The 117975-nt window shown below is 42.4% G+C and overlaps 3 protein-coding genes across 15 annotated transcripts; all 3 read right to left on the bottom strand.

Annotated features, from left to right (window-relative positions):
* Positions 1-308: 308 nt before the first annotated feature.
* On the bottom strand, positions 309-10732 carry ATF1 (activating transcription factor 1). Of its 4 annotated transcripts, XM_009811483.2 has the most exons (7): positions 10621-10732; positions 8549-8677; positions 6684-6784; positions 5003-5133; positions 3946-4125; positions 3684-3843; positions 309-3266 (listed from the first exon to the last, which is right to left on the bottom strand). In XM_009811483.2, exons 1-7 carry the CDS (start codon positions 10729-10731, stop codon positions 3122-3124), a joined length of 957 nt encoding a protein of 318 aa, XP_009809785.1. In that variant the 5' UTR covers position 10732; the 3' UTR covers positions 309-3121. The 4 variants fall into 4 exon arrangements, with proteins under 4 accessions (XP_009809785.1, XP_009809787.1, XP_059688875.1 ...); XM_009811485.2 differs by lacking the exon at positions 8549-8677; XM_059832892.1 differs by lacking the exons at positions 3946-4125; positions 8549-8677.
* A 7427-nt stretch (positions 10733-18159) lies between these two features.
* DIP2B (disco interacting protein 2 homolog B) lies at positions 18160-87430 on the bottom strand. Its single transcript, XM_059832858.1, has 38 exons — positions 87343-87430; positions 57581-57652; positions 50384-50533; positions 48891-49016; positions 46953-47165; positions 44426-44569; positions 43552-43671; positions 42763-42960; positions 42427-42518; positions 41814-41924; positions 40244-40367; positions 39603-39712; positions 38776-38878; positions 37687-37751; positions 37318-37411; positions 36644-36763; positions 35728-35842; positions 34952-35091; positions 34596-34732; positions 34209-34289; positions 33598-33725; positions 32711-32825; positions 31525-31726; positions 31005-31114; positions 30784-30864; positions 30113-30236; positions 28962-29083; positions 28223-28334; positions 27654-27763; positions 26869-26999; positions 26117-26285; positions 25036-25206; positions 24443-24504; positions 24260-24317; positions 23580-23654; positions 22798-22975; positions 22486-22609; positions 18160-21996 (listed from the first exon to the last, which is right to left on the bottom strand). Exons 1-38 carry the CDS (start codon positions 87428-87430, stop codon positions 21744-21746), a joined length of 4728 nt encoding a protein of 1575 aa, XP_059688841.1. The 3' UTR covers positions 18160-21743.
* A 5550-nt stretch (positions 87431-92980) lies between these two features.
* On the bottom strand, positions 92981-112418 carry LARP4 (La ribonucleoprotein 4). Of its 10 annotated transcripts, none has more exons than XM_059832864.1 (16): positions 112374-112418; positions 106629-106776; positions 104870-105028; positions 104452-104527; positions 103779-103915; positions 102888-102991; positions 101743-101853; positions 101303-101356; positions 100442-100651; positions 99847-99950; positions 95970-96203; positions 95122-95170; positions 94763-94921; positions 94049-94170; positions 93598-93766; positions 92981-93387 (listed from the first exon to the last, which is right to left on the bottom strand). In XM_059832864.1, the coding sequence occupies exons 1-16, from the start codon at positions 112389-112391 to the stop codon at positions 93052-93054; spliced, it is 2190 nt and encodes a 729-aa protein (XP_059688847.1). In that variant the 5' UTR covers positions 112392-112418; the 3' UTR covers positions 92981-93051. The 10 variants fall into 10 exon arrangements, with proteins under 10 accessions (XP_059688847.1, XP_059688848.1, XP_059688852.1 ...); XM_059832865.1 differs by having other exon boundaries at positions 106629-106773; XM_059832869.1 differs by lacking the exon at positions 95970-96203.
* Positions 112419-117975: the final 5557 nt, after the last annotated feature.

Here is a 117975-nt window from a genome sequence, read left to right as displayed (position 1 = left end):
AGCGCAAAATGGGTTTCGTTACCATGGCTCAGCTTACTGAAAAGTAAAAAGGGAAAAAGACCTGCAGAAAAATAAAAGCTGTTCTCCACTAATTATTTGTAGCGATGAGTAAAATTGATGTACAAATAACTTAGTACTCTGGCTGCTGGAAGGACACACCTGGGTGATCTCTGGGTGCTGTTTCATAGACTAGGTATTTATTCTTGGCCGCTGTAAAAGATCTGATGCCACCCACTGTGTGCGCATTTGGCCAGAGCCACTGCACTTCGACGTTAATTAAAAAGAAATAAGGAACATCAGAATTCTATTTTGGCGACTTTATTTACCAAGGTCAAAATTTGCAACCATCTAATTGTTTCGACAAATATTTACAGTTCATATAAAGCATGTACTTTTGTTTGGAAATAACCAGCAGAAGAGTATTCGGTACGACATCTCTTACTCTCAGGATATAGATTTTACTCTCTTACAATCTAGAGTTTGAAGTACTTCATGATAAGTGATCACTTGAAGAGCAAACTCATGTTACTGTTTAATATTTCCATGATGAAAAATAAGCTGCTCTTTCCAAAACACTATTTTAAGAGGATAAAAATTTACTAACGTTATGTCTGGCAGCACTACATTTGTTTCACTTGCTGAACACAGAAAGAGTTGGCCACCATTTTTTTTACAGTCTTAACACTTGATAGCTTTTTTTATTATTATTCGGTATTACAAAAGAAGGTCAAGGAACAACAGCACACAGTGAGGATCGACATGCCATACAGAGGAGCTACCAAATTAGTTTCAGTACTGTAGGTCAAACTCTCTTAAAGACGTGCCAAACAGTGTACACACGCCCGGCGGGAGCCGGAGCCAAAAGGTCCAATTCTCGCGGTGCCAAGCACGTTCCAGGGTGTTCGTTCTTCCCGAAATTCCACTACCAGAAGCAGGAGGCACTGAACGCCTCTTCTGGAGCAGTTCCCTCACGTAACGATGTTCTCAGCCTTGCTCACTATTTCTGATGTGCAACAAAAGCACTCTTTTTTGACATGATCGCGAACAGAAATGTATACTCCAGTTTGGCCTAAAGGTAACGTATCGTGGATCGTGTCCGTAACAATCATGTATTTAGGAACTTGAGGAAAAAAAAAATACTTTTATAGCCTACTAACAATGTGATTGTGGAATGCAGTCTTTCTCATACTGTTTGCAAAGAGCTCTGCTTGCTAAGAAGTCCGTTAATTCAAAAATGAGTAAAATAAAAAATGCTGACTGACCGTATGATAAGCATTACGCGTCTAGGGAGCGAGTACATCTTCTGATTTCATTCAGATCTGAGCTAGCACAACACGCACACGTAGCTCTAACACCTTTTTAATAGCATAGTCCATAGTGCAATTCCCGCTGACATAACTGGAAGCAGGATTCAATCCTAACTACGGAGAATAGTGTAGTTATTTTTCATGCAATAAGCACTGCATACACGTTTTTCTATTTCACAGAATCACAGAGCCGCGGAAGGCTGAGGCCGGGCGGGACCTTTGGGGCTCACCTCCTCCCACCCCCGGCCCGGGCACGGCCACCTCCACCCGGCTTTTGAGCATCTCCAAGAATGGAGATTCCACACCCAAAAGAGTCCCCATTGTGTCAAACATTTGATTTTCACCTGAAACAAATTAAAATCGTACAAACTAGAATCTCTGATAGCGATCAGACCTAATGTGCAGGTAACATCAACTGTGGGGAATAAAAAGCCCTGATCTTTTTTTTTTTTTTTTCTTTTTTTCCCCCAATAATCTTTAGGATCCATTTTTTTTGCAAGTTGCCTACAGACATACAAAATTAATTCAAATATCTCCTACACCAAAGAGGATCTCATTTGACTTTGTAGTATCCATAAAAATATATGCTTGAAAATCTGCTTCACAAAATATTTCATTTGTTTACTAAAATGAAATATATAAACTGTCAAAATACGTATATAAACTCAATTTCAGAATTTGTAAAGATCACAATTTAGCTACAAAATATACCAACCATCTACCTGTTTTCAATAGAATATTTTCTTACAAAGATACCATTACTTTGCAAAATATCGCCTACCTTACAAAATTAGTCCGGAAATTTTGCACTACTTTCAGCATAGAAAACATATCTTAGAACCTCATTAACCCTTTGGTATATATCTTCAATTTTTTCACTTTACTTCTATTTGGTTTAAGTGTTCCAAAGCACAGTAGAATCTCCAGACAGAATAAGCAATGCATGTTTAATTGTATATATAATCAGCACACCATTTATTTTTCAACTATAGATGTTTATCACGCCCAGCAACTAAGAACGAACTGTGGTGAAGTCATTCTTCAGAAACTTTAGTTCACCAGTGCTCGTTCTACCGCACCGCACTTGAAAATAACTGAATGTGTCGAGTTCTCACAAGAAAAGTCAACACCTTATTTCACGTGCCTCAGGCGCTTTCAGGACCAGGCCCCTCGCTGCTTTCTGCAGATCCTTCCCAAACCTGATAAACACAGCAAACACTGAAAAAAACCCAACTTTTTAAACTGTCAGCTGAGAAAGAGTAAACATAATTTATACCTCTAGCAAAGTACTAGCTGTTTGTATCATCTGCACCTGTAAATAACAACTTACAGGTTAAAATAAAAATATTTACATACAAATAACTGAAAGAAAAGGTAAGGATTGAAAAAGAGTAAGAAAGCAAAACATATACTGGTTATAAATGTGACTAATAATGTCAACTATGGCAAGGATTCCATTTCATCCACATTTTAGTTGTAACCAATATTGCCTCCATTGCAAGAGGTATTTGTAGAAATTTTCAAAGAAATTCTAATCACCTGCCTCGTAAAGCGTGACTGTCCTTTTACTGTAGATGCACTCTTGACTTTATAAAGTTTCCAGTTGTGCCAGCAGGAATTTTGGTGAGGTTTTCTTGTTTCCTTTTTTGTACTTTGTCACCAACATGTTGTAAATAAAATCTATATAGTCTTTAAGTTGTGAAATCTAGGTAGAAAAGTTTCATTTTTGACCTTTCATCTAGTTTAAAAAATTCAGTATAAAAAAATTTCTCCTCTGAAATTTAAACAGTCCACAAAAGTTTTACCTTCTTTTCTTACACACTTTTATGACAGTAAAGATCTTTCAAAGTTTTTAGCTCTTCAATTAGAGTTTTGTTCTGATTTTCCAGGACCGCAACTCTATTTTCCAGACATTTGACATACTCTTTCTTCTTTCTACGGCATTCTCGAGCAGCTTCTCTGGAACGGACAAGCAGAAGCGAGCGTTTATTTTAGATGTGAGATATGTCTATTTTACGAGTGTTCTGATTCTGACCAATATGAGAGGAGAGAGCTGGCACTGCAATCACGAACAAAACAAACTGACAAGGACACAAGGATAGGTGGAGAGGATGAAATTTAGCAATATCGGGTAACACACGTGCTGGTCAGTTTGCAGGGAAAAACCAATCTGTTTTCTCCAAACTGTGTGAGACAGAACACGGTCAGAATTGTGTTTTGGTCAGAATTTCCAGCGCTTGCAGTCGCTGGATGCAGCACACCATGCTGACGGCACAATCAGTAAAGTCAGCTCACGAGACTCCTAATTCACCCTTTGAAGATCCATTTCAGCACGTTAAACTAACAAATCAAAGCAGCCCACGTGCACATACATACCTGTTCTTCATCAGCCTTATTTCTCGTTTCAACTGCGGATCATCCGTCTTACTTGTCTGTGATGTCAGAGTGACAGGAGACGTCATCACCACAGTCTGAGGAAGGGACGTGGTCGTCGGTGTGGTGCGGATCTGGTAAGTCTGCATGTCTCCTGATGCAGCTGTTGTGATAATCGCATAAGACATCAAAACGTGGTTGGGTTAGAAAGTGACACTTGCGCTAGCGACGGGTATTTCTAACCGATTGTGGAAGGCGTACTCACTCTGCACCACCACCTGGTTGCTGGGCACAAGTATCTGCTGACCGTCGGACGTTTGTGCGTACTGCAGTATCGTTGTCCCAGGCTGAGCACCGCCAGCATTTGTCATCGTTAGCGTCTGCAGACCTTGCACGCCGTCTGTACCCGGGCTGGCCAGCTGTAATCCATTCGCAGCAATGGCAACTTAAAGAAAAAGGAACACGCGCGGCAATATTTGTAGCTGTACATTGGTAACATACAGAAGACGAAGGTAAATCTGCAGGCTGTATGCCTGTTTCCACGGCTGAAAAATACTGCCAGTTCTGAAGGGCTTTTTCCCTCTGTCCCTTCTCCTGTCAGACCTTGCTGCTGGGTTCTGACTAACAGACTGGGTGTTGGTGGCGAGGGGCTGGTGGGGGGGAAGCCGCAGGGGTGGCCTCTGTGAGAAGAGGCCTGGGAGCACCCCGAGCCGGACACCGGCTCCATGCGGACCCACGCTGGCCACAGCTGGTGGCTCCTCTGTGGAAACGTACAAAAAAGTCCAGATGGGCAAAGGAGTGAGGTGGGGGGGACGTGAGAAACAGCGGTATGAACACCCAACTCAGAGAAGGATGGAGAGGAGATGCTCCAGGCGCCAGAGCAGGTCACTTTTCAGTTCACAAGCACAGCGAATACTAAGTGATAAAATCAAAGGAACAAATCCTTTTCTTTGCTACCACCCCAATACCACAGGAACACCTTTTGGTGGGGCCCTATGATATATATAATGGTATCTTCACTGACCTTACGTTTTGGACTAAATCTAACACTAGAAGACTGCTATGTATTTCATAACAACACCCTCTGAATATCTTATCTTAATACCCCAAAATTAAGATAATGAAGCATTGAGTTTATCTGGAGTCTTTAGATACCAGTCTATTTCCATGTAATAACAGTACTAACTTCATTAACTGTTAGATGAGTAACCAAACCTTTTGAGTTTCATCTTAGTCAAATATGTAACAAAAAGAGAATCTGTATTTTGAGGCAAGTTGAATAAAAAATGTGTCCAGTTAGGCAGATGTTCTGTGTAACGTACTGTACTGTCCAGTGCTCGTCTGGTAGATAGGCGTGGGAACGGACATAGATGTAACAGTAGAGACACCAGGACTCTCCTCATCTCCTTTTCTATCGCGGGTATCTTCAGAAGAAAGATCTTTCAAAATTTTTCTATAAAAAAAGAGTTTCTTTATCAGCTCTAATAGTAGGCAAAAAGTACAAATCACTGCAGCAACAGTGACCAGCTACGATCCCTATTTTGTATTGCAGAAATAAACACTAAAACGTTGATGTACAACAGCTTTTGGAATTAACAAAATTTTGTATGAGGTGACTGCCTCAAACTCTTTCTGTAATTACATTTCTGCAGTTCATGTAGTCTAGCTTTTTAGTTAAATATTTGAATAATTTTACAAGCTAAGAGCAATTCAAGTCAGCTACTGATTTGTAAAGTATGTGTATGTGCAAATCAGCACGAATTCCAGATTTTCAATCATTATCCTCTGAAAGCCTTAGATGTTTGGACTGGTAAGCCTGCACCGAAAACCTGCACCAGTTACAGTAGATTTCAGTCATCTCCAGGAAAACGGTGTGCCGAAAACTAGCACTGCAGCTGCATCACTTCATTTCAGTAAAAGCTGCAGAGTTTCCACCATAAGCATTTTCCAGGGATATGTAACTGGTCTATTAAGAGATTGTTCTGATTTACAACTTGATCCTCTAATTCTCTCAAGAATAGGCTTTGTATATCCAGTTAAAACCAGTTTGCTCTGTCTGGTGTCAGACTAAACCAAAAATGAGATGATTACTACAGAAAAGTTTAAAACTTTGATCTTTTGCTCGTTCAGTACGCAGTAAGACTTTACATTTCTTTTCCGCGTTAATTTAGCTCTTGCACAGCTTCTCAAACAACTCATGTCCTACGTAACAATACCCTACGAAACCAGACACATCTCTCTTTAAAAGAGGAACCAACGGAAGCATGGATTTTATGCATCTTACCCCAGGCCAAACGATGAATTAGTGGCAGTTATATGAAGAGAAAAGCAGAACTGACAACTCCCGATCCCAAACCCACGCGGCTAAACAGTTCTCCCACAGAAGCTCTGCTTACAGCTCGTATTTTCCTATCCTGGCTACCGTAACTGAAGATACAGAATTGCTCTTTTCCACCATCTTTTTTGACTGCATGCAAAATAATAAAATCCCTCCTAAATTATTTGTTCTGGTACATAAGTCAAGATGAGATAAAGCCGTCAGAAAGTACTAAGAAGAGTGGATAAAACATTCAAAAAATGAAAAGCAGTGGCAGAAGCAGGAAGGTTCATAAACTGTCTTTGAAAATTTTCAGAACATTATTGTAAAAAATACTAAATTTTGGTTAAGTTTCTAACAAACTGATCATTTGAAAAGCTAGGAAGTGGCATTTGACTACTTTCCTCGTTTCAGTAAAATGATATGACTGAGTAAAATTACAGCTGATGAACAATTTTCCCTATGCCACATCACGTCAAAGCTGATCTCCAGTTAAGTCAAAGTTTCCTTGTGGCAAATGATGGCTAACATGGCATCCTCAAAACGTTTACTGAGTGAACAGATCCAATGCATGTTTCAAGAGAAAGAAAACAACTTAGAGGTTGGCAGAATATATGAAGCTATTGAAAGAAGTTGCTATTTTGGTTTCAAATAAGAATACAAAATATATTACATACAGTACTTACCGGTAAGATGGACGACGAGCTAAGATGCCTCGAGCTTTCTGTGAAGAGCCTATGCTATCTGATGAATCCTGAGAATCTTCACTCTCAGACAAAGATGATACCTAAAGAACACATTCCATGTGGTCATCCGGTACACGTCAGAAGAAATACCCAGATGAGATCACACATTTTAATTGTGTATGAGCTAAAGCTGCATGAAAAATACACAAACGCAAGAAAGAAAGGCTCAAGAGATTCTCCCAAACTAATTAATCACATTAAAAGCTGAAAAACCTCCACCATCTGAAGCTAGCTGTTCTAGCTGGATTAAACTGCAGGATTAATCAATCCGGAATGTTTAAAACAGCAGTGTGAAGCAATACAAATGGTTTATTATTTTCATAAAAATCTTACAAGCCTAACTATCTCAATAGCTGATGTGGTCTGAAAAGGTGAGCCACTCCCAGACGCAAATTTCTCTAAGGAGGTGGTGGGAAAGGAAACAGCAACACCATTTATGTACCAACTTATAAAATACTTGAAATCTTCTATGTCGACAGAAGAGCAGTGTATTTTGTTAGCCAGAATGTAAGAGTCAAATGAAGATAATATTTAAGGCAGCAGCATATCGTGGAGTAAATATGCAAAGTATTATCTGTAATTTTCTCTTTATTCCACTGTGTCCTCATCCAGTTGGCAATTGTTATTTTTTTCTCTGATGCTCCTTATTAAATAAAAGCTAACAAAACATTTATTTGTACTTCTTTGTGTGCCAGCAACAAAAAGTCAAGAAGAATGCACACAGCTCTGGGAAAAGCATTTCTCACTTAACTGCTGCTACAGAGACAAAAAGACCAACCTGCTACCAACATTTAAAAAAAAAAAAAAAAAAGCTGCCCATGGATTACTTTTTTTTCCTCCTTTGAGCAACAAGGCGACAATGTTCATAAATTACAGAAAAAAATGGCAAGAATACAGTCAGCGGGGACCCTGCAACTAGAACAGGATGATAGGAAAGGGATTAGTGGAGACTCAAGTAAAGACAACCTACTAAAACAGATGCGTAACTGTTTTCAGCACAGAGAAACGTGTTTTCTTTTCCGTGATCTGATGTTACAGGAACGACAGCTGAAAATGCATCATAGGTTTACTTTTCATGGTTTATCAATTGAACGTCGTGTGAACAGATAAGCACAGTACAAAGGATCAGTAACAAATTAATGCGTTTTAGCACGGTTCTTCCAGTCATTGGGCTGACGAGGGCAGTTCCCTCACAGTGGCACTCCAATGCTGTGCTGCCCAGAGGGCTCTCTGCAGCCAAGGACTGAATGAAGCAGCAACAGACTTGACTGCAAACTTCCCAAGGCACCTCTCTGAAGCGGCTTGTACAAAAATCATGTGGCAAATGAGTAAGAGACACAAGCAGAATACTTAGGTACCACAAAAATGGAGTTCCAGCGTACGTGAGGTGAGCAATCAACAGTTCATCCACCACCACTCAGGTCTACCTGTTCCAAACACTCTTTTTCATTGAGTTATTCTGTACTCTCCTTCTTTGGGTATTAAAACACACCGATTGCGTGTCTGTTAGGAGCACCAACTAAAGAGCTGTGGCTTTGTGGTTTGTTTTTTTTTTTTTTTAATAAAGGGAGGCAACGTCAAATAGTTTAATTTCAACTCCAAAGGCAACTTTAGCACTACAAATAATTTCAACATTAAGAACGATGTATCCCCAACGTACTGTCACTGGATTGCTCACTATCTCTTACAGCAGGGCCAGAAAGGCTGCGCTGTGGCAGAGTTAGCTGGGTCAGACGAGCCTTTACAAGTCTTTTCACATACACAAACCAGGATTCTCGGTTGTTTAACAGACGTTCGGTAGTTACCTGCACTGTTTGCACCTGGGGGGAGTGGATGACAGAAGAGGACTGAGCTGTCTGAATGACTCCCTGGACCTGGACTTGTTCTCCAGGCAGCTGAACAACTGTCAAGGGAGCAGGACCTCTCAGAGACATCTAAAACAAATCAAAGAATCATTAATAAAAGCGTTTGTTCTACAGTGTTCAGAAAGCATATATACATATATGTAGGAAAATGAGTGGAGAACATGCATTAGCAGAAGCTTCTTTTAAGTCTAATTAAGTCACAGAAGGTATCCTTCAAAGATGCACGTTTTTGAGATACATATCTGCATATGAAAAAGGCTGAAACAGTTACTTATTCGACTTAGGCTAGGGGGAAAATCAAATATGTAGCATTATGTGCAAAAGATTAAAATGCTGCAACTTCAATACATGCAGTTCTAAATGAACCACAGTGAAACAGACTTCTTCAGAACCACAACGCTGAGACTAAGCAAGCACAGTTACTTCCATGTAACTCCATCCATATGCACAGATAAAGCCCCACATTTGTGGCAGTTTATTTTTTTTAGTTTTGATTCCATTTTAAGAGTGTCTTAGACTCAGATAAGCAGAAATAAAAGTGCCTAATATGTAGCCTTAATTCCCACTAAAGTTAATAGGAGTTTAGGGCACTCAAATTAAATCAAGACGAAACCGAGGGCTTAGGACAGCTCAGACTAACGATACTGAAGTAATGCAGAAGGCAGCATGAATAATGTACATATTTGGTGTTCTTGGATTTTTTTTTTTTTTAAGCAACCAGCACGAGGCTATGGTTCAAAGATTTCACAGAGAAGAAATCACAAGAGTTAAGTATAACAAAAGCCGACCAATCTACTCCGAAAGTTCAAGGCACAAGGGCTGTAACGAAAGGAAAGGAAAAGGAAACTGAAGGAGACAAGGTATGCAAGCTCTGGACAAGGAAGAAGAACAAAGAGCAGATTTTTCTAAATAAAAATTACGGCATCTGGTCTTTAATATTTTAAAACTATCAATTTCAATAAACGTTGTAGCTGAAATTGTTTACATTTACTTGGCAAAAAGTTAATTGCTACTGCTACCCCTACATAAAATACTTTTTACATTCTAGCAGATTTGTATTTTTGACATTGAACTCGCACGAGCCTTTGCACTTAAAAATTGATTAAAGTGATACACGTAGATGCGTAAGTAAATAACCAGTGTCCTCACCAAATTTCTTCACTACTTTTAATAATCTGGAATACATGAAAAGATGAAGGGATCATTAAAACTCACGCAGCTAACTTTTCATTTAATACTACTTTCATATCGTACATCATAACATTAAGTTACATTAGCAACCTTATATAAAAACAGAGCAGAGGACAGCCTGTAAACAGGTGACAGGATGCTTGCTGATGTTCTACCCTGCCTTTGCCTCATGCAGTTATCTAAATTTTGCATCAAAATCTACATCGCCTCCATGGGGTGAACGGTGGACGAGCTGCAAACCTTCGCTGTTTCACAGGACAGCTCTGTGGCTGCGGGAGCAGCCTCTGTCTAGAAAGAGACGCTCTTTCAGATGCAGAAAGTTAAATTCAGGATAAAGCTTTGAAAGTGCTGTCACCTTGTAGTAAGTATGTCAAATTTCCAACTTCATATGATTTATTACATTAAATACATTCACGTTGGGCTAAAATCCAAGTGGTGCTGCACACCCAGGATTGCCATTACTACAAAAGGAGCTGTAAACGCTTTTTCTGAAAAAAAGAATGAAAATTAGGCCCTCAATCATTACTAAGCAGCTCCTGTATGCCAGGGCGATGACGATTTCAAAGGACGTACTATCTAACAAAAAAGCTGGGCTGCATTTTTGCATCGTACCCGCAGGAAAATTCATTTTTGTCTTTTGAATACAAGCCATTTTATTAATTTTGGGTCATCCATCAACAAGCAAGCACATTTTTCTCAAGCTTCTTTTGTTTTTTCTTCTCTGTGTGTTTCTAAAACTCAAGAATTAAGAAAGTTTGTAGCACAGCAGAAATGGCTCTTAACTACCTCAAATGTTTGCTGAGATTTGGCCCAGGCTTTACCTGTTGAGCAATATGAGAGAGCTGAGCTGCCTGTAGTGTTGTACCTTGTACAGCTGATGTTTGTGAAGGCGTCACTGAACTGTTACTGCTGCTCTTGTGCACCTCTTCCATAATCAGCTACAAGAAAAGTAACGAGTTAAATTCAGTTAATGATAAATTTGAACAGCAGATAGGTGCCCAACCTCCACTGATACTTTCTAGAATCTCAGTGCATAATGCTTTTAGCCTTATTTGGACATTTTTAATTAGTTCTTTGTCCTTCGATGTCACTTTCTATTATGGAATAGCGCAGCATTTTTCGTCACTTCCCCTACGATACCCCGAGCGTTGTTACGCCTTCTCACGGGGTCGAGAGGGGAGAGAGGCGGTGGGAGCCTTCCAGGGCTCGCCCCGCGGCTTTGGGCAGGCTGGGCGCAGCGCCCGGCACGCCGCTCTCGAGACCTCGGAGGCCAGAGCAGCACGAACCCCCATTTCGGACCGGGAGACAAGTCCCCTTTCGCCCTGACAACACCTGCAGTCCAAGCGTCTGGCAGCACTCGTTCAGACCCACCCCGTGCTGACATTTACTGTCAAATGTATTTACTGAATCTCCTGTTTTTTTCATAAAATTAAGCAAAGTCAAGTCACGAGATCTAGGAATAAAACCAAGATGAAGCATTTACACTAAAGAATATCTGGCTCTAAGTAAAATAATTTTCCAAAATATTTTACCAGAGCCACCAGCCAAACCTATTTTAAAACATCTGAAGGTGTATAAAAACAAAACAGGGATTCTAAATCAAAGTATAGCGAACCCTGTTTTGAATTTTAAACCCTGCAGAAGTCACTCCGTCTCCATATAATACAGTCAGTAACACTCCTCTCATTTCTAAGATCTTATATTTAACTGTTCAGTGTGTCTTGACAGCATCCCCCCTCCAATATTGGGGGATTTAGTGATGTAAAAATGCATGCTTTTAGGTGGCGTGAGTGGGTGGACCAGCCTAGAGCATTAAAAGATGATCGGTGAGTGTTAAACATTTTGTCACAGAAGGTTTGAAACTGTTGAAAGGACAGTTGCTATGAGACTGGAAATTACATTTCTTTCTGTGGAAATGTGAGTCATTGATTTTTCCCTACTGAGATAAACCACAGCTCTTGCAGCCTGACGTATACTTAGAGGGTAAAAAGTCAATGTACACCAAGATCAGAACCTTGTTCTTGCAATCCTTACTCATCTGAGGAGTCCCACTGCAGAACTCCTCAAAGAAGTTACTAAAACAGGACTCTGTGGAAAGAAAACTGATGGTTGGGCGACACATGAAACCGTATCCTTTACGGCACGGAACAAACGTTCTCTAACATACGATATAGCTTCCCAACATACTTATGTCTGTAAACATAAACCAATTCATCCATGGTTTAAGCTGAAGCAGCAAAAACGAAGGCTTCACTCTGGAATAAAAAGCTCCCGGGGGCAGGACAGTGCTTCAGCTGTTCCCACCCTCTGGAAACCTTCGGCTCCTCAAAACTATCCCGACTGCCTTTGCTAAGATTATCGCGTCGCTGCCGCCTCTAACGTAACAGCGCTTTCCCCTCCGCATCGTCGGGAGCGTGAATCGGAGACGAGGATCCTGACTGACGCCCTGCTCGGCTTCACGCTGCTCGTGCCTGCAGGGAACCAGCCCCGGTGCAGGAGCCGAGCAATGCAACTCTAACAGTTTCTTTTTTCAGTTGCCACCGCTGCAGAGCTCGCCTGAGAGTCGGAAAGACTGCTTTGGCTTTTTTTTTTTTCTTCTGTTAAGGAAAGAAAATTGAGAACTAAAGGAATTTAAGTATCTTGAAGCTATAAAAAATGAAGAGCAGAATTAACGACAAGCATGTATAAGGGACGCGACTTTACACACCCTCTAACGTAGTTTTAGGTTTTTTACAAAGGAAAATCTACGTTGTGTGCCCCTGCAAAGGGAGACATACTAAGTGTCACAAGTAAACAGGGCACTCTCAAACTGAAATCCAGTCAACAGCAAAAATTAAAATAAATTTCCAGTGCTACAGAAATACCCAATTCATTTCTGTAGTGCTAAACCACATTCTCTGACTCTCCCTCTCTCTTACTGTTTTTCTCTGCCTTATTGTCCAATGAAAGACTCACAACAGCAGCAAAACAGACTGCAAGAAACAATGAAACCGATAGATACAAAACCACCCAAAATAAACAAACTGGGGAGAAAGCACAAAGGTTTTTGCTGATCTTTCTCTTATAGGTGTGAAGCCCTACTTACAGGAATAAAAGATAAAAGTATTTCCCATTATAAATACGATTTTTCAAGTTCACTTCCTCTCTGCTTGCTCTGCAATATTTAACTAAATAGTCATCCAACTTCTATGAGTCTTAGTAAAATAATATTAATAAAAAAAGATTTAGCAAGCGATTGTAACAAGGTGAAAATTACTACTGCATCTTCCATCCTCCACTGGATAAAGGAGGTGCAGTACGCCCTTTGGCCTTGCATGACTGTCTCACAAGAAGACTCACATGCCTCTGTCTTGTTAAAACAACTTATTTAGCTGGAAAACCACAATCTTTCCATTGGAATGGCCTTCGGTGAACACCTGAAACAGCGATTACCAGCCTTTAGAAAGACACTTCCAATGAAAAACCTCAACCTGCACGTTCGCGAGCTGTGAAAGAAGTACCGGAGACGGGAAATCTATCAGCGTTTCGGCTTTTTACACCACAGTTAAAACTACTTCCAACACAGAATATACGTTTAGCTGAAACCAGCTGCATAGTTCGGGGTGAGGGAAGAGTTTTAGATGTCGCAGAGTACTGACAGGAGGGAATTCATAAAAGCAACACCCGATGTTTTATTAGCCAGAAAATAATCACCGTTCCAATCCATATGCAAGCCATATTTTTATAATCAAATAGGTGAGGATGATGCTTTTCAGAATAAAACCAATGCCTCCATGCAGCTACATCTCAAAAGTAATTTAATTTAAATGAAAGGATTCTGCAATAGCAGCATTATGAAGTTCATTTTGAAGGACTTTTAAACTTCTGAGGATCGGGTCTCTCCAGCCAAAGAAACTCCTCTCACTTAAAACCCGAGTTGAGTCTCAAACATACCTTCCTTTTAAACAGAAACAGGAATGTCGCATTTCATTGTGGGCAAGTTTAGTTTATCATCCCCAAGTTCATATACACCCTCCTAATACCATGTTCCTTCGTCTGAACCACCACTAAAGAAACCCTAAAGGCCTGAGGAGTATCAATTAAAAAAGAACAAATAAATAAACGAAAAACCCGCTCCCACAACTTTCACTAATCCCGATGAAAAATATCCTAAAATGCTAAAGACACACTGTGCCTGTGCAGTAACGATCTTCACAAGACTTCATGCCGAACCACTCTTTACCTCACTGCCCCATAGACAGCGAACTGCTCTCTTGTCCTTGCTATTCTTTTTTGCCTGTTTACAATGCAGATTATCCGAGACAGTGATTGTCTCTAGTTAAATGCTCATAAAATGACTAAAATCGTGGATGCCCAGCCTCAGATGAAGCTTCAAAGCATAGTCAGGAGGCAAAAAATAAGATAATGGAGTATAAAAGCTGTACATGAAGGCCAAGAGGAGAGAGCTGTAGCATAAGAGCACCGAAGGAAGAAACCAAGTTCTGTTTTGCCCTTTTAAATCTAGCAGAGGAAATGCCTGCATGATATTTCAGTACTGAACTCTTCTAAGAGGCAACTGATTTTTAAAGGACTTTATAAAGTCAGAAATCAAAGGATACTGGACACAGAATTTTATTCTCAAATACGAAGTGACAAGAGTCAAATACTGACATATACAAATTACAAAAAGTAATTTAAAACATTTGGTGAAATTATACTCAAGTAATCCAGTGAAATTTTGCATTCTTTAACGTCTCAAAATAAGCTGTCTTCACAAGCTACAGCAGTTAAAATACTGTTTACTTAATTTTGCAATTAAGACACTTGGGGACAGTTTTTTCATCCAGAAGACTAACAGAACTCCAGTTTTTTCCAGGAATCAGTGAAAGCCAGAGGCAAAGGACAGCACATCCTACCAGTTCATGCCAGAAAGCAAGTGAGGAGCCTTGAGTCAATGTACCCAGTTACAGTTCTGGATCGCATTCTACACACACACATGAGAATACTCCTTAAGACTCCAGGAGGACTTTCCATGTGCGTTTTCTTCCACTCCCCCCCCCCCCCGCCCCAGCCCAGCCTTCTACAGTGAAATGAAGCTTAGTGAGCTTTCCCGTGACAAGCAGCTTCAGAAATAAAAGCCTGCGGTCTAAAAACCTGTGTATTGACATAAGGGGTCTTGATATTTGTGAGAGGAAAATATCAGTGAGATCATTGACAAACAATTTGCAACCCGCCGCCTCGAATCCACCCGATACTCGCTGCCTTGAGTGCTGGAAGACACGGCTCAGAAAAACGGTACTCTGTCAAAATTAATGGAAAAACCGGCAATCGTTGCCATCCATAGGTGACCGCTCTGTTCTTATCGGCCGACCTCAAGGGTCTCCGGGAAGGAGACCCCGCTGCCCTCCGACTGAGGAGCCCGTCAAACAGGGCTGAGGTCGCTACCCGACAGCTCCGCGCCGGAGCCCGGGGGGGCCCTCTCCCCACCCCCAGCGACTCCCCCCGCTCCAGGAGGCTCCTCCGCGGCGCTGACCCTGCCCCGAGGCTCGGGACGGGGGGGAACCAGCACCCGGGGCGAAGCGGGGGCGCGGGCCCGGCGGCAGCCTCTCCCGCCGCGGGGCGAGCAGCCCCAGGCCGCACGGGGAGCGCGGCGCCTCGGGCCCGGCGCACCTGGCTGGGCCGGCGGGGCGGGAGCTCCCCGGGGGCCCTCCGCAGCGGCCGCCCGCCGGGAAGGGGCGAGGCGGGCCCCGGCCGAGGGGAGCGGCCGCGCCGCAGCCGGGTCCCCGGCCTGTGGCGGGACTCAGCCATTCCCTCGCGGCCCGGAGGAGAGCGGGCTGCGGGGAGGGACGGCGCCGGGCGCCGAGGGGAGCGGCGCGGCCTGGCCGGGCCGGGCCTGGCCTAGGCCCGCGGGAGCGGCCGCTCGCGGCCCGGCGGGGGCGGGGGGGAAGGGGCGGGCGGGCCGAAGGGGAGGGGGCGGCCTCCCCCGCCCGCCCGTGCCTCGGCGGCGCCCGCTCTTACCTCAGAGGCCCGCCAGGCCCCGCCGGTGGCCGCGCGTGGGGAGAGCCGCCGCCGCCGCCGCCGCGCCCGTCTCCGCCTCAGGAAACCGGCGCCGGCGGCATCGTAAACACGGCGGGCCCGCGCGGGACGCTCGGGGTGGGCGGGCTGCGACCATAGAGTCCCCGCGGAGGCCTCGCCTAGAAATCCCCACCATAGAGTTCCCGCAGCATAGAGCCCCGCGGGCGGAGGCTAGAGCGTCCGCTCTGGCACCGCCTCCACCCGGCCGTTTCCAGCCGCGGGTACCATCGAGAGGCGGCGGTAGAGCGCCGCTGCCGGCCCGAGGGCGGGAAGGTGCCTCCGGCGGCCCGCGCAGCCCCCAGGCCTCGGCCTCGGCCTCGGCGCGGCCCGGGCGGGTGAGGAGCGCGCTCGCCTCCGAGGAAAACACAGTAATTCCCTTTATCCTCAGCCGGGACACGGGTGTACGCAGTCAGGCGTACAATAAAGCGCCCAACAGTAGCAGCAGCGCAGCGGGGTTGGCTTTTACCCCCGCCGAAGGCCCGTTCTGGCCTTCCCGCGCAGGGGCACGACGGTCGTTCCCTGATCTGTAGCTGCTTTTCTTTTATTTTTAATCTCCAGAACAGCTGTATTACTGAAAAGGCATTTCAGGCATTGCACAGCGACGGCTTTAGACTAAACAAAGGTCAAAGGCGTGAAGGGAGCGCGGAGGATTCGGGCTCCGGCTCCTCACAGGCGCGCAGGGCCGCGGCCTTCGGCTCTTCTCGCAGGGGCCGCCCCCCCCCCCCCGGCCTCGGTCTCGCCGCGCCCGCCGGGGCGGGGGGGGGTGGTGGTGGTGGGGGGCTGCCTGCAAAACACGGAGCCGGAGGGACACCTGGCAAGTGATTTTTAGCCTCTCCAGAGTGTTGTCCTAACGCGAACTATAGAAAATTGTGTTAGAGCGGGTTTTATTAAAGCTTTAGTGTCATACTTTTTTTCCCTTGCTGCTACATAGAACTCCCACATTATTTTATTCGGAGTTTTCAATGTTTGGTTTCTTTTAGTTTTACTTCCCTGCAGCCCCCCTAGTTCTGACTCAGTTTTCCAACCCCTTCATCTCCGTAAACATTACGTTAGCAGCTGGATGATTTATTTCCAATAAATCCCGAGCATGCTTTCTCTTCCCCTGATGCTACCTTCCACAGCTACTGCTGAAGAGCTTCACCTTCTCCAGGTTTCTCTTCTGAGAACCACAGAGTTTTACCTACCCAGGTAGGATTAAGCTGTGTTACAATACCAGAGAATGTGCCTGGGCTGGAGCTGTGACAATGAGAACAAGACTCTTCAGACACCTGGGAAATTTGATCACTCCATTCTAAATGTATTTACAGAAAGGAAAGATTTATTGCCTATTTCAATTTACTTGATGAAACAATGTGAGGTTAGTTAGTTGGGTTTGTTGTTTTTTTTTTTCCAAGAGGTTTCCCCCAATATTATGCAAATAATTTTAAAATACAGGAAGATTTACTGAAAATTAAATGCTTTCAAAAGAAACCACAGTAAAATTGCTACTCATCATTTGTAGGAAATAATGTGTCCAAGTATATTCTAAGCCAGAAACACACAACCATTAACAGGTACATGCATGGACGGTAGCTGGCGTTTGATAATAATAATAATTACATCCTCACTGCTACTAAACTCTATCTTAACATTTATGAATATTTAAAATAAATCTTCATAAAACCCATGGAGGTTAGTTTTGGACAGCAGAGATTATCCAGTGTTAAATCTCACATGCCAGCACAGTTTCTATTTCAGCAGCTGAAATGAAGCCTTACACAGTCGCTTCAGCCCTCCAGAGGACAAAACCCCTCACATCTTATTGGGAATTGCCAAGGTCCAAGAGTCTAGACATCTCTCTGAATTCCAGTTCAAAATGAAACACACCAGTCCTGAATCCTAATCAGAAATTGAGTAAATAATATTTAACACTACACTAAAATCTTAAATAGGAGGTAGGTCATGCTTAAAACTGCATCTAGTTCATCCTCGGCGGGTGAGCTCAGTTACAACTCTGATTTCAAAAGCTGAAGGGCCTGCTGCTGCGGGTACGAGAGAACTCTGTCCAGCCCCGGCAGTGCAGGGAGCTCGGCTCTTCACAGTTTCAGGTCTCCTACATTTCTGTATACAAGTCACGTAACATATTTGCAAAAATACTTACAAGTTCTCCCTTTCACCAGGAAAAATTTGCTTCCTTAAAAAAAAAAAAAAAAATCCTTCAGAGAACCAGCAGATGAAGAATGAAGCAAGCGATCAGGCATCAATATTTATTAACACAAGACAAAGGAAACACAATCAATGCGTTAATGGAACACTGTCCAGCCAGATGTTAAATTTAAAAATGTGTATCTAATCTAATTTTAAATAAATAAAAACTTTATACATAATTACATAATGCTGTAGTCTGAATTTGACAATGGTAAGTAGGTTGACAGAAATTAAAGAAAAATTGCATTTAGGGCTAAAATTTATCTCGTTTTTACAACCTTATTTTTAGGACAGTTAGTATGACACATCTTAATTACATTTATTTAAATCAGAAATGCAGTGCAAATTTTAAACAAAACAGGACTTTAAATTTTGCTTAGGGAATATTCATAAACAGTAAGACATACAAAATGTTTTAGTTCAAAGTGTTAAGAATTCCTAGTTTTTAAGTTTCACTGCAGCTGTTAGCTTGGACCCTGATGAACAACAGCAGGAAATAATTTGCCTTCTGCAAGTGGATGAGCTGCAAAGCCAAACGAGCACAGCAAGTCTGCTGCTTGGGACCCGGGACTTGATTCAGCAGTTACGGAGACGCATCCAACTCTGAACCCGAACATTCGCGGCCCTGCCAGTTTTCCGAAGTGAAGCATCTCGGTTTGTTCTCATATGGAATGACACCAAGCAGCCGCTGTAAAGCCAACCGGTCACATCTTCTGACAGCCCTCCCATGCCAACCAAACAATCATTCATCAGTCTGGAAGAACAAACTGACCCCAACCTCAAAGAGGCTAGCAATGAAACATACTTAGCACTTAGTGCTGTACAGTTAGTTACCTCACAGGGATGTTGTAAGGATTAGATAATATCCTCATCTACAGATGAAGAAACTGAAGGAGTGAAATGACCCTTTGAAGGTCGTGTGGCAAGTCATCAGCAGAGCTGGAGTGAGGACTCGGGGTTTCCCGGTTCACAGCTCCACACCTCCTCCTCTCCAGTACACTGCCTTTCACTGTGCCGAACATGGACGAAAGCACTCAATAAAGTCAAAACTGGCCAGCTGCTATAGCACACAGAACGGAATGTTACCTCATTCTATGGGCAGGACTGTAAACTTCTCTAACACAGAGAAATGCAACATGCCAGAATAAAGATTAAGAGTACTCAGTAAACTTGCAAGATAAAACCCCAAACCATAAGAAGCTATCAATACCTAGCCAAATAAAAAACAAGGAAAAAAAATAAAAATAATCCAGTATGTAATTCCAAAATGCCATTTCAGAAAGTCAATCTGCCACATACTGGGAATCTGATCAAATGAATACACACATTTTTTATTTCTGGAAAAAATGTGAGTAAAAATAAAAGACAATCCTAGAATTGTACTTAAAATCCACTTCAATGGACAAGTAAAGTATTTGTTGAAACAGTTTATCTAAAGCTTTAATTTGAGTAAGAAAAAGGTCAAGACCATCAGAATTTTTTCTGAAATGGGCAACACTGAAATGAAGCAAGTCACTTTGCTGTGCAAGAAAACATAAAAAATAAAAAGTGAGGCATGACATGTAATAACAAGACTTTGCCAGCTGAGAAGGGAGAAGAACTTTTGTGCACTTTACACCCTAAATAAGTTGCAGTACCAATTGCATTAGTCACTTTCCTCACTTTGTGGCCAATTTGTTAAATATATTTAAAGACTTCAAGCACAGGTGTTTTAGAACACACATCTTGAGAACCCAGGCAGTATCCCTACTGCTAACAGAACAACCTTTCACACCCAGGCAGCAGCACAATACCATGAAAGTTGCATCTGCGGCGCCTTACTACTGCGGTGGATAGAGAAAAAGAAAGTGTTCAAAAACTTGCACCTGTAAACTGAGGCATTTGCAAAGAAATCTTACGTCTAGACTTGCCGTAACAACTTCCAGTTTCTAAATATATTCCCCCACCAAATATTTTTCAAAAGTATCATTCAGAGCTTCTTATCTGCATGTTAGTACTCTTGTCTTCAGTGAAGAACTAACAGAATGCATCAGGAGTTTTTCAAGGACAAAATTGCGGTTTGCTTACAGATACACTGGGTTCTGCTCTGATAACCGCCACAGGATCTTCAGAGTTCATACCATAAACCTTTTAAAAACTGCCTAAACCCAAGTTTATTTACACTCTGTACCACATTTGACTCAAAAAACCCTGTTGCAATATCTGGTATCAGCTCTCAGTGCTTCCAAAATAATTTTCTTAACACCCCTAGGAATTTAATTGTTCTTAACAGATTATTAAGTATTAGATGAAAGAAAGATAATTTTGAGTCAAAGCTTAAACACTGTCTCTCCCTCAGCCCGGTGTGCAGTTGCTTCCTAACAGCAAGAGCTTACACCCACGACTCTAAGGCTTCTGTTTCTTTACATTAACTAATATGAAAATTGACATGATATTTTGAAGGCTGGGATATTAATTTTCACAAAGTTATTTAACGATGTGTTTACTCAGATTGCTCTATCTCATTTTTGTGCCTCTTCCTGTAAAAAAAAAAATTACATTCAACTTAAAACTCAGAATTATCTAATTCTTTCTAGTGAATGCTTTGAGGAAAACTGGGTTGTTGCCTCCCAGTTTACATTAAAGCCTATTTACAATATTTCTTGCTCTACCTAGAGGGAACTGAACGGAATAATGACTGAATCGCACAAACAGTGAATTTAACTGTGTGTCAATCTAAACGATCCCCCCCCCCCCCCTTAAACATAAGGTGTCATAGAGGGTGGAGGCAGAGGCTGTCGCTCAGGTGCATCATTTCAGTTAAGCATTTTGGACTTGCACTGCGATTTCTACCAAATTCCGTGTTACTCTTTAAATTCAGCCTCTCTTAGAAAGATGTGCCTTAAAATCATAGGTTTCTACACGCTATGACACACTTCTGGCCAGCAATAAAAGACTACATACTGAAATAAGAAAACTTGTGAAAGGTGTGTGTATCTCACATTAGTTGTCTAACCAAATGTAATTATGCTAAGGACCACAAAAGTTACTTGTCCTTAAAAATTTCTACCTTCAGCTGTCATCATTATCCAAGTTAGTCTTCTAAGTGAATTATGTATAATAATATTTACATATTTAAAATATAGGCAAAATTCTTTTTAAATTCAAGAAATATCTATATGAATAAGTAACTCTTAGATTCCGTAAGTTATTGATTTGGTCATGGCACAATTTTAAATAAGTTGTGTGATCCCATGGAATGAACAGCTACAGTACAGATGCAAAGTACATTATATAGTAGGGAACTGCAGAACTCTGATGACCCTTTTCTTAATAGTTTATTATCTTAACTAAATAAACCCTCCCCTTATATAATCCTAAAACAGTATTAGATAAAAATACAAATATGTACAACAGATGAAAAAGTAACACTACGGTAAAGGCCTTAGGAATTTTGTAGCTCACACACTTGTCAACTTTGCATTTTCTATAAAGCTAATATTTCAGTAAACTGTTACAAATGTTTTCCATTGTCTACCACATTTCCTTTTGTCCGCTGGTAGTTAACGTGATCGTAATACCACAGGATGAGATGAAGGGAATATGGCAGCAATCTCAAACTTTATATCAAGTATTAGTAATTTTCACCAGCTTCATTTCTAGAGCCACCCTTTGTCATTCAGTGGTCCCGCGAAGTTTCTGAACATCACCTCCCCCCCGCATGTCACATGTTATAGGCTACGTATATGGGGTCTAACTGATCAGCTAGAAAACTGTCGCGGAGATGCATTCGTTGTTTCTCTCCTCTGGAATTGATAGGAATAACTCCAGGATCCACTACCACCACCACTCCCACAATTAGGTAATGTTCTTCCAGGACCACATTTGTAACTAGAGGAACTAAATCCAGGGCTTCCTGTTCACAGCCACACAGCTCCACAACCACCACGAGCAAGTTGGTCCATGTGAATACAGCACTACAAGTTAAAAAGAACAAACAGAAAACCCAGTTATTTTCACCAATGCAAAGATCCAAAGTTTACAATTCTTTATCCTTAGATGGAGTTTATCCCCTGCTTTGGGCTGCATTTCCAAGCAACCTAACTCCAAGAAGACCTAGTCCTGACGTGTCAAAGATCAGTTCAAACACATCTCAGTACTATCTAGTGTGACATACGAACTAAATGCTGCTGTCACTGACTCAAATATAAATGGCTCTTTACAGCACAAAGCAGGAAATCATCATTTCTATTCTGAATTAAGGCTCGTGAGAAAACATTGAGTCAGTCAGCCCAGTATTATTCTGATCTACAGATGGGAAATGAGGTGCATGACTTGATGGTGGTAACACAAAAAATATCTGAATTTGCCTTACGTATTTTCTTCTATTAAATCCTGCATCTTTGCATAAACATTGCTACATTTCTGCTAGGTTAGGATGAATCCATTTTTCACGTCTGTTTTACCATTCAGCAATGCTTCTGTGCGTTCGAGATACAGAAGTCTCAATATCAATTGGATGGTAACGCAGTCCCCTCAGTTCCAAAGTTTCATCTAGTGCTCCAACAACATACAGTGCATCATGGCGCTCTAGAGAGGAGATGGGAAACGAAGCATATTCATACCATGAAAACAGAAAACGGCAGACAATAAATGGAATTTAGATAAAACAAAGTGTCTCTTGCATCCTGACATGTGGATCAGGACTTATTCGCTGCATAGTATGAAAGAAAACTCTTCATCTGCATTTAAAAGATAAAAACTAATTTCTGCCATACCTCCGCTGGCAGCTGTGAGCTCTGTCCGACGAACGAAACCAAGGTATCCAGTCCGAGCCCAAAGCGTCTGAGCAGCATCGCCAAAGCTCAGACGAGTGTTGAAATGATCAGCTTGAAGGGTTTCATTGTCATAGATAGTATAGTAGCCACTGGCCGTGTGTGGACTATTGACCCAAATCTGTACAGGAAGTGGAAAAACAGTCAGATCCGCACACTACAAAACCAGAGCATCTGTTGAGCATCAAAATGAAGCAGTGATAAACTGTAACAAGAAGGTTCTCTTTTATCTAAGATTTTCAAGATCTAAAAATGTTTTGCGTTTAGCTCAAACCTCCAAATATCCTGTAGAATCTTAAAAATGCATCTTGCAGATCTAGTCTCCTAATAACTGTAAGCTGAGGATTAACCGAGTAAATAAATTGTGGTTTTTTATAACATGTGAAGTCCAAAAATGGATAACAATCTATCAACACAGATCAAAGATACTGATGTGTAATCAAGATAAAGAAAGCAAAATGTAAATTAGATTATTTGTAAGCCAGTTATGCAAGATTTAGAGTGGAATAAGCCTTCCTTTCTAGTAGGCTTTCTTTTTCTTTAAACTTGACGGTAAAACAACACACCCAAATTCTGAACACTCCAGCAAGAATTCAGCTTAAAAAGGCCTGCAAGTATTACCACTCACAAACTGTCACCCAGCAACTTACATAACTAAACAGAGAGAATATAGCTCAAGAAGCGGACAACAGCAGAAGCTCCTAAATAGCCAAATCTGCACTTACCTCCCCAAGATGAGAATCTCCCAGAGGCCCTTTTGTCTCAGGATTAACAATGACTACTTTGACTCCAGGTAAAATCTAAAGATCACAAGAAGGCATATGTAATCTGTATGTGAATTATCTTCACATATAACTAAAATACAAAGGCTGTTCATTTACCTCCAGAAAGACATGATTTCACCCACAAATTACAAACAGGTATAAAACATGCTAGGACATGTACGCTAACGGTATGAATGTATTTGATGACTCAGGAGCCACAGAGGTAAGGGATTCTAGGCCTGTAAATGTTGCTAGACCTTGATTTTGCAGAATACAATGTTAAAAACTACTGTGAAACATCTTTTTGTTAATGCTTTTAAAGGAGGGAATAAGAGCTACAGTAAATCTCAAATGCATGCTAATTTCAAGGATACAACAGCAGACACTTTTGATATGGTTCATTTACTGTATCATTTACCAATCCATCCTCCCAACCGTTTCAGCAAAGCACACTCCTAAATCACCAGATTATTATAAATCAAACTAACTTTCCAGAGAGCAGTGTAACCAACTATCACCTCTTCTCAAGCCATGCCACAAGACTACCTTTTCCTAGCCACACATCTACATTGTAAGGGGCATAAATCCAAATGGGTGTCATCAGCTGCTGTGCGCCACGCCAGGTAATAACATGAAATTACCTTCCCAGACTCTGAAAGTAGCAGGCTTTGCGGAGCTCCCCTTTCCACCAGACGTACTCTGAAGGTAAAGAAAACATTGTCAGGGAAAAAAAGACTTGAAATCTACTGAGAGGTGTGATAGCTCAGTAACATTACAACATGTTATATAGAGTTATTAAATAAGTGTAAGTAAACTTACTGTACCTGTCATGTCTCAAGGATTTCAGATCTACATACACCGTGGTGGGATCAGGCCCAGACGTTCCCTGAAGAGTTAACATGATTAAAAACAATTAATGTATCTACAGAAGTCAGTCACTTCTGCCTGAGCTCATCTACGTTTCCAGGGGTTTCTTACTGGCAGCAAAATTCACATTCACGTTTCCCCACCTTTGCAGTTGCACTAAGGGAAACACTTCAGTAAACAGGCTATTTCCTCTCTATGCCGACTGTAACACCCGGTTTGGGATGCATCTTTGGGGAAGGGGGAGCTGCTATGGAGACACAGCCCAAGCATTTGCAGCTATCTGCCCTGGGGCAACTAGAGTCCTTGTTTACATGGAAATAAACGGTTCTCTAATGTCATGTTTCAGTTGTTTTGAGCATCTGTGATATAATCTGGCAGTTGAAAACAAGAGAAGCTGCTTAAATCTTGTGCCAGCTGTTCTCTACAAAGCAGATGTTGGGCTACTCGAACAACACAGAAGTGTGTGCAGATTAGGAAGTTTGCCGATTCAGAATACAATGGAATCTGGAAATCTGATGCCAGTGACAAGCACCAGAAAGCGCTCGGTTACCTGTAAACAGATAGCAACATTGACTCTTGATCCGAAGGTGGTGCTTACAGCACGAGACGACAGGCCAATGTCTTTGAAGAGTTTGGAGAAGGAATGAGTGAGAGAAACTCGCGGCCGTTCCTCTGCAACTACCACACAAGTCCGGACACAGGACAGATTAATTCCTCGTGCCTGGAAAAGACACAAATGAGTGCAAAGGACTGTATACGTTAATTACCTCTGCCACACTGCACCAAGATCTGTTCCCTCACAAGAAGTGGTATTTGGTTTTTTATCCCTGGAATCCCAAAGAAATCACTCAAGAAATGAAGGACAAACCCTGTTGTTGTATTCAAGTTATTTCCTCTTTTCAGCTTCTATTTGTAATTATAAAACGTGTCTGGCCAGAGCCTAGATGTACTGCTACAACAAAATATGCATTAACAGTGCTTCTTCCTCCTGGGACCAGAATCCATTATTATTTCTAGACATGACCATGAATGCAGTGAACAGCACTAGCCAGCTGTTCGAACCTGTGCATTGTTCTGTTTAACTGGTGACACACAACGAAGCAGACACTTCCAGAACTCTGCCACCAACAGAACGAGACTGATCCTTAATCTCATAGATGGAGTACACTGTTTCAGTAAAGCCCATGCAAAAAGCCACCTCAAGCGTTTTATCTAGCTGTTTTTTTTTCCTTCCTCTCATCTCCAAAGAGAAAACACCTCTATTTAGCAAATCGCCTAACATGTGTGCTTTACATCATGTGCTGGTCTGAGCCTTCACTGCAGACTGTTACATAAGCGATTCTTCTGCATAGCATTCTGCTGCTGGCATCCTCCCTTTTGGGTTTGCCTAGCAGTCTCTTGACACTCGCCGGCAACGTGCTACCTACACCGTAATAAATACACCTTATTCAATTTCAATCATTTTAATTTCCTGGGGCTACAAACATTTTCTGTTGCTTTTGCTTTTTGAGCAAGCTGTGGACTGGGGACTTCTGCAACCGGAAAACTCTTGTATTTAACAATCGCATCGCTTTGCTTTACTACCAGTTTCCTTAATTTATGTAACATAACATTCAGAAAACATTTCTTACCTTTAACATTTCAACTTGGTTTCCAAGTCCCTTTGTGCACAGTTCCATGACTGAATAGGAACAGAAAGTGTCCCTTATTTTATACTGGCTGACAGTAGATAACCAGAGAAAAAGATTGGATTCCAGCTCCATAGGAGGAATTAAAATTGACTGGTGTCCAGAATACACGCTGTGAAGAACATTAAGGAAGAAAACGTTTTTGTGTAGCATGTAGTTACCTTTAAATTAATATTTACTGTATTTTCATGTCACATTCCTGCTAGACCAAAAGCAGGTTGTGGGACTCTGCATCTGAGGCAAACTGATAATAGCGCCAATGCCCACCTTCTGTAGCAACATTGTTTTAAAAATACAACTTACTGTACAAGAATAACAATTTATACACACACAAACGTGCACACACACTGTCAGAGTGAAGGAAGAGAACTGGCTCAACCACACAGTTTACAGAACGAGAACTCCCTTACTGCAACATATAATCAAGGAAGAAAGGCAAAAAACATTCTGGAGCCAGTAATATTTGGCAGCACAAATACACATAATCAAGATAGGATAACATCTTGCTAATCTGCAGGAAAAGGGAACATATTATTGGCAGTTCAAAGACAATTTCTCCCCTTACTGTAAATTAGTCATTTTGGTAATGTCAACATATCTGCCTGTAATTACACCAGATAAAGATGTGGACTGCCATTTCCCATTTATAACCAGCCAAGAGTTAATCTTTTCCTTTTTCCCCTCAAAAGTCATACCTGCAAAGGCACCAGAGCACAAAACCTAGTCCACAATAGGGGTCAAGACAAATTGCAATCTGCCGAGAGGAGTAGAGCTCACATTGAAGCTTGATTGCCCTGCAAAGGCCACTCACTGCTGCGTGGGACATCTGCAACACAAGAGACAGACAAACTGTGCTGAAATTCAAGGACATCAAAATAGCACTTCAAGACCGGCAGGTAAGAATAAAGACAGGTTTGCCTTGATAACACTTCTCCATAAACTATGTGTTTTCTTCCCTTATACTCCATAGCAGAGGCAGAGCACTGCAGAACCCTCTGAACCACAGTACACCAGAAACAGTGATACCAACAGCTATTGCTTAAAACCTTTAGGCATCTCAAACTCCAAACACAGCTGATCATTAATGACAGTCTAAGGCTTTCATTTTTTTGTTTCTTAACCTCTTCTCTGTCAACTGCATTCCTATTCTGCTCTTGGTGTGGGGAGAGCAGAAGCTCACAGCTATGCTACTCGCATCGCTCGCTGCTCTCCTAACAGGCAGCTCTCCAGTGGGAGGCAGCAGCAGAATTCCTGATGCCCACTGTAGAGACCTGTCTTCCTACGTTGCAGAACTAATTCTTCAGCACAAAGTCACACTGCATTGTCTGCAACGAATCCATAGCTTTATTGGAAGAAAAGCATGGTCTTTATTTAAGCTACAAGAGCCAGCTTTGGTGGAGGTCGAGGGGAGAGGTGGTTCAGAGTATCAGCCAAAGACAAGACACCAAAACCCCCATCTTCTAAAACTATTTTACTGTACCTTTACTCCTGTAAGCATGCCTGTTGTGGAAACACTAAAATCTAGATATGCTAACATTTCAGGCGTAGGTGGCTTATAGATCTGAGACAGCCGCTTCCTGGGCAAGTCATCTGTACAAAAAGGAAGAAACATGGTTAATTTTTGATTACTGAACTGGCATTTGAAAGCTTTCAAAAAGCCTGAGATGGACCATAAAGCTTTCTATTAATTCTCTTTCCAAAAGAGACAGACTACTATATGACAAGACTCTTGCCACAGTTCCATGTAGAAAATTATTTATTCTCAAGGAAAGGGAGAAGAGACCAACTCACTCTTGTCTTAAGGGAATGAACAGTTGTCTGTACCATGGTTTTTCAGTAAAATTATTTTCCATGCATAGCTCAATGAATGCAGAAGAGGTGTCAGTAAACAAGGTCAGACCCAGCTTACGTCTTGGATAGTTTTTTTAATATTAAAACAAATTCTTAAGAGCCATCCAGTTAGCATCCGAAATGGGGGACAGTCCCTTTGGAAGTCAATGGTAACCCCTACATAGAACTTCAAAGAGTCTTTTAGTCCATGGACCGCACCTGTGTCAATGATGGTTGGCCAGGTTTTCACATCTACAGCAGCAGCCGCCTCTCTGGATTTCAGTAGTCTCATTAAGGTCTGGGTTGTGAGAATACAGGCAGCTTTGCTGACCTAAAAACATAAACACTTACTAAAAAAAAAGACAGACAAAAGCATGTCCCATTGGCACTGTCATTGCAAGATTCGATGTTCAGAGAGTGTGTTTTACCATCTGTAGCCAGCTTTCCCTAACAAACTTGCATTAATTTCTTTGGCTTTTGCCACACTCTGCTCTCTGCTCTTCCTTCACTAAAACCCCAAACGCAGACTAAAATGCAAAGAACCACATCAGGACCTTTAGAGCAGGTGAGAACATTACACAGTCTACATCTAGTTTTCTCCCCCCCGGTTATAATGGGGAGGCATCCTTTCCTGGTTACTGGGCTTGGAAAGTAAGTAACAGGAGGATCTGCACTTGCCCAGCAGTAAGCAGTGTCAATGTGAGATTGTAAGTGCTAACATCACATCGGTATCTCTCAGAAACCATGTTTTACAGCAATTTGTCTTGCCACATAAGGAGACATGGTTCTCTCTTGCATTTTATGAATGAAAACACTGTCCTTCAGTTATAAGATGTGCTTCAATCACTGCTGTCATGTAAACATCATGGGAGTTTGGACAGCTGTGTTAACACTCAAGTCTGAGAGGCCGAAGCAAGAGTGCTTCAGCCATGCTCTCAGCTACAGCCCCGTTACTCACTTCCACGATCATTCGCACAGTGGGCAGAGTAGCAGTGAGGCTCTGAGCATGAGGTGGTCTCACGGTCACAGGGATGCAGCCAGCATACAAACAGCCATAGAACGCGGTGATTAGCTCAATGCCTGCAAGGACACGATAGGCTGTAGTGTAGGACACCGGTGGATGGGCACCCTGGCGACACCAGCCTTTCCCCGAGTACTTTTTCTCCAAGCATCGATTACAATTTCCATTAGAAGAAGGTACGCACACTAGTCACTTCCACAGCACAGAAGTGCAAACGCCGAGGGCAGCGCAACAAGGAAGCTAAGAAAGCTTAGGATAGGGGACTGGGAAAGTAGAGAAGACTGACCACACAGAAAACCCTATCCATCTTACAGGAAAAGAATTTTCCAAGTGTGAAATGACTCAGAAGTCAGTCAGGACAAAACAGAATTGTCTGGCAGGGCAAGAAGTACACACACCAGAGAGCACCTCTCACTAGCAGTGAGCATCTTACACACGCCAAGTGATTAAGCTGTGTGCTACCAGCCACAGCAGGCAGACTGCCCTTCCCACTGTTCCCAGCCTGCTGCTCTAGAAAAGGCACCCAACAGCCTTGGATGAAGTGCCCATTTCCTGCACAGCTGAAGGCGATGGCACCAGTCTCTACCAGAAGCCACCCTGCCATCTCTCATAGCAAACTACGTGCTTTCCCTGGATGAAAAGCTGCCAACTGGCAACGTGACTTCAGACAAACAAGATCTGAAGAGACGAGGAGCCTCTGGTAGGGTGACTAGCGCAATTCTCCAGCACATGCAGAGCGGTCACAAGTTTCTAATAACTTTACACGTATCGTACCAGAGGATCTTTGATAACCACAGAAGTCTCTGAAGTTTTTATTCTACACATCATGACACAGCAAGATCTAGCCAGGAGTGAGAAGGTACAAATTGGCTTTTCCAAAACTCTAGGGAATCAAAGTTCAAGTCCTGGTACTGCAAGACAGTAGGACAGCCATCTCTGGAGTCATAACTAGATCAGTGAGTTATGCAGTCCCTAAGGTATCACTGTTTCAATGGTCTCCCCTATACTTCCAGATCTCAATGAGATTTCAAAGAAAGACCATGCTGCATTTCCACAGTGGGATGCACTCGTTATTAAAACTTGCTTACCAGGAGGATAAAGAAGCACCACATTGTCTCCTGCATTGAGATGTCCTTTGTCACACAGAACTGATGCAATTCTCTCAGCTTTTTTGTGCAACTGAAGGCAGGTGGCTGTGCACACAGTGGTTCCCTTGAAAGGAGACAAAAATACTCTAAACAAGGCCTGGCACAACACACATGTCAGTAAAATGCCTGCTGCAAAAAAAACCCAAACCAAACTTGCTTGCTAGCATCAGTCTATATCTACTAGTTATCTATACCTATAGGCTGCTGGCATTCAGTGAGCCATTTATCCACTACGATATCAAAAAGATATAGATGGAGTTAGATCTGCTCTAGAAAATTCTACCTTCCAGGGAGTCAGTTCAGGTCTTCTTGCACCAGAACCTTGCCAGAATATACTCAACAGGGATACAGCATTAAATGATACAGGAACCAGTGGGACCTACAAACACGCTCAATTTTAAAATGAAGCACTGAACCATGACAGTCATGTAGATGAAGCGATCTATAGGTTCAAAGGTTCAAATTTTAAGTTACAAATCTAAGGGCAAAATCTGATACAGAGACTAAATAGAGGACACTGGAGTGGGCAAATGATTTTAAACACAGTCTCAAACTTGCACTGAATAACATGCTGTGGACCTTAAAAAAAAACAACTCAGCACTGACTGTACCTTGGCATTTAATAAAAGGAAGAGTGGGTGGTCAGGAGTTGCTTGAGCTCTCCACTGTAATACCTCTGTCAGGAACTGGTGCTGAAACAAAGAGGCAGTAATTAAATACTAGTGCTTCTACTTCAGAGGCAGTACTTAAGTCCACTTCACATTGCTGCTTTGCATTCAGCTGTAGGGTAAATTCTTTTCCCATTCTCTAGCTGTAACAAACACTGATTTACCTTTTTAACTAAATCATTGTCTTCTATTTGACCAAGATCTCTTCCAGAGGCTTGAGCAATACGCTTCCCAGCAACCAGGTTCCCCACCATCACAGAGGCAGGGCCAACGCCTGTTGATAAAGAACAGCCACATGAAATCTGGACTTTTAATGAAAATGGGAAAGAGCTGGCCTAGAACTGCAATCTGCAGGACAGGTACAAAGGTTCTCTGCAGGATCCCACTGCTCCTGGGCACGGGTGCAAGAAGAGAGGTAATGAAACCTCACTGATAGAGTTCAGAGGGCATTGCTAGTCTCCTATTCATCAGCAGAGAGAATCCCAGTGAGTTCAAAGGTAGGAATCAAAATTCCTGACTGACACATGCAAAGAGAGGCCTCAAACACGCCCCAGCCACAGGCCACAAGACAAGCTCTGGTCCCTGGCAAGTAGGACACTCAGTGTCAGAGGCATCACACAGCTTCCTAGGTCTGAGATTGTGAACTTCAGCTTACTAACATTAAACAAAAGGGGCTCGTGTTACCTGGTTGTTTCTGCCTGGGTTTTGGCAAGTTCGTCACACACGTGTGTGGGCACATGAGGATGTTGCACGGATGCAGAGAGCCCTCCAGAAAGTGCTGTTTAGTTTGAGAGATATGGATGCCTCCCAATGGAGTTTTTGGCAATGTATTGGCTGGCACAAGAGCAAGGCAATATACACCCACTTGGTGAATGCTGTCAATTGCCTAGAGAAAGGAAAGATGGTCACTTGAATTCTTGGTTCTACTGGAGACAGTCTACTGTTACTGGCCGCACTGACATACTGCAAGACAAATCTCTGCATTTTTAAGGTACTGGAAAGCAAGTCAGTCACTATCATTCCATTTCACCTCTGTAACATCAGCAAGCCCTATGGTAAGAGTTAAGTTTTTGTTAGCAACCCTGCCTTTATAGTTCATTTCATATACAAGAAATCCATTTTTAAATCTTTCATGACCAAAATCCCAAAATATACACAGTTGCTAGATGAATCATATGATTTTGATCTTAGGATTTTATCCATCTGTCTCCTCTGAACCATCACACTCTGTTCCTTTTCGTCCGCCTCAGCATTCAGGCATCTAATACATTATTCAGACCACCAGGTATTTCCCTGATTTCCCCCCCCCCATTTGCATACTTAACAACCTGAAACATCATGCCCAAGAATGACATACATGCAAGGCAGGCAGCTCTCAAAGTAAGTATTTGCTACTCATTCTACTTTCTTATGACTACACTCATTCAGCTGTTTTAACCTTTCTCTGCTTACTGTCTCCCTGCCGAAAATGAATCTCCAAAGATAAGGGTGGCTTTAAAGCATGATTTTGAGCACCAGCATGATCCAAGACTAAAAGCAGAACTCCTAAGCTTGAGCACTAGATCCGCTTTGCAGTGCTGAGAGGCAACTGTGTTTCTCTACACAGTCATCTTGCTAGCATAATGCTGACCACTTTGTCAGAGCCTACACTATTCTGTGTTGCAGCCGCTTTCCCAGGACCTTCAGGATATAACAGAACAGCTTGTACACAGCAGATGTACCCAGCTTGTGACCCTGTAAAAACACCTTGTGCCAAGAGAGATCATGAGCCTGTCCTCTTTCCATCTGGGGCATGCTGATGGCCTCTGATCTGCCCACACACCGAAAAACTGCACAAACTCACCTTGTCCACCTATGTAAGTGGGCTTACCTGCAGCACTCGACTCATCCACTGAAAACTGTCCTCTTCAGATGCATCTGGCCTCTGCTCTGCAACCACCACAATCCTCTCATCATAGAATACAGATACTGAGAACACAGCAATCCTAAGGAAAAGGGGAGACCCGTATTGGCACAAATTCCAGTTTTACTGCTTGGGAATAGGAAGCCAAGGAAACAGACTAAAGACAGAACTCGTAAAAAAACCCCCATGGGGCAAAGACAGAGGAAAACATTAGACAATTAAAATTGAGTCAAAAAGGAAAGGCTTTGCAAAGTATGTAAGGGATTAATTCCACTTTCTGATGAAATTTCTACATAGCACAGTCCCCTATCCTTTCAACCTATCACATTTCTGTTCCAACCTGTGGCAAATCACCAATGCAATAAAAGCTTTAAAAGCATCTACATGACGTAGGGGACTGAAAATCTCCTGTTAAGTCTTAGACACATGAGCTCCAACCCTGCCTGAGGATCTAGAAAATTATATCCACAACTGCTAAATAAAATTAAGTATCTTTGAACATTAATGAAACTCTTCCTTGCTGCACAGCATGAGCCAGCAGCTAACTACTACAGAGACTTAAAAGTAAATTCTACAGAGAATTAAATTCTCCATGTGGCTGACTTGTCTGTGTACTTTAGGGGAAGGAATCAAGTAACAAGATTTGATGAAAAGCCAGACAGGATAGTGGGGAAAACAGACCTGTGTTGGGCAGGATCAGGCCAATTACCGTCTAAACCAAAAACATATTTACTTTAACCGAGCTACCCAAACAAACCAGTCACTGAAGAGAAATTGAAGATCATACTCAAGATCCTGTTTCACTATATGACATGCAGAAGCTTAAAGGGAGGCACAAGGTTTATTTTGCTAACCTTCCTCTGTAAACTGTTTTTATTGACTCAACTGCCAATCCAGTTGCTACAATGTCATCGGCATTATGTCTACGACCACTAACTGTCAGCAATCCATCCATTTTTCCAACCACAAACACCAAACTGCCCTGAAAGATAAAAAGGTATCAGTGAGTAACTTACATAAAGCAGATATTCAAACGTCTTCGACGACTTGCATATTTCATAACTATGGCTAGATGAATGAAATTTGTATAAAGCACATTTTCTTTCTCTTTAAATTACATCATTTATGACTAAACCAGGAGAAGCATTCTAGCCACCCAGTGAGACAAGACACTCCAGCACGCATAGCAGAACTACCATACCAAAAGCTTCTTACACTTGGTTTTAGAAGAATTAGCAATCTAAAAATGTAACAAGCAACACAGTAAGGCACCGTAATGACAGCATGCTGGAAAAGTAAGGGTTCCTACTGGCTCAGGAAAATCCATTAACTCTCAACTGTCTTGTCCACAGCAAGCTATACTTACACATATCTCTGCACCCAAATACTTTTCTTTCAAACATTGAAGGCTATTAGCACAAACAAAAGAATACAGCAGTGTTAGCTCAAAAACTGTATTACGTACAGGTCCAACAAACCCCAGCAAGCCGGAACGAACAAATGGCACATCACCCACTGGAGAGCCAGCCGAGTTCACAGGAATAACCTGCAACAGAAGGGAGGACATTGGAGACAAACTGGATTTGCCTGAGGATAGAAAAACATGCCCCACATCAAGAACTGCACTATACGCGAGTGAAGTGAGGGAATCCTTGGTACAGGCGTTGTTTTAGCACTGTGGGAGACCTTTATGAAAAGGGAACACTGAATATATCTAACTGTACTAAGCTTTTCAGTGTATTTTAAAAAAAACCCCAACATTAACACTTAAGTTACAAAACCAAGACATTATACAAGGCTATCAGTTCTACACAGGAAATGGGGAAAGAACGATCCATTCTACTATACATACCTCAAATGTATTCTTTGTCACCCCCGTCAGCCCATAATACATCATTCCTCCTGCTCTGGAGCTAACACAGATTTCCCCAATCTCATCTGTCTTACAGAGCTGAGGTGGTCCATCAGGTTTCACTATACACATCATTCCTAGGACAAATTACACATTGTTAAAATAGTCCCCAAGATTTGCCTTGTATAAGAACTGACACATTTAACCGCGACAGATAGGACAACACAGTATGGGGACTGCCTAACCTCCCCCAATGCTGAGGCTGAATATGGGAGAGAACATTGACCGGTTCTTTTTCTAAAACACTCCAGACCATTTGCAAAAAGGTCTTACAGGAGACTCCTGCACGTTTTTACCTCCTGGCATCACATGGCCAACATCCTGGACAGTGAGAGCAGAATTTTTATCTTCAGTGTTGACACGAATCACACCAAAACTCAGCCCGTTCATGGACAGGATGGCTCTTCCAGGCAAAGGTGCCCCAGGGACCCCAGGCCTTTGAAGGACATAAAATCAATACACTAAATCAGGCATACAGGCTGTTACTAGACTCGGATGAAGATATTGCAGCAACAGAAATATGCATATTTCAGTGTTTCTTCTTCGCATAACGAATTTAAAACTGTGAGATGGCAATAGAGATTGCCTCCCAGAAGAGCCACATTGATCAATAAGTAAGAAACCGTATTCTTGGGCAAGTGCAACTCTTCTTCCAGCTCTTTAGCTTACCCCATGTTAAACACCAGCTCACAGGCCAGATGATTACAAGGCTATTAATTACAGAAGGCAGCAATGGACAGAAACAGGCTATGAAAATGACTGTCCAAAGTGATATCAAATCTAGTCTCAGATTCACGAATACCACACTAGCTGTGTAAATCAAGAGTAGGAAAAAGCAGTGCGGAGTTCTTACAGGCACTGTTGAGCTGTCACACTTCTTAGAGGAGAAAAAGCATTCGTATCTTAGGAGAAATATTTAACAACTTAGCTACTTGAATACCTGAGCACACACAATAAACATCAGTGGAGCTTATTACGTGCTTAAGTCAACTATGACCAACTGATGTGTGAACAAACCTCAGCCTGGATCACTTAATTTAGCAAACAGACTGCAATGCTGTATGCCCATTACCTCCGTATTGCAATAGTCATCGCTTCTGGAGATGTGGCACATGGACAAATTGCCTCTGGCTTAAGCCCATGGCTCTGAAACAAGCTCAGGAAGGCATCACATGAGGAAACAGACCCTGGAAAGAAAGAAAACGTGCCACTCTGACTTTACATAATTTTACATTAAAAACTGTCTGTAATAGCCTAGAAATAAGTGCAGCATATTTGCAGAGTGTATATACCGTATCACTTCTAAAAACTGCAGGTAGCACCTTCCAAGATACCAGCCACAAAGGAGCTTAAGTGCCTACTGAATGTGACTTGGGAACAGGCGTATTCTCTTGAACAGCTCTGCTTTTCTCCCCCAATTTGCTTCAGTGTTGTTACATGCTCAGAGTACAACAACAGGCTTAAAATACTTTCCAAACCTCCAACAATTACTGTGCATATGTCGGGTCTGTTTCCATGCAGCATGCATAATCAAAACAGGTCTAACGGTATTCCAAGCATCCCTTCCAGTTGGTGCCACCTAGACAAACATTCTTTAAGCCTTTTCACCAACAGCATTCCTTTCAGATTTTTTCTGGGGATCTTTTTCCCCTTCAGAGTTCTTCTTAAAAGCCTTTACCTTGTCCCCTGTGAGCAACTTAAAACCAATCTCACTGCGTCTGTCAGAATTCTGTTTTACACACAAGAGCTCCCCAGTCAACTCTCCTGTCTCTTACTTCGCAGTATCTTTCACAGCATACTCGAAGGATGAAAGCACAGCAAACCCCTGGCCCTGGTGCTCAAGTTCCACAATCCACAGCTCTGTGTTACTAGACAGCTGCCCTAACTGAAATCTTCTCGGAAGTACTACAAAAGGAGTTAAGCTTGAGCCTGTGAGACAACTAGCTGAGAAACCTCTCTCCTGAAAACAGCAGGATGTGCATACTCACAAGGATTTGCACCATCAGTTACAACCAGCATGCGTAGAGAACTCAAACTGACGTCTCTTTGGTCTCGATGGGCCATCATGGCCCAGTGCAAGTCTCGACACTTCACTAAAGCAACCTTTGCTGCAAACCAACAAAAAACAACATATAAGAACAAATAAAAGCTTTCCATGAGTCATTATCACATGAATACACACTCCAACATCCCACATGAGAATATCCTCACTAAAGAAAGCAAGCCTTAATTAATAGAGCCTGCAGTAACAGCAAACCCCAATATACAATAGCATCTGCTGTGGCACACAGACCATTTGCCCACCACCTGAGCCGGGGTCTGTCACTACTGCAGCCCCTCCTCCAAAATGCATAAATCATTATCACCAACTGAACATCCTCGGTGAGGACTGGGGATCAATGGGGCTTGTTGTGCTCAACTATTTTCTTGGTTTCATAAAAGGCATTGGCTTCAAACACATAGGTCATGGGGTCCCCATCAAGTTCGCTGACATTCACGTGGCATTAGGACTTCGCACATATTTAGAAATAAATTAGAGTTTTGGCCCTTATGATTTGTCATGGAAGAGCAAGACAGGCTCTAAAGCATTTGAGATTTTAACGCCCCTTGCTCACTTATCCCGAGAACTGCAAGCTAAAGTTGTAGAACATAACACAGTTACCTTTGTGGGCATGAACTCTCTGCACCCATGAGAGTGGACAGGTTTTCATCACAGAATAGGGCACACTGATAGTATGCAGTTTGTTCATTACATTCTGAAAAGTAGAAAAAGATTTTTAGAAAAGGGCTCACAAAACCTATCACCAAGCAGGAAGAGGAGTCACCCTCACTCCCCCTTGACCCCTACCCCACCACGAATTCATGTAAGTTTATTGAGAACACTTCTACACTTCCCTCCAGAGAACTGCAGATCTAGCAGGGAGAGAAATGGTTGACTTAATAGGTAATGGTCCTCAACCATCTCCTCAAATGTTGCAATTATAAAAAGAGTTATGAAATGCTTCAGAAAGTCCTTACAGGCTCAACTCACCGTTAGAATGCCATGCCACAACCCTGCATCCTTCTTAAAATCCAAAACATTCACTATCGTTTCACCTGGGAAAAGAAAGTTGCAGTTTTGAAGTGAAATGTGCCAGGACAGCTGTGACCATTATTTATGCTAGAATCTGCATACGTCTGAATCTGTCATCTGAATCTGTCAGATCTGCTCCAAGAGGTACACATGTAGCAAGCAAGTGCAGAGCCTTGTTTGTCTGATTATACATTTTACTAGTCAGAGCTCCTTGTTAAACAAAGTAACACAACTGAACATGAATTTAAGAGAAGGAACACATCCCAGAAAGTTGCAAGAAAATTACATTCCAGCCTGTAATGTACATCAGTAGAACAGAAAGGGTCTTAACCTCATTATGCATGAGCAGTAACGGGGAAAGACAGTGGAGAACATCATTCAAGCAGTGACTCACAGAAGGAATGGAAATTAAAGTGATGGCTTCCAAAAGACAAACTCTGCATTTTAAAGTACTATGACACACAGCTCTAAAAATAAAGTTTCACTCATGGATATATAAATTAGCTTGATTTACAAGGTAGACCAGACTAAAACCATATCCTATAGCAGAACTCTTGATGGTCCCACCAGCAATTTCCAATCTCCGTTTCCAGGTTAGCCAAAAAGCCTCATGCGACTAGTACAGAACCTCCATGAGGTGCTTTGATACCTACACACACCATCAAGAACTAAAATTTGGAAAGACATTTTAATGGGTGATCAGTACGGCCGAAGAGGACTCAAGCTCGTTGAAAAATTCTCCATTTTTTATTCATTTGCTCCCCTTCTGATTCATCATAACAGACTTGCTAACTTTCTAGACATGATGCAAATCCCACTTTTTATTCCTCTTCACTATGGCAGTGAAAATGATGTAGTTTTGGATGGAAAAAGATTACAGATAGTCTTTCCTTTTGGGGGGAGATTTAATCTGCACTTTTTTCTTTTTCTTTCCTTCTTTTTTTTAGTAGAGACTATTGTGTACAGCTGTTAAAAATATGAGAGGTAACCACTGAAAATGATGTTGCTGAACCTTCATTCCTTTGATGTTTCTGTGACATCACCTACCTTCAGAATAGTTGCAGGCCTGAGACAAGGCTTGACAGTGAGACAGCATGGCAGTCCGAGACACTGTAACGCCCATAACACTGCCCTCTTTGCTCGTCTTGTACTACAGAAGACAAAAAATAGAGAGGGTGTGACTCTGGATCCCACATATGAAGGAAATTAAGTCACAGAATCCATATTAAATAAAGTTTTGTTCCTTTAAAGCTGCTGAGACATACTAAAAAAGCACCTGCTTGTAGAAAGGTATCAGCAAGGTTCACTACCAAGAAGATAGTTATACAGGTAGCACACATCTCCAGATAACTCCAGAGAGATGCGAGATAAAGATGGCAAGTGAATGGGTTTGCGTTTATTTCACTATTACTACTTCTCACAACATCTCCTACTCCCACAAGCAAACTTGTAATTTTAGAACAGCCAAATTACTGTTACTACTTAAACCACTGCAATTCCTAGAAGTTGCCTTACTGAGGCGTACAAATGAAAATAAGCTTTACTAGGAAGAACAGAAAATTCAAAATGCTGTTGGCTTAAGTAGTTTCAGAAATCTGTGTTATCGAGTACCCTATCTCAGAGAGCTCAGCTATCTCAATTACCAGCCTTCTGGAACAAGAACAGTGTTCTCCAATTCATTTTGGAGCTCAAGGCCACAAAGGCATTCAAAACTAAAATAAGCTTCACAGCAGGTTGTACACAGTGAAAGACTTGTTTCAGTGGCTAGGAACTGGGAAGTTCAAGGTAGTGAGGTGGAGGTATGATCTCTCTGGTGATTAGAACATTAAATTCAGCTCACTGAAACTACTTTCTATTCCCCATTCACCACTTACCTCAATATATGCTGGCTCAGTTCCTGCAGCTGAGATGTTGGGCTGCCAGTCCTTAGGAGATTTGGAGAGGTATTTTGAATCTGTCACAACCCATTTGAGTCTGGGCCAACCTAGAGCCAAAAATTAAAGTGGAATATTAATATCAGTTTATTTATTGAGGGATTTATATTCTGCAAGAATACACTAAAACCCCATCATTTGTCCAAGTTCAGTTACACAAGCAAAATACCAAGCCCAGCCAAGCTACTAGCCAGAAGGTTCATCTCGTTTCTCATCAGGGAGTTCAGTGGGCAACATGGCACTTCCTCTACTCTGGAAAGATCCCTGCAGTATTTCTAAATATAGCTTGTTGTGTCATTAATAAAACTGCTTTTGAACCTGCCAAATGCCACTGAAGGGATCTGAGGACAACCCTGGCTTGTAAGGCGGGTTCATCGTGACTTCCAGAACAACAAAGCAATTCTGTCAGATACAGGGATCAATCTACACCATATGCATAAAACCTGCAACAGTTAAGTGATGCTATGAGAAAAGTTGCTCACTTTGTCCCCCAAAAATGCATTCAGACTTCTGACAACTATTTTCAGACAGTTCAGCTACAGCAAAAGTACAATCAAAAACAAGTATGCAACCAATCTAACCTTTAAACTGCACAATTTCTCCATTTTGGGTTTTTGGAAGCCCTTTCAGACAAACTTCAGTGGTGAGGGCCAAAGCAATACCGCAGCTTCCCAGCAGAAAACCAATCTGCTGACCACCAGCGTCCTGAGGGAAGAGTGGGGAAAAAAGTCATTCCTGTTTAAAGATGACATAAGTCAACTTTCCCCTTACCAAAATCCAAGGTTTGGTAATGCTCTGGTAACTGGATGGTAACATTATGGATCACAGGGGAGGAAAAAGAAGAAACAACCCACACCCACAAACACTCTTTCCTTTAGTTTGTCCTTCTCTGCCTACATTCAATGTCTGGCAATGGTTTGAAACTCAAATGACAACTGCTGTCTGGCAGGGATGAATACAACCTCTTCTAAGCTTATATAATGACACATTTTGGAAGATTATATATATCTAGCACAAAGGCCTGCTGGGTGAAAATGGAGACATACCTACCAGCCAATAAAAGTCCATAGGAAAATGATAAGCCATCACAAAAATGCAGAAGGGCTACTTAATCTTCTGCATGCCAAGTCTGCTCTTTTCAATTAATTTCATTCAAAAATGAAATGATTATGTAACTGGGGACAGATTGCAGAGAAACTTGGTGATTCTCAAAGGGAACTCTCTATACATAAAACAAATATTACATTGGCAAGACTAAAATGCATTGGATGTAAAATCCACACAAAACAAGTGCTCATGCCCGGCATTGAGCATACACCATTTATTTTCATTAATGGAAGCCCAGATGCTTCAAAGAGGAAACATGTATAATTACACTGAAATAACAAGGCGTCTCTTTCCCCAGGAACTAATTTCTATTGCACAATGACAAAAACACTGAAATGAGGTAGCTCACTAAGAAATCTGATTGGGCAAATACTGGGAGAAGTTTTAATTCTTTATTTGGCTGCTATAGCAGTTGTCACGTTGCAGACAAATGAAAGTAAAGCTCTGTGACTCCACAGTATTACCAGACTAGCTTACCATTTCATTACCACCTCTCTTGCCATATGTTTGCCATTATCCTTTTGTTTCCTCTTATGAAATTCTATAGTTTTAGACAGTTCTTGACATGGCAATAATATGGCAATATCGCAAAAATTCTGGTAAGGGCAAAGAAAACCCTTAATTGACCAAGTAATTTACAAGAAGTGCCTCGAAGTCTTCAGAAATACTTAGCACCTTCAGTCTCCAGCAAAGTTAAAAGACTGGCAGATGCTAGGCATGGCTGGAAATGAGACCCCCTTCACATCGACCAGAGGGCAGATTCACAGTATTATCTGTACTGTATAAATTATTTGCAATAATAGAATGAAGACCACAGCATTTAGGTGAATCGACTCTTTCCAGCTACTCAGCACAGCTCTCCAGTCAATATGTTTTTCCATTTTTAAACAGCTATTCCAGGTTCACAAAGGTCTCGCACACTGCGTTGATACAGAGCTGCTAAGGCAGCAGCTGGATGCTGTGAAACACTTTCAGAGGTTGATGGTCTGACTTGGTTTTCATCCCACATCAGCCTATCACTCCTCTAAGTTCCATCAACGTTACCTTTCTGGTAAGAGGTACCTCTATAGGCACTGGTATGACTTCTGCTAGGAGACAGCCGTAAAATGCCACCATAAACATGACTGGGTCATTGTTGGGATAAACAAGGGCTACCTACAATTCACAAAAATATTTTGTTAGTTGAAATACAGGGAAAAATTGCGAAGTTCAGATCTATAGCAACTAAAAGTCAGAAAACTTTGTTATTTCACATTCTACCACAGCATTTTTCACAGGGCATCTTCAAGCACTTTTTCTTCCACAGAATATCTGGTATGTGCATGGGTTCCTCACGCAGCAACATCAGCATTCCCTGGGTGCCCAGGCACACGAAGATGCACACACAGCCAAAACACAGAGATCTAAAACTCTGTATTTCTCTCAGAGGTGCAATGCTCTTCCTTAGATGTATTTCAAAGTCCAGAGCCAAGAAGTTGCTTACAGAGGAGGCAGCAGAACTGAAAAATCACAAAAGTGTCTTTCCCAAATAGCCTGTCCCTGGGATAAGAGTCTCGCTATTAAAAGAACAAGATTACAGCGTCTGTGGTAAGTTACAGCCCCCCCAAACCCCTCTTTTTGTTTCAGAGGGAGAACCAGACAGTCCCAAACTCATTACCCTATCTCCAGGTTTTAACACGGGTTCATTTTTGGTCCCCAGTTTATTAAGCAGTGTGTAGGCCAGCTTGAGACTTCTGCTCCACAATTTGCCTAGAACACAAAGAAGAGAGACTTGCACAACTCTAAATCAACCCAGCATACAAGAGAATATTTTGATTCTTGACTGCTTTTATGGTCTACAGTCACATCCGCTGTTTCAGTTACACTGCTTTGTCGACAAAGCTCTCACAAACCAGGAAGGTATTTGCAACCACACTAAGACCAACAACTCTGTGTTCTATCCACGACTGCTCTTTCGGAGCAGTGCACCAATGGAAACCAGGCCTCAACTCACCATACGTGAGGGTATAAACTGGTTTTCCTGTGACATCCAGTGCTGTCAGACACGGGCATTTAGCTTGTGTGGTTCCCCAGCGCTGCAGTGCCGCTTCTAAGGCAGGAGGCCAGTTACAAACAACTCCCAGGGGTTCTCCCTTCACAGGTGTCATCTGGCGTCCCTCTGGCTTGGGCTGATTTGGGTCAGGCTGTGGAACTGAAGAAAATTCAATAATGTTTCCAGTTCATCTTTGCCCATTTGTTACCAGACAGTTAAGCTGGAAAGACGCACTGAAAAGAAATGCTCTTCCTCAGTGCCTTCAGGTTTAACAACCCCTATCACATTTCATTTCCTATGAAGCCCTGCACAAAACAAAACGTCATGAACATAGTCTTCTCCTAACATGCTATTAAAAGGTATTCAATACAACAGTGAGGAAGGTAACACAGAATTGGAGAAAAGAAAAACAATCTTACAAAATAAGGTTGTAATGAAATCACCAGTAAAAACAATCCCTTTGGGGAAATTAATTAAGGGGTTTTAAAAATCTATTTAAATATTTTTGTTAATAAGTTTTAGTTATTCTAAGAAGTTTAGCATTGAGGAGGCCACTCAAAGCTCGTCAAGACAGTGAATTACTTCCAACACTGGTTTTCTATCAGACTATTCATGAAGACTACTGCTAGCTGCAAACAGCGAACCAATCAGAGCCAACTTCAAAAACAATGGCATAAATAAATCCAGCACTGTGCATGTCTGTGTACTTATAACACATGATTAATAAAAAACATTATTTGGTACTATTACCTTCCACAATTTCTTCAAAATCATCCACAAAAAATTCTTTCAGGGGTGGCCTTTTAGGTCTTTTCAAGGTGTTAAGCAACTGCTGAATTTTCGTGGAGACTCTACTACTCACCGGAACACCTGGAGGGAAACACTTTGTCTAATAAAAGTGTTCATCATGTCTATTAACATTTACACCTTACCTCCTTCCACCGGAGTATACTTTTCTTGGTGTGCCCACTGATTCAACTACTGGCTTCCATTATCTGTATTAACTCAGCGGTCAGAAAATGCGAGTAATAGAAATTAATTTTTAAAGTGTTTACTCCCTTTCCAAAGCCTGATTTCCATCTCTCTCGGACACACAGCACTTGCTGTAAAACACAGCCCCCAGATCTGCGCCTGGCTGCAGTATCGATCAACTGCAGTGCAAGACTGCCAGCAGAGGGAGGACACAAGACCAGAAGCATTAATGCTACCCCTCCGCACAAAGGTTTATGCCAACCGGCTTAGGGTGAGTATTACCAGCTTCATGGGAGCTTAATTATAGTTAAGGATTACGTTATTTCACTCATCTTACCTTTCTAGGACAAAAGCTTTTACAAACAATTAGCCTACCTATGCATTTGTAATTTTTTTCTTAAAAAGCAGTAGCGAATATCTCTCCCGTGATTTTCTCCAGTTCAGTACATAGTAGGTAATTGCTGCAGCACGGGAATGTGTTAATGCCAATGTCATAACCGCGGCATAGGAACATGTTAGTGCTAATGGCATAACCACTTCAAATTTGTGAAGTGCTTAAACAGGATAAACTTGAGTTAGGAGAATAAATCATGTGACTTAAGTCCTTCCTTAGCACCATTCTAGTTTCTGGGTACTCTGAAAGGTTCCGTACCATCAGCAGTATCCATGAGACTAGACCGATTAGATCCCTTGTGCATGCCTTTCACGATCCCTGAAGGAGGAAGGTCAATCGCTGCTGGGCGTGCGGAGGAAGAGGAGGTAGTTGCTGTGACATCTGGGGGAACTGAGAAATTTTCTAAAAAAAGGGAGAAAGTTGAGATGGCAGTTAACATATACCTTTTATTATCAGATGGAACAAGCAAAGTGTTAGTTACCTGTTACCAACAATCTTAAGAATTTAATGGGCTGAATGTATGGGAGCTCTTATTAATGCTAAACACACTGCTTCCTAAATATTAAGTAGCTCTAGGAGGTGCACATTATCTGTTCTGGAAAACAGAAAACAAAGGCACAAGATGAGTGGCTTTGTCCATGTCAGGAAAGTGGTTCAGCAAAACAGAACTCCTATTCATGGTTTCTAACCTTCAAATCAAGCTCAATCTCTTGACATTCAGTACTGTAAAGGAAATTAAAAAAAAAAAAAAAAAAAGAAAAAACAAGAAGAGTTTGAGATCCACATGAGCTCTGAAATATTCAAAGCCCCAGAACAAAAAAACTACATCACCTATGCGGTAATCTCTCTTGCTAGAATTATACTATTTAACTTTTTTGTCAGTAAGGGCTTTCTAAAACAAAACACGTGGCAGACTACTGACTAAAGCAGATCAGCAAAAAATCATGTTGGGTTTAAATTTTTTCCAGCTCAGTGGCTAAACAGTATGAGCCTGCCCAGCAGTTAAATAATAAACTTAAAATCTAATGAACAGAGTGAGCTGGGTCTTCCTTTTGCTTTAAGTTGCAAGACACTGTTCTGCTTTTCAGATGAGTTTATAAGCTTCAAAACTGCAAATAACTCTGCATACTTCAGTAATTCTCTCATTAACTTTCTCTTAAATAAGCGATTTTTGCTTACATGGGATTTCTTTATACAACACAGTAGGTTCAATCATCTGATAGGGCAAGAATATTCTATTCTAGCTTAATAGAACCAGCAACTGTTGCTTACGAAGGAAAATGCAACAATTTTGAAACTGCATGTTGCCTTGCACAGAGGGAATCTGAAGGAAGTCAGATACTGAATAACTCCCACAGAAATGTTTTTGCAGTTGATTCTCTGTGCCCCTCTAAGGAGAAAAAATAATCCATTTCTGCACACCTTTGGAGATACAGTGGCAAGGAATATTGAGCTTCTAAGATCACTAGGAAGGACCTAGATTTTGTACAACTCCAAATATTTGCAGGACTTTTTATTGCTCTCTCCAAAGAGATGTCTAAGATTGCATATGTGAGAGTTCCTGTTAATTTAAATTAGGTGTTAACACAGGATGAATGTGGCATCTACATGGCAAACACAATTCCAACAAAGATTTAAAACTTCTATTTTGCATAAAATACTAATTATATTAGATAGTAGTTATTCTGTCAGTTAAAAGCTATATTACCTTAATTCATTACAAAAGGTAACATGGCTTTCTGTATGCTCCAATTAAAAACAACCTCTGCTTCAAAGACACGTTAATTATACTGACTACATTTTATGGGTAATTTCCCCAGTTTTCCATTTCAGAAAACAACTTTCATCCCAGCAAATAAAACAAACAAAAATAACAGCAAGAAAAAAAAAAAGTGAAACAGTTAAAAACACCAGCACTTCTACGCACTGCTTGCCCCAAACCAGTTAAGCAAAAGCAGAGAGCACACAAAATACAGACACCTCCTAAGATGCAGTAACATCCTTAACAGCAGATAAAAAAGACAAACATACACAGAGCAAAAACAAACTTTGCAATTTCATACAGAAGCATGAGCAGCAAGGAGCACCTCAGAGCCTCAAAAAACTGAGCCTGGGGTATCCAGATCTGTAGATTTTGCTCCGTCTTCTCAATACCTGGATGCTCTGGTTATTTCTCAGACTAGTCATTAAAGGTCTGTGCTAAATCTTTACTCTGCTATAACCGTTTTTTTGAATGACATGCTCATTTGTTCACATATATGGCTGGTTTTAGGTTGTGGGTTTTTGGTTGTTTTTTTTTTTTTTAATCTAACACAAACAATAAACCGTTAGGGCTTATAGCAAAATGAGAATGTTAAAACACAGCATTTCCCCCACTCAATAGGCAAAGACACCCCTAGGGTATTCATCAGGACACGGATGCCAAATGCTACTTGCATACGGCAGCTTTGTACACACAGTAGCTTCAAATAGCTGTAGACATAAGCAACACAATATACAGAAAGTTAGTTGTGCCTACTGATCCTGCCAGCACTGTCATCACACCCTGGAGTCTCTTCTACTTTGATAAGCTCCTGCTCCCCACTCCCCTTTTTTCAACCAACTCAAGATTCTAAAATTCTTAAGGAAAAAACCATCGTGACGGTGCCACTCCAACAAATCCTAGCAAGTTCCATCAAAACTAACTAAACTCTTGATCCGAATTTCCCTTACGCAATGGACAACTCCAGCTTTATTAAAACAATCTGAACTTGAAGCAATTTTTCTGTTCATACCCATCTCCTACCTATTCGAGTATTGGCAAATACATCAGCTAGTGACCCACTGGTCCCTTTGCCTTCTCCATGGGAAAGCGTAGAAGATGCTGATGAAGATGTGGATGACCCCTGAATAGATCGGTTGATCCAAGACTCAGCATTCTGTAAGCTCTGATGCAATGCAGCAGAAAGAGCAGCTTGGCGCCTTAGCGACCCCTCATCCTCGGATGCGGAAGACGTGTCTGTGTGGAAGCAGAAAAGAAAATCTAGCTGCTTAGGGAAAAGCACATTGCACTGAACATGCTCTCTTTCGAATTCACATATCAATGGCACAGGCTTGTAATACAAAGATCCTTTTTTCACAGGCTGTGTCAAACAAGGTTACGTTGCCCAAAACAGAAGTTAAAGCAGCAGACATGTCCAACATGAACACATTTACCCCCGGTGTTTTGCCCCTGTTTAAAGCACACACAAGATTCACCTCCTCAGACAAGTATCCTTCCCCGGGTTCTCCAAGTTTATTAAATTATCTCTCATTACTTTTCCATTCACGTTCTATAATATCAGATGCTGTATTGCCTAACTTTGGTAATTCTGAAATGGAAAGTGAGGGGTCAGTATCATTGTCAAAACTGAAAATACACAGGAACAAAGCAGAATGCAGGCACTGGGAAACAAATGTGCCAAGGCCACACGCAGAAAATGCTTTTCTCTGGTGTTCTGAATGGGTCCCTTTCAATTGCAGAAAACAAAACAAAAAACCCAGCCCCCAAACAAAAAAACTACAACAAGAACTGCATCCTGTGTTTCCGAGAGAACAGATACCTTGTCTATCCTAAAGCTGTGAACTAATTATTTATTTATCATGAAGAAAGCACTCATTACTTGGTATCTTGAGTTGTACAGTGCTACATATAAACATTCAGTTAGGCTTTGGTGTAAAACGTGTTCTTCAAAGTGATTGCTTGCCTATACTCTAGTTGTAAATCAAACTACTAAATCATGTTCTACCTACTTGCAAAGTAGAATGCAGTCACGAGCTGAAGAAAAAAAAAAAAGACTGATTCCAGACACACTGTAAGTGCTAACCTTTATTTTTGTAGTACCCACAGCTCAGAATGTGCTGTAGTTCTGGACAAGTTAGTACAAAGCTGAGACCCAAGCAGACACCAGGAACATGCATTAGTCCCCAGTAGAAAGGAAAAGAAAAAAGTATGAAGAAAAAAGGAGGTAAAAGACTATGTATGAGTGAAGTGGCCTAGCAGAGCAGTTTCAGAGAGAGATATGAATTCGCAATGAGATACAAATTCATAATCTTCAGATGACTTCGTCAATCCAAATGACTGTGATGCTTCTGCACAATGAGAGACAACATAAAAGTCACTGCCAAAAATTACACATACTCATTTTTAAGCCAGTGCATACAGCTGCTTGAAAACAGAAAGCTTTATTAATATCTGATGCACGTGCACCATAATAGACACCATGTTATCCAAGGTATTTTGCTGCAGCCATTACATGGGAGGGGTTAGGAAGGAAAAGTCCTGAAAGTCAGGGAATCCCACAGGACCCCCTCCAAGGTCCTTGCCTGGAAACGTACATCACTGCAAATCCTTTTCCTGTATGCTGGGTATTAAACCTTAACAAAAATCAAAATGTGAATTATGCAACTGAAATAGGTGTGAGGGAAGCAAAAGAAGAAGCCTCAGTCCAGAAAGCCTGCTCAGCTCTTGCCAATGGATTCTATAACAGCTCCCAGAAGAGGAGTCATTTTCACAGCCCTAACAGCAGCTCCATAAAAACAAGCAGCTGCTCAAATGCAGCAAGAGCGCTACAGGAGTAACAGACTACCTACAAATGTGCTGAAGAGCTTGAATATTTTGACAATTGCAGCCTCTTGATTTGGAAACTGTTAACTAATGTGTACCTTAACATCCACACAGACACGTACACTGCAAGAACCTAACCTGGGGGAGTGCAGGCATCAGCTGGAGACTGAACAAACGTAGACCGTCTTTTCGTTGGCATGGGCAGGGCCATCTTCTGTTCTTTGTGTTTTGCCAGTGCTGCTTGAACTGCTTCTGTGTGGATATCTGCAAAATGGAAGTTCCGATACTCAATTTTGCAACAGTAGAGGAGGAAGAAAAAACACACAAGGCTTACATGCGTGCAACTACTGCCTATATTTATGCAATCTCCTATTTTACAGTACCTTCCCAAACAACTACATTTTGCCATCTCATGAGTAACATTTCCTTTTTTTTTTTAAACAGGGAAACTAACTGAGGTTTCTAAAGTTAGCAAGCTATATAGCAGGGCCAGGATTTTTACTCTGGAATCTTCTGGATTAGTCATTATGTTCTTGTGTCTCCAGCAACGTTTATAGAAATCCCAACCCCACCAGGTTGTTCCCCTCAACCAAAGGTTATCCTAAAATACAGTTGCGTGCAATTTAAAATACACACATAAGCTATCAGTGTATACAGCCCCAGGTGCAACTTCAGTCTATAAACTGACAAATTCTGAGCTAGCTGTCTGATTTAGGAAAAACCTTATATCCAAAAACCTGAATGGATGCAGATTTCATGTAAATCTTGAAAGTTATTAACTGTGGCTGTAAATACATGCTGATTAGTAACCGAGACAGGCTAGGACGTGAGGCTTCCATCCCTCTGCAAACATCCAGAACACTTTAAAGGAAGACATATCAGTGGTGATGAGAAGACAACTTAGTAAGAAACTGCTACGACAAGGGAGAGCTCACTTCTCAGATTAATGTATTTTAATTATGCTTTTCCAAAAACCGGAAAACTAGGCCCTTCTAATGCTTTATGAAATGGTGGTATATGATAGCAGTGTTACCGGAGAAGGTATATTTGATAAACTTTATTTGCCCCTGTTGAGAAGAAAGCTTAAATCTTGTTAATGCAAAGTGAAAAACAAAACCAGGTGGCAACAAAAAAAAAAAAAAAAGGTGCTGCCATCTTCTCCTTTCCTCAAGTGGAGAAGGAAATCAGCAGGGTGCTAGTCAGCCATTTCTGCTGCTCTTTGGAAGTACTTTCAGCACAGATAGAGAAAGCCAGCTCTCATTCTCCAAACTCCTAGAGTGGATGTGCACAGCGATCACCATTTCCAGGAACAAATTATTACCTGTCACTTCACTAAATCTGGTTACCTACAGACATGGTTAAAATAAGCTTTCCGTTCTGTGAACTACTTGCATTGAATAGTTGCATTCAAGCCAGAAAATCAAGGTGGCAAAAAGTTATTTGCTTTTTCTACTTAGCATTCTATTTGATTCAGCAGCTGCAGTCCTACAAGTCTGATGTTTCTTTATACAAAACCACCAGGGTAGGACTTTCCATCAGTGGACAAATAATAAGCTTGATTCCTTGAGAGGACACAGTACATTCTCCCTCATTAACAGGAAGCCCAGGTGAGCCCTTGCCCCTGCCCTTACCAGACCGATAGCGTTCATCTCTGGCTCCCCCTGAGCGAGCTCGGTGAAATTTGGATGAGGATGATGACGATGATGATGAGGCTGAGGCTGGAGTTGCAGAGGGAACGGGCATTTGAGTTCTGGATTCCTTCTGTAATGCTGGATCAACCCCTGGAAAACAGTCCACAATTCTCTGACAGCAGGAAATAAAAGTAGCTTTTTTTGACCATACTTTTCTCTTTTACCATACAATTACAGGATTTCCCCCCTCTTTTTTTGCAGTGAAGTGGATCTAATTAGTATATTAATACATGTGTCCAATTATACCCTAATCAGTTAAGATATACCTGTCCTTTCTTTGACCTTACTCTTAAAGATTTTTTTCCAGCTTTTTTCTTTTTAAGGGACTTGTTAGGCACTTGAAGTAAGACAATTTACAGCAAATCTGAAGCAGGTGACATAATACACAATTTCACATAATTTAAGCAACCTATGAGTGATAAAGGGAGGTGAAGTCACCTTTAAAGAATCCATTACAAAATACAAAACCAAAGGTGGTAGGATTCAGATAAATCTTGATAAATGAAAGAGTAGGTAAGGCAGGCAAGTCCTACGGTTCCACACACTTAATACGGCCATTTGCAACGAACTTCAACGTTTTGTGATTTAATATCTGTATGGTTGCTCCCTGTTTTGCCATGTTTCCAGTGGGAACAGGACTGCACCATACTCTCATTATTGCATTAAGATGGAATAGAATTAGCAGTTTAACTTGTGGTAAAGCGATATATGTAAACTGCTTTTAGAGATCACAGTCGTTTACACCAGTCTCCTTGTAGACACCACTGCTATGGGCACAACGAGTAAAGGGGTTTGACTGATGCAATAAGTCATTATCCCAAATTAAGTTTGAGTCGTGAAGAGCAGCAATATGTTGAGAAGCCGGGTTCGTTGCTCAGGGTTCCACTAACCAGCGCATGTTATTGACAGGAAAACCAATAATATACTGGCGGCAAGAGCCTCTGCTGTTCACATTAATTAGAAAACCAAATAGACCTCCAGTTGTCCAGGTTCTGGCTCCTTTCAGCATGTCAAGAAGTCAGCGGCTTTATCATCCTGGAAAAGTTTGTTTTTCCCATGAATACAGGGAGCTAAATAGATTACCTGATAAGAAATTATAATTTTACATAATTCAGCAAGGGACACTAGGAATCATTACTACTAGAGTTTCAATTCTAAAATTAATTGTGTGTCAGCAGGAACTTTTTAAAAACTGCAGGTCACATAGCTGTAATTACGTCCAGGTTCTCACCTGAAGTCATGCAAAAAGAAGAGCAATTGTGTCATCTAAATATGCGCCGCTTATGAATTCTCACAAACTACCAAAGGATTAGAGAAATGAAGAGGAAACCACAAATCCTGGAGCCCAATTCCAGTTATACCACTTTCTTAGTGTGTGGTTTTAGGTAAACAACTTAAGGCAAGCGCCTCAAGCTCAGGGAACTTACAATACCAGCAAATCACACCTAGCTAGTTGCAGAAATCTTCAACCACCTCCAATACCTAAAGAGCAGAATATTAATTGAATGTTACAGCAAACTAACTACCCACTTAGGCCAGCATTATATGCTTTGGAAAAAATTCAAGAATACTGGGGCACTGCGCTCCTGGAAGAAGTTCTCTCTGAACCCCTAGCATTACTGTTTGGCCTGGGAACCTTTTCAAAACTTTTCACCTCTTACTCAAATTTTCAGTAGTTACGTTTGCAATATCAACATTCAATGGAGGCAAGCTACCGAGCTTATGTATTAATGATTCTTTAAACTATCATGCCAAAAAATCAGAACCTGTATTTCTAGATAAAAAGAACATACCCTGCTAGCCAGAAATTCTCAAACCATGTTAGCAGGACAAACAACTATTCCCCATTTTCACTGGTATTTTTTGGATATCATAACATACAACGCAGAGTTCTGTATTCACTTATCAAAACATAACCATCACCTGTACAAAGATGCCAGCAACACAAAAAGTAGAATGGAAAATGAAAAGAGACTTCTGTGGTTTACGTGCAGGATCTGGTAATCAGAAGACCTGGACTTCGGAGCAAGACATTAAATTCAAAATCTCAGTTTACCCACATCCAAAAGAATCAGTGTTTGTGTCCCCTTCCTGTCATTCTGGAACACATTTCTTTGATAACTAGTTTAACATCTCTGTAGAATATATTTGCCTTCATCAAAAACAAGAGAGTTTTCTTTCGATCCAAAGACAAGACAACTTCATAGACTGAGAAGAAAAGCTTAATGCTTTCTGATCATTCGAGTATTTAAGAATTCAAGTACCCACTAGATGTCAGCAGCAGATTTAACACTATTTTAAATGAGTTATTAAATTAATATTCAGTTCTCTCATGAGTCTTGCAAAAGCATCTCATCTGCTCTGCAGGGCATCACAAGGCAAACATGACACTCCATTTAGAAAAGGATCAAATGTGTCTGTAAGTGACATGACATACCAAGAGCAAGCTCTTTGTTTAAATATTTTGCTATGACATAACAACACGTTACAGTAGCCTAACAAAGCATTCAAGCACAGATGAGGGAAAAAACATATAGCTACAGTAAATCACAAATGGTTATACAACAAAGCAGCGTAAGTGAGCTAAGCCTGGCAGGTGATAGGTGACTTATTTAGCATTCCCTTTAGAATAATCCTGCTATAGCTGCAGTTTCTGCTGGCAAGATCTGAATCTACAGAGACATGAAAACCACATTATTTTAGATTCGCTTTTGAAGGATGCTAGGGATTTTGTAATTGTCCTTAGTTTTCAAGCAGAATTGACTGCTTTGTGATCCCTGTGTTTTGTTGAAGGAAGAGGTTCAACAATTTAGAGATTCAGAGATTTTTTCATATAAAGATTTTTAGATTGAAAAAATCATTATAAGCATCATGTATGATCAACAAGGATAAATGTTTACATTAATAACAAGGACAGCGAGTGCTAGATTCATCTGACAGAAGAAAAGCAGCAGGAAAACCTGTTATTCTGCTGTTTTGCATATAGAATTGAACAGAAGCACTAGTGTTGGACTGGCTATTCCTTATAACAAGATGATTTTTTCAAGCTACGTGCCTGTAAAAATCATGTAAATAACAAACTCAAGCATCTAGGTTTTACAAGTCAGCCTGAACAGCACTTCCAGAACACAGGGGACAGCCTCACTCAGCAGCAGCCATGGCTGCATAAGCTTAGTGTGATTGCTGCTGTCTTCCAGCACTGAGAAGGCTGAGAAGTCACCAGATGGAGGAGATTCAGAGACTCTTGCAGCAGTTACTAGCTAGATGGATCTTAATTCTGCGCTGTACCAGACATGAAGGAAGAATTCAGGTGCTCCATTGAGTCCTGGATATTATTTCAAAGATGGAGAAATGTATTTCCTGGAGTCAAGTGATAAGCTTTATTTGCAATTGTGATACCCCTCAGACTGAATAAGGAAGCAAATAATTCCCCATTTGTGGTAGCTGCAAGTCAGATCTTGTAAATGGGTGAAACTCTCTAAACAACACTAAGCTGGAGCACGTGCGCATGATTTACAGGTTTAGACAAAGCTGTTTTATCACTGGTTACTATTCCACGTTAGCTCCCATTTGAAATAACATGATGCTGAAAGACAGTGAAGGAAAAAGAAAAAAAAAGCAAAACTGTACAGTGGAGTTCTTTCTGCTGGCTTATTGGCAGTCCACAACACACAGGGTGGCAGGAAGGACTCTTCCGAGACAGGAAATAGATGACAGCCCACTCGGGAAGCAAAGAAGCAACGCTTCTTTTCCAAAGTGCCATGATTTCAAAGAAATGAAATAATAAAGTAACAGATTCTATCATGTTCCCACCTTGTGCTATCCATGAATAATATGAAGCAGAAAAAACAACAAAACATACATTAACAGCTAAAATTCACAGATCAATTAAATTAGCTTCAAATGTTATCAATCTCAACAGGTTTACAAGCATATTACTCTTGTCTTCCAACACCTTTGCCTGAGGTACCGGAATACAAAAAACACCGGATCACATTCATCTTACCTTTTCAATAAAAGAGTAAGCACTCCAATGTTCTCTTTGCTTGTTTAAAATTTTGATTTTTTTTTTTTTTTTAATCATCACAAGAATAGAAAACTGAAGCAAGAGCACTCTAGCAGTTACATAAAAAGGTTCTGACAGTGAATCTGGGCTTAATGAATACAATTTCCTTTACACATTAGCACAGAAAACGAATGCATTATCTTAAATAACAAGAAAACGTACTCTGCCAATAGACTATTGCAAGGGCTGCTAATTTTGGCAGAAGGCATTCCTGCGTCTGCATTGTTTGAGCTAAAAAGTTGTAAATGCTTTTCCAGATTTGCAGCAACTAATACAGACAGGAGCTCTTTCCCTAGGCAGAAGTTTGCCTGTAGTCTGCAGCAAAACCAAATTTCAAGAGGTGGTGAGTTACTATACCACCTCTTAGTAACAGGGCAGTTTATCTGTCCATCCAAAATGTGTTTTCCAAAATAGCAAAACATAACATTGTATTGTATTTTTTAAAATAGGCATAAAACTATTCGGTCCTCACAAATGACTCTGAGGGTGACTTGAAAACATCAGTTTTACTCCAACACAAGCAGCATCTCAAAGCTCTGAGACCCCAGTCCGTTTCAAAAGGGAACTTACGGTTTGGCTACAGTTATACACATTCAGAATGACACTAAGGATGAGACGACAGCAGGGCAGCCTTTCTTTATTTTCGCAGGTGGTTAGTCAGTAGTGTAACATGAAATAGGCATGCCTGTCCTCCTCGTTTTGGTTCAGGCAACAGTGAAATCAGCAGCATTACTTAACATGCACAACCTGGGAAGCTGCTCAGAACACTTCTTTCAAAGCCTTTTGTGCAGCAGCCAGCACGTAACAGAGGAGCAACAACACGGGTATCACAGCTCCATCACCTCAGTAAGTTCCATTTAAAAAATGGATGCTGCACCAGGAAAACATGTATCTTTAGGTAATTAACATTGTTGCCTTAACTCTAAAATAATGAGGCAAGCTCCCAGAGGCAATGTGAATGGTGCACAGATTTAGCAATAAGAATCTCCCAAATTACAGTGCTGACATGCCCTGACATGTCATCATACCTACCTTCGTCTCATTTCACATCTATGAAATGGAGACAATACATTAGCTAACATCAGGAAGGTGCTTTCGGAATTGTAATGCACTAAATGCCAGGAGTAAATATTTTTTGTTGTTGTTGTGGACTAAATTAATTTTCTTCCCATTAACAAGGTGACCTGATTCCAAATCCCTCATGCATGACTTCAACAGGATTTTTATAACAGGAGATTCCCAGATATAGGGGCAGCTGGATAGAAGATATATAAAAAGCTGGAGGGCTGAGCCAGAACGGCAGTCAAAATGCTATCTTAATTGGTGACCTCCTATCAGCCTGTGTCTCTTCCTGGACTTTGGCTCGTTCCGCAGCCTTGAAAAGCATGACAATTAAAATAGCAGGGCCACAGACAGTCTTGCCAAACACTTTTTTCCCCCCTCCTAATTAATCAACATTTTCTGAAACAAACCAAACATGCACACAAAGTGACAGGCAGGAGGGGCACAAGATGATGTCATCAGATGAAAAGCATCTTGTAGAGCTCCAGCCCCCACTGGACTCCAGGACAAATGCAAGTCTGCCAAGAAGGCACTTGAACACATGAAAGGAGCCCATGTTTCCTTCTAAGGCTCAAGATCTCCACTGGTATACACGTTGGGCTGCGAGATTGTAAAGCCTGCTTAACAAATACCTACTTATAAAGACCATAAAGAGGGATTAGTCATGTGTACTACTTTTTGGTTTCTTTTAATAACAGAAACAGATTTGATACAAAGGTAGCAATCGAGTCTTCAGAGATTCCTATCACACCCTGGTTCAGGGAGGCAGTACTCAGAGCTGTTTGTAACAAAATCTCAAATTTGAAGGCTAAAACCCCATTTTTGCTTGCCTTGCTCCCTTCAGTACCCTAGCTCAGACAGAATGTGCTATTCTTTTGTGTACAGAGCACCCACTATGGCATTAAGTCTTGGACAAGAGAACGGGCACCAGCTTTTGTTGAACACGCAAGCAAAACAAAGTTGAGAAACAACTGGGATGGAGGAGAACAGGAACGCAACCATCAAGTGTTTTGGAGTGGCAGAGTCTAGAAGCTACCACATGACAGTGGCAGAGTCCTTTTATGTTCCTCAAGCAACTGCCTGAAGTGAATGGCTGTCATTTCAGCAGAAAAAACCCTATATCATCTTTCCCCAACGGATGCAGTGCTGATGGTCAATAAATGCACTTTTAGCCTTCACTCCTTTTTTTTGGCAGTAGTTCAGTCTCAGTAAATTACAGTAAGTCCAGTCATGACTGCCTGTCATACCCATTCACTCCCCAAACTGCTAAGAGACAGACACATTAGTTTTTAATGGTTAAGCATCTCAGCATATCAGTACTGCAATTATTTTGGGTATGCATCCCCACAGTAATTATTAGGCATACTTTCAGCCATGTCCTTCAGTTTACAATTATATACAATTATCCTACGTACAATCTGCTCTACTGCTAAGGATCTTTGAACCAAAAGAAACAGATGTAAACAAAGTACATGAATTCAGCTACTGTGGTAAAATAAACCAACAAGTTATGAAAATTCTAATGTTTTTCCAACAAGGAATTAAGATGGCTGAAAGAAGGACACAGTACAGACCAACTCTGCAGTTAAGCCATTTTTAAGAAGGTTTCAAGAATGATTCTTGAGGACCTCACACTTCACGATTGATTCAAAGCCCTTGAGTTCTCAGCTGACAAGGGAGCAGGACGTGATGTACGTATGTGGGGGATAAAGACAGGGCATACAAAGTGCTGAAATACACAGCACTCTACAGAGACCCACCAAACTGCTCTGGAACTACCAGGAATCCCTGGAGTTCAATGTGAACAAGCAGACTAGAGGCAAAATACTGCCCATGACTTCATGGCATCCATGCAGCCTCCACAGTGTAATTATTAGCTAGCTAAGGAAACACATACGAAACAGAAGTTAGCAAATGAAATCTCAGTGCTCCACTCCACAGCCATTCCGCAAATCCCTTTAATGTCAAGGCTATGCAAAATTCTTATGCCAGCTGAAACAAGTACCTACCTTGGGTTTGTGGAACATACGGAGCCAGAAGCTTTGCTCTCTTCTTCTCATACCCCTTTTGTGTGATGTCCCCTAAAACCAAGGAAAAAGAAACTCATTTAACCATGTCCTCATTTTTCAGTTTGAGGTCTGTTTGCTTTTCTTTTCAGTGACATGAAGCTTTAACCTGAACACAGCAATGCATATGCTGAAGAAAATGTGAAACCAAGTAAATGCGAGTACATTATGATTTCAAAGCCTCCATATTACAGAACTTCTGCAGTTTCCCCTGGGATCAGAGATATACACTGTATGCTATTTAAATGCAATAATTTGAATCAGAACAGCTATCTACATGGAATATCAAAGCAATGAAAACCTAAAAAGGGAAACTCGGAGTGCATGAAAATATTCTGTAACCACAAAGCCAACTTAGGCTAACAAAATGGAATAATTCCCAAACAACAGGGCAAAGGGAGAGTGCAAATTCAGAGCCTCGTCTTAAACTACTCAAATTGAGCACAGCTTTCAGCAAATAAAGTGAGCCCACCGCAGGAGCTGTTTAGGACACCTCCGAAAACTGAGGCAAGGATGAACAGAATCAACTTCTAGCCTACTACCCAGCAAGCACACCCTAAGATCCAGAAAATCAGACTTTTAATCACATCTATTTGATATTCAGTGAAAGCAAGCTAGGGAGTTGTGTTTCTTTTAACCTGGTAGTAGCTGTAATTCCACTGTTTGCCTACTGGTAGAAGCACGCAGAAGATAGATGCTTGAGCTCCACAGAAGCAAAAACTCCGGAAGAGAGTAAGTATTAGTAAACTTTTCCCTTTTTAACAAAACTAATCTGTCTGATCCTGGAGATGTACCATCTGGCTGCTGTCTTTTGTTTTAATTTCTCACATTACATCAGAACCACAAGAAAGACTGAAACCTTGAAGGGATTAAAACAAAAAGCCCTGCAGCATTTCAAGCCTTTTTGTAGCCTGACCTGCACTTGTAACCTCTTATCTCTTGAGCCAAAAGATTGGAAGTGATCAAACACATAGCAATAAGAAAACAGAATTATTTGGTATTACTTCTCAAGCTAAAATTAAGCTCACATTTGTATTACAACACAAAACTAGTGATTGCAAATGGCATGTTTTGTTTGCCGTGAGGCTGATTATTGCAAGGCAACAGAGCATTAGACACTGAGCACCACAAGCCACTGTATTTGTTGCCTTACAGCATCCTTCTGCCAGACACTTCCAGCCTGATCTGGAGGCCCACATCAGAAAAGGTGATTAAAGGGTTTAGGCTCTAAGCCTCCCAACACAACCAGCGTTTCTGCTAAAACACTCCAGCTAACAGGCCATTTTGGCTATAGAGGTGATTTTGCAGTGCTGAAATGCTTGGAAAGGGAACGGACTTCACTCCTTTGTGCTGGACAGCCTAACGTCAGTGTCACTTGAAACGCCTAGACTAAGAGTTTCCAAGCTGAAACGGGAACTTACACTGCATAGCAGAGGGTGTACATTTGCACACAAAATTTTATCTCACTCCTCTAACACTATGTTTGAGTCAGGCCCCAACAAGTCCAAACAAATCCCGCAGCTGAAAATTAGAATGTCCATGAAGCACTGAAATGCCAACCAAAGCATTAATTTTAATGCTTGATTGCAATACATAGCTCAGTTAAATTAATCCGGCTCACAAGAAAGGTATGCTGCCAGTGTAAGAAAAGTACACCTTCAAAGAAGAGCTATACAAAGACTACATGCCAAAAGGATAACATTTTGATCGACTGCATGAGCTACAAAATCCACCAGCTTTTCTGAGATTTGCCTCTCCATTTTAAGAGGCAGATTTAATTCCCCACACTTGTTCATTTGGATAGCAAATAGACCAGGGTGACTGCCACTTCAGGAAAAACAAACCTGCACAGAAAGGGGGAGGGATTTTTCCTTATAAGCCAAACCCACAGATTTGTTTGTAGCTTGTTATTTTGTGATTAATTTCTCCACAAGATTTAATTGGACTCTTGACATTGGTGGCTACACACTATATATAATGAAACATTTGCCACAGAAAATTGTTGGAATTACTAAGGATCACCAGTACGTTACGAGCAAATACCAGCACTCTCAATTTAAGTACTACTAGCATCACATTCTGTCCTACGTACTGGGAAGCAAATAGTTCTCTCTAATCACTTGCTCCACACTAATATCCTACCAATAAAACAAACCTATCCTCACAGGAATGCAAGGCTTCACAGGTTTGCATTTGGAAATTTGAAGTTGAGGTGAGGTACTACTGAAAAACAAGGCGGTAACTCAGGCCAAAACACTATTTGCAACCTTAACTGCCACGTGACGCACATAATTTACATTATTGCTTGAAAAATGGATTGTCTGAGCATAAGCTAATAAAAAATAAAAAGCCTAACGCTACTTGGCAAGAGCTGGAAAGTTCCAACTAGCAAAATTCAAGCAACAGGAATAAGGGTGATAAATTCCTGGGACTTCCCTGCAGCACTCTGTCTTCCCACTGCTGAATTTCCAAGTAGAGTTTGTTAATAAAAACAACAACAACAAGAAAACCAAAAACAAAACAACCCCCCCACCACCACCATTATTTTGACAAACAAACCATTATTTTGACAAACAAGTTGACAGTCACAAGCACCTGCCTACAGGATTAGAAAGCATAATGCTTAAATTTTTAGACTAGCCCTACTGAAGTGGAACTAGGCAGGAGGGACTGAAAAGGTTAGACGAAACAGATTAGAGTTCTTTGCTTAAGGATAGCCATCCACACAGGTTAGAAATGGAATACATTTATCTGAAATAAAGCTCCAGCAAGACACAGGGACTAAGGCTCTCAGAAAAAAAGCTTGTCTGTAGGCACGGGTGACAGATGTAAAATCATCTCAATAAAATTATGATCCGATTACTACAACCACAATAGTCATGCCCAAATTGACATCTCAAGTCTTGGGAGCGAGTGCCCCTTTAATACATTGCATGAGTGGAACGAATTTATTGTATGACCAGAGAGAAGAGGCTTTATACAAAGTCCAAATGTGGTATCAATCCCCTGAGACAGAAACCACAGATTCACTAAGAGAGAAATTTTCTTCCACCCTATTCCTTTTCTGCTGATTTACAGGAAATGGAAATGGCTAGATCCAAACATAAACGTGGACTTCCTCACCGAATATCATAAATTACCGCAACAGGAAGAGAACCAAGACAATAGGACTGCAATCTCAAGAACCATTCACTCCTACTACATAAACCTGGTAAATCATCAACCCCCGCTTCCATAAATTAAATGCTTTGTGACATTTGGTGTGCTAAATTCTTCCAGATAGCTGAAAAAACAACCCAAGAACCACAACCCCTTCTCTACACAGATGCAAGACACAGCACTACAAAGAAAGCATTAGCAAAGCAAATGAGAGCTGACAATTTAGCTTTAAAATGGTGCTAGTGTTTGTTCATTCCTAGGAAAGAAATTACAAACAAAAACACTTACTGCTGAGACATTCTTTTGGCCCTCTCCCAGCTACAACTGTTTCTGTTCAGTTGTAGTCTATATTTATCTATATCCTAAGCTAGTCATGGTTGTGCCTTCACATGCTGAGGGAGGCCCTGCTAAGGAAATGGGATTCTTGTCAAAAGAAAGAAAAGCTTCAGTTTCAGTCAAGACCCTTTCGCCATAACCAACTGTAGGATTCTTGTACGTCGCAATCTTCCCTAGTGTCTCAAAATGCCATGTCAGGAATCTTCAGGTTTTTGTTGGGTTTTTTGTTTTGTTTGGGTTTGTTTTTTTTTTAAAAGGACACATGAGAGTGAGTTAAGCTGCTGATTGCTGATGCAGCGGAGGAACAGGCTCTCCTTCCTTCCTGACACCTCTGCTGCAGTGACAGCAACCATCAGCTCAGGTGCAGTGGTGTCTTCAACTTCCACAGGTAACCAGTACATTAGAACAGACTGAAGCATAAATATAGCCCACTGCCACCACAATCCAGTCCACCAGCTCCACACACACACATTTTCCTCACTATGCTACCCAAACTCACAGGTTTTCCATCCCAACCAACGCAAAGCTCCGCTACCACCCGCACTACTCACAAAGGTTAACTCATCCCAACACATGAGAAATTTTCTCCTGCAGAGCCACCAGCTCAGTCTTCCTGCTCATTTGCAGAGCATTTGATGGACCAGCCCCAGCCAGCTTCACAGAACAGGTTCTCTGGCAGGAGGCCGGCACTGGTATTGCATTGCTTCAGTAATTCCTCATGTTGCTATATATCACAATACTGTTCCCCTCTTTCAACCCTCTCCCCCCCCTTTAATCTTTTCTCTCTTCTGACAGTTTTAAAAGAAGAATTGAAAGAAATCCTACTTTTCAAGACACAGAAGGTCTTGCAAATACACAAGAGATGCCTTTGTGTGGATTCAGAGGAAATAACTCTAGATTTATGGTTTGCAGAAACAAGACAAGTTCAATGAAGGAGCAACGATTTTTCCTCACTTGGAATGCCTGGACAATAATCCTGACTGCAGACACCTCCGTGATGAAATCCAAGAGGCCCTGCTTGTTTGTGATTAAACAAGTGTACATTTGACAGAATTCCCTAGAAAAATGCAAAAAATGGATTCCAAGATTCCTTTTTCATATGATTCTCCTAATTTCTTGAGAGGAAATTAGAATTGATCCTCATCACGCAAATCCAGTCTGGATGTTCTGACCATTGAGAGTGCAAGAGAAAAGATGAACTCAGCAACGACGGAGAACAGAGGGGTATGGGCTTACACAGCGCAAAGGAAGTCCAGTGAACTACAACTGATCAGCCTGGATGTTACACCTATATTCAAATCATGCAATAGAGAAGCCTGAAACTTCAGGAGTCTCACCACCCTGTGACGCCAGGCTGCTTTTTAGCAATTAGAGTTGATGATCTATTCTAAACAGTGGTGCTCAATCAGTGCAAGGTGGTAACACCAGCTAATCCTGCTACGCTCAGACAATACTCCTCTTTCAACATCTCTGCTCCCCTTCCCCCCATGGAATGAGAACACTGAATCATTTACTGTCTAACAAAACCATAATTACTACAGTGGAGAAATTAAGGAAAATGATCACGTAGTGCACAGCATCTCCCCAACAAAGCCTCCAAACACTTGACTGTATCAAGCAAAAGATTCAAATTTGAAAGCAGTTTGTATGCATTTTTAAAAAATGTTTGTATGCTTTTAAAAACAATATGTCGATGTTTCTAGCAGTTTATGCTAACAGAGAATCATGGAAATGCTTCTGGTACATCCATTAGCCCCAAAACACAGTAGCTACTCTCTTTATTTACCAGCAAATACTGTGACAAGATTGTAACAAAAGTAAGGAAATAAATTCTATTATCACCACTGCATCTGCTGTTCAGGTCTCACCCCTATAAATGACCTTGATGACTTTGCCTTTCTTGCCTACTCCCCTGCTTGATCTCTAGGCACACATGACAGGCAACGCCTCCCTGTACTTTTATCATCTCGAGCTTACTCTGAAGGAATACAATATAAAGCCTGGTTTTGCAGAGCTTGATTTTGGATTTCCTGTCCTTGACCAGAAGCAGACACCGAACTGGAGATACTGAAATCCGCAAGTGTAGCTGAAAGTCCAAAATGTTCTTTTGTTGCATGCCACTTCCAGATAAGGTCTTTCAAGTACGTTTGGAAGCATTAGGTGGCATGTTTGAGAAATCCAAAATGAGGAAGGTATGCACTTCAGCACTTAAGACTGTCTCAGTTATGGCCTAGGCAGAAAATAGGTATCACACCAATCAGTTCAGCACTTCAGTAAGAAATGTTGCCACTCACTTGTTTATTTTCTAGTTAGATACTGTCTTTCTTCCATTTTCTGGAGGACTGGCAACTTCTAGACACCCCCAGCCCCGATGGTTTTACTGAGGCTTAAAGCTAGGACGTCCTCAATCCCAGGCTTCAGCAACCCAAACGACAACATTTAAACCTTTTTTCTACAGCTGTGCGTTCAAACAGACTATACCTGCTAAATGGTCTTGCACTCCTAACACTCTTGGCTATAACTTCAGCACAAGAACTATGTTTGAAACAAGTTTAGACAATTGCCTCTTTCTGTTTGAGGCCAAATGATGATGCAGCTTCAAAGATTCCCTCCTCCTTCCTTCTGGTGAAGCTGTATATCAGGTTTCCTCCTTGAAGACAATACCAAGGTCTGCAAACTATAGTCTTCCAGAAAAAAGTCACCTATTTCTTGAAAGAAATAAAGCCTTACTCACTCCATATGTCACCCTCCCAACCAACAGTAAGAAAAACAAACGGAACAGGTTTGTGCTTTGCAGTTTCCCTTTAACAGCACCATTCTGTGCCCATTAAGAACATGAACAGGCTACTGAAAAAAACAGCAAGTCTTACAAAGCTGTGTTTGTTAAGCACAAGCATTATACTGCTACAGTTTCAGTACTAAAAGTTTCACAGACAGATCAGCTCCAGATTAATTTATATACACAGTACAAGTCTACTTGGCTCCAGCACTGTGGGGACTCTGTTCCACAGTTTCAAAAATCTTTTCTAAAGGCTTATGAATGTTGCCTTACCAAACTAAAACTATTTTAATCTCAACATTTATTATTTCCAAAGAATGCAATTCAAGATTAGGTTTTTGTGGCATGGTCTACCCTGCGTACGTGGTCGTTGCCAAACTGCCACACTGCAGAGGTCTGGCTGTGTCATGTAAGGTCACAAGGTGCACTTTACCACAAGTCACTTCCTGTGTGCCTTAAGCCTTTTAAAATTTTTTGTTGTTTTACTTTTAAACAATAAATCCAGCTACTGAAACTATGCTGAAGAATCTCTTTATCTTACAACAGCATTTCAGAGGTCCAGATGATCCACTGTCCTCGGCTCACCCGTCTGGGCCCATGTATTACGAGTAGTAATCTTAGATGCCATATGTGATGCATCACCAAACTGGGTGAACTAAGGACAGAGTTCAGTTTTCTTTGTGTGCGTGGGCAGGGGGTGACCGATGAAAAGGAGGTGTCACAAGATCAACTTCAGCTGAAGGTCCTCCCTTCCCCACGAAAACAACAAAAAAAGACATATACGGTAACTTATCATTACCATTTCTGCTGGAAATGGCACTACCCAGGGTCAGCAAGATGAGTTCTCAAAGGTTTTGCAAGACTGGGACACTGAAAAATGCCTGGAAGCTTACCACAGTAAATAAAAGAGCCTTTTGTAGATGTACTACACTTTTGTTGATTCTTCTCCTTGCAGCAGACATGAGAACATTCTCACACGTGACTGCGTGCATAGTTTACACAGCACTAACATGACCCTGGCATTCTCTGCAGTTAGCTTCTTCAACAGACTTCCCCAGGTACGTTGCTCAGATGACCGTGAAGCCAAACTGCAAGCCATACCTCTAGTTCAGTTGTATGTAAGAACCGAAAGGCCAGCGACACTTTGCCTTTCAGATCCTCACCTGTGCCAGAAGGATGCACAACGCACTTGTGCAGCAGCAACTCAAATCACGCTATCGATGCATGGGTAACATCTACCTTTACAAAAGGTAAAATGTTTTTAAAAAGGTTCCAAAAACTCTTGAAGATAGTCCCTTAAAACCTTTAAGTACATCACTAAATTCTGTTAACCCTGATAACCCTAGCAAATACAGGCTCTGCTCACTGCCTTTAACAAACATCTGCAAAATACAATCACTGAAGTCAACAAGAAATCACGTTGCGAAGTGCAGCCATATAAATTTTACATGTTACCCATAAAACCAGCACATGCACATAAATAGCTTAATCCCATATACAAATAATCAAATAATAAATCTTGCATGTAACCCCATCTGGGGGGGTGAAGTATCTTTTAAATAGCTACAACTTGTCATGGGGAAAAAATGCATTTTCCCTTCTGAATGCTATAAAGGGCACAAACCCAAAGCTTTGTCACAAATAGGATTTTACAAAATCTATTCAAGAAAAACGTTTTCATCTATTTTTAATAAGCAGTCAATGAGAAGAATGTGAATTTAGACGTAGGAGCGCTTAACAGTGTTTATAATACCAGTCCTGCATCAGAACAATACATTTAGATGAAAGAAACAGAAAGCGTCATATACACGTATGGAAGAAGCAGCTATACTCACAGTCTGAGCCGAGTAAAGCAAGACAACTCACAATGTGTTTAAAAAACCCAGATGAAGCGATTCTGCCCTGAATAATACTCTTTTCTGACTAACCTCCTGGTCACAGACACTAGCAGAAATTCACCTTTATTTAATCCTCAGCACAAACGCACAGACCTAGCCCTCTACCACTAGACTGAAAACAAAAGTTTCCCAGGAAATGACTAAACTTTATGCAAGAGTAACAACCCTGTGATTCAGCACTTATTCAGTAGGTAGGTACACCATTGTCCTGCTTAAGGTAGAAACTGAATTATCAGAACAGTGAGTGCTGATAACCTTCTCCTGGCAGTTGTCTGTCCAGCCCAACTACAAAAGATTACACGCACATAAACCCTTTGCCTATTCTAAAGAGTACGCACTTTCTCCACAAGATAGACCAGCGCAGACAGATGATTTTCCAAATTAAGCCTGGTTTTAGCCCAGGAATAAAAATAAAACCAAAGCCATGCAGGCACCCAAAGAGAACTCTATATCCTGCTGCAAAATACTTAAGACTTGCGTAGATATCCGCCCACAATCAGAAAGCTAAATGATATCTTCCCTTGGGTTTACCACAGCCTGCAGTAAACAGCATTCAGTGAGGGTCTGGGGCTCTGACAAACGTGGTGATGGATTAAAGTCAGATGTACGAAGCTTTTACCCCACCCACAGCCACCAGCGGCACCATAGTTTCCAGTCCGAAGTATTCAATGAAACCAAACAGTCCCTGGCATTTATTCTGCACCTCGGTTCCAGGGCCCTCACCAGGGCTGTTTTCCTCTCAGCTCCCTCGCACAAAAACCTGATCAGATTTTTGCAGCCCTTTGTTCAGCAGCTAACGTGGCCACACAAAGCCATCAGAATATTACTACAGTGGATCTGCCTGGGATAAGATTAAAATAGAAGTTACTATGGGTTTTAATCCTGTGTGCAATTCCTATTGCCTACCCTTTCATGGCTCTTGAATGCCAATATTTAATAATTCTCTTCAAACAGGCTTCAATTTTTCTAATGTAAGCCAACTGCCACGGGTACTACTTGCTGGTAACTCTCCTCCAAATCTGATGCCATAGCAACACCTTGCCAAACCATTCCGAAAAGCAGTTTGGATATACAGCCCACTTCAGGCCAACTGTACCTAAAGTTACTTTTCATAATTAAATTCTAGATTCTTGAATAAGATGCAAGAATGGGAGAAGAAAGAAGTTAAGAGCAATTATTCCCCTATCTAGCGATCAAACGCAGTGCTTCTCACCCGAAGTATTCAGGTACGGAAATGCAACTCTGACCTTCCCTTAAACACAGCGTTAACAGAGCACTAACCTAGTTGGCATGTCATACTGCACAGTAGCATGATAATTAACCTATTTCCAGATGGGAAAATGCTATTCCAAATCATAGTGTGATGAGCTCGATGATTATGCATGATGAAACAAAGACAAATATTTTGATGAAAGCATAGCACTTAAAAGATCACTCTCCAAACAAAAATCAACTTTAAAAAAAATAATCAAGCGCAAGAGTGAATTTTTCAAAACTAAAGTAGTGAGACTTCTATCGCGACATGTTTTCCCACATGCCTCCTGCCGTGGCTTTCCCAAAGAGGTAGCACCAAGGGTGTGTTCATAAGGATGTCACTCCCATTTTACAGAAAAAAGCAGCAAAGAAAATGATGGCTGTTCAAGAGAGAAAAAAAACATTGTTTTTCCTAAAGCACTGAAATCTGAAACACAAACCACAGTCATTTTACAGCACTAACAAGTGCTTACTCTAGGGTAGTTACTATTAAACAGTATTAGTCACCACAGTAGGATTCCACTACTTAAAGTTAAAGCAATACAATTATTAATCTTTTACCCAGCCTCAAATTAGTGTGCAACACTAGTAATTTGACTTGCGGAAACTCCCACCGAATTCCAGAAGCGTACCTGACAAAGAGACAGGAGGCAGACTGAGTGAGCAGCTATGAAACTGTTCTTGGTTTTGCTATTCGTTTCTTTTAAGCCTGACTAGTGGGAACCAAAGCACTTTGTTAAATAACCTTAAACCTGCTCTGCACATGGTAATTTAAAATAAACCCAGCTCCACCCCAAACACAGTTCCACAAAACCAGAGCTATATTCGCATTGATGGGAGGCTGCCCCATGGAGCGATCCTTGCTGCGTACAAGCCCAGGAGTCTGTACAGGCTCCCCTATACAGATCCCAGGCCATCTTTTCTGGATTGAAGAGTATGACCCATTCAAGTTGGTTACAAGCTTGGGAAACAAGGTTTAAACAGAAAGACCAGAAGAAAAATGCACTGTACAGCATGGCGTAAGAAGCAGATTTCAGGCCCTGAGCTCAGTACAGGCTGTGTTAAGCTTTCAGTTATGTTTACATCAGCAACCACGGCTTCTTGAGGAATTTCACTGCTAAGGAAACCATGTTGGCATGTCACCAGCAAGGCTAAGAAAACCCATTATTCTGTCAGCTGCAATGCTCTTTACAAGAAAGATCATGCAAGGAACGACTTCTGTTCTGGGCTCTTTCGGCATGCTAAAGAAGAGTCAATGCCTGCTTCAGAAGCACTTTGTTCAGAGGCTGGGTAGCAGGATGTGGCAAGATCCTTCTTATGTGAAAGCCTTTAAGCTGCGTGGAAGATCAAAATAATGGGCAAAACATACTACAGCAGCAAACATGGGAACCCTCACAGCACAGCTCAACAATCCAGCTGCATGCTGCAAATCCACCACAAAGTTACTGAACTTAGCTACTTCAAGGGAAAATACGCACCTCTCCCAGCACATTGATTCCTCCTAATTCTGCACACTAACAGCTCTTTAAAGAGAATTACATTCAATTTTTGGTACAAAGGTGCCCTCGCTCTGTCTGCCTTTAAGTAGAAAACTCATGCTATTATCATAAGAGAAGGAATGGTCAATCTCCATTTGCTGGCCTTGTTATGCCGGAAATTGCAATGTCCGACAGATATTTCTGTTGTTCCAAAATGGCAAGACCTAACACATGGATTTTTCTTGCCTTATATCAGTACGTCACCATTGTCATGACATATTTTCACAAAACTGTGAGGACACATATCCTTTCTATGTTGACACCAGTGGACCTCAAACCTAAAGAAACATGCTTAAAAGTAAGATCAATCTTATTCAACAAGCTATCTCTAAAACCACAATTACTACTTACAGTGAATTTTCCTACCGTGGCCTCTCTAAGGGTGCAATATCTCCTTTTCCAATTTAAATAAACCGAATTCTCAAACGTCTTACTTGTAGAGGGAAGTGTGGAGAAATCAGTAGAATTATTTAAGAGCACACAGTCAGCAACTTGACAAAAAGAAAAAGAATGCAAATGAACAAAAGAGCTTACAAAAAAAGATATTGAAGTTACAGATGTGATTTAGTTTGAAAACTTAAGTCTTTGACAGCAAATTAATACAGGAATTATTTACAATACAACATACTTCCAAAAAACTGTGTTTATTACAAAATTTATCACTGCAACCTTGCTACAAAGCTGCTTCTGAGATCACATTTGCTCATCAAACATTCACGTAATCAAACTCTACAGGAGAAAATGTCTATATTGTTAATTTTTCGTAAGTGAAAAACAAAGCAGATGATAACAGCGGAGTAATCCCAACAAATGACTCCAAAACACCTTGCTTGAAATTCTCAGTGAGTGGGGAATTGAGGCTCTCAATAAAACAAAAAACAGAGGATGACACAAAGCTTTGGACAATCGCTGCTTTGTTTGCACAGTAACTACAATCTCCACAGCAGACTAGAGAGGCTGAGAAAACACCTCATGTGAATTCCTCCCTAGCCCCGGTCTACCTAAGCCAGCATTTCTGCAAAGCTGCTTTAGTGTTCCAAATTGCTGAGAAAATCTGACAGCACTTGCCCCTCTCTGAAAGGTAAGCTCTTCTCGTTACAGCAGGCATCCTTTCAACAGGCCAGCGACCAGTTCTGGCGTGGTCTGATCTACACACAGAACTACCTCCCTTCTGCAAAAGCAAAGCTATCACCATGAGACAGATTAAAGGCTAATAATCTCACTGACAGAAGCCTCCTGAAGAACAAATTGGACAGCTTCCAACAACACTGTCTCCACTTTAGAGGACTGAAAAATCGGGACTGGCCCTAACACAATACGTATGACACTTGTAATATTAATGAGTCAGCCCTCTAACTACACACAAGAGCTGAATATCAATGAAAAAGGGAGAGAGTTCTACATCTGGCACCTGGTGTATCGGAACAGCAAGCAAATACTGCTTTGCTGGGTAAGCAAACACCTAAGCACAATTACTCTCCAAATTGTTCTATTTGATTTCGATGCTTCTGCACTCTGTTCCCACAAAGGCCAGAGACATTCGATACAGCGGAAATAAACTCATTGTGGTTTATTTATAATAAAAAGGGAAGAAAAACAAACATGTTCCTCTAGAAATTACACAGCTTTCAGCAGGTAAGTGGAAAACTCCTGTTCGTAAATTCAGCATTAAAGTATCAAAAGACAGAGTTAGCTCTAAACAAATTTTTAAACAACGGATCGACTGACCCAGCAAACACTAGCCAACTGGAAAGAAACATCAAGTGGTAAACAAAAGTGGCCTCTGCCAGAGGCCAGCGTGCCGACTGCATTTCCCCTTTGTTGTTTCCATCTTGAATCATGAACACCAGATTTCAGGAGGCTCAAAGTGGGACTCGGTCACGGCTCAGAGGGCTGTCAGCTGAAAAGCATGAACTCCTGCGCAGGCCTAATCAAGAACTTACTTGTTTTGCATTGTGCTTGCTATGAGCTTGTGCACTGAAGGCAGCTGCACAGTCAGAGTGAAAAAAACCAATCAATCTCTAAGCTGGTTCCAAATGTTTTCCAGGCCGAATTATCTCATGCACTGAAAGGCAACCTACCTGCACCAGATCTGCCCTCACGTCGTGTGCTCTTCACTTGAACAACATATGTTGAATTTGGAAGAGGAGAAACATTATTTCTAGTAACAGGCAAAAATTTCATGGTCTATTTGTGCTAACAAGCTGCAATCTCTCCAAGATCAAATTTATCATAAAAATGGGACAAAAATTATGAAATATAATTTATATAAACTTCTAAACACATAGCAGCAGTGTAAATAACCACATTTCAGCCCTAACCAAGTGAAAGTTGAACACTTCCTTGTCACAAAAACAGCCATGTTGGCACTACTTGCTTGCACGAAAGCAACACAGGGCTCGAGCTGAGAATAGAATGATTTCTGTCATGGCAAAACCACTTTGAGATTCGGAAGTTCAGCATCAGTGTCTCGCTCTGTATGGAGCAGAGCGAGAGAACAAGCAGTGGCAGGGTACGTGCCACTGAGGGTTTCATTGAAACCTGCCACTCCCCACACAGCACAGCTGACTGCATCCATGTTTTTCACTGGAGAGCAACAATACAGACCAGTCTTTATGGGCAGGAAAAAGTGTTAGTTGCATGTGATACAGTATTTGCTTGGCTGGACTTTGGCTGGAGAAAAGGAAAAACTGCTGGATCTATTTTATGGTTAAGTTTATGCCAAAGTTACTTACAGAAGAGGATGAGCTTCATAAAAGTATTTCAGTCATAAAACAAAATAAATAAAACCACTTTCCATATTGTAAGTTAATCAGAATGCTCTCTCAAGTTGTCCTCACATACACTACCACAGGGAAGAAAGCCTGACAAATCTGCTAAAAGCTTTAAAAAGCCTAAATTAAATATTAATATTCTGAAAATGATGAAGCCAGCACAAACCACAAGTCTCCTTTGCCACTCCAGTTCTGTATAGCCCAGAGCTAGAGAGGAAAGATTTCATGCAAAGAGTGATGCCTAGATGGAATTATGAATAAAACAGAAAAAAACCCAAGCTATAGCTGTACAGGTTGGGAACTGCAAGCTGTCTGAAAAAGCAGCAACCAGCAAAATGTATTCATGGTAAACTAGTAACAACAGTTAATTGTTATAATGCCGGCTAATGAAAAGCAGAGACAAAAGGTTACGAATACTGCATTGGCCTTACAGTTACGTTTAGCTGGATGAGAAAAACTTATGCTGAAGATAAAGTTAGAATCGCCCCCTTCAAAGTCCCACTTCTGACGGACGTACGTATTCAGAACACTCATCTTCAAGCTAGGTACCTGGAGAGACAGGCGCATTAAGAGGAATATACTCAACTTTACTTCAGAACTGTGCTGTGACTCTAACTAACCTCGTGACAGAAGTCTCCATGAAGGAGGAGGAGACTGCCAGCACGGCCTTACAGTACTTTAGGTTGGCTGGTTTTGCTAGTTTGATATTTTGTTGAGATCCTCCCTTCTCTTTCAGTTACTTAACAGAGAACTACCCCTCATCCCCTCCAATTTGAGGATGATTGGTTGGTCAGCTCTTAATAGCAACCTGGAATGACCTGCCAAAAGCTCCCAAAAAATCTTTTAATTGAATGATGACATCAATTACTTAATTTTAATGAGTGTGAGATCATATTTTAATTTTTCACTCTGCAATAAAATTAAAGCGAAGGTGCCTGTGCAGTTTCTCTTAGCAATAGCCAATCTCCCTCAAAGGTGCAAGCAGAATTACTTTAAATAACAAACTAAACTTTATTGCTTTATTACGCACTAGCTCTAACAGTATTAGTCGGGTTTTATTACTATGCAAAAACCCATGTAAGCCCTCCAACTTACTCATCTAAAACAGAGGCCCAAGACTTTGAACTCTCTGGTTCTCGCAGGAAAAAACCCTGAAGTGCTAGCTAATTTCTCTCTAGGCATGGACAGAGCAAAATTTAAGAATATACAACTCTAAAATGTCCAGGAAAAAACCCAAACCAACAAACCAAGACAAAACTTAACAAAAGCATCACCTGAAAAAGCAAGCTAAGAATTGCAGAGGGTGTTAAATTAAGACTTATCTTAGAGTCATTTGTGGGGACACAGAGGTCTCCAATTCCACATCATGCCTGCTGAAAAAAACATGATGGAAGCCACAAATGAACGCAGGTGCACAGAGCAACTGCAGATGTTTGGCAAAGCTGCTGCTTCAGCTCCACAGCTTGACCTTGGCAAAGTTATCTGATGTCCATGGCCTAATTCCACCTCTATTTTGGCTGGTAAAGAAGGCAGGGAATTTCCAGGCCTCTCCCTGTAACTCCTGTGGCTACTGCCACAGGAAGCCTACCTCTTCTAAAACCCAGAAATCCTACAGAATACTGTGTTCCTCCCATCCAAAGATCATCCTAATTGTAGTCTTGCTCCACTGGCTTACAATTCATTCCAGTATCCGCGCTCTCTACTGTCTTGCTCCAGCATGATTCATTATCCCTCTCCAGTCTATTCTGCATCATTCTAAAAATTAGTTTACTTCCTTGGTCACACAATCTTACATTAAGATGAGGTCCTCCACCATACCATATGCTACTTTCCCCAGCCTTACCACTGAAGAGACAAGAATTTAACATTCCCTTTTGCTTCTGCATCTCTGCTGTAGATGACAACATAAAAAGTACTTGTGTATGAACCATCTGTTACTATGCCTAATGCAGCCATAATCACTAGATATCAACCATTTCAAAGAACACTAAAATGTTTATAAAACCAGCGTATCAATGTAATATTAACAGGGAGATGCTTGTATCTTTTCCATAAAATACTATATTCACAGCAGGCTTTGCTTTCAACTATAAACATAACGAATGGCCTTTTTACAGCAATCTGAAGCACCACAGGCAGTGCTACACAATTTGGGAGGATGGGGGGGGGGGGTGGCAGGAAGGGCTACGGACGTGTTGACAGTAAGACAAGATATTATGCCAAGAAAGAGAAACTAAAGAATTAAAGTCCAAATAGAAAGCTTGCAATTAAGCAACAGCTCTGAAAAAGGAGGACTGTAGACAACAGGCATCGGTTTGGATTGCTGCCCTCCAATTTGTTCAGTAAGACTTGCTTGCTGACTCCATATGTTTCATATAAGTAAAATTCGTGCCATGCTACGTAATAGTCTCTTAAAAGAAATGATGATGTTTGGGAAGTAAAGCAACCACTTCTCTTCAAAATCCCTTGTACAAGAGGATCATTTCTTCTTAAGCATTGGGCATTCTAGAAGCACAACACAGTACTGTACAAAAAATACAGAAACAAAATAAATTCCTTGGGGTATCCCAGCTCAGATCTTCCTACCAAATAGAATGCTGACCTGCCTTTTCAGTGACAGCCAATCTGGAGCATCCATAAAGACCACCTGTAGGCTGTAGTACTTCAGTCTCTATTCCAGAAACTCTGGAGAGATGTTCCTTCTAGCCCTAGCTATTTCTGCTGGAGGAAGGCACAACAAAATTTCTCCTGAAACCCCAAAGTCACATTTGGGTAGCAACCATCTCCATGAAAATGCACAAGCACATAGAAGCCACGAACGCAGGATGTGCTCACAACCTGACACCTTCACCACAGTTCTCTGAAGCATGACACCTGTATCAATCATGCTGTGCAGAGATATGATTGAATATTTCGTGTTAAAAGCTCTAAAAGGAAAAAAAAAACCCTAGCCCAGAAACGCAGTCTGCAGAAGTCAACCACTCAACTAAAGCAATAGTACTGTACCTAGCAGTCCTGATGAGACTGGCGTAACAGCTATAAGTAACTCCAAAACCTTCTTTTCATGCAGAGGAAAGGGAAATGGCAGAGCAGCACAGATTTGAGAGTGAAAGTGTGCCCATTTCCTCATTTGCCTGGTTGCATTGGTTTAAAATTGACGTCCATTTTGATATTTGAGTTTGTCTCTCTTTACTTCAGCACACAGCAAACTGCAAATGAGGAATTTATCACATGGAGAAACCAGTCATCGCAGAGGCAGACACCTTTCCCAGAGGTAACACAGCAGAGCCTGACCACTGGAGACATCTCCTTCCTTGTGATCAGAATGAAGTCACACACGGGCTCTGAGCAGTTCAATAAGAGACCGGTTTTGCAAGCGTTCTTGCACAGAAGATACTTTCCTCATGGTTTAGTTTCAACAGATGGGTTAAGTGCTATACTGACAGACCCACAGGATGAAAATCCTGAGAATTAAGCACAAGGTCTTAGCATTCAAACACAACAACCAGGGCCTAAAGAGCTAATGTAGACTGACGTGCAAAAGTGTGCAATCATTTCCATGCGGCTGCCTTCATCTTCTTTACATATGAGGCCAAGAAAGCCCCTGGGGCTGTACTAGTGCCTAAATGGGCGCAGGTTTCCTTTAGTCTCTAACAAAGGCTTTAAGCAATTGGCAAGCTGCCCTAGCCTCGCTGCCTTCTTCCTTTTCATATGTGCCTCCATCCACAGATAACGCAGGGCGGCTTTGAATTTGCACCCTGCACAATCAGGGGTAAAGGATATCACAGGAAACCCAAGTCAGCTTTTCCCCTCCATGAGGTAACTCCCTGGAACAACCAGCATAGTCTTTTTCATTTACGTATCTAACAGTATGTAACACTTAAATAGCAGACAATATGTTCAAAGCTCAAACATTAACTGGTTTAGTGAGTTAAGAAGAGAGATGCTGTCTGCAATTGCTTGGGGCAGAATGTGCTGAAGGAGCAGAGATCTACCTTTCAACTAGGAATCTATGAAACAGCTTCAAACAATCCCTTTAAAACGTGGAAACAATCCAACAACTGCTAGCTTACTCCAATGTGACAATAACTATTGGAGACTTTGTGTCACATTTCACCCACAGAAAATCTAAGCTATTCTCAAACAGCTATTCATGATAGCAGAATTACAGAAAAAAACCACCTCTCACCTCTCCCAGATCTCTCCACTTCACTAGTTCCTTTCATTCTTCCTTTCTTGGACTATTCTGCAGGCTATCCTCTCATGATGTCAAGTATTTGACAGCAATACTGTTAACTTTAAGCCTGTCAGCTCCTCAATCCAGATCCCAAGACAGACCCATGAGCAGCTCTACCAGCACAACTGAGGTTGTCACTTTGCAAGGCAAGAGCAACAGAAAGTAGCAAACACGCTCTAAGCTGTACTGTTGTCAGATCTTTCATAACCTGAAGCCAAACTCAATTCTAATAGAAGACTATTTACCCCTTCCCCAGTTCTCCACGCCAAGTCTTTCCTTTTATCCTTCTGCCCAAATAGTTCTGTCTCTGTTGGAAGAGGAGTGTGCCCGCAGTGCCGTACAACATGCCTGTGTCTTTCACACCATTTTATTGTTCACAGGAAGATATTAGGTTCTCTTGTTTAAAATTACAGAAGTAGTACTTATCTTCCTAAGAGAAGAAGCCAAGTTACGGCATCCTGCATGGCATGGAGAACTTTGTCACCATCATCTACCTTACTTCGTGCCCCACTCCCTTGTTGCTTTGCTGAATCCATTTAAATCTCTAGAATGTGAAAAAAAGAAAGCATCACCTTTGCTACAGACTCAATGTAGATGAGAGCGCGCCTCCATAAATAAGCCCCTGAAGAGCTGCCAGTACATGAACCTTTAGTTCTATTTGGCTTTCCCCATTAGGTTCAACACAAGAAATTACCTTCTCATTCCAGGGAAACAAATGGGTCGAATATCAGGAGCTGTCACACTGCAACACTGATAAACCGAGAAGGATTACTGCAGGTAAGCGCGCATAAAACAAAACTCTACAGCTCTTTTGAGCCAGAGGATCCCATTTCATAGGCCACATGCAAAGCCCAAAGGATAGCAGTCAGTACAAAAGAACAATGCAAAGCAAATGGTACGTGTTTGGACAAGAACCAAAAACCAAACCCTAACCTCTGTTAAAAACCCCTTGGAATTAGCGACAGCCACACTTAACAGACAAGAATTCAGGCCCCCCTTTACAGGACCTGCAATAGAAGAATTAGAATCAGAGGAGGGAGGGAGAAGAAGGGTCCAGCTTTTCTTTTTTCTGTAAGTCTCATCTGAAAAATAGCTTCATTCAGATTTATTAAAAATCAGCTTATCCACCATGAAAGAGGGAAGAAAGAGACACATGCTATTAGGTAAGTAATTACCTAGTAAGATACATGACAGCTATCATAATACATCAAGTATGATTTTGCTTGATCCAAATGCTTTTCTTTATGGCTTCCATGCTATAACCTATAAAACTACTAAAAGTGTTTTACCAAAGCTTTGTACAATGAACAACGTTTTGATACACAAAAGCCAAAGGGTAATTACATCTTCCTGTTTGCTGTTCTGGCCAGACCTTTCTTTAAAGGCCTGCTGCAAAAAGAATCGCCTTGAAAGCCCTCCAAGGCAACACCAACTCCAAGGTTTTGTATTTTTCTGATGTGGGGGAAATATGAGAGCAAATTAAATATGCTCTAGCACAGGCATCCATGTCTCTGCTCAAAATTACTACAATAACATTCCTAAATCTTTAACACTAAAGGCGACTAGCCCTACACAATTTTTACATGCTGCAATTTTAAAACAGGACTTAACAAGTAAAGTGTATCAAACACAGGAATAACTAAACAGAACAGCAATGTTTGTTCAAGGTTTCTAGGTGTGGCTGCAGCCAAGACATAATAGGATTATTTATATCTGACTCATTTGCTTTGTCTTCATCCATGATTCTCCCTGTTTGGGATTCAATAATTGACTTTTTTCTGCACCATAGGACTTCTAAAATTCAGGACATTTTCAAAAGGGACTCAAGAATTTAAAGCAGAGAGGAGAAATTCCACAAATACAGTTGGTTTATATCGTGTTCAACCAAAATTTACTATCACCGTCATAGCTAAACTGCAGATTACCTGAACGTGTAGAAGAACATGCAAACTCTCGGCACACTGAACAGCCATCCATTTACCAGTTATCAGATTGCATATTTCAAAGTCTCTTCCTTTGTACGTGATAACGCACCCTCATCTACAGAGCAGAGGGCTGAGTGTCAAAAGATCTCACATCTGCTCCTGGCTCTGCTGCTGGTTTGTGCGACTTGAGCAACTCACCTCACCTCTGTGCATCTCAGCTTCCTGTCTGTGAACGGAAAATAACAGTACTTCCCCCTTTTCACTCTAGCAACTTCCAATCCAAAACTGCGTAAGTATAGAGGTTTTCATTCCAATTACAATAAGAATTGTTCTTTTTTTTAATCCACAAGGGATCACTTAAGGTTTCTGCCCTAAGAATAAACACAGGTCTTGGTCTCAAAAAAACATTTACATGAGCACTTTGCTATTATGAAGTCTACTTTTTGCTAACACAAGACAGGCGTCAGTCTTGTGTTGTTCACTATTTCTTTCAGGATTGCCACAAAAGCTTAAAAAACTGTAACAGAATAATTTGTAAATTTGGTCACCTACAAATACTTTCACTGCTCATGAAATGAAGTAAATGGTTCAGTATTTTTTTAAGAAACAAAGCTAACATTCCTAAATGTTTAATCAATTGCCCTCTCCAGTCTGCCAAAGTTCCCAGCTTTACAAAACGCAGAGCTGAGCCGCCTGTGCTCTCCAAGATGGAAAAGAGTAAGGTGCTAAGAGGTGAGAGCATCCTGAGCCAATACTGCTGCCAAAGGCTTTGTTATGAAACCAGGGCTGTAGTTCTTGAGGACACACCATAGGAACATACCCGCTTTTCTCCAGCTTTGAGGCACAGTGAGCAGTCGTCTGAAGCACGCTTTTCAGCAACACCCTTCTCCTTTCACACACATAAACGGCACTGCAAGAAGCCCTGCATTTAGCCAACCAAATGCCACCAGTACCTTGCTAGAACCACCCCATGGGACACGTAACAATTGGTTTTTTTAATGCCAGAAACGCAACACCTTTAATAGGCATTTTCCGCTTACATTCAATGAAAGGAAAAAAAAAGACAGCACAGTTTAATAAGATGCAGATCTGTTTATTCCTCTACCAGAACCACTGAGGATCGAGGACCTTTTATCTCCCGCTCAGATCACCTGACTCAGCTCTCCATCGCATGGTGAATAATCACAGGCTGGAATTTGCCATGTCACTTCCCAGCTCTTTGGAGTAACTCTCCTCCTCACCGCAGTGACAATGCACATTGTGAGCGGGAATGTCAGCTGCTGCTATGCAGCACAAAACCGTGCTAGCTACACATCTTGCCTTCTTGACAGAAAGGCAGAGAGTGACCTTTTACAACTGTTTGTTAACTTTGCTCATACCTCTTTCTAGAAAGTAAGCAGGAAACTTCAAAGCCTCTTTCCTCTCCTCAGGGTTTCTTTTGGCTGGTCAGCTTATCTATGTGATCATTGTTTCCAGAGAAGCACACAAAGCTTCCACAGTGGGTAATTACAGCGAAAGGTGATGATGAAGACGCAAGCACTAGGCAAAGAAAACAGTGTTATCAGGACATCCTTACTGACACACATGCATTCACTGCTGTTCTCAGGGAGCAAATGACAGTATTTCCAGAAAAGGCACTTAACATTGAAATGGCTCTTCATGTCAAAGATTAATCAGCACTCTAAATAAGGAGTCGATGCATTAAAGGTACAGGTGGGACAGCAGGCAACACAAAACCTTCTTTAACACATCCGCACCTGACCACCCTTTCTGGAACGGTGGCTGTGCAGCTACGGAATGAAGTCACACATAGGGACAGGACCTGAAACCAAATCTTTCAGCTCTCAATCTGGTGCTTTACCCGCTGTATTATTCCCATTGCAGATCACATCCTTCCAATTTATGGCCAACCAAATGCCCCATCAAAACTTAATTTGTTTGTACGTTCCAAACCTAGCACTTCCGAAATCTCCCATGGCTTGCCCCACACAAACAGCTTCCCTTCCCACTCCCAGCAGCACAGCTCGACACCCCACCCAGTCACCCAGAGTCCACCCTTGTGGCAACTACAGCAATGGCTCATATGGAAAATTATTAGTGGGAAAATACTTATTCTTAGCTTCCTGTAATGAAATTCAGCAGCTCAGAAGGAGGAGCTGGAAGTACCACATGACGATCAATTCCCAGCAGAACAGAGGGCTTTGTCTGCACCACGGAGATGCATGTGGCTGCAATGACAATGGTGTCTTCCCTCTGTGCAGGGGAGCTCTATCAGGAGAGGCAGGGATAAAGCAGAACTTCCTCCAGCAAGTTACCTATGCTGCTCTCAGAGAAATTTATTATAAGCTCATATTAGAGGAACACCAATGTTGCTATACCTCAATAAGTTTTCTTAATGCAAAGTGAGCTACAATCTAGAAATACATCCACTAACTCCTCCTCTTTGCAATTTACACTAAATTTCCAATAATAGGACAGTTTAGTTCTCAAACTCCTTTAGGACTAAGGTACAGGAACAACATCCCTGTCAGGAGCGAAAGACAGGAAGAACATCCCAAACAATTCTTTTCCACCGCTGCACTTTAGACCTGATGTTTGACATTAGTCCTGATCCCAGAGGCAAAATGGGAGTGCTTTATCCACTAAGTCAACCAGCTCCCACGGCTATAGCCATCCTAAATGGAATGCATTATTCCTGCATTAAAACATATGTTTTTCAAGGCAGCTAGCCATCCGGCTGTTCTGAGAGAGATTACAGAAGACCTAATTTTATCAGGCAGGGATACAATTCTCCTGGTTGTTTTTGCTCCCCAGGGACACGAAGCTGGTGAAAGCAGGTTGCCTGACTGCTGGGGAACAATTCTGAGAGGCTCAGTTGCTGATCACTGAGCCAGTAACTCACATCCTGGGTTCCGAAAATGTATTAATGCATGCCCTGTAGGCTCTGTGGGCTCCCATCCCCATGGAATTCACAGTCCAGAAGGACCTAGTTTGTACCAGCGATTCTCAAATCAACAAGAATTAGAAAAAAAGTTGTGTTGGCAGAGAAGTGCTAAAACTTTAAGTAAGCTTTTTCTTTTAATCAGCTTAAATTACACTAAATAAAACAAGGTGTTTATTCACAGGAGCAGCAAGGAAAGTTACTCTTACATTGACTAACTTTGGTATAAACAGAACCTCTGCTGCTTGTGTGCATTCTAAGTAGCATTTCAGAAACTCTCAGCTTTGAAGTTTGAAAAAAATGCAAGCTGATAGAAATAGGCATTTCACTCAAAAAAATATTCAGGCGAGAGTAACAACGCAGCACTGGCAAACTTTATTCAGAATGAGAAATACAGGTGTGAGGCTTTTCCCAAGACTTTTCATCAAAATGTAATGGGAAAATTTGTGTAGCAGATGGAATGCTGCTGCCTGCAGAGCATCCGTTAGCTATAAATCACTGTTTCCTCACACATGGTGCAAATTTAAGAGTCTTCCATTCTAATTAATAGAATGAGACATCCTGGCCTGATGATTCTTCCCTGATTTCATAAGCTCTAAGAAAAATCTTGGATTGAATCAACCTCAACAGAGGAATGCTTCAATTCCTCTCTCTGTTAATCCAGGTCCAAAAAGCAACTGAGCAACTCACTGAGAGATTCAGGAAATGCTTTTTATAACTTTGAGACACACAGCTTAAAGAAAACCATTTTAAGAAATTATCTGAACATCGTATTTGAAACAAATGAAAACAGGATACTCTTCAGCTTCTGCTTGCACCTCTGGGACTTCTCACCATTAGTTCACTCTTTGGCTTCTGAAACTTGCCACTGAATAAACATGATAAATCCAATGAATAGAAAGCTTCATGACAAAAACTAATCAGATAGAGGGAATCAGGAAGGAACCCATCACCCTTTCCACAACACTACTGATGAACTAGAAACATGAGGGGTCCTCCCGCACGCATACTTTCCTATGGAGATCCAACCACTGTCTAGTTAGATGCACGTTTGAAAGACCAGCAATCCGGCTCCATGCAGTTATGCTACCAACCATCACGTTTACTACTTAATATTTCATGCTACAGAATTTAAAATAGAAAACTGAAGATCAGTTATCTAGGACACTACAAAAAGAACACCAAATGCGGCTTTAGTGCAGATGTGTCAGGCTAACAGGTCTGATTAACATTTCCAGCCTAAGTATCCAGCTGAAACTGCAAATACCACCCATACTAGAAGTAGTAAGAATCACAAAAGACAAACCGGGAATCATTGCTACCAGATGTCCTCTCCACCCAGCTGAGGAAAACTGGTTCTAACTCTAGCAAAGCTTCAGAGAAGCAAGCAGGGAGGAGATGGAGGACTCTCTTGAAAGCCTCTAATTTCCTCCTCTCCCCAAGGCGAAGGGTCAGAGCTGCAGCTTTTAAAAATAGCCCCAAACTCGTTCCTCATTTCCCAAGTATAAAAGGGACAACACAAAAATAGGCACATTCTTTACCTCTTCTGGTTATTCTTTATTATACCAGCCTGGATGCTCCAAAACCCTTCCTTTTCTTCACCATGTTTACATGCCTCAATCATGTACCACCAGTAAAATCTACTCCCACTCACAGTAGCCAAAATACTTCTTTATTTGTGTTTAACTCATTCTCTCCAAGCTGTTAATCATTTAATTCATTCTGCTTTGACCATCTGCATAGTAGAAATTCACGGTCATCTTATAAACCTTCTGTTTGAGGCACTGGTGACAGATTTGTTACTTTGCTCCTCTTGATCATGACTTGAGCTGTATTTCCTTTTGCTATGAGACAGAGACATTGCAAGGAACCCATGCACTACCATGCCTGCATCACTTTTTCCTGGGTTGTAAAGCTTAAGAAAACACAATGTCATCTGAAGTGAAGGCTCTTATCAGAATCTTTGTAAAGCCAAACAAGGCAGGCATGATCATCACTGAATTTGTGTAAACGGCTCCCTATGACATGCTCCAAAAGGTTTTTTTATGCATTTCAAAGCACTGCCTCAGAACTGTACCTTTGTTGGCTGCATACAGAAAGTCCGTGTCAAAGCCATACCCAGATTTCTCAGCAGATTTGGTACCCATCAGCTGTCAGTCCTGCAGGTAAATTAAGGAAGCAACATAAAAGCCTTCCCATTACTAGTTTTGCCTAATGCAAGACTTGTGGGTGAGATGCTGCATAAATGCACAAAAACCACCTGTAAGTCCTGCTAGCTACAAGACGATCAGTTCCGACTTGCTTATGTTTATAAGCTTTTCTTCAACCTTTTCAGTGCTATAGCCGCAGTTCCCCTCTGAACGGCAGGGAAGAAACTGAAGTGAAACCTTTCTGGTCACTCAGCAAAATCCACATACCCAGTCCTTACTTGGACAATTACTTCCTTTGACTCTTCTCTAACCTCTTTAAATTCTGTGCTTCAGCTACTTAATCTATAAAAAAGATCCTCACCTACTTTGAGATAGGCGCCTGGCAATCAAAAGAATGAAAATTGAAACGCACAATTTTTGAAAGAACAGAAAAATACCATGATTCCATAGGAAATTTTCAAGCCAAACAAAATAAAGACTCTACCCACTTGCTTGAGTCAACATGTTTTCTTCCAGTAAGGTTCCGTCCTATTTGGCTGGCCTTCAGTCCTGGGTTTCAACTGTTTTGCTGATACTACTTTTTCCACACATGCCACCTTCCTTGCTGTTTCTTCAGCTTCTGAAAATCCTAATACCAAGCTTTCCTCTGCAGACAGAGTCTCAATTTTTCAGTCAGAGACAATGAGCTTTAAAAGGAACAAACACAGGTGCATGAAGCCATTCACAGAAACACCTACACAAAATCACAAACCAGACAGCCAAATATATGTTTAACTAGAAAAGTAAACAGAAACCAGCTCCTTCTGTATATGAGGCAAGAGTAATGATACGATAACCCTGTCACACAATGCAGAAGCGACTGAAATTACGTTCAAGGCCTGAACTGCTAACAGGGGAATTCCTCATTATTGCTAGGTGTAGTTTCCCCCGCCCCTTACCTCATGCTTTCATAGATAATTGCAAGCTGAAGTTCACCCCACTAACATCCCTTTACTAGTTAAAAACATCAGAGAAGATAGAAACCATAGTCAAACAAAAACCAGCAGCCAAATAAGCTCTTTATGAGCGCGCTTAACCCTCTCAGAGCCGAGCTGGCCCATACAGTGCGGCCTGGGAGACAGCTGTCCTACTTTCAAAGCACAAGCTCTCGTTGCACCACCATCTACATTGCACCAAGAGAACAAACTTCACTGCACAAGCAGTACAATAAGTCTTCGTAACGTGCACTGTATAAAACAAATCCAATGAACGTGCTTAATTAGATAGAACCTTTGAATCTGGGTATTCCAGAGTTTCTCAGCGCTATTAACATAGCTGTGATGAGGTTAACCTGAGAGAAGCTGCTTGAAAATTTCACCCAAAGTATAAGAGCACCTAGACATCCCCAAGGTGAGTGCTGAAGTGCTTTAATACTAACATTTTCAGCTGAATATGGGACAAATTCAGACATTTACTTTGTTTGGTGAACCCATCAGCACACACTGCAAACGTTTTAAGAAACAGCATCATATAGTGGGTACAAAGTCACCTTCACACACAGCTGCAGTTCAACCCCAAAGGCATAAAACTGAGCTCCCGTGCTTACAGAAATGTGAAAATGGGGGTAAAAGCCTTCTTTAAAGTTAATATTCCTGGCACTTTTACTCATGAAAAAGCAGCAGATGCAAATACAAGGACAGCCCTTCCCATCATTAGTGATGCATAATGTGGGTGTTACTGACAGACGAAGAAAAGCACTAGAAAGGAAAAAAAAAACCCAAAGTGAGAAAAGAATGAAAACATGCGTAATGAGCAGGTTCCAGGTTTCACACAGCTCCATGACCCAATTCACTGCTTATACACAGTTATCATTATCTTAACATTTTTACTTAGAGGCAATGACACTGATCCCTTCTGTAAGGGAATGAGGTGTCTCCGTAAAGACACACAATAAAAGATTAAAAAAAACCCCAAAATGCAATTTCTGTTGATTAGTAAATAATTACTGCTTCCTGAAACACATTCCACTATTTTGCTTAGACATTTCAAGTGTACTCAGGAATGGGACTACTGTTACTTCCATGCTGACCACAAGGCTCAGTAAGGAATAATCCAGGAATGGCAGAGGTATAATTAGTCCTGTTGCTCTGTCCGCACAGATTGTTCCTGAAGAAAGTCTCATGGCTCACCATGGCAAACTATGATTTCTATTTTAAGCACACATTAAACTAACCCTGCTCCACTTTGCATCCTACTTGCTGACACAGCATCTTTCACAAGCATAAGGCCAGATAAGATTTTCATGCTGTATTTCCCCCATATTGTTATAAATTCTGGACTGTGGTGGTTAATGGTAACGCAGCCCTGCATAAAGCTCACCGCGAGGCTCAGCACACAACTTGTTTACACTCCTAGCTTGCAGTCTCCTGCGTCTGAAGCCATCTCCCAAACAGTGCTCAGGTACTCCCCACCATAAGATCCTACATCCAGGACAGAGCAATCTTCCAGTTCCTGCTGCCAGGGACCCCAGGCTCCCTGTATGAACTCACTGCAGGCGCAGTTCCTCTCCGGTTCCATAAGCGAGGTGTTCTTACCCAGAAAACCCGACAGAAACATTTACACAGTAAACAGTCAAGCCCAGAGACAAATAAAGCTGCAACAAGGGGGTGGGAAAAAAAAGGACCTCATGTTCTTATCTGAGTGACAACTAAGCAGTTAAACGTGAAGCATTACTGCCATTTTTAATAAAAATGCTTCTATTCAATATTGTTTACGATAAAGAGTCCATAGTTATATTCAGTTGAACAATGCACACATACGCCTTAAAATCTCTAAGCTTAAGCCTCAAACTAGGGTGTATTTTTCAAGAACTATACAATGGCATTACCTCACTGACTCACTCAGCTCCTTTACGGGTCAGACCTCAGTTATCTCGGCAACATGATAACGTAAAATATGTTTGATGAGCTCGGGGACACAGTCACACAAAATTCTTTGTACTCATGTTTTTTGGATAGAAAAAGTGATTTGCACAAACAAATCTATAGTATGCATATTAAGAAATTTGAGTATTAAATACACAAAGGGACAATGGACTTAATATTCAGAGAATTACTTACATAACATAGAAAACTTCTACTCTACAACACTGAAGTTTAAGCTAGTAGAGAAGCTTGTTAAAGGTTAGCATGTCACAGCCAGCCATTCTAGCAAAGGGATTTAATTTTTTTTAAAGTTTATAGTTTGACCCTGTAATATATAGTACTGCAATGGGCTTTCAGTATCACAAGAAACAAGTTTTAGAAAATACAAGCAAATGCTTAAAAAATCCAGCAAATTCTTAAAAAAAAAAAAGTAAAATATTTCTTACTACATTTTGAGCAACACGGAAGAATGTTCTTCCATTCCTTTTATCACGGAGTACCCAAAACCAAACACCAGATAGCATTATCACTGTAGTTAAATGTTTACAGAAAGTATATCTGAAAAACATTTGACAAAAAAACCTCAAACAGCTAATATTAAAAGTTTAACTACAAACAACTTGTGTTAAGAAAGCACTACCACAGCCTTTCCATCTGGCAAAATACCAAGCACTGTATGCCAATGCGGGCAGCGGGGGCTGACAGCACCCAGGCTCAGTGAATGGATTCCTAATCTTCAAAATAGTAAATAGGTCTGCTTTATACACTGCATGTTCTGGGACAAAGTGACAGAGTAAAGAAAGATGCTACTACAACTTGATTTTTCGTAAGTTTTAATGCTAGGAGATTATTGCAACCATGCAGTAAGCCCTCCTGAGAAGCCACTGATCATGGATGGCATCAAGTTCCGTACCCTGATGGAGGGAGGAAATTTAAAGATATGCAAAACAGAGCTACCTGCTCTGCAACCTTCACCCTCCACCTCAGATTCATCCCTCGCCCTCCGGCTTCACAAGGGAACTTTGCAACAAAGCTATATTGAGAACAGCATTTTAAGCACTGGGAAACAAAGACATACCCATGCAAAAAAGGAAACAAAAAAAAAAAAAAAAGCGCATGCTCTGTCCCGATTATGGCTACGCTCAAGAACAACTTCAGAAAGTGGAAAGAACACCGGGTAGGTCTTCATTATGTACCTAAAGCTCCCCCGCCTCCTCCAGCCCAGGAGCACCGGCTGTCCCCAGAGTCTCTCCCTCCCACTGCTCATCCTTAGCTCAGAAACTACAGAAAAGAGGCCACAGAAGGAAAACCCTCCCGAGGGGGATCGCCTCCGACGAGCAAAGGGTCCCCCCGGGGTCAGGCGGGGCATCCCCCCCGCAGCGCCCAGCACTCGTTCCCCCCCCAGATACAACCCCAGCCCGCGGGCAGGGCCCTTCCTTGCCCCACACCGCCGGCCCCCGCCACAGACGGACCCCCTCACACAAGCACCCCGGAGCCTCATTCACACCCCGCCTCATTCCCGGCCCCTATCACAGGGAGCCCCTCACACACACACACACACACACACGCTCCAGGCCCCCTCACACGGACCCTCCCTCACAGCCCCCTCACGCACCCGGCCCTCGCCCCGGGCCTCCTCTCCCACAAACCCACGTCAAGCCTCACTCCTGCCGCCCCCCAGCCCGGCCCCCTCACACGGAGGGTCCCCCCACCCGGGCCGCGGGAGGCCGCGGCGGCCAGGCCGGCGCCCCGAGGGCAGGGCAGGGCAGGGCAGGGCAGGCGGGATCCCGGCGCGGCCCGGCGCTCCTCACCTTCGGAGAGCTCCAGCTCCAGCTCGGCCAGCTGCTCACGGACCTCGCGGGGCAGCGAGGAGACGCCCGCGGCAGCCGGCTCGGCCATGGCGGGCGGAGGGGAGGAGGGGGGAGGGCAGGTCCGGCCGCCGGCTCGGCGCGGCTCCGGCTCCGGCTCAGCGCTGGGGGCTCCGGATCGCGGGCGCAGCGGGAGCGGCCGCCACCTCCGCCATGCTGAGCCCTAGCGCCGCCGTCACGTGACGGGGAGGTGCGCCCGCCGCGCCTCATCGCCGCCGCGCGCCCCCTCGCGGCCCGGCGCCGCACCGCAGCTCCGCGCCGGCCCCGGCCCGCTCCCGAACGGACCGGAGCCGCGCCGGCGGCTGAGATCCGCTTCTCCACCGCCCGCAGCGGTGCGGCACGGCCTTCGGGAGCGCTCCTGACAGGGCGGGCCGAGGTACAGCCCCCTCAGCGGGACCACGAGCCCCCACGCTCCCCTCAGGGAAGGCCGCCGCTTCCCGCGCTCCCCTCGGCGCGAGCCCCATCCCCTCAGGTGCCTTCAAAGGAGGGCAGGGCGCGCGCGCCCCCCCGAGGGGAGGCCGCCCCTCCCCGCGCCCCCCTCAGGGGAGGCCGCCCTCTCCTTCAGAGGGGCTTCTCCTTCAGGCTGCAGCTCCCCCCAGCCCGGTCCAGGCGCAGCTGAAAACACCTTACAACCCCCAAAAGCGTTTTCTGTCTGTCCTGTTTAAGAAAGTTTACCTCAAACTCGGCTTCTCAGCTAAGGCCGAGGCAGGCGCCTGTGACAGGCCCGAGAGGACGGTGGGGTTAGGCGGGATGTGGAATCATTTAGGTGCTAACCGCCTTCCAGCTCTACTGAACTCTGTCCACGGGAGTGGGCAATATGGGGGGCAAAACCCCAAAGGTCAGGGTCGCTGCAGAGCAAAGAGTATTCGCTAAAGTGCTGGCACGCAGGACAAGGACAAGGTGAGGTATCTAGAGGAAAAGAAGAGATCCGGTTCAACACCACAACAGCAACACGTGCAAGGAAGAGCTTGGGGGTTGTGGTGTGGGTTTTTTTTTTTTCTTTTAAATCAGCTTTATTTTTCTAACTGTTATTTCAATTTCCCATAGCACCTTGGCAATGTCAAAAACAAATACAAATACATGTATTATCATTTTAACATTTAAAGCATGAACCTACTTTACACAAATTTTGTTTTGGACAGTTTTGACAACAGGAACATACCAGAACAGACAAAGTATAGAAGCCAGATAGGTTGCTTTTTTCTCCTTTCACTGAAGCCCTACCACTTTGAAGAGAGATCATAAATGCCAAGGGGAAGCTGGATTCATCCGGGAGGAACAAGATGTCTGTAGTAACTTGAGCTCAATATATTATCTGAATATTTTGTATTCTATAAAAATTAGAACAAAACCCATTTATGCACAGTCTGTTTACATTTGAAGTTGCATTTTTGGAAACTGTATCCATAACTGAAGCTCCATAAAAATAAACCTCTGGTTCTTAAATATAAAATTTTAAAGTTGTTACAGGTTAGTTTGCAGATGGATTTTTCAGAAATAAGTTGCTTTAACTCCATTTCAAGTCCTCCCAACTGTACATTAAAAACAGACTCAATTAACCTCTTGAAGTGCCTATGCTAAAGACACTTAAGAGAAGAGCCAACTAAAATACTACAACAAACCAAAATTATGTACCATCCTAAAGGAAGCTCAGACTATATGTAATATATACACACAAAGAAGAGCATGATAAATCATTCAGATTAATGGCAACAATCTTATGTTTCAGAAGGAAATATCAAAATTAGAAACAAAAATTCTATTGCATATCTGTAGTAATCAAGGATTTACAAAAAAACTTATCAGAAGCAATTTCCCCCCGAAGTGCATTTCTGTTGCATCGTCTGTAATACAATGGCGCATTTTACAAATTTAAAATATCATCTGTACATACCAGATATTTTACCCCAGGTGAACAGTCACTTGGGTAACAGTAAAAATAGCGGACATTTTCAAGACAATTAAGCTGATATTGACAAAGTAGTAAGGCCATAGCTATTTAACTACAGTAAAGCATTGATTAAGTCACTTATTTGCTACTGATCTGCCACAGTATCATCTTTCTCTTCTGGTTAATAGAGTGGGTTACTTTTTTTTTTTTTAACTTTTTTTTTTTTTAAACCTACTGCTAAAACTGCACCATCATACTGTGCCAGGCTAACTTTTTTTTTTAAAAAACAAAGATAGCAGGAATGTAAAATACTATAAAACTAACTTAATTTTACAAATCAGAAGGAAAAAAAAAAACTTTTTGCACTTTTAATTTTACTATCACATGCAAATAATCACTTCTCTTTTCACTCCCCAGCAGAAGTACAAGAGAACGGCCAAATCTTTTCCATGCACAAGAATTCGGAAAAGAACTTAACTGGGGAAGTATACTTCTGTAGCTAACGAAAGTCAAAAATTACGAAAACAAGTCACAGTTCATAAAACTGAAAGTTACATGTGATTTGCACCTTCTGGTATCCAATATCAGCAGAGAAGGAAAATTTGTCTTTATGCCATGTGGTAAGCTACCAAGAAGGAACCACAGAACTGTTATGTGTCACTTCAAGTGCACACTGAACATGGCTGTTGAACAAGGGACAGTTTCACCTCTGCTGATAAAATGATACAGCTCAAAGGAAATCGGTGAGCTGTACCAGCACGCAGCCTGGCTCCTGAACCACCGCTCTGTCCCTGTTTCCCCCAGTCTGTCAGAACAGGCAAACTTGGTGGGTAGAGAGACAACAGCTTGCCTGAGTCCCTCATGGGGATGAGAATGTAGCAGCTAGCCCGTCTACGTTACACGTTTGCCATGCAATACAAGTACTGCAGGAGAACTTGCACACAAAACTATGGTTTTCACAGCCTTTATATTTACTTGGTTATTTCCCCCCCCACACACAAAAGAATCGAAAGGAAAAAAAACCCCAAAACCACAGTTATAAATGGCAGTAGGGGAGGGGGGAGAAGGGAAATGCTAATGTTAAATCCTTGCACGCAGGTATTAAATAAATAATTATGAGCGCCCTAACCTGATAAAATTTTGAATACGCTGGAAAAAGCCAACAGGTTTACAGACTTATTTGCATACGCTGTACAAGAGCCATAATCCGCTGCTGGAAAACACACAGCCAGGACATACAAAGCATCCTCTCCACGGTCAAGTTTTTCCAATCACCTTACAAGAAAGATTGAACTGCAGTTATTTATTTTTTTTTCCACATCTAATAAATGAAGAAGTTACATTTCACAATTGTTTAAAATTCAGACACTTCCAGCACTACAAGATTCTTCCACGCACTGCACTGAAAGCGGCTGCCTGCGTGGATCAGAATGAGCACACCGCCTTTACGACGGAGGCCAGAGATTGACATCTGCACACACCTCTTCCCAAATCTTCCTTGGAGCAGCAAACAGCTCACGGCAGCTATCGGCATCCCAACGCCCACTCAACTTTGCAATGACAGTGCACATCTATCCTAAAAATCTGCAACTATCATACAGGTTCGTTTTTTTCCAGTTTGACTGCAGTCATTTTTTATAGCCTTTAAAATGATTAAAAAATAACTTTGAATTCATTGCATTTCAGAACTTTAACTCTTTTAAATATTTAAACGTCTCTATCATTCCAACAAATGTAGGATTATCGAAATAAATGGAGAAGGGTTCTGTAAGCATCCCTAAACTGTAGATGTGATCAACGATTTTTTTACTAAATTAAAAAAACCTCCCAAACCCAGTACAGGTAGTTTAAAAGTGAATAATGATTTTGGTTCTTTTTATATATATATGTGTGTATATATATAACATGCGTAGAAATGAACAGTTAACGGCATAAATACATTATATTGTGTTATGAATCAAACCAAAGCAATTGCCAAGCTGAATAATAAGTTAGAGAAATGACAACTCCGGCTTTATATATATATTTATAAAAATAGATATGAGTGTTCTCAAAGCAGTTGATAGAGAATGCCTACCGAGTAAGAAGTCGCCAAGGGTTATCTGGCTAAGAAATCAGAAGATGAAAATTTTCACAGTTATTTTAACTGCCACTTACATTCATTCTAATGGCAACACTAGCATATATTACTAAGATGTTTACGGCATATATCACAATTGAGTTTTCCAGTGTTCACAACTTACGACTTTAAATTTGTACACTTGCTATTCACTAAGGAAAAAAAAAAAAGGTGTGATTCTTACTGCTGGAACCTACTTTTCCCTAACGCTTTATACAGAACTTTGAACCCTGGCATGCTGATTTTGGCAGATTAATGCACTGAATTTTCCTATTTCGGTCATTACGGTAATCACCTTTAAACTTAACCACTTACTACACAATAGTGTTGCAAATTTAGTCAGCATACAGCGAGGCCAGATGCTACCTTTCAAGTAGCTCCTCTGAACATGAGGGGTTTTGTTTAACTCCTTACCTTTAGTTCCACTTTCAACAGTTAAAAAAAGTCAGTTGCTACTACATCAGCTGTAAACAGTGAGTTCCCAGTAGATATAAACCCTGATTTCTAGCATACAGCATCCAATACCCTACTCCAGAACAGAAAGATAGGTCAGTACAGAGCAAACCCAGCCACGTCTCCGATTTACTAGCCATTCAAAGAGACGTCAGTTTAACCCTGGTGAGGCATGCAGAACTCCATGCCCAGAGTTCCCATCTGCAAGGTGGAATTCCACATCTGCAACTGGAATTCCAGGGTCTTTACTTGTGAAGCTAACATCAAGTACTGTGTAGCCACCCATCAATCCTATACTGGCCCGGCCTCAGGAGAACATACCAAGATAAATGCACAAAAGCCTGTAATAAAGAGGTTAGAGAAAGTAACAAGCAAGAAAAAAAATCAAACCAAACCTAAGAAGTTGCCCTCAAAAGGAGGCAAAGAAAAAGGGCGAATTAAAAATTCTGACGTGCTCCCTTCTGCCTCCTTCCAATTGCGTCTAGAAAACAATTTTTGCTGTCCATGTGCCCTGACCTACAATCCAGTATCCTGCAAAAATTATAGTTTAAAAAGCTTGCTGAATGAATTATTAGTAAGGTCAAGAGACTATACTTCAAGCTGGAAACGCAAAGTTTACTACAGTAGTACATTCAGTTTTTATCATCAGTGACTAAGTCATGACAACAGTATCTGGCTGCACTCATTCCACTCACACGCCGACCAAGCACCTCAGCCGCAGATCTGCTCTGCAACGCAAGGCCATCAACGGCAGACACATCATCCGACAAGCCAAATGTTAAATAGGTTAAAAAAAGTTCTAATTTTACAGAAATGCTCATTTTTCAAAAATAATATTCTCTTATCCTTTTCCTCCTACACTGAGGGACAGGTTAATTTGTCAATTCATACCCTTTCGCTTTGTCAAAATGCTAGTTCACAACCCCAAAACTGATTTCAAGCAGGAAACCCTCTGCAAATTAAAAACAAAAATACAAAAATTATAATCTCTATATTTATATTGATTGGAATCCTCCAGCATTTGTGAAATCACTTTCAGAGATGAATTTTGGGACCCTCCACAACTTCTCCACACAAGCCACGCTCCAGTTCAGCATTCCCCTTCATGAATACTTCTTTCTCACAGTCTCCTTTGCTGCTTATTAGTCCACAGCTCAAATTAAATAGAGAATAATTGGCTGGACAAGTGTTACTTTGGTGACCGGGGTGGCACATACTGCTCCTTGCCGATACGTCGCGGTGCTCCCTGAGGCGATGATCTGCGTCCAAATTGGCGCCTCTGTTCCCTGATTTTCCCAGCAGCTCCCCTGAGAGGCCCGTTGCCTCGGAACCCAGAATAATCCTTCATTCGACCTTCAACCTTGTCGTGAGCCTTCTCCGAAGCCTTCTCAGGTGCAGCATTTTCCTCATTTTTGGCAGGGGGAACTATGTTGGTGCGGTGTTCCCTAAGAGGCTGAACAGCAACTGGAGGAGGCTCCTTTGGGGGCTTCTGGCAAACCTCAGCATAACTTAGCTTGCGTGGCTCCTTTGGGACCAAGGGAGAATAGCAAGGTTTACAGACCAGAACCACCATGCCATGCTCTTCCAGACTACCCCAGGCACAACAGCAAGAACACAGTGAGCAATTACACCACAGCTGTGGCAAACTGGACAAGAGAAGGTGCCAGGTGCTACGTCAGCACACCCAAGAGAAAGCTCCCCATGCTGCCCACCCGCTCCCCTCTCTGGGCCTTACCTGCATCAACAAAGCAGGAGCTGCGCTTGCATTAGAAGAAGGTGAAGTGGTATTTGTCCTCGGTGGCTTTACAGCACTGACAGGAGAGACAGACACCGGTGGGGAAGCGTGGCTTGTAACGTCTTTCTGTGCAGACGCTTCTTCCGGTTTGCTGTCTGGCTGAACTGTGCTGTTAAATCAAGAACAACTGAACATTAAAACCTACTAACACAGAAATTACTGTTTGAGAAAGTATCTTCTTTCTTTGAAGTCACAGCAGCGTTTTTTGCAGAACAGGATGGTACAGCCACTACCACCATGATTTCTTATTTCCATCTAGCGGCCTCTAGAGAAGCTGCCTACCGCAGACAGAGAAGAAACAACAAACATTATTGCCACCTTGCTGGACACCAGCCAGAGTCTTTGCTAGAACAAGCAGATTTTAATGTTTTGATTCAAATAATTAGCATACCTTAACACCACAGCTTCAGTCTCACTTGGTGAACTCATGCTTGTCACAGGCTCTTGGACAGTGCTGTGCGTCTGTTCTTCCTGAGCAGGAGCTGGACAGCTGGGCAGCAAATCTTTGCTTTCCTGTACAGAAAGCGTAAGTTGCAAAACATGGAAAGATTTCTGATGTGCTCAAATTGCTCCTCAATATGCCAGTTCAAGACATCTGAAAAGTGGGATATTTCCAAAGGCTGCTCAAGTCCTGATTACAGGAATTCTACTTCTTTTGGAGCATCGCCTCAAAAGCAATCACCCTTTATATAGGCAAAACAAACAGTGGATAAAAGGATAAGTAAGGCCGTATCACCCAGATTATCACTGCCTGGTCCCACCAGCTCAAATAACAGATTCATCTGGAAACAGCCCTTGCCTACACTACACACAAACTGTTCCTACTGCTACAGCCAACACTCCTCATTTGCCTGCTTTATTCCAAGACAGTACCGAACTTAGAACAGCGTAATTACAGAAGCTTCAGCTAAATACCTGCAAAAAGCCAAGGAAATCCAGGAACAGAAAGACAGAAAATGCACTATTATGTTAGAAAACACAGCATGATGTTTGGGCTTAAAGCATTCTAATGTGCAGCTCTAACATACACTGATTCTTTAAGCAGGGGCGAAGAGAGACACAGCACATGCACTCCTGTGTGCGTGCCAGAGGCAAGAGTGGGTACCTTTTCTTTGCAGACTCCTTTAACGATATCGGACATCCTGCTCTCCAGCACAGGCTCTCCCGGTATTTTTGCTGTGCTGCCAGGCAAAGGTGGAAAATTTGATGCTAGCAAGTCAAACTTTGGTGTCTGGGTCTTTGTTTCTGCCGAAGGTTGAGGTCTCTAGAGAAGGAAAATACCCGTTAATAGAGCCGTAACACCTAGCATTAAAAGCACTGCGCAAGTGTCAGGGAATTTCCTAGAAACACTGAATACCCATACTGCAATCTGAGAATTTAAGGACTATGCCATTCCTTCAATAAACGCAAAGCCAACACACTGCACTTTGTGCAACTCCTCGCAATAAGGGAAGTGGAACTTACTGAAACCCGGTCATCTTCTCGTCTCCTCCGACCTCTGAAAACGTTCCTCCTTTAAAGGCAAAAAAAAAAGTCAGTAAATGCATTCATCCAGCTGAAGCATGCACTCATCTGCACAAAGGGGAGCCTGTGGCAGGGGATTTACAGCAGCCTACTGATGTTTCTCAAGATACAGTTCTGGGATGTTCTCCATCTTCAGGAGGGGTCAAAGCTCTTACACTCTTGGAACATAGCCAATATGGGAAACAATTTCTCTTTTCTCTCCCTGTGGAGGAGGTACCCTAGAGCATTGTATCTGAACAAGCACAGTGACAATTAGACTATAATATTATAGAATAGTATCCTATAATTTTATAGTAATAAGCTTATTCATCTGATTTCTCACATACGTGTCTTGGTCACTTATTTTTAAATGTCTAAACCCTGAATTAACAGACAAAAGATAAAACCATTTGATCTTACAATGTTCAGGAGCACCAAATTCCCCAACCAAGGATTTGCTTATTATTTACAGCAATACAAATAGCAGCTTTACTTCAGCAACTGTTTTAATTCTGGGGACAAACCAGGCCGTTATTTTGAAATAAAGACACCTCACTATCTTACTGCAAGGTGTTTGTCAGAATAAGTAATAGCTGTAAAATCAAGCAGGAAGCATTCATGCTCCCAGTTAAGTATTTATCACACCTGGTTTATTTAAATGTCAGTTTTCTCCTGGGCAGTCTTTACAGAAATAGGTATTGTGCCGATGGCTGATGATCCTTGGCTCACACGAGTCATTTCAACCTCCAACACCACAACCCAAGTGCATTGTTGTGCTGCAGCAAAAAGCAGTGCACACAGCTCTTTACCTGCCCCTGCCCACGCCATAATCTCCGTTCTGCTCCATCTGTGCGGTAGGAGAATCCTTCTGGGAATAACCTTGGTCTTGGTGCCCAGTTAACGGACTGTTATGTCGCTCCATAACAAAATTCCTTGAGTTGGTTCTGTTCAGTGGTCCATCCCCCATTGGCATGGTGCTGACGGCAGCTGGACCCTCCACAGCATGTTCTGAGCTGTTAGACGATCGAAAGTGAGGCTTCACACTGCAGGACACAAAGCAGCAGCTGTGTGATCCAGAGCTTAAAGAACAAGATGCAAAACTAACACCAACTACAATTAGTTCGTAGCTGACAAGAAAGGAGGAGGTCAGTAAATACTGGAACTCCATCAGAGAAGTTGTTTCCTACATACATTTGTCAAAAACAAAGAAATGGTTCTTCCTTACCTCCATCTATTCCTTTTGTTCTAGTTTTCTTGCAACCTCCCCTCCTGTCAAGTGTTGCCATTTGAAGAAAACATTGAGATCGCTGCCCAACAGATACCAAAGGGGGGGGGGGGGGGGGAACCCCAAACCAACCCAACCAACAAAAAAAGCCCCAAAACCTAGGGGTGGTAGAAGAGCCAGAAGAACCCAAAGAGGGATTCTTCATTTGCCTGGACCTGCAGCACAGGGTATTGGAAAGTGATCTGGAGAACCAAGCCAAGCCTGAGGAACAAACTCATCTGGCCACAAGCAAAAAAAAAATGAACTGAAACAAGAAGCCAGAGTAGATGATGACTAAATAGGCAGAAGAGAACAGGGAGGTAAAGCTAGGGTAGCTGAGAGCCTACCTCCTCAAGAGCTTGAGAAGCCAGGATCTTAGGCTCACTGTTCCTGTTATCAAACACCCACAACACTGACTGCAGTTCACAATACCCCGGACATTTTACCCAGTTGTTGATTATCCAGCATTAAAGCGCTACTTCCTTTGAACATAGATGCAGCTGTGCATGCTCAGTGTTTCTGCAAAAGTTAATGCTCAGTGTCTTAAATGCAGAATTACCCAGAAAAACTCTGACCTACCATAACATGGAACAGTTTTCTGGAGCAGCGTTCAGGTGCCTTAGACTATTTTCCACTTCTGCACCACGCTGTCTTTTCCACGCAGCACCAACCAGCTTCAGCAACTGAGACAAGGACTTTAAACTGTATCTTTCTCCCTTGGTCAACCCTGCACATCTCATAATTTAAGGACAGAAGGAGGATTTTGCATGCTTATTGTTTTTGAACAATCTCATGATAACATTCCATGCAACCAGAAGAAATTCTCCCACTGCCAGCCGAAATATGACTCCTGTCCGGGAGGAAAAGTTAACTTGACTACATGATCTCTACAGAGTAATCAGGGAGCAGCCTGCAGCCTGAAAAAGGGTCCTTTCTTTTAACAGACCATAAATCACGCAGCCTTTGGTTTCTCTAAGCTAAGCGAATATGGAAAGGCATGTTGCAGATGCCACAGACCCTAGACTGCTTAACAAAGAGGTAGTTTCCTTCCAGCTTCCACCAATAAACTTGTTCCCTCCCACTTGGCCAGATAATTTAAGTTGGGAGGAAAAGAAAGCAAAATAAGAGAATTCAACGAATGACGAATTATCATTTGTTAGCACTAAATCAGAACAGCAGTAAGTGATGTGGCAGTAGCAGCAGCAGACTCCTCCCTCTGCTCGGCCGTCACCACTATCTGACTGACTTCTCCATAGCCTTGCAATTAACAGCTGGAAGTTTTGCAGCATTTCATATGTAACTGAAAGCTGAACAAAAATCACCTTTTAATAGCGCAGTTTTGAGTGGTCAAGTTAATCTGCTTTACCCAAGACATTTTAAGTCACCTTTTAGATGGCTGGATAGAAAAATATCAATTTAACCAATATTAGCACTGAGGATTCTGTTACAAAGACTCAATTTTCCTTTCCCACAAGGATGTTGCAACAAATCAGGGGAAAATAAATACCACGGGCTTAAACAAATGTTTAGCTACAGAGAAAAATCCAATACTTATCTGCCTGTTTGACAAAACAAATCAAGTTTAATGAGCCAGGACAGAATACCAAAAGCAGCAGCTGGATGAACCTCTCCAAATGAACTCTTCTGCAGTTCACAAGAAGATACACTGAACAAAGATTAATTCATACTTCATGGCTTCAAGAAGCATTAAGAACCAGTTTTAAGGCCCCAATAAGGTCAAGTTTTCTATCAGCAAAGACCACAGGGATGAGGAGGTAAGCTAACTAAATTCTTCAGTTTTCTTCAATTTGTTCTTAAAAATGGAAGATTCTCAAGTCATTATTCAGCCCTCAGATCTCATAATCTTACCCGTCATTGAGAAGGCCACAATCTTGTCTGGGCAGAAGAGCAAAGCAGAAAAGATAAGGAAAGATAAGGAGGAAGAAAAAGCAGAGAGCAGGAGAAATGATGTGAGAGAGCGAAGAGAAGGAAAAGCATGAAGTGCAGGCTGCCCAGACAATCGACTGTTGGACCTGTTCTCTCTTAGCGCGATACTTGATCATCACTGGGCCAAACCTTCCAGGCTGTGCCTCACTGTTACCTTAGCTGTCTCCTGTTTGCAAAGGAATCCTGATGAAGCATTACTAATGTCTGCTTCCAGAATATTAAGATTTATTATCACAAAAACAGAGCTTTGTACTAGCACAAAGGCTGAGCAAGATTGGCATGAAAGATAAGACAACCAAGACAGACCAGCAGAATCTGTACACACTTGACCCTAAAGCTGTAACTTCACAATGACTGAAGTTTCACAAATGAAAGTCTTTACAGAACCAGAAGAGTTTTAAAAGCTTAAGGATTATACAGGTGTGATCTACAAGGCGGCAGTGAACTTGTGGGCATTTCAAGATGGTAATATTTTGGTACATACACTTCTTGTACAGTTTCAGCATCCATACTTCTGAGAGGATCCATATACGTGTGAGTTTTACAGGCTTTAAGTTTGGGCATGATTTAAGGCAAAGAAAAAAAAAAACCCTTTATAAAAGAACTTAGTTGGGAGCTGAGCACCTGTAACTGAATCAGCTGCCCCGTCTTCTAAGTAGAGTCATAGTACCAGCTTCAGAGCCTGTATTAAGACTCTGCTGAGTCACCGCAGACCGAGTTCTGAAGTTCACCTTCTGCTGACAGCCACAAACCTTAACTGCATCACAAAAACACTTACGGTACTGACAGTTGTCAACCAATTTCTCAAACAGTATAAAAAGCAATTCCCATGCTACCAGCCCGCATGCTGAATACAGTGAAAGAGCTTGCAAATAAAACCATTTCCACCCACACAAACAGATTACTACTCCATTGTATTTACAGAGTACTGTTCCAGCAAATACAAAGCTGTTTCCTGCTCCCCACTGTTTATATCTGAGTCCTTACAGTTATCAGGGAAGATGGGGATAAAGCAAATAAATTATAGTAACAGACTCAGCATCAAGCAGTTTTAGCATACAGCAGTCAGGGCATGCAACTCTCAGCTGCATAAACTGAATGGCTCTCTGCAAGACTAATCACACAACAGGAAAAGCTTACGTTTGTGCTGCAGGAGTTTATAATCTGCGTATAACAAACATAATTAGAAGTATTACCTTAAGAGGAAGTTATTTATTTATCTGCAGAAATTCCTCTGAGGCTTTTAATGGAGTTACCTTTGCTCTCTCCAGCACATATGTCCATTATTTAGGATCTTAAGCTGCCACCTCGATTTTAATTTTGTTTTATAAATCAAGTTGAAAAACATTATACATGTGATAAACAAAATAACCCAGTCCCATCAGAAGGCACTGTATTTTACAAGTGCAAGGAACACTTCAGGATCTCAATACTGTAAGTTCTCAGAGAGCAAACAACTGACAGAGCTATCTTACCGATTCCTATGGAATGGGCGACCTATACTCAAAGAAGCAGCATTTGTTTTATATGATCCTGGTGTATTAAAGCCATTCACAAATCCACCGTTAGGAAAGGGGGCCTGCAACAGACAGAACAGTCTCAATGGCTGAACTAAAAAGAAAAACGTTTGCAGTTTTACGAGATCAGCTTTAGCAGTTATTCATCTAGTCTGTACTTGTACACTGGGCTACCGTATCTAGTATGTCGTAAGCTTACCACGAAAGAGAAAAACCCACCAGGTTAACAGTCTGCAGATCTGCTTTAGCATCAGAGTCCTCCTGTTCCTGGAAAAGTTACAAAGCTCTTCCAGTAACACGTGCTACTGGATAACGGAATTTCCCACCAAAATTTCTCTAAATAAATGGCAGCCAATGGTGAGACATGCACCTCTCTGACAGTCCTCCTTTATCAGGTCCACGTCATAACATGAAGTATCATAAACCAGAGGGATCTGACTAGAAAACCTGCGCATTCTACAGCTGAAAAGCCCACTACTTCTACTGATTTGTTAACCAAATTATTGCTGATGTTTTGGGCTACCTCCCCTCATTTTCACCAGCTGTTACTTACCAGTGGTGTTTCAAAGTAAGGTGCAGGATTTGGAGACCACGTCTGAGGCACAATGCTGTAAATAGAGTACTGCTGAGGACTATATACAGGCTGCATAAACAGTGGCGAGGCAAACTGTGCTTGTGTTTGAACTGGCTGAGTATAGACACTGGAATCCACTACCCGGTAACCATTCTTAGCAAAAAATGTGTTGATGGCTTTTATCCTTGCCTGCAAAACATCAAATCACATCACATGTATTAGTTGGGAGAAAAGTAGAAGGAGGACATGGAATCTTTCTGGCCTACCGAAATGATAACAGAAGGGATGTGAAGAGGAAGTACGCCGATTACTGCTTACAAATAAAAACTCTGATAAAATCAATACAGATTACATTCTTACAGTGTGCTAAAAAGGGAAGGACACACACACTGCTTTAGCTAGAGAATCTGTCATGTTTAAGATAAACACCGCTTTCTATAGCAGTAACTGTCCAGACTCCAATTCTGACAGCTCCTCTGACAGTACAAACAGCTTGCTTCAGCCACACTTGTAGAGCGGCTAACTCAAGACGGAGACTGATGATGGCAAGAGTCCCTCTCCTGAGCTCTGCAGACCCAGATTCTGGGGCAAGTGGGGAAGGGAAGACAAAACAGGAATGTATTTCACACCTCATGGGAAGCAGCACTGTGAATAACCAGCAGCCACTGAACTGTGGTTTTTCAAAGCTACTCATGACCTCATTCTAGTTAACAGCCTACAGAGCAAGTGTTATGAACTATCCCACTGCTAACTCCTTAGTTCCCCCGCCATGAATGCACACTATAATAGAAACAATATATAATTCAATTCAAACAGAAACCTCCGATAAAGCAGCCTTACCATTACTGGCTTGCCCTGAAAGGTTTTCACTTCTTCCCTTAAGTATTTAAATGCCTGCAGATACAAAAAAGATTAACATTAGAGTATCTTGATAAAATTGTACTTCTCAAAGGATATTACATGATTTAACATGAATGTGTAGCCGTGTGCTTCCCTGTTAGCCCAGCTAAAGTCATTAACACTTCAAATTCAGGATATGAGATGTCAGTTATGGCCAGCGAGTACTGAGGCAAGAGGCAGACAAGGCAATTAGAACCCTACAATCTTTCAGCTTTTTTCTCTATTAACTAGAATCTGCCAATAACCTCATAACATAACAGAAGGGAGATCAGTAAATAAACATTTCTTTTAGCTGCAGGAAGCATGCGTGCAATTCTCTTGAGCAGGGGAAGTATTAACAACAAAATTGAGATGTCATTAACAGTTGAAGGCAGCCTTACCTGTTGCGCATCTGTATCTGACTGGAATGTAACGTACCAGTTGTTGTTGTGAGCAAACTCACAGCTTATCACTTTGGGGCAGTTTTCATTTTTAAACAGAGCCTTAACCTCCTAGGGGAGAGAAGTCAGGCAGTTAAGGGGAGCTAGCTCTAAGCTGTAAATTGAATACTAAACCAACAAAAGTTCACACTCAAGCTCCTCAGCTGCAATTTTCCCTTCACCAGTGATGTTCTTATACTCCCATGACAGGCCTGCTAGACACCAAATTATCCTCTATCTGTTTCTGAACCCAAGAATACTAGTCCAGCCTACTGCGCTCCCCAAATAAAAAGCAGCAGCCCCATCTGTAAGACTATCAAGATCTGTGCAGAACTAGAGATATTTCTTTACGGAAGAGGTAGCAAAACCACGGCTTTGGATCAGAAGAGTCATCTAGACAACAATGATTCTAAGAAATATTTCTAAATCAAGGCAACCTGACAGCTTTGCAATAATCAGATTTTAAAGAGAGGGCAAAGCAGCTGTTCAGCGTTTGCATTAAAAGAACTAATTAAAAATGCTAGTAGACAAACACCCTGTGTTAAAACTTTAAAAAACAAAGAACTAAATCATTCTGTTCGCCAAATATCAGTAGGAATTTTATTATCCTCCCTTCTCTGAACATAATGAGCTCAGCTCACACTGGGTCACAATGAATGAGAAATGTTTAGTAACATTTCTTGCTGCCAAAACAACCGTCTGACTTCAAGCAAAGTTACCACTGCGACAAAAATTCAGCCTGAATTCCAAGCTATGCCCTGGACTGATTTTATTTTTGGACCGAGACCAGTTCAAACTTCCTTCCAGAAAAGCCTAGCTAGCTCAATTTTTGGTGGAAAAAAGTTTACTTAGGAGCGTTTTAATACATCAGTAAATAATGGGAAGGGACAACAGTGACAACAAATTTTTGCTTTGGCTTTTTTGACAATACATCCAGGCAGAAAAAATTACTTAGGTGTTTTAAAAAAAAAAAAAATCTGTGTTTAATCAAATTAAATACCAGTTGACCTTTTAAGCAATACTTCCTGTTGATGTTCGAAGCATTGTCAAAGATGCCTTCCAAAAACAACAACAGGGTTTTATTTCTTTCTTTTCTATTTATTTACCTCTATAGGTGTTGTTTCAGGGATCTCACGGAGAATGATAATACATCGTTTGTGGTTTGGTCTAACTTTCTCCCCTCTCTCATCCACTTGTACCATAGGAGAAGCTAAAATTAAAATATAAAAGTTGGCTTAATATTGGACATTGTGCAAAACATCTCAGCAGTACTAGACTCTATTATCCAGCTTGTAACAAAGAACTGCGATGGACTGCTTAAGAAACAAGATTTCTTGAATTGAGGGCAAAAGGACTGTTTTATCAACTATAGTCTGTTAGATCTTCAGTACATTTTAGCTGTTTGTCTGATGTTGCCTCCATCTACAGCTCAGATATCTGAAAAGCTCAGTTCCAAATTCAATTCTCTCCCAGCAAAAATTCAAGTAAGAGGATATAAAAACATTCCTAGACAGAGCCCTAATAGGAAAAGTTCAAATGAGAGTAGGGAAATCAAGTCAGAATAAAGAGTTTGTGTCTTTTTTTGTAAGTGAACTTACTTACTTTTGTAAGTGAACTTACAACTCTTTCCACAAGAAGCCATGTGCAGAATCTGCACCGGACAGTATGTCAGAAGAATTCCAGCTAACTTTTTCTAATAAGCTTTTTCTAGTTTTATCATTTCTTTTGCACTGAATCAGAAGACTAGGTTCACTCCCTGAATAAGACTGCTAACAATTATCTTTGAGTGGCCTCTTACTGGGGCAGATTATTATAAAGCATAACTAGAATTCAGGAGTCTGGGAATAGCCGCTTATTCAAACATCTCTGCAGAACAAGGTTCCCATCACCATTTACCAAAACAATACGCCATAACCAGTTAAGAGATGAATACATTTCTAGAAAGCAAGGAAGGATTCTTTGTTGTACTAATACAGACACCAAACACCCCGACTTACATCTCAAAACTTCAAGAATAAGGTCCATATCAGTTGTCAGCTTCTTAATACCTTCCATGTTGGCAATCGTCCATATTGGAACAAACTGATCACTATCCATTTGAGACATCAAGTAGAGGTCCTTTGAAAGATTCTCACTAAAAAGACATAAGATCGTTACTTTATAAAAATCCTGAACTTTACTTGAAGCCTCAGAACAACAGGATAACCGCAGGCTTGAGTATTCACCAATACCGTTCACAGCTAACTCTAGCCAAAACATACTCAGATTTTCTCTCCTGGAAAAAATCCTAGCAGATCAACACCAAGCAGAAGATAATTAAAAAACTTAATGAAAGTTACAGAGCTCGGCATGTTAGTCTGCAAACAGGATCTTGCCAAAGAGACCTCTTCTGGTAATACCCAGCTAAATTACCTCAACATCGTACAACCGTGAAGCATACAAGTCGTACTCAATTCTCATTAAAGGACAAGGACACACGGATGGGACTGAAACAGCTGAAAAGTACCACAGGGCTTCCAAAGCAAATCTTGTTCGGTATCGCAACCAACTCTCTCACTCACAGTTAACATTTTTATGAAGATGACAGCACATATCGAGCCAAAAAAGGAAAAAAAAAGGTCAATGATTTTAATAAAGGGTTTATACAAAGTTGAATTAACTTTACTGTACCGTGAAAAGCAGAATTCGAGTTGTTTTTTCAGACATTCTCTAATGTCTTCTGTGGACACAGTGGAGCTGCCTTCACCTAGAAGTTACATTCACCATCAGATCTCAGTTTCACGGTGAGAATACAATGCAGGAACACATTTCATTGTACAATAAAAGAATGAATCCTTCTGGGTAAGACCAAGAGGAGGTGGTCATGAAACATGCTTAAAGACCACCATGCTACACATTCTCAAAACGACTTAGATCCCACGGCTTTCACCTACTTGGCCAAGTGCTATGGCTGGCTTGGATCTTCTTGAATATGCATCAAATGGAACATTTCAAAGTTCCTACTGAGGATTTACAAGTCACATCATAACTGCAGCAGACTTCAGAAGACTACAGATACTGACAGCGGTATTCTAACTTGAATACTCACCAGACACTTCATAGATTTGGTATCCAAGATCTTCAGTTGCTAGAACAATTCCATTTGCAGATGCTTCATCAACTCCTGTGCCATTTCTTGTGGCTTCACAAGACGGGGAATACATCACTTCATATTGCTTGCAGCTATCCTCTGAAATCTCTATGTTACCTGGCAAAAGAACACATCATCAACAGAAAACCTACTATAAGCTTCAGAATATTTGCCACTTGAAAAATTTTGGCTACCAACATTAAAACAAATAATCAATGCTGTAACTGAAAGCGTCTAGACTTAGTCCTTGTTTCTTAGACCTTCGGCATCTACTTTGAATTGGATAGCATCTTCTACCTCTCCAATTTCACAAAGATCTTCTGGTTTGCACTAGGATTCAGGGAGCAGTAAATAATAGGATTGTGAAACTGTAAGATCCCCAAAAGTGGCAGAGGATCTAAAAAACAGGCTTTCCACCTGAAATTTAAAATATTTAAACAAGGTTCCTAAAAACAAAGCACTAAAATAGCTTACATCACTTCAGTGCATTACATGATTCTTATTTATATAAAGGACTCAAGAGCATCTAGTGATTGTTACAAAACACAGTGCAGTGACACTAAAATTGGCCAATCTCGTTTAGGACACCTCAGCTTACTCTTCACCACAGTTGCTCAAGATAGAAACAAGCGCAATTTCAGTTTAATCCAACAGTCAGGCAAAGGAGATTGTTCCAAAAAGATCAACTGCCCTGCTAGATCTTTTCCACACTAATGATGAATCCACTAAAAACATACTTTGAGAAGAGATACTATTCAACTACTTACATTAGAAATTGCTTAAAAGCAAGAACACCATATTTGGAAAAATTGCCTTTAATTTTCCAGCAGTGTAACACTGCCATGATTGCTTCATATTGTCATGAAGAGACAAATGAGTTTCTCTCAGCCAATGCACAAACGCAGTACTCTCTTCACTTCTGCTGACTTACCAGAAACTTTTGACAGGGCCGCACAAACTCAATCCTCCCTTCTTTATCCCTAACTTTTCCTACACCTTCTTCCAGGGAATCTTCTGTTTCCTGCTTATCAGGCCTCTGCCGTATTTTGAGTAACCTCCACAATTGCCTTCATATCAACTCTGAGCCAAATCAGAAGAGTTAAACCATTTGAATATTTAGTTCTGGATGACAGGACTGACCGTGTGCTAAGGATGGAAATGGGGACTGAAATGGAATACAGGCTAAACTGAAAAGAGATAACCATTGATGCTTTGCAGTTTCTACTCCAGTACAAATGCTACCATCTAACAGTTCTCGGCAGCACCTTAGTGATCTACCAGGATTGCAGGCAGCCCTCAGATCTTATCTTCCTGTTCACAGGGTCAAGTGTATACTAAAGTGCAGCAATGGCAAACAAGACAAGTCATGAATCCATTTCTACACATTTAGCATCTTGTTTCCCTCTTAGCGCGTTACTCAGTCATCACCGGGCCCCTTGGATCCTGTTACCTGCTGCTGAAGCATTATGTCCTAGTGCAGCTCTGGACACCGTCTTGAATCCCTAAACGAAAGCTCACTGGTCAAACCTATAATATCTATAAACCGTCTACTGCCTTCTCACTTTCATTTCATACTTGTTGCTACATCAGCACTAACAACCTCAGGGACAAGAGTAAGAGGTTGCTTCTCGCTACTGAACTCTTAGGGAACACTCAGTGCTACGTAACAAGGGACACATCATGGCTAGCGTTTAAACACGGGCCCGCGACATCTCACCCTCGGAATGAGTCCCTTGTGCAGCCGCTGTTTCTTGCCATGAGTGCTCTGTGCCATTTGTGGGTGGCACAGCCTCACCACTCCCTTGGGGCACTTCTTGCCACACTTTTGCGTTAGGGTTTAAGCCAGCACCTTTCGATGTTACCTGCTGAAGAGACCAGAACACTTTTATTAGCAAAAATAATCTGAAGATGCTTTAGAAATCAAGCCAGGCAATATAGGTAAATTTAGTGATTTTTCTATGGAGTTCCACATCTCAAGTGTCTAACCAGCTATTAAGCACCTATGTGATTTTTCATTAATCAAAACAGGAAAATCCTTGGAATTTTCCAAGTATTTCATTTCTACCTCCATTAGAAGTGTTGCCTTCAACCTCTCTTTATTGACATCCGACAACATCAGCAGAGGAAGCAGCTAGCCGTCAAGGACTCTGGTAACTCATAAGCTTTTAAAGACTTGACTGTCATAATGCTCCAGTCCCCTTTCACCAGAAAGGGAAATTTTCCCTCCTCCAGACCCCTTCCTAGAAAGGAAGGTAAAAAAACATATTTCAAGGAGAAGAAACTAATGACTTACTGAATTAGTGACATCTATACTAACCAAGCATCACCTGTGCTATGCCAGGATTCCTCATGAACTTACCTGAGTACTACCCCACGAGTTTACCTACATCTTGTACACATCAATGCACGCTAATAATTTCCTTAAACCTGTAACCAAGGAGATTAAAGTTTTTGAAGTGCCAAGACAACCATAGGCACCATAACAGCCTGCTGGGAGGGGGGAACAGGATCGTCTCACTTTGGACTGGGCAACAAAGACCACAAGAGTAAGAGGGTAAACAATGAGACAGACACCAGAAACCGCTGGATTCTAACCTGGAACCTGACATAGATAAAGACTTGGTTCTACAGCAAAAGATGGCGCCCTCCAAGTCCCTTTCTGAGAGCTGCTCAGAAGCTCAAAGGCATTTGGGTAAGGAGTCCAATAATCCAGCAACAGCGCAGAGGATAAGCATTGTAATGGATTTCGCTCCACCATGACAAAACTAACTCCTTCCACATACACAAGAAAACTATGCTTTTGCAACAGTTCTCCTCCCAAGAATTCCTAACACCCTATAAGCAACTAACACAGTTTCCTCCAAACAGGTTCCCTCAGACATTGAACGATAGTCCGCTGCAGTCATGCCATTTGCTTGAATTTGAAAGGCGAAATCCATTAATCCTAGCTCGTATCTCACAAAATCAAGGAAGTTTGATATTTCAGAGGCCAGTCTCCTGGATTCTGAAGTTAAGGAGTGGCTTACTACCAGGCCTCAAACATAAAGCAAAAGGATAAGGAAGCAGTTGCAATAGCTTTAGAGATAATTCCTCTGCCAAGGTCACACCTAGTTCCAACACTATTTGCTGCAAGGACAAGCCCAAATTCAGCAACAAAACGCCTCCGAACACCAAAGAGGTTCAAGACAACCACAAGAGAAGGAAAAACAAAGATCACAGTTTTTGCAAGGCCCTCTTTGGGATTCAAAATCCTCCACTCACAACTGATTTAATCCACACAGCAATGGAGTTTTCCCACTTTCATTAATCTTAGCAGAAGAATATAGCTGGAAACAGAAAGCAGAACTAGAAATAATTCAGTGTGAAAGGACACACGTATGTTTCCCTTCCTAGTTTTCAGAGTAGTTGTTCTCCAACAAAATAACCTCAGAAGGAAAACCCGGTAACCTGTTCCACCCATAAACTCCCACTGTGAATGTAGTTCAGCAAGTTCAAAACTTAACTCAGCTCAACTCAGTCAAAAAAGAAAAGACACATCCAGGAGATGATTCATTATTTTATAAAAATAAACACTGCCTCACTACCTTACATCTTTGGGGTTAGCATTTAGCTCAAGCTGAAAGCAATTTTAAGGAATAAGTACAGTAAAGTGAAACTGAAACACTTGAGGGAGATTACTATACTTCTGGAGGTGATCAGAAATAAAAAGCAACTCTGAGTATGGCAGATGATGTTATGCACTTTAGCAAATACCGAAAGACACACATGGCAACACAGACGTTTGGAAATCACAGGTCTGAGTGAAAAGTGCTAAGAAATGAAATAGATTCAGGCTGATAAAGCAATGAATGGACCTATTAATACAACAGCCGAAACACACACCTGAAACAGAGTGTGGGCTACTTCCTCTTTGTTCTAGAAACACTTAATGACATGTAACGCAATTCTGCAAGACCCAGTCCTGATGTCATGCATCTTAATAGCAAGACACCACGGATTCCGAGAGGATAAAAAGTCCCTAATTTACATAAACTTTTTGAAAATACAGCCTGCTATGCTCCAGGAGCAGCACCGTTCCATTCTGGCAAGCGGCTCTTCTGAAGAGAAGGCCAAAATATCAATTCTTGCTTATTTAACTGAGGCTGACAAACACTGAGCCCATTTGATTGGCTGCAGAACAATCCTCCCAGCTGCTATCGGGAACTTTCATGATGAGGTTAAAGCTTTACAGAGTTACAAAGGTTAGGAACACTCGCTGGTATCCACGAGCTGACAAAGCTGTCCTCCTCAGCAGAGCTTCCCTCTAGTTTACATCACTTTCGGCAAATGTGGATCAAAGATTCCCCTCCAGCAATTCCTCAAAATTTTGAAAGGATGGCAAAGAATATTTTTCTTATTGTAACAGTCTAAATTACATTTAACATTCAATTAAGCCAACAAAAATGAAAGCACTCAAGAGTTTCTTTTCAAGCATTCTATTTTAATATTAATTCAAATTATCCTGCAACCAAAATCTTAACACTGAGCTTGTGACAGATTTCCCAGAGCAGACTGACTCTCTAAAAGGGAATCTAAGTGAAAAATCTAGAAGAGAATTTAATGAAATTTGGGAGGTGAGAATCTAAACATTTTCTGGAAGTGGAAATGTAAGCAGAGGGGAAAAAAAACCCGAAGGTCAGCAAACCCAGGGGAGGTTGGCAAAGAGCAGTCTTGCGCTGGCTGGGGGACATGACAGGTAGGGAAATACGCATCTGCAGCGGACCCAGACACACGCCAGTGTAGTAACCTGACCCCTCCTCAAAGCTTACCCAGGCTGCAAAGCAAATCAAAAAAGAGAGAAAGCTGGTGTCACACCAAAAGCAACACACAGAACTCCTTTGGAACTGACTGCAGGGTATCGGGTAACAACGGTTCAGTATTCTGAACGTCCCAGGTAATTCTCAAAACACACATTAACTTTAATGGTCACGAGACAGTATCTCCCACTGAATGCAGCATGTTTTTTTCATGAGCCAGCACGAGCACCCCAGAACTCGGGGTGCCTCCTTTATCCCTCAGGAAAGCAAATGCACAGTTGTGCCCTATGAAGATGGTACCACCCTCACCTGTGTCAACGGTGTCCATCCCTCCTGTGGGAACAGGGACAATCTGGGGGGTTTGTCACCTAGAGGGAAGGGCGAAGCCTCACCTGCTAAAAACCAGGGCCAGCAACGCTCAGTGCTTCACACAGTCCTGGTTTTCTAGCTAGGAAGTATCACTGGCAACAATTAGGGCAGCCTTTCGCCCACCTGAAATGCACAGATTTCAATTTTCCCAATAAATTACTAATATATTGAATTAGGAACACATACCCAACTGATCAAAACCCAGAGCAGGCACCGCAAGCCATTATCAATTACATTTTTCACAATGCATTTAACAATATTCCCAATGCACCTCGATTATCAATTGTTAACAGCATGCTGGTCCTGGCTGCAAGTGAAAAACAAGACCTACCCCAAACATTAATGCTTGAAAGACAACATGAGCCTTACAGCATGCCCTCACTGCAGCAAGTTTTTTGAGCTAAAAGATATTAAAGAAAAACAGAATTCCACCATGCACGCTGTGAAAGAATCAATTCACAATCACCACGTGTACACTTCAGTTAAGTCTAAAATGTAACGCTGACAGCTAAACCAAGTCAGCTAATCCTCCTGAAAGCCTCAGGACTTCTAACACAACCTGGTTCCGCACCTGATCTTTCAGGTGACCCCAAAGATCCTGAGATAAAAGCTGCTGTCAAGCATCAGACCACAGTGTTTCAGAACACCTGGTCAAGAGCTCAAGTTCCCTGTCCTGGCAGTGGAAAGGCACCTTCAGAAAGTCTGGATTGTCCTCAGGAACTCAAAATTAAACGTTACTGATGTTTCCTGAATGAAGATCACAGAAACTAACTTGCAACACTATCAGCAGAAGAGAAAGGAGATCAAACAAAGCAACCAAAGTCAAGTTTGTGCTTTAAAAGGATTCACTGAACACCCAGACGCACACTGCCTGGCTTCGCAGGCTCCTGATTTGCTCCAGCTCCCTTTGAGCAGCCTGAGCCCCATCCACAACACAACCACGCCATGTCACTGCTGCGGGTTCCAGAACCACGGAGGGGCCACCTCTGTCTTGCAGGCTCAGCTCCTCTCCGCTCCTGGCTGCAGTCACTGCTTCAATTAGTTCGAACAGTTCCTCTTCAAGTTAAATACTGTAAAACCAAATTCTTAAGAGCTGTCATTCTGTGTTTACGACATCTTGTTTTCCTCTCAGTGCAAGTCAAGTAACATTCTGTTCAGAACTGAGGCAATTAGTTTAAGAAAGAGAAGGTGTTTCCCAAACCTTTTTATTTAGAGGTTCTTAACTGTGGAATGTATGTTGGTAATCATGTAAAAGATCACCACCACCATGCTTGAACTGAATACACCATTAGCAATCGCCTGGCTTCCCTCAGTTGTTTCTTAATTAACCCAGCAGCTGTTTGCTTTGCACACTTTTTGGACGAAACTTATTGCAAAGTTCAAAGAAGCAGTACAGTTGCCCGGGGTTTGTCTAGCAAATGCGGAAACTGCTTCACCGAATCCCGTGAAACGCCGTAAATAAGTGAAGCACCAGCCCGGGCAGTGGCTGCGGACCCAGGCCCGGGTCAACGCGCTGCCCACCGCCCCTCCTGCCGCAGGGAGAGACACACCGACACGTCCGCCCCCCCCCGCGCCCTCCCCGGGTGACCTCCACGTCTGGGGACAGGCCGACCGTGCTCGCAGCCAGGCTCCTCGCCCCCACACGGCCCCGGGCCCGGCGCGCTCAGAAGCGGCGGGGCCGCTCCGCCGGCCGAGCCTTCACCCCCCCACCATAAACCACCAGCCCCTCCGCCATCAACCCCGGGTATTTAATTAACGTATTTAATGCACCCGCCGCGCACGGGCTGGGCCGCCGCTCCCAGCGCGCACGGGCCCAGTCGAAAGCGCCGGCGTGCAGCCCCACAGGGCGGCCGTGTGCTACGGCGGGGCGCCGGGCCGGGCCAGGCCCACCCCGCCGGTGCCAGGGCCGCTCCGCTCCCCACCGCCTCCCTGGGGCGCAGAAGGCCCCGCGAGTCCCGCCCGCCGCCGAACGGGCCTGGCGCAGCAGTCCCGGCCGCCCCGGGGCCCGCGCCGCGCGTAACCTTCACGGCAGGCCACGGTGCGGCGGCTCCCCCGGAAGGTCACCGCGGTGCCTTTCACACACAAACACGCACACACCCCCCCGCCGCCCCCACGCCGAGGCCCCGGCGGAACCTTCCAGAGCGCCGAGCCCCCCCCGCCCGCCGGGCCCGAGGCCGCCGCCCCCGGATTTGCTGTGTCAGCCCCGTCCCCTCCCCCCGGCGCGGCCGGCGGCGCGGAGCGGCGTGCGCGGCCTCCCGCCACATGGCCCGGCCCCGCGCCGCCCCGCCGCGCCTCACCTCCACAAACAGCAGCATCCTGCCGCCCGCGCCCAGGCCGGCGGGCCCGCGATCCGCGCCGCGCTCCCCGCTGCCCGGCGGCTGCCGCGCCAGCGCCAGCGATAAGGACGCTCGGGCTCCGCCTCCGGCTCCTGCCGCCAGGGCCCGGCCCCCTCCCTCCGCCGCCCACCGCCTCTTCCGGAGCACGCCGAGCGCTTCCGGGGCACGGGCGGCGTCGGCCCGGCCCATACCACGCGGGGCGGTTGGAGGGGAAGACGAGGAAGGAAACACTCCGCCAGGGGGCGCGGCGGCTGCACCACTGCGCGGAGGGAGCCGGCGCCCCCTGCGGGCGGGAGTGGGCTGCCCCGCACAGCCGAAGCACGGGGTGGGGACCCGTAGAAACTTCCAGGGATCTGGGTTTGTTTTGTTTTTTAACGGAAAGAACCCAAAATCCCTTTTTCTTCCACAAAACGAAGGCGGATCCCCGCCCAGCGGCGGGCCGGGTCCCTCCGCAGCAGAGCCCGCCGCCCCCCGGGCTCCGCACCCACCGCGCCGCCGGTTCCCCCCCGTTTCCCTGCGCGGGGCTCGGCCCCGGGCTGCTCGCTGGCGGCACTGCGGGACAGGCCCGCGCCAGGCGCCCCCCGCAACGCTCCCGAGCCCCAACCTCCCTTTCCTCGCCCGAGGTGTACCCACGGACACGGGCTGTGCTTGGTGAAGCCGAGCAGGCCAGGCAGGGAGAGAGATCTCTACGGAGGAGGCCCCCCGCCAGCACGTGCCGGGGGGGACCGTGCCCCCGCGCAGTCACAGCGGCCTTTCACCCCCCGATTGCTTATAGACCGTGTGTCCGGCGTGCCCCGGGAATGCGCCGCTGCCGCGGAAGGGGCCGGGGCGGCTGCCAGGGCTTCCACCGCCGGGAATGGGCCGGAGAGGCTGGGAAGAGGAGAAAAGCCTTGGCTCCGGCAAAAAAACTGACGGGACGCAGGATTTCCTCCAGACAGCGCCAATATAGAAAGGGCAGAAACCCACTGCGGTGTCCGTGTAAGGCGAAGCCACACCACCAGTTCGTCTCCATGGGAGGAACTGGGTTGAGCCCACCGGAACCCAAATCGTTTATTCTGTGCGTTGCACATTTAATATTCACATTGCAGAGGTGACATGCCTGAGATGAGTGTAGCAGACAGAAATGGCAAATCTCACCTACTGAAAGCCCCGAACATGAGAATCCTGCTCGCGTGTGCCTCAGCTCGCCGGCGTTTCGCAAACCCAGGGGGCTGGCAGTGGAGAACGATGCCACGGAGCAGATTCCTGTAAGGAAAAAACACTTTGAAACCATTTCGCTTTAGAGCAACAGAGAAAGAGCCACAAACCTTATTACAGCACATTTAGCGGAACCAGGCTTGTTTTGGGAATCTTGGGTAATCAAGTAGTATTACATTAAAGAATTAATACAGTCTGTAGTGGGTTTGGTTTGGGTGAAGGACACGTGGTTTTCAGTCCTCGGAGTCCCTGTCAGCAGGGTGTGTGCCCTGCCAGGGAGCCCAGGCCCCACTTAACACTATGGCCTGCAATCACGGTCTAGCAAAGCGCGGGGGTTAAGTTAGAGCCAGCGAAATAATCTGGGTGCGTTGAAGAGATTAGAAATGGTAGCACAAGCTGTACTGCAAACTGACAGCCCAGCTGGCAGGTTCTGCAGGCGTTTTGCTGATTGGCATCTCCGAGACACACAGGAATGAAAGAAAAGCAAACTAAAGTAGTAGAAGCCAAAGAAGCAAATGAGTAACTTTGAGCAGAATCAATGAGAAGTGACTATTCACAGACTGTGAAATTTGTTCTGGAAACCCATCCTCTGCCAGGGGCTACCCAACTGCAAACTGCCAGGGACAGCACGAGAGCAAACCATCTTCGGATCGTTATTTATCATGACATTTAGCGAGACTTTGTAGTTACAGCATGGAATTGAAAACCTCTTCTTCATTCTCATCTGCTTCACCCGCCAGATGTAATCAGATTTAGCACTTTTCATCTTCAAAGCACTTTGCAAACATTAACTCATTAATCCTTATGCCCCCTGTGAAGCAGTTAAGTATTATCCCTGTCTTACAGACCTCTCTATCTCCAAATCTGCTCATTAATTTTTAGTGTGCTCATCGCTTTAAATGGAGATATCAAAGCAATAGAGAAATCATGGCACAGAATACTTCTGAGCCTCATTTTCAAACCTGCCGAGTAGCTGGATATCCTATAGGAGCTCAAGACTCTGAAACCAGGCCTTGATGGGATGTAAATTATCGCTAACACTCAGATTAGATAATTTTCCTGAAGCTGGTTCTGCCCTACTCCCGCAAGATCTCCCCGTATAACTGAAACACCCTGCTGGTAAAGCGGTGAGTGCCACAGACGTCAGTCAAGACGCTTCCCGTTTTGGCAAGAGTCCTCACGCACTTACAACCTCATTGGCTTTAAGTGCAGATGGGGTGGAAAAACGGGCCCAGTCTATAGAGCTGGTAAATAATTCATGCTTCGTAACAATAATTCTCTGTCTTCTAAGGGAGGGATGCAGAAGTGACACCATTCAAGAAACAGAACACACTATAATCAGATAACGCTAAGACCTATCTGGAAGGCAAATACAAACGTTTTTGTGTTTACACCGTGCTGAAGTTTCTTTCCTGTTAGTCACCATCTCTTGTTAACTTACAGGAGGGTGGTGAGGCAAAGAGTTTTCCTTGAACTCCATCCAGCGCTGCCAGGGAGCCTGTTGTCTGGCTCACTGCTCTACTCCCAAAGGCCTTCTCTCGACAGTTGGTTTTGGAATCACAGCAGAAACAATTGCGCCTTCTGTCCATGATGTTACAGAGCAGAATGAATCAATGCACACACTGAAATGACATGTCATACTGTGAGAACGAATGAAGGGCACGGCAGAAAGCTCCTTTTTTTACAACAGTCATTTGCCCAGCTCTGTGGAACTGGACTATGGAGGGATTTATTTTGTGTTGTAGGTCAAATTATCTGATGTGAGCAGGTGCCAGTAAAAACGGGGATTTCCTGCCACCTAGCTTTCCTCTGCTCTATTTACTTTTGCTTGCTTCGGGTGCACCTTCTGAATTTATCATTTTTTCCCCAGCAGAAGACAGTGATTCAGTGGCACGCTGGATCTCAAGGGCCTCTTACCTGCTATTCTAGAGCAGTAAGCATCCCAGCAGTTGGGATGGGACAGGAGGAAGATGAGGAGCATGACACGTACATCTAAAACAGCCAGCAAAGCCTTTCCCACTCATCAGAGCCAAAAGGACATTTTAAGCACCCGCTGATTTCGCAAGAGGAAACTCCACCTCGAGGTAGCGCTGAGGGCACAGCATCGGGAATTTGTCCTTACGAGGCCAGAAGTTGAATGTTATAACCACCGGGCAGACTGAGGAATGCAAAAGAGCAATACCTATTGTAGTCAGAAGCCTGGAGCAGCTATGCTGGCAAAAAGATTAATTACTTCTGGGTGTGAGCTGGAACCGCACACCCAGCAGTCCTGAGGTTTTTGGTTACTCCCTCACAAAGTGGGTTACTGCTCTCTCCCTGACTGTGCTGAGGCAAGGATTCAGTTTCCCTTTTCCTGGTATTTTACCTGTGTTCTACCCATGCTGGAGTGGTCGTTATCTTCAGTTACAGCTGAATACAAACACCACTTGTGTGATGCAAGAATAAAATGCATTCTCCCTGGTTCTGAAGAAGTCACAGAATCACAGAATCATTAAGGTTGGAAAAGACCCATAGTATCATCAAGTCCAACCATCAAGTCCCTACACAGCAAAAGCTTTACCTATCTGTTAGGCTGAACATCGGCCTGCCTGAGGGTGTCTGAGCTCTGTCCCTGGGACAGGGATGACATTCTGGACTCCATTAACCACGATACACTGCCTTGTGCTTGCAAGCCCCCAGCTGAAATTAGAGCTGATGCCAGCACAGCTAGACCACCTTTTGGCCCCAGCGTTTTGTCCAAAGGTGCTAAATTTAGTATGGTTACTGTACCCTCGCTACCATCACCATTATCAGCGAGGAATAAATATTTTTAAACACTGAATAAATATTGAGCTGACAGCACTATCTCTGCCTCAGCTCTTGTGTGCCATCCTTCCAGACAGCCAGGGTGCCTCCAGCAACTGCGGTGGAGCCTTTGGGATTACAGGGTGTTCCCAACATGGAGCTCTGCAGACACTGACCGTGTCTCCTTGGCGGCTCAGTAAATATGTCAGAAAAGGCTGGTCTCAGCAGGCCTGTTGGAAACATCTGGCTTTAATTCTTCTTTAAAGCCATGACATTCATTTGGACACCAAACCACTTTCCTTTCATCTATCTGGAGGACTAACTCTGTGGCAGAGCAGCTGACTTTCTGCTTGCCATTACCCTGCATTATCCTGCAGGAAGAAAGAGGTCACAGAAGAGCCAGGGCCGTGCTCTTCACAGGAGGACAGATCTCAGGAGAGGGCGGCAGCTCACAACTGACACTTTCCTGCTCTTCTCCCTCCCTAGAGTTCTTTTCAAGTTGTTTCAAGGCATACATTTCTCTGTCAACATGTCTCAAAGGGGCTCAGAGTCCAGCTTAGACCTGATCTCCCCCTTAATTCACTGGACTGAGAACCCAAGCACTTGAGGAACAGATAGACATGGCATGCTGTCCCGAGTAGGAAAGAGAGTGCCTTTGTGCTGGAGGGAGAAGCTGTGTCTACTTAGAAACCCCTTTGCTGAGGATGCTGAAGGCTTTGTGGATGGGCTGGCACGCTGGCTAGAAGCCTGGGAGAATCAGGAACACAAGCGGAGACAGAGGAGTTTCCTCAACAACTCTTGCCCAATAATTCTGGTATCAATAAATGACAACCGTAGCAAGGAGACAATGTTTTGAACTCTAAATGTATTATTGTGCAGCAGAGGAGGACTAAAGCAAGAACGCTGGATGTTGGAAAGATCAGCTGCACCATCACATGATCCCATAACGCCTGTAACCACAGCGAAGTTTTATCCAAAGCCAGCGAGACTTTTGGCTCTGTTTCTAGGTCTGAGCTCAGCAGAGACTGTGCAGTTGCATTTTCACAAACTTCCATCGATGCTGAAGTAAACGACTCGCTTTCCAGGCAAAACTAAGTCCCACCAGCGTGGGATAGGTGCCTCGGGCAGCCTCTGAGCTGATGAGCAGCAATTGCTGGGTCTTATTCCAACAGGCTTCAGTGTGAGGCAAACAGCACAGTCCTCCCGCTCCAAGAGGCAGCCAGGCAACAGCACTGAACAATCAAATTTCCCATGTCAGACTCTGGCTACGCCCAAAGACTTGGCAGTGCTGGAGTGTATATACTGTGGCAATAATACTAAATGAAACAGCTTCTCATCTGCCTAGCCTCCTTCCCGGCTACCGGGCCACTCTCTTGAAACTGCCACAGTTAAAAGGATTTACCTTTTTATTTAAAGCGCCCATATAAAAGCAATTCACGCAGGGAAGGGCAAGACAAGAATAAGCTGCCCTATGAATTCACAGCCCATTGCCCAGCGCTGCCTGGAAGGAGCACGGCTCTGCCATGTGGCATGAGCATGGCGCTGCTAACACAGCTGAAAGAAATTCTTCTGCAGCTCAGGG

The sequence above is a fragment of the Gavia stellata genome, chromosome 36, assembly GCF_030936135.1.
Source record: "Gavia stellata isolate bGavSte3 chromosome 36, bGavSte3.hap2, whole genome shotgun sequence".
NCBI lineage: Eukaryota > Metazoa > Chordata > Aves > Gaviiformes > Gaviidae > Gavia > Gavia stellata.
The sequence above is the reverse complement of the archived record's forward strand: the minus strand, read 5'-3'. Positions and strand labels throughout refer to the sequence as shown.

Coding starts and splice junctions, on each gene's coding strand:
- ATF1 (XM_009811483.2), bottom strand. CDS start 10,731: ATGGAAGAGGTGCACAAGAGCAGCAGTAACAGTTCAGTGACGCCTTCA. Junction 8,678..10,620: donor TCTCTCATATTGCTCAACAG/GTAAAGCCTGGG, acceptor GATTTGTTTTAG/ATGTCTCTGAGAGGTCCTGC. Junction 3,844..3,945: donor CAACCAGGTGGTGGTGCAGA/GTGAGTACGCCT, acceptor TTATCACAACAG/CTGCATCAGGAGACATGCAG.
- DIP2B (XM_059832858.1), bottom strand. CDS start 87,430: ATGGCCGAGCCGGCTGCCGCGGGCGTCTCCTCGCTGCCCCGCGAGGTC. Junction 42,519..42,762: donor AGTTTATACCCTCACGTATG/GTGAGTTGAGGC, acceptor TTTGTGTTCTAG/GCAAATTGTGGAGCAGAAGT. Junction 21,997..22,485: donor CACAGAAGCATTGCTGAATG/GTAAAACAGACG, acceptor TTTAACTTGTAG/TGCTGTATTCACATGGACCA.
- LARP4 (XM_059832864.1), bottom strand. Junction 105,029..106,628: donor ACAAGGGACTCATTCCGAGG/GTGAGATGTCGC, acceptor TTCTTTTGCCAG/GTAACATAGAGATTTCAGAG. Junction 101,854..102,887: donor CTGAAACAACACCTATAGAG/GTAAATAAATAG, acceptor TCTCTCCCCTAG/GAGGTTAAGGCTCTGTTTAA.